Here is a 144,179-nt window from a genome sequence, read left to right as displayed (position 1 = left end):
GCACAGAGTCAGACTGAGCCAGACGCTCGGACCAACGTCTCCGCTGAGCAGGCTCCACTGCAGCAGGAGAAGAATGGGAGACCGCAGCGGAGATGGACCGAGATTCCCCCTGTGCAGAGGAGGGAACTTGACCTCTAACAGTCCATTCCCAGATTTACCATGCACAGTCGTACAAGCATAAGAGGAGAGATTAGCGAGTAATGTTATCTGCCATTGTCTGTACAGAGATCCGTGCTCATTTCCCTGAGACACATCTCTCCCATGTGCATTGGTGGCAGAGTACTAGACTTGTCATGTCATGGATCAGGTAGCGCACAGAAGTAAACTGTGGTCGGCGAAGGACAGGTAGGTGAAATGGAGAATTCAAGCCATCCTTGATGGATACTCGAAAGTGATGTGTGATGCAGAATATATGAGAAACAAGCCTTGTCCCCGCTTACTATTGTATGTATACTTTATCAGTTCCATCAGTAAAGTTTCTATCATTTGTATAATCAGGACTGAGTCCTTCTTTGCTAATATATATATATGGAGCTCCTGATACATCGGATGGTATGCAGCAAGTGAAAAACATCAGAAGAGTGTATTGTCAGTCACACACCTCTAGGAACATGGTTCACTAGTGTCTGAGGTCCCAATAGAATCCCTCAAAGACAGTATAGGGAGCTTTTTCCTTCATGTTCTCACACTGAGCTCAAAGTGCGGAACTGCTGAGCGGTTTCAGTACATGCAGCAATAACTGCATCACACTCCATGATATTGTGCTTTAACAAAAATAGTAGTCACTAGATGATGATCAAAATAATTTGAGGCAAATCTAGTTAGAGTAAAATTAGTTATTAGTAAAATTTCCCCATCTTGTGCGTGGAGATGGGGACAGCATGGGCCTGTGTGATTTCAAATGCCAGGGCTGAATTTCAGTCCCAGTCCCTACCTGGACTGCAGCCTATCACTAGGGACTGTTTTGATCTCCCCGAGGTCATCCTTATGTTCATAGCCTTTTCACTAGGCACTGCTCCTAATAGCCAGTTTCCTACTCCACACTGATGAGGGGCAAATACCCCGAAACAGCTGTCTGTGGATGGATACCATGTTTTGGTATAGGTGGTTTTCCTTTATTGGATGCTGCCCTTCCCGTGGTTGTTCCTTCCCGGTGAAAGACCTGGCTATTCATTGCTTGCGTTGAGAAACACGTGATGTGTCTCCGCGGCTTTTCTACATTCATTTGCATATTTCCCATAAGGGATGGGGGCAGTGTTCTGGATCACTGCGTTGAGAAACACGTGATGGTGTCTCCTCGGTGTTGGATGTTTTGATCTCCCCGAGGTCATTCATCCTTATGTTCATATCACTAGGGACTATCATACCTTGTATGAAAGCATAGGCAGCCATTGTAGAGTGATTGTAGGATAATGTGCAAATTGCCTCTTCTGAGAAAAAGAAGGCTTAAACTCTATAGCGCCACCTGTTGGAAATAGCGATCCTACAAGTCACAATCAACCCTTTAACGAGTCGTGCAATATGACTTCGGATAAAAGCCAAATCAGAATCTCAATTTGCAGACACGGTGTTTCAGGATATTGGCCCTCATCAGTGCGAAGCATGAGAACGGATTTGGCTAGATGATAATGAGAATTTGTCAGAGCTCATTGCTCAGCAATAGAAATAGGAAGATAAAGCTCTAAATATTGGTCAAATAATCTCGAGATTTATGTGTTCCATGGCTGCAGCATTGAAGAAAATGAGAGCTGTAGTCTGCAAACAAAGTCCAAAATGTGCTTTCCTAACCCTTTATGCCTAAAACAAATAGAAAATAGTTATTGTTCCACAAAAACTTTGCTTCTGTGATCAGGACAATGAAATTTTGAAATTTGACTGTTTTCAGGAAAATTCTCCATTCATATTCTATACTGAGTAGTCTTCATTGTCCTGATCACAGAAGCAAAGTTTTTGTGGAACAACAACTATTATCTATTTGTTTTAGGCATAACGGGTTAGGAAAACACACTTCGGACCCAGGAACAAAAAATAAAAAAACATTTGTTACATAGTGTAATCTAAGCACTTTACTTACACTAGTACATAAAGAAATGACCACTAGGTGGTGATATAACACTAGAAACAATCAACAGGATGACACCAGCCCTCCAACTGGCAGTAAGTAATGATAGTTTATGTGTGTATATATCAATATATGTATAGTTGTGCTCAAAAGTTTATATACCCCAGCAGAGTTTTTGCTTTCTCGGCCTTTTTAAAGGGAACCTGTCACCCCGTTTTTTCAATATGAGTTAAAAATATAGTTCAATAGGGCCTGAGCTCAGCTTTACATCAGTACCTTTCATATCCCCCGATTCCCCACCTTTGCTGCCAAAATACCTTAGTAATCTCTCCGTTTTCGTATGTCAATCACCCCGGTCCGGTCCGATGGGTGGGGCCTAATCACCAATTTTCCCCACCTCCGGCTTTGCTCTACGAATCTTCTTTCTTGCTTTTGCGTAGTTTTCTGCGCCTGCGCATTCCAGTAGCATCTCGCGCGTGGGCAGTATGATTTGCCCAACAGTGGGCAAAGCATTCAACTCATTATTGCGCATGCGCCGGCATTTTCCTTGACGTTCTGTGCCCTGGAAGTCTTTCTATGCTTCCGGGGCACAGAGCACAGGGTCAAAAGCGGGCGCATGCACAATAATGCTTTCATGCTTTGCCCACAGTTGGTCAAAGCATACTGTGCAGGCGCTAGAGGCTAATTGAATGCGCAACCGCAGAAACTGACCGGGATCTGTGGTATTCACAGATCTAGTTACGTCTGACACGTCGAGGAACGGGGGGAGAGACAGGGATTAGGCCCCGCCCATCCGACCGGACTGGGGTGATTGACATACGGAAACAGAGAGATTACTAAGGTATTTTGGCAGCAAAGGTGGGGAATTTGGGGATATGAAAGGTACTGATGTAAAGCTGAGCTCAGGCCCTATTGAACCATTTTTTTATCTCATATCAAAAAAATGAGGTGACAGGTTCCCTTTAAGAAAATATGATTAACTAGATGGAGGCCCGATGCTATCGCATAGGGAGGGTGGTGATGTCACGATGGGGGCAGGCATGCGGCGCTGTTATTGCCTAATGGCATCCTGTGATAATATAATGACTTTTGCATCAGGGGACTCATGTGCTTGACTCCTACACTTATACATTGTTTTTGTCCCAGTGATGCTCTTGCTCTTCAAGAGTCTCATTTGCCCTTTGTTGCCTTCCTTTCATTGTCATTGGCGTACTTTTTATAAGGAGCCATGTTGGCATTGATGTTTGCTTTTTAAAGGGGTTTTCCCACAAACAAAAGTTAATTTTAAAAATTGTCTATGTCTGACCTTGTACCAAACATACCACGGCTCCTGGGCAGGGGAGGAAGCAAAAGACAATACTGACATTACAGCAGGAGATCGCAGAGGATACATTTTGTGAGGTAAAATATTTTTTTAAAACAGTCAGTGAAATATTTTACCTCACAAAATGAATCCACTGTGATACCCTGCTGTAATGTCAGTATTGTCTTTTGCTTCCTCCCCTGCCCAGGAGATGTGGTATGTTCTGTACAGGAGATCACAACAGGAGATCACAAAGGATACATTTTGTGAGGTAAAATATTGTTTAAAAACAGTCAGTGAAATATTTTACCTGACGAAAGAAATCCTCTGTGATCCCCTGTTGTAATGTCAGTATTATCTTTTGCTTCCTCCCCTGCCCAGGAGATGTGGTATGCTCCGTACATGGTCAGACACAGACAATTTTCAAAAATGAACTTTCGTTCGTGGGAAAACCCCTTTAATGTGACCGGCTTCCTCTGCCTGTAGACACATCGCACATCTGCCGCCGGGATCAGCCGAATGATTCACTGCACCTGACGTTTCTGGATTGTGAGTCATGGGGAAAGCAAAATAATTGTCAACGGATCTACGGTAAAAGGTAGTTGAACTGTATAAAACAGGAAAGGGATACAAAAAGATATCCAAGGAATTGATAATGCCAGTCAGCAGAGTTCAAACTGTGCTTAACAAATGGAAAATCAGGGGCTCTGTAAAAACAAAACCAGGTCAGGTAGACCAACAAAAATGTCATCCACAACTGCAAGGAAAATTGTTCAGGATGCAAAGAAAAACCTGCAAATAACAGTTAAAATACAGGACTCTCTGATTCACAATAAGGAGGCACTTGAAGAAAATGGGCTGCATGGTCGAGTCGCCAGAAACAGCATAGAGACAAGCCTCAAAACTTCTGGAACAAGGTAATTTGGATTGATGAGAACAAAATTGAACTTTTTGGCCACAACCATAAATGCTACGTTTGGAGAGGGGTCAACAAGGAATATGATTAAAGGAATTGTATTGTATTGTAAAGCACAGAGATGTTGATGTTTTGGGGATGTGTGAGCTATAAAGGCACATCCTCCTTAATATTATGTCAAAAGTGTTTTTCTCCAAAAAGCTGTGACTATTCGTCGTCATCACCAATTATGACTATATATATCATATATCACTAGAAACATTGTTACACATGTGCTTGTAGGACAACTGAGCCATGGTTCAGGGAGAGCCTGGAGGGGTGTAACTAAGTGACCAACTGGTTCTTCAGAAGAGCCCATGATGGTATGGTTAGACTTGAACCCAGGTGGATGCCAGGTGCAACTCCAGGGCAAACCCCGGAGCTGCAGCAGCTGCCCCACAAAGGGGCAGGGATACAGGACCAGCCAGCAATTTTTTAACAGGACGAAGTGCGGCTGGTAAACACAACCAGGTCTAGGTCAGGAACAAACAGGATAGGTTCAGGAACACAGGGCAGACTTGGGTGCAGTCAAAGGTGCAGGTTCAGACTGGACAGGTGAGGACTGCAGTACAGGTGGAAGCAAGGTGGATCAGGCTCAGGACTGGGTAGCGGCAGGACAGACTCAGGAACAGGTTACAGCAGGACAGGGTTCAGACAGGACAAACAGGATCAGATGGAGACAGGACAGACAGGATCAGGTTCAAGGAGCACAGGCACAGGGAACTTACAACTAGGTAGCTGGATACACACTGATAACTATAGTTGCTAAGGCACCTCCCAATAGAGGAGGGTGCCTTAAATGTCAGGCATATCCCAGCTATTGTCTAATTACAGAAGAGGCAGCACTCACCGTTTCAAATGCAGTTCTTTATTCAGTGGCGTGAACACATGTAGGTTGGAGAGGTGAGTGGAGACAGAGTCGGACTACGGCTTTTTCGTGCTGTGTGCTTTTCCACATATCTTTTGGATTGGTGACCTGGGTTCATGTTTCTGTGGTGGAAGCAGTGCTGAAATTTGGAATCGCAAAAAACACAGCAAAAAACATAGCAAAAACTGCACCAAAACATGTGTTTTTGACGCTGCTTCTTTTCTGCCAAAGGTGCAGGTTTTGCTGCAGAACATAAAAAAACGCAGAAAAAAAGGCCTATTGTGAACATGGCCTAATAGCAACAGGTGCAGTGCTAGTATGGTTCTTATAGAGGCTAAGTCCCCTAAAACACTGTATAGCACATTTAAAATGCATTTTGGGGGTTAGAGACTCACTTTAAGGAACTTTTTGCTGCAATACCACCTCTGTACAGCAGGTGGCACTACTTTCCCATTGTTGCTTCTCTTTAGTATATTTTCAACTTTCTTTTATGTGGAAGATTTGATTTCTGAAAGTTTGCAACTCGGCTCAAACTCAAACTCAGTGTCATCAGTGTGATCTGACTCTCTCACATGAGAGAATCACATCACAGGTGTGGAGAAGATGGAGAACTTAATTTCTCCGTCTTCTCTATTGTCTCTGTGCACGTACATCAGATTGTAATGGGATGATATGAAAGTGGAGTCTGATATTTTACAGGCATCCATAGGCTTGTATGGGTGCGTGTGGTCTGATTTGCGGAGCCGCTCGCAGCATGATGCAATTGTTTTTTCATGCCGAATCACTGATCAACAAATAAGATTTGGAGGAGTTCTATCCGATAAAACATTGCATTGCATTCGGCCACTTTATACGTCCTATATATAAGACTCCCTCTCCCCTAGGGAGTCTCTAATCAACATGTAGAATCAGCAGTTAGAAAAGTGTACTACAAGTGAGGTCCCCTGGTCCTGGTGCAACCAATGTTCTGAACCTGTATCCCTGGTTCTGGTGTGGTCAGTCTTGTATCTTTAATCCCCTGGTCCTGCTGTGGCCAGTTCTGTATCCGACATCCCTTGGTCCTGGTGTTGCCAGTCCTGTATCAGCAGTGCCCTGGCCCCGAAGTGGCCAGTGCCTGTACCTTATCCCCAGGTCCCGGAGTGGCCAGTGCCTGAACATCATCCCTGGTCCCAGAGAGGCCAGTGCCTGAACCTCGTCCACTAGTCCCAGAGCAGCTAGTGCCTGAATCTAGCCCCCTGGTCCCGGAGCGACCAATGGCTGAACCTCTTCCCCAGGTCCAGGAGCAGTCTTGTCTCCCGGTTCGTGTGTGGCCAAATCCTGATTCGGTATCCTAGACTAGCATCGCTGAACCTTACTCTTATCAATGTCAGCTTACCTGACCTCTGAGGTCAGCAGCTGCAGTACCGGGCTCTGCCCAGGAGTGGCACCTGGCAGCTATTTGCCGCACAAGACTGACCTCACTACTAGAGGGTGCAGTGAACACTAAGGTTGCAACTAAAGGCTGAGTCACACATAACGATATCGTTAACGATATCGTTGCAATGTCACGCTTTTGGTGACGTAAGCAACGATCCCGCTAACGATCTCGTTATGTGTGACAGCGACCAACGATCAGGCCCCTGCTGGGAGATCGTTGGTCGATGGGAATGATCAGGACCTTTTTTTGGTCGCTGATCACCCGCTGTCATCACTGGATCGGCGTGTGTGACGCCGATCCAGCGATGTGTTCACTTGTAACCAGGGTAAATATCGGGTTACTAAATGCAGGGCCGCGCTTAGTAACCCGATATTTACCCTGGTTACCATTGTAAAAGTTAAAAAAAAAACAGTACATACATCCTGATGTCTGTCACGTCCCCCAGCGTCCACAGGGTTGACTGTGTCAGCGCCGGCCGTAAAGCAGAGCACAGCGGTGACGTCACCGCTGTGCTCTGCTTTACGGCCGGCGCTGACACATTCAGTGCAGGGAAGCTCTCGGCAGCAGCGCGTGCATTACCAGCGCTCCTGCCGAAAGCAGTTTTAACCCTGTGGACGCCGGGGGACGTGACAGACATCAGAATGTGAGTATGTACTGTTTTTTTTTTTTTACTTTTACAATGGTAACCAGGGTAAATATCGGGTTACTAAGCGCGGCCCTGCACTTAGTAACCCGATGTTTACCCTGGTTACCCGGGTGCTGCAGGGGGACTTCGGCATCGTTGAAGACAGTTTCAACGATGCCGAAGTCGTTCCCCTGATCGTTGGTCGCTGGAGAGAGCTGTCTGTGTGACAGCTCCCCAGCGACCACACAACGACTTACCAACGATCACGGCCAGGTCGTATCGCTGGTCGTGATCGTTGGTAAGTCGTTTAGTGTAACGGTACCTTTAGTTATGCCCCTTCCTGGATAGGCCTAGCCCTGTGGCCAAGATGGTCCACAAATCAATTTGCACCACAGTTGGGAGTAACAGATATGGCTTAAAGGGAACCTGTCACCCCGTTTTTTCGGTATGAGATAAAAATACTGTTAAATAGGGCCTGAGCTGAGCATTACAACAGTGTATTTTGTGGACCCCGATTCCCCACCTATGCTGCCGAAATACGTTACCAAAGTAGTCGTTTTTGCCTGTCAATCAGGCTGGTCAGGTCAGATGGGCGTGGTGTCTTCCCCCAGATCTTGCGTAGTTTTCCGTTGGTGGCGTAGTGGTGTGCGCATGTCCAAGGTCCCGAATCCTGCACAGGGGTGTGAAAATAGCAGCGATGTCCGTTATTCCATTGGTGGTCGGTGGGCGCGGCCATCTTGCTTTGGCCGCGCGTGCGCAGAAGCGGCGCTCTGCTGGCCGCGGCTTCAGGAAAATGGCCGCGGGCATCCGCGTGTGCGCAGATGGCTATCGCGGCGGCCATTTTCGTGAAGCAGAGTTCGCATCTCGGCTTCACGAAAATGGCCGCCGCGATAGCCATGTGCGCACGCGCGGCATCCCGCGGCCATTTTCCTGAAGCCGCGGCCAGCAGAGCGCCGCTTCTGCGCACGCGCGGCCAAAGCAAGATGGCCGCGCCCACCGACCACCAATGGAATAACGGACATCGCTGCTATTTTCACACCCCTGTGCAGGATTCGGGACCTTGGACATGCGCACACCACTACGCCACCAACGGAAAACTACGCAAGATCTGGGGGAAGACACCACGCCCATCTGACCTGACCAGCCTGATTGACAGGCGAAAACGACTACTTTGGTAACGTATTTCGGCAGCATAGGTGGGGAATCGGGGTCCACAAAATACACTGTTGTAATGCTCAGCTCAGGCCCTATTTAACAGTATTTTTATCTCATACCGAAAAAACGGGGTGACAGGTTCCCTTTAAAGTTTACCCACACGTATAGTTCCATCAGAACTCAGTTTCTAAATCACTTCATATGGCCCTTGCCACTTAGCCAGAAATTTACTTTCCACTGTGGGAATCAGTACTATGACTCAATTTCCAGGGCTTAACTGTCTCAACTTTGCTGATCGATTGTAGACCCTTGACTGGGCCTCTTGTGCCGGAGGAGGTTCTCTCTCCCAATCGGCATTACCTCTGGCATTTTCTCCTGTATCTGAGCCACATGCTCGATGATACTTCGGTGGGGTGTAACTTCTGCTTCCCAAGTCTTCTTTGCAACATCCAGGAGACCCAGAGGCTGCCAGCCATACAACAGCTGAAATGGAGAGAACCCCGTAGAGACCTTTGGAACTTTACTGAAGGAAAACAGCAGATACATGAGTAGGGAGTCCCAGTCTCCTTCTCCAAAACTTTCTTGCGCATGGCCTTCAGGGATTTATTAAACCTCTCCACCAAGCCATCCGTTTGTGGAAAGTACCCCCTTGTCCTGAGATGCGCAATCTAGAGGGCCCTACACAGCTCTCTGATCACTTTGGACATAAATGCAGTTACCTGGTCCTTCAGAATCTCCTTTGGGAGGCCGGTCCGGGAAAAGATATGGATCAGTTCTCAGGCTATACTTCTGGTGGAGGAGTTTCTTAGGGGTACCGCCTTCCGGGTACAGTTTTGCATAGTCCAGGACCACCAGGCTATATTGATGCGCTCGGGCGGACTTTACCACAAGACTGACTAAATCCATGGCAATGTGGTCAAACGGGACCTCTATAATGGGTAACGGCACTAGGGACCTCCGGAAGTGAGAGACTGTGGTGTTTAGCTGGCAAGTGGGACAGGCCCTACAATAGTTCAAAATCTCTCAGTGACATCCGGGTCTAGAAGAACATTCGAAGGATCAGCTCTTGGGTCTTGTCTACTCCCAGATGACCATCAAGGATATGAGAATGAGCCATGTCTAACACCCTACGCCTATAGGGCCCTGGTACCACCAATTGTTCCAATACCTCTTGCACTAGCTTAGTCATCCGATATAGCAAATCCCCATTTACTGCAAACTATGGAAAACTTGTGTCGCCCGCAGCTCTTGAGCAACCCCACTTAACACAGTGACATTATCAAATGCCCCTTTTAGCACAAGATTCTTCAGTTGAACAGTTCAAAAGTTCTCCCTAGAAGCCCTCAACTCAGAGATATTGGCCTCATGGGTCGTAGTCTCATTCTCATCCCCAGAAAGCACACACAGGGGGATCTCACCCACCTCCAATTGCGATGGGCCCTTAAGGGTGAACCTGCTCCAACAAATTAAGTCCTTAAACTAAACTCTCAGGAACTCCTCAGCGGGCCCTTGGGGCAATGGATGCCTCCCATTTGTGACTCTAGTACCCCTTTTTTGACAGTCAGTCTCCTTTTGGGTACCCCAGTATGAGGATGCAATGACGCCTGGTTTCTCTAATGACTTCTCGACCACCCGATACCTTTACACTAGGCCAACCAGGTCATCCACATTCCAAGGATCTCCCTGGGCAACCCAGGTCTGCACCAGTCTAGGAATGGCATGAATAAATTTGTCCATAACCACAAGCTCAACTATCCCGCCTGGAGTGGGTGGAGGAATCTGGCAGCAACCACTTCTGGACAAGATGTAGCAAGTCAAACATTTGAAGGCGGAGGGTTGTCACCGAAATATGCCCAGCAGTGGATCCGTTGTGCCCCCCCCCCCCCAAGAGACAAAATTGTGCCAGTGTTTCTGTCTTTAGTTTGGCATACTCCTTTGCATAGTTAAAGGTGAAATCATAATAAATCTTTTGGGGCTCACCAGTTAGATAGGGCACCAGCACCTCCACTCACTGTTTCTGTGGCAGCTTCTCACGCTCTATGACCATTTGAATACAGCCAAAAATGCCTTGATGTTGTTCCCCGGGGTCATCTTTTGCATGTCATCTTGCCGCCTTGGGAGTGATGTGGTCACCCTGCCATGGACTAATTTGCTAGGAGTTCCATCTGCCCCGTAAACACCTCCAGTTGCTGCCACTGCTGCTGTATCTGCTGCTGTTGCTGTATCTGCTGCACCAACAGCTTATTCATTTACTGTTGTGCTAGCTGGTGGTGTTGCTTGGTAAGCTCCTCCATTTTGTCTAACCACTCTTCTATCCTTATTGTCACCTTTGCCCAGGACATTTAGTTTGTCCACAGCCATCACACTTGTTTCCTGGTGATCTTGCCGCACTTCTAGCACCAACTGTGGTAGATCATCTCACTAGGCTGCTTAATGAGATAGTCAGAGAAATGCTTTTGGTTTAAATCTTCAGCTCAGCCCATGATACCAAGTTTGACTGGGTAGAATTGGTTCTGGCTGATATTGGAGGATCTTGACATTTGAGTAAATAGGAGTCTTGAACTAGATTTTTTTTATTATAAAACCGTCTTCATTGAACAATAAACAAATGGTACATAGATTATTCAGCAGCATTACAAAAGATTTGACAAATAGAGTTTTACAGTACTTTGAACATTAGACAGTGTATTATAACTATAACCAAGCCCCCACCCCACCCCCATACACACATCCACACTTTCATAGAACAATCTAAATCAAGCCCAACAGGAATTCTGCCGTCAATTTGCTCTCTCATGTACCAGTCTGTAAATTGGAAGCAACCGAATCGCCTGGTGTATAGATAATGTCTGGGCATTAATAAAAGAAGACCATGTAAGGAAAAAACCATTTAGTGTATTTTTCTTTATTCAATATGGACTCTATCCAGTCCATCTTGAAGAGATAGGCTACCTTTGTAGTAATTAAGCTCAAAGAAGGAGTATCTTGTGCCCATAAATGAAGAATACTTTTGCGGGTGACTGCCGCCTAGATGAATAAAATGCGGTGCTGCTGACCAGAGAGCCTCACCAACTGATCTTGTGGGAGAATGTTGAATATGGCCCACTCCGGAGAAAGAGAAAGATACACCAAAGGTGTTAGTGAGATGTTGCAAGAGTGTATCCCAAACCTCCCGTATTTTTTGGACAGTCCCAGAAACAATGACAAATATCAGCTGGAGAATGTAAGCATTTAGGTCAGGGAAAATCACCTGAGGGGGACATTTTAGATTTAACCTCTGGGCAGATATATGCTCTATGAAATATTATGAAAGTCATGGTTGTTTAACTATCATATGGTAATAAAGAGTTAATACTAACTCTTAATGGCTTTCAAGAAGTCTTTTACCTGACAGTCAGTTAGTTGAGATACCCATCTCCCCGGGCCTGGTGAAGAGTCTAACCACTGTATGGAAGGTTTCAGTGACTTGTATATAACACTCAAAGAGTAATTCTCCATGTGGACTTTAATGGAGATTAAGTTTAGAGGGTGCACTCTAACATCATCCGGTATATCCCACAGTACCGTGCCTACATATTGTCTAACTTGAGTAATAGTAAAGTTATCCGCCAGGATTGGGTATTTAAAGACGGTGTCCTGCCCTGTAGAAAGGAGGGATTGCCTCGGAAGGGAAGAAACGCCAAAATGGGTCAAGTCCACTAATTCATCTAGCATGGCGCCATCCCAAGATTACTGACCACAGTAGGGGGTTATCCCTAACCTCCACTGGGACCTCAGCTTGTCGTACGTGGAGCAGAACAGGGAGACTAACAGGTCTACACATCGCCTCATCTATTGGAGTAGTAATGAACCGGGTGAAATCATAGATCCAGTCCAGGGAGTGGCAGAAGACAGCCGATATACTGTATAGACGTATATTAGCGAGATTAAGGCTACCTAAGAATTTAGTTTGTTGCAGCTTAAAAATACTAATTCTAAAGCCCCAATTTGAGCCCTAAATAAATTGGCGGAAGACTTTTGTTAAAAACCTGTAATCAACTTTAGATAATAGAACCAGCAGCGTCTGTAAGGGAAAAAGTATTTTAGGGAAAGAGATCATTTTAATTAGATGGGCCTTGCCCGCAAAGGACAGTTTAAAGGATTTCCAGAATTGTATTTCCTGTACAACCGCAAAAATGAGGGGTCGAACATTCAGTTTATAAATATCATGGGGGTTTGAGGGTAGGTACACCCAAAGATAACGCAGGGAGTCCCCCCTCCACTGAAAGGGGAAAGGGAACGGCCACCCTTTCTTAGCAGTTTTGAAGATAGCCAAAGCATGAGATTTGTCGCAATTTATGCAAAATCTTTACTGCTCCAAACTCGTTAAAGGCATCCATTATAGAAGGAATGGATTCCTTAGGGTTGGCTATCATTAGTAAAATATCATCAGCAAATGCCAATGTTTTAAGCGTATGGTGACCGATCCCAATGCCCCCAAAGGAAGGGATCATTTCCAGGTATCTCAGCAAAGGGTCCAAGGCAATATTAAATTACAGAGGTGATAGGGGACATCCCTGCCTTGTACCCCGAAGATGGAAAAAGAGGTTGATTGAATACCATTAAGCCAAATCAAAGATTGGGGGTTGGTATAAATTGTCCTTACAAAGATGAAAAAGGTAAAGCCAAACAATCTATATTTAAGGGTTTGAATGAGGTGAGACCAAAACACTCGATCAAAGGCTTTATCAGCATCAAGGCTGACCAGTATATTCTGCTTGGCTTCAGCCTGGTAACTATGTGTAATGGCAGCCAATGCCATCCTAATATTATAAGTGATAGATGGACCATGGACAAAACCCATTTGAAATGAGGTGAGAATATCAGGAAGTATAGACTGAAGTCTATTAGCCATGATTTTGGTAAGCAATTTAAAATCAATGTTTAGGAGGGAGATCGGCCAGTACGAGGCAGGGAGAAGCGGGTCCCTGCTTGGCTTTGGCAACAAAGATAAACAAGCTTTGTTAAATTGGTCAGGCATAGAATCTGAGTCAATAATATGATTAAAAAGAGAAGTAATGTGGGGAGTGAGTAAAGGTTGTAACATTTTATAGAATTCAACCGAAAACCCATCCAGGCCAGATGCTTTAAGCAACTTTGAAGGATTGATGACTGATCCCACCTCCTCAGGAGAGATCGGCTGATTTAAAATTTCCCTTTGGGATGCGGAAAGTTTTGGCAGATCAACCTTATGTAACAATTTGTATCCATCCTCTCCGGAGTCTAGGGATGGACCATAAATGTCTGCGTAAAAATCTCTAAAAAACGCACAGATTTGAGTTGTGTCACGGGTGATAGAGCCATCGGGTAACGCAATATTAGAAACTCTAGTAACTGCTTTGAATGGCTTCGTTAGGGATTCCAAAAGACGGCCTGGTTTATTACGCCACCGAAAATATTGATTGCGTTGATGAACTAACTGATTGTGTGCCCGTTCATGCAATAGGGTGTTTAAGTTTTGTTTAGCCATAAGGTAAGCCTCTCTGAAGGAGGGAGTATTATGTAATTTATAATTTTTATATGATTGAATAAGCCAGTCTAAGAGAGGCCGCAAGGAAGACAGCATTTTTTTTTTCTGGGACACAAAGGAGATGATATGTCATCTGAGCAGGGGAGGAAGCAAAAGACAATACTGACATTACAGCAGGGGATCACAATGGATTCATTTTGTAAGGTAAAATATTTCACTGACTATTTTTAAAAAATATTTTACCTCACAAAATGTATCCTCTGCGATCTCCTGCTGTAATGTCAGTATTGTTCGATACACGGTCAGACACAGACAGTGGGAAAACCCCTTTAAAAAGCAAATATCAACACCAACATGGCTCCTCATAAAAAGTACGCCAATGACAATGAAAGTAAAGCAGCAAAGGCACAACGTCGAAGACAACATAGGGCAAATGAGACTCTTGAAGAGCAACAGCATCGCTGGGACAAAAACAATCCATATAAGCGTAGGCGTCAAGCACATGAGTCTCCTGATGCAGAAGTCATTAGATTATCACAGGATGCCATTAGGCAACAATAGCACCGCATGCCTGCCCCCATCGTGACATTACCGCCCTCCCGACGTAATGAAATCATATTGTTGTAGAATGGCCACTACTGAACAAATAGACTCCATGTTGAATTTTGTCTTCTGAAGGAATTCTCTCAGATAGGTAAGATCGATTATTAACCGCCATTTCCCTTAGGGCTTTAGAATGGCAAACACTTTGGAATACACTCCCCTGAACTGTTGATGAAATGGAACAGGTTCCAGGGTATGTTTGAGTATGAATTCTCGAATAAGCTGGTAAACTACAACATTTTTACCTGTATTCCAAAGAAATCTGTACGGAGGAGAACGATTCAGCTCTAGTGAGTAACCCCTCCTTATGAGAACCCAAGAATCTGATGATGTGGTAGACCATTTGAGAGAAAATGTTGACCATCTTCCTCCCACAAGTGGTGCTGCAATTTTGGCATCATAACTTGTTAGTTTTCTGGTTGGGCTGTCTCCCTTTAGGGGGGGAACATTTCTCCTGGAGATGAACTGTCTCCTTCCCGTAATAAGTCTTTGAAACCTTGGTGAATTCCTAAATATGGCCGGTTTCACACTAGCGTTTGTGTACGCAGCGTAGGGCTGCATACTTCTTACCTTCAGATCCGCATAGATCCGCATCCGTCCTGCATACCTATCTTTGATACTAGTGTGAAACGCTAGTGTGAAACCGGCCTAAGGCACGCAAATGTCTGGGAAGAGGCTTCTTAATCTGGGGAAAAGATATCCCTTTTCCATAGCTAAGAGATTTTAGCATTTCCTCTAACTGAGAGCTAAAGAGACTTAAATGCTGGAAGGGAAGATTGCAAAATGATATTTAGAGAGGATGTCCTTTTTCCATTCTTTAATCCATAAAACCCTTTTTGCTGCATTAGAAGTGGCCATGAGGCAAACTTCAAAATATCTAAGGGTAAGTCACACAAGGAATCTGCTGATGAAAAGGAGGTAGTTTTAGAAGCATTTCTTCCCTGGACACTCCCTCCTAAATATTTGAAAATAACTGACTAAACCAGATTCTGAGATCTCTAGCCACAGGCATTGTTGACAGAGCAATGTTTTAAATAAAGGTAGCCACAAAATCCGCCTTGTGATCCATAGAATCTTTCAACAAGTGAAAGCTGACTTCTCTGATAAACGAGCTACAGGAAGATCAAATGAAAGTGAGGAAGCCCATTCTGCCACCTCTTTGGGATCTAGCTTATAGAGTGCTGTAAATTTGGTACCTTGCTCAGTACACTTATAAAGTTTAAGCCATTCTTTCTGCAGGCATTTTTTCAGAACCAGTACCCTGGGAAAACTTTTTTTCTGTTTAGGGGAAAATAAAAGAGATGTTGTTTCTTTGGCTTAATTTCAGTATTTTTTGCTGACTCAACTGTATGTTTGACTTCTTTCAAGAGACTTGGTGCTCTATCACTATGGAAGAGGTACAAGTCATCCATCACGGTATTTGAATTAGATGAGGATTCCCCTTCTGAGGAGATGGCAGAGGTAGAACTTACAGTGGGGCAAAAAAGTATTTAGTCAGTCAGCAATAGTGCAAGTTCCACCACTTAAAAAGATGAGAGGCGTCTGTAATTTACATCATAGGTAGACCTCAACTATGGGAGACAAACTGAGAAAAAAAAATCCAGAAAATCACATTGTCTGTTTTTTTATCATTTTATTTGCATATTATGGTGGAAAATAAGTATTTGGTCAGAAACAAAATTTCATCTCAATACTTTGTAATATATCCTTTGTTGGCAATGACAGAGGTCAAACGTTTTCTGTAAGTCTTCACAAGGTTGCCACACACTATTGTTGGTATGTTGGCCCATTCCGCCATGCAGATCTCCTCTAGAGCAGTGATGTTTTTGGCTTTTCGCTTGGCAACATGGACTTTCAACTCCCTCCAAAGGTTTTCTATAGGGTTGAGATCTGGAGACTGGCTAGGCCACTCCAGGACCTTGAAATGCCTCTTACGAAGCCACTCCTTCGTTGCCCTGGCGGTGTGCTTTGGATCATTGTCATGTTGAAAGACCCAGCCACGTTTCATCTTCAATGCCCTTGCTGATGGAAGGAGGTTTGCACTCAAAATCTCAGGATACATGGCCCCATTCATTCTTTCATGTACCCGGATCAGTCGTCATGGCCCCTTTGCAGAGAAACAGCCCCAAAGCATGATGTTTCCACCACCATGCTTTACAGTAGGTATGGTGTTTGATGGATGCAACTCAGTATTCTTTTTCCTCCAAACACGACAAGTTGTGTTTCTACCAAACAGTTCCAGTTTGGTTTCATCAGACCATAGGACATTCTCCCCAAACTCCTCTGGATCATCCAAATGCTCTCTAGCAAACTTCAGACGGGCCCGGACATGTACTGGCTTAAGCAGTGGGACACGTCTGGCACTGCAGGATCTGAGTCCATGGTGGCGTAGTGTAGGCCTTGTTACATTGGTCCCAGCTCTCTGCAGTTCATTCACTAGGTCCCCCCGCGTGGTTCTGGGATTTTTGCTCACCGTTCTTGTGATCATTCTGACCCCACGGGGTGGGATTTTGCATGGAGCCCCAGATCGAGAGAGATTATCAGTGGTCTTGAATGTCTTCCATTTTCTAATTATTGCTCCCACTGTTGATTTCTTCACTCCAAGCTGGTTGGCTATTGCAGATTCAGTCTTCCCAGCCTGGTGCAGGGCTACAATTTTGTTTCTGGTGTCCTTTGACAGCTCTTTGGTCTTCACCATAGTGCAGTTTGGAGTCAGACTGTTTGAGGGTGTGCACAGGTGTCTTTTTATACTGATAACAAGTTTAAACAGGTGCCATTACTACAGGTAATGAGTGGAGGAAAGAGGAGACTCTTAAAGAAGAAGTTACAGGTCTGTGAGAGCCAGAAATCTTGATTGTTTGTTTCTGACCAAATACTTATTTTCCACCATAATATGCAAATAAAATGATAAAAAAACAGACAATGTGATTTTCTGGATTTTTTTTTCTCAGTTTGTCTCCCATAGTTGAGGTCTACCTATGATGTAAATTACAAACGCCTCTCATCTTTTTAAGTGGTGGAACTTGCACTATTGCTGACTGACTAAATACTTTTTTGCCCCACTGTATGTATATCTACTTGTGTCTGAATATGTCCATGACCCCTTTTACGCGACGTAGACTCCAATCTAAATTCTTGGAAGTTTTCCGAGAGTTGCTCTTTAAGCCACTGGAGGAACTCCACTGTCTCAGACTGAAGCAAGTGTGGTGTATCTATTGCAAGGCAGTTGGCTCATACATCTTGGCAATATTGAGAACAGGGCACCGTAAATAGAGCGCTGTATGGGCTCCGTGCATGCGCAGAGAGGACAGAGGGACACCAAGAACGGTAATCTCAAGTGCACTTCCGGTACTCACAAGATGTCACCACAATAGCAGAGCACCTGCTCAAGCCGGAAAAAACACCATAGGCTGTGTTGCAATGGATAAAGAATGGATTGCTCATGTGTCCTACAAGGCAGGGGCAAAATTAAAGTTGCCAGTAATACAGTAAATACAGTGACACAAGATGAGCTTACCTCATAGAAAAGTAAGCACTTCATGCAAGCAGGGCTGAGATACATGAGAACACCTCATGTATGCATTAAGGCAGGCAAAGTCATGTACGCAGGCAGGTAGGGCCAAGAAGTGGGACACAATCTGTTGAGGCGTTAGAACATGACTTCTGCACCAGTAAGAAGGAAAAAAAACGGTATCCTGTGGTTTCCAGTCTCCTTACATTGGGTGCACAGGGTGCTGTGTCCAGTAGGTTTATTTGCATATCTTATTAGTCAGTACTGTGTAACATGTATTCTGCCTCTAAGGCTACTTTCACACTAGTGTCGTGCACTGCTCGTCGCTATGCGTCGTTTTGTAGAAAAAACGCATCCTGCAAAAGTGCTTGCAGGATGCGTTTTTCTCCATTGACTTGCATTAGCGACGCAGTGCCACAAGTCGCAACCGTCGTGCGACGGTTGTGTCGTGTTGCGTCGGACCGTTGCCACCAAAAAACGTTGCATGTAACGTTTTTTGGTGCGTCGTGTCCAGCATTTCTCCGCCCCCTCCTCCCCGCACCTCACAATGGGGCAGCGGATGCATTGAAAAACAGCATCTGCTGCCCCCGTTGTGCGGCGCTTCCACAGTATGCGTCGCTGCGCCGCAACGTCGCATTGCGACGTGCAGAACACGACGCTAATGTGAAAGTAGCCTAAGTAGGGAGCTAACAATTTAACCCATTGTGTGGTGCCAGAAGACGTCCTGGAAATAAATATATAAGCCTATATATTAAACCATATAAAAAATATATACAGTATATCAAAGAACCTATAAATTACAGAACTTTAAAAAAATGAACCTTTAATAGTATTCAAAATAGTGTTTAGTATGTTATATAGGCATTTCTTATACATGTTTTTAAAGGGAACCTGTCACCCCCCCAGGCGTTTTTAACTAAAAGAGCCACCTTGTGCAGCAGTAATGCTGCATTCTGACAAGGTGATCTCTTTTAGTTCTGGGTGCTGTAACTGCCGAAATAATCAGTTTTGTAATTTGTCCTAAATACCTTTTCTTCAGTCAAGGAGGCCGGCGTTTCCCCCCTGCTGCAGACGCCACACAGCCGTCACCAGGTACGGACTGGGATGAAATTCAGCCCTGGCATTTAAAATCACACAAGCCCATGTTGTCCCCGCCCCTGAGCACCAGATGTTGATATTACTAATATTACCCAGGATTGAAGAAAGCAAGATTTACTACAAGACCAATATTTCTAATGATACCCGTTGCCTGTTGGGATAAGTGACGGAGTCAGCGACTTTGTGCTCCGTCACAACTTTTAACAGTATGAATGTCTTGAGAACACCCATTCAGCTAACAACATAGCAGACAAGGCAGCCCACAACCAGACAGGCCCTTCTGGCATTTGCCAGAATTGCCAGATGGCAAGTCCGGCCCTGGCCGTCACTCATGTCTTCTTGGCGCTGGGCGCCATTTTTCTATTTTATGGAGAAGTGGTGTTTTTAACCCTTTAACGCAATGTCATGTACATGATTGTGGGGTTTTCTGTGTGTAGAGTGCTCAAGAGCCGATATCCGATATATACTAAATATCTGGCAAAAAGATTCCATTTAGTTTCAGCCTACTGGTTCAGCCCTCCACAACAGTCATGTTCCCTCATATAGCCCCTTGGAAAAATTAATTGCCCTCCCCTGGGCTAAACTATAATTCATCCGACAGCTATCTTATGTATATGGTGGCTTAATGGATTGCCCATCAAAATGCAACTGACAGACAATAAAGCCCTTGAATACTATGTTTTCCAAAGTATTAGGCTGCGTGTCCACGCTCAGGATGGCCGGCGGCATCGCCGCAGCGGCTAAGCCCCGCCCCCTTTCTGGGACGCGATGATGCCGGATGTGTACTGTGCACATCCGGGATCATCGCACCCCTCGCCATAGGGCCCTGTGATATTACCTGCGGCGACGCAGCGTCGCCGCAGGTAGCACGGACAGGCTGCGATCTGAAAAGACGCGCAGCATGTCCGGAGTCGCAGGGTGGGTTTCCACGCATAGTGGACACGGGATTTCACAAAATCCCCTCCACTATGCTGGAACATCTGGACGCTGCGTGTTTGACGCTGCAGCGTCAATCACGCAGCGTTTACTTACCGTGGACACTCACCCTAACACAAGCAATCAAACGATTGATGAATTGATCATTAGTGGGTCTAAAAGAATTAAATTCAATAATGCGCCCTAACATAGCCACCCCATGTCTCTCACATTAAAAAAAAAAGACTAAAACGTTCAAAACCTTGTCAATGTAATGGACGTTGAGTAATGAAATGCAGCCTAATCAGTTAAACTGTCAGTAGATGATAGTGCTATCAGTAATTACACCCAGTTTACCACGTAGTAAGAAATGTGAGTGTAGTAACAGCATTATGTAAGAAGCATATTTATCTCTAGGGAAATGTCTCCTCTTCGGCCGAATACAAATGACCCAGTTGTCATTACTTTCCTGCACATGTATAATTTCTAATGCTCCAAGATTTCTATATTTCTGTGAATATAAAAGATATCATTATTAGAATTTCTCATTGAGAGATTCATTTACATTCAATCCCTGTGAGAAGGGAATCCAAACCAGCAATGTACCTGAAATAACTGGAAGCAATGGTGCCTTATAAAACCATTACTGTAATAGTAGTTTACACATATTAGTAACACAAATGTCATATGTAACCCAAATAGCCATCTTCTGTTCAGCCTTATTGTATTTCAGTAAAATTGTCATTTTTAAATATTTTTCAGACATCTGGTACAGTGCTGATTATTAAGTTTGAATGTTTTATGCGTCAGCGACCTTTTAACTGATTTACATCACCAGGATCGGCACAAAAATAAAATTATAAATAATTGATGACATGGGATAACTAGTCATGAATGCATTAAATGTTCTCATCTTTTCAGAACTGGAGACAGAGGTATAAAGTGGATTATGTTAGAATAGGGTAAGCAACAGGTGCACGGAATATATTAGTCAGCGCCATTACGATCGCAGTCACAGATGTCGCAACGGTGATTGGGCCTGGAGGGCGCTGCTTTCAATGCTATCCTATCATAATGTGGACAGAGTTGAAAACCGTAAGACTTTCTTGGTGTACAGATTACGCTAGAGCCATATGACACATGTCGTGCAACAGCAATCCGCTAAAACGTTGCGCAACTAATTTAGAGCTTTAATTTTGCTGTAAATAAAACAATCAAGTTGTAGGCGGCAAGTCACTCGCAAGTCGCATGTTGCTTGCGATTTGTAGTTATTTCTAAGGCCAGTGTGTGGCATGCGACTTGCGATCAGCAAGCGGCAGAAAATGAAAAGGAAAAAAAGTGGACAGTGTGCACATCAGAAGAAAAGCAATGAAGAAACAGAGTGCTACTGAGCCTAGCATAACTACTGTGTATAGAAGAGAAAACAATCTGCACAGAATGAATAGTGCACACTAGAGATGAGCGAGCACTAAAACGCTTGGGTGCTCGTTGCTTGAACCCAGCGATTCCTAATACTCGAATACTTAATAATAATACTTTCGAGTAACATGTATAATGGAAGTCAATAGGAAAGCCAAGCTTTTTTCCTGCAGGCCCTACAAAGAGGTCTTGGGAGCAGTGAAAATGTTCATGAGAAATGGATGAATGGATGAGAAAAATGCCAAATGGAAGCATCTCTGACTCCCAGATCGCTGCTGAGAACAATGGTGTCACACTTTTACTTCACTTTAAGGCTATGTTCCCTCAATCAGCATATTCAGGGTATTTTCGCTGCATCCAAAACGCTGCGTTCCAATCACGTACAGTATGTAAATCCGCATGTATTCATTGAACCATGTGGCTATATATTACATGTAATGATTGGCTATGGGTGAGACTACGCAGCGCTGCATATAATTGACATACTACGGCTTGTAAGCCAACACCGTGAATGAGTTTACTCAACATCAACTAGAAACACAGTGGGCATGGGATTTCTATGAGCTCGATCCTCTGTGCTTGTAACTTTGAACGCTGCGTACTAGATGTAGCGCCGGTGAGCTGTGTCCAAAACGCTGCAATTTCAGATCGTGGACACATACCCTAAGGAGTAACAATAAAACATTCGAAACCGACGAGAAATTGCATTTTACAGGAAAAAAATGTTAAGATACATTTTTCCTGTATAGTGACTTGTATAAAGTAAAAATTTAAAAAGGATGTAAAAAAAAAAAAATTAAGTAAACCTAAATTGATTTTTTTTAATTATAAAATAGGAAATATCAGATTAATTTATGAAGGAAGCAAGAACTGCCAAAATAAGGTACTCAGATGTGGCACCCCAGGAGTACCACAGTTATGCTGCCTTCCTCTCGGGGAGGGTAGTGCCATGCCTGGAAACAGTGGGATTCCTTTGGCAGGTAAATCTTACACACAACAGATTCTAACTCCAGGCCAGGAGGGGAAGCTCAGAATCCTGTTTTAGGGGAACTTCCCTGATTTCCATCCTGGTCTGGAGGAGTAGTTCAGTCTGGAGCAGACAGTGAAGGGAGAGGAGTGATTAGGAGCTCAGGGAGGCTGCAATTGGGCCTCCTGTGAGCGAGAGCACAGAAAGCGGGCACCAGGAGCCCGAGATTGTGGATATCTGAAATGTCCACAGTAGAACCGGAGGTGAAACCAGAACACATGAGCTGCGCGCACGGTGAACAAGCCCGTAGAGACATGTTCACACCACCAAGAGACTTGAAAACACACAAAAAAAATCACAGTAAAACCAAAAACATTCTGTTGTAAAAAAAAATCACAGACTCATTCACATTCTGTTCAAATTGTCATGTATTGGTACTCCTAGACTCATATGGATGTAAGGGTATGTGCACACGTTGCGGATTTGGCGGATCCGCAGAAGTTTTCCATGTGGAGTACAGTACCATGTAAACCTATGGAAAACAAAAACCGCTGTGCACATGCTGTGGAAAATTCCATGCAGAAACGCAGCGGTTTATTTTCCGCAGCATTTCAATTCTTTGTGCGGAAGCGCAGCATTTCTGCACCCATTGACTATATATTGAGTAAGGTAAATCCGCACATCAAAAAACGCAAGACAATCTGCAACTAATCCGCAAGTAGTCTGCAAGAAATCTGCATCAAATCCTCATTAAATCCGCAACCATTTTGGCCTGCGTTTTCTGCCAAGAGATGCGGTTTCTGTGCGGAAAAATCCACAGACAAATTTGCAACGTGTGCACATAGCCTTAAGGATATGCAGTTTTGAGGGTTATATACCAAGTTAATGTACTACAGACCATGGAATAGTTTATGAATGAGCAATTTAATACCAATAAGGGTATGTGCACACGTTGGATTAAATCTCTGCACCAACAAGTTTTTGGAGACTTATATAGCAACCAAATGTACCCAAGAAGATGTAATACCCAGTGGATGAGCAATATAATACCATTACATTTTGAACAAGCTTTTTGAGGCTTATATACCAACGAAATGTACCCAAGAAGTTGTAATACCCTATGGGTGATCAATATGATACTGATAAATTTGTAGCAAGTTTTGGGGGGTTATATAGCAATGAAATGTACCCAAGAATATGCAATACCCTATGGACAATTGATATAATACCGATAAATTTTGAACAAGATTTTTGAGGCTTTTATAGCAACTAAATGTACCCAAGAAGATGAAATATCCTATGGGAGAGAAATACAATACTGATACATTTTTAACATGTTTTTTGAAGGTTATATAGCAAAGCAATGTACCAAAGAAGATGTAATACCACATGGGCAAGCGATTGTTACACCCACAGGGCGTGACGATGTATAGTAGATTCACTAGACCACTGATGGTGCAGTGGAAGCTGTATACCCAAGACTCAAGAGACAGGAGGATAAGCTTCAAAAACCAGAGGTATTTATTAACCCCTTCATGACCTTGGGATTTTCCGTTTTTCCGTGTTCGTTTTTCACTCCCCTCCTTCCCAGAGCCATAACTTTTTTATTTTTCTGCCATGTGAGGGCTTATTTTTTTGCGGGACGAGTTGTACTTTTGAACGACATCATTGGTTTTACCATGTCGTGTACTAGAAAACGGGAAAAAAATTCCAAGTGCAGTGAAATTGCAAAAAAAGTGCAGTCCCACACTTGTTTTTTATTTGGCTTTTTTGCTAGGTTCAATAAATGCTAAAACTGACCTGCCATTATGATTCTCTAGGTCAGTACGAGTTCATAGACACCTAACATGACTAGGTTGTTTTTTATCTAAGTGGTGAAAAAAAATTCCAAACTTTGCTAAAAAAAAATTAAAAAAAATTGCGCCATTTTCCGATACACGTAGCGTCTCAATTTTTCATGATCTGGGGTCGGTTGAGGGCTTATTTTTTGTGTGCCGAGCTGGCGTTTTTAATGATTCCAATTCGGTGCAGATACGTTCTTTTGATCGCCCGTTGTTGCATTTTAATGCAATGTCGCGGCGACCAAAAAAACGTAATTCTGGCGTTTCGAATTTTTTTCTCGTTACGCCGTTTAACGATCAGGTTAATGCTTTTTTTTATTGATAGATCGGGCGATTCTGAACGCGGCGATACCAAATATGTGTAGGTTTGATTTTTTTTTTATTGATTTATTTTGATGGGGCGAAAGGGGGGTGATTTAAACTTTTATGTTTTTTTTATTTTTTTCACATTTTTTTTAACTTTTTTTTTTAACTTTTGCCATGCTTCAATAGCCTCCATGGGAGGCTAGAAGCAGGCACAGCACGATCGGCTCTGCTACATAGCAGCGATCTGCTGTTCGCTGCTATGTAGTAGAAAATCAGGTGTGCTGTGAGCGCCGACCAGAGGGTCGCGCTCACAGCTGCCGGGGATCAGTAACCATAGAGGTCTCAAGGACCTCTATGGTTACTATTCTGAAGCATCGCTGACCCCCGATCATGTGACGGGGGTCAGCGATGCGCTCATATCCGGCCGCCCGGCCGGATGTGGTAGTTAAATGCCCCTGTCTGCGTTTGACAGCGGCATTTAACTAGTTAATAGGCGTGGGCAGATCGCGATTCTGCCCGCGCCTATTGCGGGCACATGTCAGCTGTTCAAAACAGCTGACATGTCCCGGCTTTGATGCGGGCTCACCGCGGAGCCCGCATCAAAGCAGGGGAGCTGACCTCAGACGTACTATCCCGTCCGAGGTCAGTAAGGGGTTAAAGAAAGTTTAACAAAAGGGAAATGGTGCCTGAGGGGAAAACCCTCTGGATCACGACACTGTACCACGTAGTGGAGCACCAGGCAAGATGTTCCCCTATACAGGGATTCCTCCCGTCGTGACACCAGGATGCCCAAATGCCGTGAATCCCAAACCAGAGGGACGACCTGCACAGACCGTATAGAAGAGACTGTGGAATACTGGCTCTGTCAGTGGAAAGAATCCCAGAAGCTCTGTGTAATCCTGGAAAGGCTGGTCCAGCCTTTAGAGGTATCTGAATGGTTCCGTGAGGAGGGGCTTGGTCAGCCTGGAATGGAATCCGGAGTATCCAGAGGGATCCAGGATAGGGAACTAACAGCAGTGGATTCTGAGGAGACAGAGGTAATAGTAACAATGCAAAGAAACAGTCTTCAAATCGCACAAATCGCAGAGCACAGCAACATGTGTCCTGAACAGGAAGCAACGATCCTACAGAATGAACAGATTGCCCAGGCACCTTCCTCAAGGAGAGCATACCTTTTTTGCACAGAGCATCACAGCACAGGCAGCTCTAATAGAGAACAGGTGCCCTGCTGCTTTAAGTATGTGCAGGAAGCGGGGCGCACCTCCTAAAAGCATTTCCAGGAGGTCTGCCAAGGGGATGCAGGTTCCAAGCAGAGAACGGAGCCGCCGATCGTCTGGAGCCACGGACAAGGTGAGCAGTACCAGTGGAACTGAGTGATAGGCGACGGTCTTCCTGCACAGCGGAGACTGGACTCGCAGCAGGGACAGAGCGGGTGAGATGCATAGCGCCGCGTGAGGAGCATCGGTCTCCCTGTCCATGAGAGACCGAGTCCTTGGCTGACGGCATGACAGCAATATAGTACCGATAAATTTTTAACAAGTTTTTGGAGGCTTATATAGCAACGAAATCTACCAAAGATGTAATACCCTATGGATGAACAATATAATACCAATAAATTTTTAACATGTTTTTGAGGGTTATATTCCAACTAAATGTAACCAAGAATATGTAATACCTTATGGATGAGCAATATAATACCGATACATTTTGAACAATTTTTTATAAGCTTTTATAGCAACTAAATGTACCCAAGAATACCCTATGGGTAAGTGCAGCGCCCCAGAGTCCTGGTCGTTGCAGTGATGTCGCTCTGCCACTAAGGGGAGTGATGTTACGTCTGATTGCACTAAAGGAGTTTCTCTGATCAGGTAACACTCGCACTACACTTCACACTCCGGCCACCAGGAGGGGTGGTTCTATCTAGTAGGCCACTCCTCACACTCTGGTAAAACTGGGGGTTGGACAGGAAGACAGGGAGAGAAGTAACTGGGAAGAGCTAGTGAGAGGACCTGTCAGGGATGGGATCCTGGCAGACTCCTAAGAGCAGAACTAACCAGTGAACAACGGGAATACAGAAAAGAGGCATTAGGACCAGAAGGAGTCGTGCTGTTAGACCGAGGCAACATCCTTCTGAGGCGCAAACAGTCGGTGGCCGGAACGCCAAGCAAGTAAGAGACTCTAAGTACTACTGCAAACCACGGCCGGACAGCCAATTATAGGTTGGCTGTCTCACACAAATCACCTAAGCAGACAACGGAGGCAGCTGTGGGAGAGGGGCGACTCTAGGGTCCCGGAAGAACTCCAGGCCTACCCCGTCATACGGGTGCGTCCTACCATATCACCTGGGGGACGGAGAGAACGAACATCAGAGACAGACAGAATCAGTTGTGAGGACTATCCCGGGAGCTCAGCAGGGAAGGACTACAACACACAGCGCTAGAAGGTAGACACTGATTCCCACCTGTAAAGAGAACTCCTGATGTGCCTTTGGACCGGCCAGTCTCAAACAGCCCTGTTGACAGCGCTCTGGACTGAGGATTCTAAAACCTTCAGTAAAGAGGTAAAGAGACTGCAACCTGGTGTCCTCGTTATTTATTGCGACCGGCACTTCACAACTTCACCATCATTCACCGCTCTTTTACCGGACGTCCCCCTGACAGGCAGGGCCACGGACCGGGCTTAGCCGCCGTGACAACCCCCCAGAACAGAGACTCTGAGGCCCGGTGCTGGGTACCCCTCGGCCCTGCGGCAGTGGGGGCGCTCCATTTTGGCGTCACAAACAGGATCTACTTAAGCCTGAAGAATCAGGTCATGTGTGCCTTGGAACTGTGATTTATTGTGCTTGGACTGTGTATTGCCATTTACCGCCAAAATTCGCCATTGCCGCGCACGGAGGGAGGAGCCTTAGCTTCGTGGGCGGAACCGGCCAAAAGAAGCGCGGAACGGAAAGCGCGGTAAGGCGCCAATTCCGGAAGAGGAACTCCGACCTCCAGCAGGTTAGTGGGAGGAAGGGACAGCCATGTCCGAGTCGGGAGGAGAGGAGGTGGCGGCTGCAGCCGCGGACGCAGGGGCAGCTCCGGCTCCCGCAGTGGGCGAAGCCGCGGCCCTAATACCACCACTGGCGGCCCCGGAGCCCGCTCCCCCCCTCAGCCAGGCGGACACCGCCGCTACCACAAAGGCCATAATGCCCTTCTCTATGCCATACCTGCCCGGAGCGGCCTGGCTCCCGCGATACTCTGGGGAGTCACATACATTCACTGACTTTAAAGAAGGGCTCTGCAGCCTGCTCGAGTTCTATCCCCTGACCGAGCCTCAGAAGGTTCATATGATAATCGGCCAACTCTTTGGAGCAGCTCTGAGAGAAGTGAAGTCCTGGCCCGCCGCAGATAAGGGAACGGCACAGCAAATTTTTGCAAAACTTAAAGCCACCTTCGATACCCGTACAGCTACAGAAATTAAATTGACTTTCTATGGATGCAAACAGAGACCGCAGGATAGCTTACGGGACTATGCCCTTAATCTCCAGGAGGCGATGCGGGCCATTAAGCAGAGTGACCCCGACAGCATGCAGGATGAGGATAAACTCCTGAAGGAGCGGTTCATTGAGGGGCTCCTGTGCAGTCACCAACGGGGCCAATTGTACTTCTTGGCCATGCAAAATCCAGACTTGACTTTTGCGCAATTCAAGGATAAAGCTATCCAGGCATTGCAGGAGCGACAGCCTAGCCGTGCAGCACCTCTCAGGCGCCCCGCTCTCACATACCACCAGGAGGTGGCGTCGGATGTTCCAGTCGCCGCCGAGGCCGATGCCCAGAGCCTAGAAGACGATTCCCCTGCAGGACTCCGCCTCCAGATGCCGTAGCTGACCAAGAGCGTTGCTGCCCTGGCCCGGACGGTGCAGTCCCTACAGGAGGCCCCCAAGGAGAAGATCCAGCTGGCCTCCAGACGGGAGGATGTTCCTTGGATGCGACAGAGGACTCCGCCGACCAGAGGCCGGGCCGACGATCGCTTCCATCAGGATGGACGACCCATCTGCCGCCGCTGTCATCAGGTGGGCCACCTTGCAAGGTACTGTCCTTTAAACGAGCAACCCCTGGGGCAAAGGGCCAACCCCCAGGAGTAAGATGGTCAGGCCCGCAGCATTGGAGAACCAAATACATTGGAGGACGACCAGTTCTCCCCGTAGTGGTTGATGGGATCCCCTTGAACGCTTTGCTGGACACCGGTTCTCAGGTGACGACTATACCTTACGTGCTTTATAAACGGTATTGGGAGGACACCGATATTACTCGTGGCCCTGACGATGATTTCACCATAATAGCCAGTAATGGTCAGCCGTTACCACAAGTGGGGTATAAGGAAGTCACCATCAAAGTGGGGCGGGTGGAATTGAAAGCCCAAGGGATTGTGATTGTTGATATTGATCGTCGAGAATGTAATCCCATGATGACTCTTGGTACTAATGTTATAGAAAATTGTCTTGCAGAAGTTATTGTTTTGTTGCAACAGGTGGCAGAAACTGCTGGTCACAGTGAGCAACGTGCCCTGCAGAAGGAAATCAGAGCTCTGATGCAGAGACAGCAGGTAGAGCTGACTGGTGGTGAGATTGGTCGTGTCACTGTGAGTGATTCAAACCCCATCGCGATACCCCCCAGGAGTGAAATGTTAATATGGTGTCGGGCAGCCATAGGCCTCAGGGGAAAGGACAACCAGGCCTTGGTAGAACCCGTATATTCAGACAATAGGCCTACTATTCTAACTGCCAGGGGGGTGGTTGACGTTCGCCAGGGGAGGGTGCCTGTACGTGTCCTCAATTGTGGGGAGGAAGAAATTCACCTCACCAAGTATGCCACACTCGCCAAATTGTTCACTGTTAATAATAGTGTGATACAGACACCTGAACCCTTGGTCCCGTCAAACGTGGCAGGGGACAACGCTTCTGCAGAGCACTCGAAAGACTGGTGTCGGGAATTGCATGTGGGCACTGATTCTACCCCATTCCATCAAAAACAGGGGGCCTACAGGGTGGTACACGAGTACGAGCAGGTATTCAGCAAACACCCCTTAGATTTCGGGCAGGTGAAAGGGATCCAACATCATATCCCCACGGGAGATCACCGACCCATAAAAGAGAGATATCGTCCTGTACCCCCAGCTCATTACCAGTGTGCCAAAGACATGTTGCGGGAAATGAAGGAGGCTGGGGTGGTGAGAGACAGCTGTAGCCCCTGGGCAGCTCCGTTAGTCCTTGTTAAAAAGAAAGATGGTACAATGAGGATGTGTGTTGATTACAGGCAGTTGAATCGCATTACACATAAGGACGCATACCCACTGCCCAGGATAGAGGAGTCTCTGGCTGCTTTAAAATCTGCTAACTATTTCTCTACCTTAGATCTCACCAGTGGGTACTGGCAGGTTCCTGTGGCGGAGGCGGACAAAGAGAAGACGGCCTTCACGACACCAATGGGTCTCTGCGAATTCAATTACATGCCCTTCGGATTGTGCAATGCTCCAGGGACGTTCCAGAGGATGATGGAGTGCTGCCTGGGACACATGAACTTTGAAACCGTGCTGCTGTATTTGGATGATGTTATTGTTTTCTCTAAGACCTACGAAGACCATCTGAAGCACCTGGCCGAGGTGTTTGAAGCTCTGTCCAACTTTGGCTTAAAGGTGAAACCGTCCAAGTGTCATCTGCTGAAACCTAAAGTGCAGTACCTGGGCCATGTGGTGAGCGCTGAAGGAGTGGCCCCAGACCCAGACAAGGTCACGGTGATCAAGGACTGGCCAAAGCCCAGTGACCTCCACGAAGTCCGGCAGTTCCTCGGGCTGGTCGGCTATTACCGGAGGTTCATCAAGGACTTCACCAAGAAGGCCGCACCCTTGCAAAACCTGTTGGTGGGACAACCAAAGAAGACTAAGGGGAGGTACACCCCATTTGACTGGAATGAGGAGCTGGAGGGATCCTTTACTTGTTTGAAGTCGGCACTGATGGGTGAAGAGGTACTGGCCTACCCCGAATACGACCAACCGTTTGTGCTCTACACGGATGTCAGCATTGTGGGATTGGGAGCCGTGCTGTCCCAGGTCCAGAAAGGCAAAGAGAGGGTGATCGCTTACGCCAGCAGAAAACTCCGTCCCATGGAAAGAAACCCTGACAACTACAGTTCCTTTAAGCTGGAATTCCTTGCCATCGTCTGGGCAGTGACAGAGAGGTTTAAACACTACCTGGCCTCCGCGAAATTCACCGTCTTCACGGACAACAATCCGCTAACGCATCTGGACACTGCCAAACTCGGGGCCTTGGAACAGCGGTGGATGGCCCAGCTGTCCAACTATGATTTCACCATCAAGTACCGGGCAGGACACAAGAATGCTAATGCCGATGCCTTGTCCCGAATGCCCAATTTGCCAGAAACGGGAGAAGACCCGGAGGCACTTGAAGAGGTGGAGCTGCCTGCCTTCCATCGCCCCAAAGCCACTCAGAACTCTCATCATGTGAAGAACAGGCACAAGAACCAAACGGATGCCACGCTGAATCCCCTGCCCCATCCCGGATGGGCGGAAACCCAGGATGGTGACCCCGCGGTCCGTCGGGTGAAAGAGCTCTTGACGCAGGTAGGGTTGCACCCTGGCCCAGATGATCCACAGGAGACCCAACAGCTGTGGAAGGGGAGAAGCAAATTGTTTATCCATGATGGCAAGCTGTGCCGGAGGAGTATCGACCCACGTACTCATGAATTGGTGTGGCAGATAGTGGTGCCAAGGCGAGATGCGCCCATGGTTCTGGGAGCCTACCACGATGGAGCCGGACACTTCGGATGGAGGAAGCTAGAGAGGCTACTCCGAGGGAGGTTCTATTGGATTGGCATGAAGAGAGCCATTGAGAAGTGGTGTCGGGAGTGTGGTCCATGTAGTCTACGCAGGAAGGACCGTGGTAGTCAACAGGCTCCCCTGCGGCCTATCATCACCAAACGGCCGCTCGAACTGGTCGCACTGGATCATGTGAAACTGACACCTAGCCGGTCAGGCTATATCTACGCCCTTACCATCGTAGATCACTACTCCAGATTTTTGGTGGTCGTACCTGTTAAGGATCTAACGGCTAGGACTGCCGCCAAAGCCTTCCAGCAGTACTTTTGTCGGCCCCACGGCTACCCGGAGAAGGTACTGACCGATCAGGGACCAGCATTCGAAGCAGAAGTGTTCCAAGAGTTCTGCCAACTGTACGGGTGTAAGAAGATCAGAACCACCCCATACCATCCTCAAACCAATGGGATGTGCGAAAAGATGAACCAAGTGGTGATCGACTTATTGAAGACCTTACCCGTGGAGGAACGGAACATGTGGCCGACCAAGTTGCCTGACTTGGTGGATATGTACAACCACATCCCAGTAAATTCCACCAATTGCACTCCAGCGTACCTGATGCGAGGAAGGTCTAGCCAGTTACCTGTTGATCTGGACATGGGGGTCCTAGTCCCCGAAGATACCTCGTCGGATGCGGATTGGGATGCAGAAAAGCAGCGAAGGTACCGCCAAGTACAGGAGTGCGTGGAAAGAAGTCTTGCCCAGGCTAGGCAGAAACAAGAAAGGGACTACAACCAGCGTGCTCCCGCGATTCCCCTGTCCCCTGGTGAGCAAGTACTCAAGCGAAAGAGGAGACTACACAAGCTCGATGACCAATGGGAAGCGGAACCGTATACCATCCTGCCATCCGATTTTGACAACACGAAGGTCTGTCTCATCAGCAAGGACGGAGGGGAGACCTCGACAGCGATATCCAGGGATCACCTTAAGGTCTGCCCCGATAAGTTGAGAGAGAGGGACGCGGCCCCAGAAATCTCCCCACCGGTGGAAAAGGAGATGATCCACACCGTCCTTGGAGACTTTCCCCAGTCCTGGACTCAGATAAATCACGCCATCGTGGTACCTGTTCTAACATTCCCACAGCCGGACCTACCAGAAACAATGGTAGTACCCGACCATCCGGCCCCGCAACCTCAACAAGCCCTACCTGAAGATGCTGTGCCGACCGCTGAACTGGCAGATCCTCCCTCTGCTATCGGTGAGCCTGCCGTACCCACTGTTGCTAGCAGCAGCCCTGAGAGCTCTAGCCTGCCAGCGCTACCCAGACTCACTAGAAGTGTAGCGAGAAGACAGTGCACTACACCAGCGGTAGCAAGTATAGCGGGCCCTGTTAGGTCAATAGCAACCCCTGCGCTGCGAAGGTCCACGCGCAGCACTCAGAATCAAACTCCCCTCCGCTACAAAACTTGGAGGTATTAATAAGGGCTGCTATTTAGTTGAAAATGTTTGTGTACATATCTTTTGTTACAGGTTGTAAAATGGACAATAGAGTAATGGACGGTGAATTGCTCAAAAACTTTCCAAAGGGGGGACCCCTTTGTTTACCCGGGGTCCCCGCTGTTTAAATCATTGAACTGAGAGTCATAAACTGTGCATGACCTAACTTTTGCAACGTTCAAGAGTCCTCACCTCCCATAAAGGGAAGCACTGTTATGTTTAATTGTTTATGCTATTTTAAAATTTTGTGTGTTTTCTGTTAACATGTATTGTTGTTCTTGTTTTCCCAGTCCGGGAGTACTGGATTTAACCGGGGGGGAGTGCAGCGCCCCAGAGTCCTGGTCTTGCAGTGATGTCGCTCTGCCACTAAGGGGAGTGATGTTACGTCTGATTGCACTAAAGGAGTTTCTCTGATCAGGTAACACTCGCACTACACTTCACACTCCGGCCACCAGGAGGGGTGGTTCTATCTAGTAGGCCACTCCTCACACTCTGGTAAAACTGGGGGTTGGACAGGAAGACAGGGAGAGAAGTAACTGGGAAGAGCTAGTGAGAGGACCTGTCAGGGATGGGATCCTGGCAGACTCCTAAGAGCAGAACTAACCAGTGAACAACGGGAATACAGAAAAGAGGCATTAGGACCAGAAGGAGTCGTGCTGTTAGACCGAGGCAACATCCTTCTGAGGCGCAAACAGTCGGTGGCCGGAACGCCGAGCAAGTAAGAGACTCTAAGTACTACTGCAAACCACGGCCGGACAGCCAATTATAGGTTGGCTGTCTCACACAAATCACCTAAGCAGACAACGGAGGCAGCTGTGGGAGAGGGGCGACTCTAGGGTCCCGGAAGAACTCCAGGCCTACCCCGTCATACGGGTGCGTCCTACCATATCACCTGGGGGACGGAGAGAACGAACATCAGAGACAGACAGAATCAGTTGTGAGGACTATCCCGGGAGCTCAGCAGGGAAGGACTACAACACACAGCGCTAGAAGGTAGACACTGATTCCCACCTGTAAAGAGAACTCCTGATGTGCCTTTGGACCGGCCGGTCTCAAACAGCCCTGTTGACAGCGCTCTGGACTGAGGATTCTAAAACCTTCAGTAAAGAGGTAAAGAGACTGCAACCTGGTGTCCTCGTTATTTATTGCGACCGGCACTTCACAACTTCACCATCATTCACCGCTCTTTTACCGGACGTCCCCCTGACAGGCAGGGCCACGGACCGGGCTTAGCCGCCGTGACAACCCCCCAGAACAGAGACTCTGAGGCCCGGTGCCGGGTACCCCTCGGCCCTGCGGCAGTGGGGGTGCTCCATAAGTAATATGATACCGATAAATTTGGAAGAAGTTTTTGGAGGCTTATATAGCAACTAAATGTACCCAAAAGATGTAATACCCTATGGGTGAGCAATATGTTACTGATAAATTTTGAACAAGTTTTTTGAATGTAATATACCAACATTTTTTGAGGCTTTTATAGCAACAAAATGTACCAAATAAGATGTAATACCTAGTAATGAGCAAATACATTCGGCACTATTCGTTACTCGCACTAATAGTTCGCTGTTCGGGCTATTCATTATTCGGTGAGTAATTAGCTATTCGGATCGGTATATTCGAGTGGCCCACCCAGCATGTTTGGCGCTTTATTTGCAGCCAATTGACATTCTGGGTTTTCTTGACAATCACAATAATGCTGTCGCCATCTTTGTTGTGGCATTACTGTGATTGGCTGGCCTTACAGCATCATAGGGGAATATTTAAGCCCTACCGACATCATCTTGTGCACATTGCATGCGGAAACACCATAGTCAAAGCTTAGGCTGCTTTCACACATCAGTTTTTTTGCCATCAGTCACAATCCGGCGAATTTTGAAAAAACGGATCCGGCAAAAGTTGCCGCCAGATCCGTTTTTTTCTCATAGGCTTGTGTTAGTAACAGATTGTGACGGATGGCCTCACGTTTCATCCGTTTTTCTACGGATCCATCGAAAATTGTTTTTGCGGCAGCCGGAGAAAACAGACATAGTAACGTTTTTTGTGTCCGTCGAAAAAAACAGACAGCGACAGATCCATCGCCATCCGTCATTTGCTAGAATGGCACCCTATGGTGCCAGATCCGTCAAATGACAGAATCCAGCAACGGATTCCAGTTTTTTTTAACTGAGCATGCTCCAATTTTATTAGAATCCAATTAGCTGGATCAGCTAGCCGGATCCGTCGAAAAAACGGATCTGTTGCATCAGTTTTTCACAATCTGCGACAGATCCGTTTTTTTCAACATTTGTCGGATTGTGACTGAATAGTCTGTTAGAATTTGTATTATGGCAAGAAAAAAGCAGCTAAGTAAAGAAAAACGAATGGCCATCATTACTTTAAGAAATGAAGGTCAGTCAGTCTGAAAAATTGGGAAAATTTTTAAAGTGTCCCCAATGCAGTTGCAAAAACTATCAAGCGCTACAAAGAAACTGGCTCACATGAGGACCGCCCCAGGAAAGGAAGACCAAGAGTCACCTCTGCTTCTGAGGATAAGTTTATCTGAGTCACCAGCCTCAGAAATCGCAGGTTAACAGCAGCTCAGATTAGAGACCAGGTCAATGCCACACAGAGGTCTGGCAGCAGACACATCTTTACAACAACTGTTAAGAGGAGACTTTGTGCAGCAGGCCTTCATGGTAAAATAGCTGCTAGGAAACCACTGCTAAGGACAGGCAACAAGCAGAAGAGACTTGTTAGGGCTAAAAAACACAAGGAATGGACATTAGACCAGTGGAAATCTGTGTTTTGGTCTGATGAGTCCAAATTTGAGATCTTTGGTTCCAACCACCGTTTCTTTGTGCGACGCAGAAAAGGTGAACGGATGGACTCTACATGCCTGGTTCCCACCATGAAGCATGTAGGAGGAGGTGTGATGGTGTGGGGGTGCTTTGTTGGTGACACTGTTGGGGATTTAGTCAAAATTGAAGGCATACTGAACCAGCATGGCTACCACAGCATCTTGCAGTGGCATGCTATTCCATCCGGTTTGCGTTTAGTTGGACGATCATTTATTTTTCAACAAGACAATGACCCCCAAACACACCTCCAGGCTGTGTAAGGGCTATTTGACCAAGAAGGAGAGTGATGGGGTGCTATGCCAGATGACCTGGCCTCTACAGTCACCAGACCTGAACCCAGTTGAGATGGTTTGGGGTGAGCTGGACCGCAGAGTGAAGGCAAAAGGGCCAACAAGTGCTAAGCATCTCTGGGAACTCCTTCAAGATTGTTGGAAGACCATTTCCGGTGACTACCTCTTGAAGCTCATCAAGAGAATGCCAAGAATGTGCAAAGCAGTCATCAAAGCAAAAGGTGGCTACTTTGAAGAATCTAGAATATAAGACATATTTTCAGTTGTTTCACACTTTTTTGTTAAGTATATAATTCCACAAGTGTTAATTCATAGTTTTGATGCCTTCAGTGTGAATTTACAATTTTCATAGTCATGAAAATACAGAAAAAGATTTAAATGAGAAGGTGTGTCCAAACTTTTGGTCTATACTGTACTAAACAGCTTTTTTTAGAGGTAAAAAAAAATCCTCAGCACCAGGATATACTATACATTAGAGATGAGCGAGTGTACTCGTTGCTTGGGTTTTCCAGAGCACGCTCGGGTAACCTCCGAGTATTTATGACTGCTCGGAGATTTAGTTTTCATCGTGGCAGCTACAGTCTGTGGCGTAGCCGTGGCGTACAGCTACTAGCCTGTTTTATTACTTGTGGGGATTCCCTAGCAACCGGGCAACCCCCACATGCACTCAGCCTGGCTACTAGCTGTAAATCATTCAGCTGCCCCGATGAAAACTAAATCTCCGAGCAGTCAAAAATACTCGGCGGTCACCCGAGTGTGCTTGGGAAAACCCGAGCAACAGCAACGAGTACACTCGTTCATCACTACTATACATCTTTTTTTTTTTAGAGCTAAATAATATTCCTTGCCTATTTGTGAAATAGCGTATATTTATCTAGCAGTTGTGCGACTGACGTAAATCCTACTGACATACGCAAACGTCACTATTTATCAGTAATTTACCTGAGTCTGCTGTTGGCATGTGTAATAAAGGCAATTTAAAAAAAAAGCTGTGCTATTGGTGAAATAGTGAACATTTACGTGGCAGTTGTGCGAATGGCGTAAAGCCTGCTGACATATGTAACCATCACTATTTACCAGTAATTTACCTGAGCCTGCTGTTGGCGTGTGTAATAAAGGTGATATAAAAAAAATTGCTATGCTATTGGTGAAATAGAGAACATTTATCTACCAGTTGTGCAACTGGAGTAAAGCCTGCTGACATATCCAAACGTCGTTATTTACCAGTAACTTACCTGAGACAGCTGTTGCCGTGTGTAATAAAGCTGATAGCTAAAAAAAATAACCACAGGGAATTTGTACATAACACCTCTGTGAGGGTACTTGTGAAAAAAAAGCCAGGATTTTTTTTTTCATAATGCATACAATATGAGAAAGGGTGACGTTAAGGAACAGGGAAATGGATGTGGTGGTGCCCGTAAATGCCATGTGACAGATTAGAAGGTGATTTTATCTCCTTCTGGCTTCCTATCAAAATATGGTCTGCTTGCTACACCACTGTCGAACCCAGACAAATGCGAGGATGTTGTGGATTGGATGGCAGACAAATGCTCCAGTGTGTTGACAAGCCACACCATCAAGTCTTCCACGCGGTCCAGTCTCAGTAGCCAAGAGGCTGGTCCTTACAATCCTCAACCTGATCTTCCTTCCTCCCCCCATCAAGAGTCCCAGGAGACATATGACTCCAAAGTTGGCCACTCCGAAGAACTGGTTACATTCCCGTGTAATTAATTATTCTAGCCTCTCACCGTGCACCATTAAAGAGGGTCATGAGGAGGTGGAGTGCAGTGATGTACAAACATTTGAGCACATAGGTCCATAAGAAAGCCACGTTGGGGAACGTCAATTTATGTCTGAAGAGGTGGAGGATAATGATGACTCACTGTTGCCATCTAGTCAGCCTAAAATCTCAACTCAGAAGGAAGATCAGATTGATGAATTGGAAGACAATGTGGTTGATGATGAGACAACCGATCCAACCTGGCACTGTAGCACGCATAGCCAGCACAGCAGTACAGAGAGAGATGGATACGTAGCACAAAAACAGGCAAGAAGAGGTAGTGGTTTGACCAGACAGAGAACTCGGTCAACTGTTCCACAGAGCCCCCCTACTCAGTTAGATCACAGGCCAAGAATGCGTTATTCCCCCTGTATGGCAGTTTTTTTCTGAAAGTCCTTCATACAAAACAACAGTAATTTTCAGCATCTGCCATACCAAGCTGAGAAGAGGCAAGAACACTTTCAACCTGAGCACCACCAGCATGCAGAAGAACATGGCAGCCAAGCACCCCAGTAGGTGGGTGGAATGCCTGCATTCAAAATCTGTGTCTGAGGGTGTAACCACTGCCACTTCCCCTGTGTTATGGCCTTCCCAATATGCTGCCCAGGAAGCAGTAGCACAGGCACAACAGTCGGCAACCACATCCAGTTCATTGTTCCAGTGCAGTGTTCAGTTGTCCCTACCCCAGATATTTAACAGGAACCAGAAATATCCACCCACCCACAGGCCCAAATGCTAAATGCCCACATTGCCAGATTGCTAGCCCTGAAAATGTTGCCACTGTTACCTTTTTGGTGGTGGCAGCCCCACTGTACTCGCTTCCCAGCTAACACTACTTTACCCAGTGTGCCTTCTCTGCATTACAGAAACACATTGTGATGCAGTGACCCCTGTAACAGGTAGGGGGCGCTGCATGGTCTCCCCGGTATGTGCACGGAGTCATATTGAGGCCGTGAGAATCGACCTGCAGTGATGTCAGGATCACGTGACCAGCCCAGGTGATCCATTACTGTGGGTGTGCTTACGGGTACATAATGTGGCCAGGGTGTGGGTCACATGGTTCCTGTGTGGTTCCAGTGTTTGGATCTGAATGGTCCAAGTGCAAGGTCCTGGAAGCCTGTGTTGGAAGACCTGGGAGGAGGCTTCCTGGAAAGCACATGGCTTGGACCTGGTGGCCTGTGGTGTTGGACTAAGGGTACCGTCACACAGTGACATTTTCATCGCTACGACGGCACGATTCGTGACGTTGCAGCGTCGTATGATTATCGCTCCAGCGTCGTAGACTGCGGTCACACGTTGCAATACACGGCGCTGGAGCGATAATTTCATGACGTATTTGCGATGTAGAAGCCGTTGGTTACTGTGCGCACATCGTATACAATCTGTGTCACACGATGCAATCATGCCGCCACAGCGGGACACTAGACGACAAAAGAAAGTTTCAAACGATCTGCTACGACGTACGATTCTCATCGGGGTTCCGGATCGCAGTAGCGTGTCAGACACAGCGATATCGTAACGATATCGCTAGAACGTCACGAATCGTGCCGTCGTAGCGATGAAAATGCCACTGTGTGACGGTACCCTAAGTCCTGAATAGCACCCAGACAGGCCACATGCCTCTGTGTTGGACGGTCCCAGGTGGGATGGACGTTCTGAAGACCACAGTGTGATCATGGTCCTGGACAGTCTGTGTTAGAAGCTCCCGTGAGTGGAGTCTTCTTGGAGCACCTGAGAGACTGTGGACCTGGATGATCGGTGTTGGGGAAGCTACCGGCCTTCGGTGGCTCTGGACTGACTGATGTGTGCCGGCCAGTCAAGTTGGTGAACCCCGTAAGGCAGTTTCCCCAGGAGAGAGGGCTGACAAGGAGTCAGCAGATGGAGCAGGAGCTCCCATAAGGTACCTCCATAAACTGTTGGTGCTTGTAACATGAACTGTGTGGTAACCCACGGCAACTGGTCAGTGAGGACCAGCGTGTTTAGTTGCCACAGAATAAGGGCCTGAAACTTGAAGTGATGTCCTGGTTCAGTATGTAAATGGACTGCTCATGGTATGGTTTATGAGGCATAATAAACCGTATGGACTGTTTTATTTTAAAAACCCGTGCCCGTGTGCTGAATATCGCGGCCAAGCGAGTGTCCCCCAATACACTCAGTAAGAGTAGTCTTACATTTGGTGCTCGATGCGGGCAACGATCCAGCACGCACACGTGGGAGTTAATTGCTGTGGCTCGGCGGGGCCACGAAGATTGCGTCTGGCTGTAACTCGGCGGGGTTACGAAGCTGACAAGCGTCTGGCTGTAACTCGGCGGGGTTACGAAGGGGACAAGCGGCGTCCTGTGGATTGGCGGGTCCACGAAGTCGGCGGTAGAGCCTTGTGGAGCGTAGCTGCAGTTCCAGCAAGAGGTTCCACAGCAGGAGTAGCTGCAGTGGCAGCAAGAGGTTCCACAGCAGACGGAGCTGCAGTGGCTTGTGGTTGGCAGCCGGAGGTGCCGGTTGTATGTGACTGCAGCGGGAGCTGTGGCAGTACCAGCAGGAGCTGGTGAAGTGACATATAAAAGGGAAAAAAAAAAAATTATTTTTTTTTCTCTCCCTTTTCCTCCAAGTTGTGCTGACTCTTAAAGGGCCAGTACAAGCCCAGAGACAAAGGGGTGTACTGTGCGAACTGGGGCCTGAGTGCCGTGGGGAAGTCCACGGGGTGTATCCCAGGGTGGGGAGTATCCCTAATAGTGAGCGGTGACCCAAATGGAGATGGTTGCCCAAAAGGGGGCGGAGTCCCAGAAAGGGGCGGTAACCCGAACAAGGGTAATGGCCCAAAAAGGGGTGGAATCCTGCAGGGGGGCTGAATCCCGAACAGGGGTGGTGTCAAAAAGCAGAGCACTTGTCCAAAAAGGGGGCGGAGCCAAAAAGGGGCGGCAATCAGTGAGGAGTCACGACTGTGTTCTTTTTGGCTGGATGGAGAGTGTGTGCGGGCGTTGATAGACCCAGGGAGAGAAGCGTCTTTGCTGAGAACCCTTCCAGGAAATTCTGTGTCACCTGGGGACACTAAATATCTCCAGGTAGCCACTATCTACATTGTCGCAGCGGAGGTTTCCATATACCATGAGGTGGCTGTAGTCCCGGACTTGCCGTGTCTTATGGTAATAGGATAAGATTTGGAAGCACTGTGGGAAAAGGGTGAAGTGTTTGTGGATATAATGTGGATGGGAGGTAGTAATGTTGAGAAGGCGCCCCCTAGAGTTGACAGTCCTAAGGTAGGCCTGACCAAGGGAAAAGGTGCGACTGCCCAACTAACTGACCTAACGTCACCTGAAGTGTGCCACAATACGGCTGGTAGTGGTCTGGTGGATAAAACAAGTGGAGCTGACACCCAGACAGAGAGTGACTTGCGGGGTCATCATACTATGGGGTGTGACACAGACTCTGGGGGTGACTGTGACAAGTCGTGGCCAGTAACAAGCACATGTGCCATGGTGACAGGTGGAGGACGGGGTCCAGGACCTGTGGTGACGGGTGGTGGTGACTCCCATTCAGACAGTGATGCCAGTGGGAAAGAGTGCAATAAGGTTGACTCAGGTACAAATGGCAAGTCTTCCTCCCGTCGCCGGAGACGTAAAAGAGGCAAAGGGACTGAACCAGTTGTTCCGTGTGAAGAATTGACGGAAGATGCTGAGGACCTGGGGTGTATGAAGTACTCTGAAGTCCCAGGGAAAAGGGACGAACCTAATGATGTCACCGCTGAGACCCAAGAGAGGGCCGACCCTGACAGTGCAGAGTCTGAGGGTGCAGAAGTGGAGGAGGCCACCAAAGAAGTGGTGCCTGAAGTAAATACCTCCTCAAGTGATGGATGTTCCACCAATCCAGAGGATGGGAAAAGCGAGATAGAATTGATTAAAGAGACAGTGAAAGACCATGTTGAACGAGAACGGGTCCTGAGACAAGCGGCTGAGCACAGGATGGATGAGCTGGAGAAGGAAGTCTCTGAGCTCAGAGGTCACCTGTTCACATGGCAAAGTATGTATAAGACCCTAAAGGAAGACATTGTAGTGCTCAGAGAAGCACTAAAAGGCCCTCTACAAGAGAAAGAGGTGGTGGTCGCAGACTTCCCCTGCCAGTACCAGGGTGGTAAGGAGGTGAAGCTGCTAATGCCCATCTTGACCAGGGGTCTGGAAGAGGGTAAAGCTGAAGAGGAGTTGGCGCTAAAAGCAGAACAAGATAGTCACCCGGTTGTGACAGGTGTCTTGATGGAAAGGTCCATGGCAAAGCAGGAGCCGTCCGTTCCTGAAGAAAGTGAGACTCCGCTCTTCAAGTGCGTGATAGATGTACCCGAAGAGGCGCAAGATGCATGTACCAGTGAGGGTGTGCATGAGGCCTTTAAAAAGGCAGTAGAAGCGTGTAGTGTGCACTGGGCACTGGAGACGAAACAGTTGGTGATACTGTCTACTAAGGAAGTCACAGTGAAGAGGGTGGCTGTCCTGAGGGACATGCACCAACAGTGCCTCCGCACGAAACAGATGATCCTGTTGAGGAATAATGAGGCCAATCGATGTTTGGAGCAAGCCAGGAAAGCTCAAAGTCGTCTGGGCTTGGTAGAGGACACGGTCCAAGTGCCCAAAGCTCTGGTAGCGAAGCTCATTGGCAGATTTGGGAAAGTGATGCAGGAGATGGTGGATATATCCGGTGTGAAGAGACTGAGGATTCCGGCTGAAGACGAGGCCCAGGTGGGTGAAGATGGGATGGTGTCATTCCTGGTTGTCGGGTCCAAGGAGAGTCTAGGGAATATCCGGATGCTCCTGAGGTATCGCGTGGCATACCTGAGAGAAGTAGAGCAGCTAAGACTGTACAGACGGCAGGTCAATAAACAGCTGCAGAACATAAGGTGGCGGCCGCCTTCTTCCCAAGGAAAAGAAAACAAAAGGGACCCTCCAAAGAATGGAATGGCTGACCACCAAGGATGTTCAGAGAGACAGAGTGGTCGAATATCTGTCTACTCCCTGTACAAAGCTAAGGGACATGAACAGTAGTAGACGTAGTGATGGAGGGTCAGACTCTGGTCAGTTGCTAGTCTCGACTGTAAGTGGGACTAATGACCGCACCAACCTTGGGTGGTGACCCTGGAGAGAAAGGTCGAGTGAAGAGACAAACTTGACTAAAGGTTTGGTGACACAGACAGACTGTGACTTAAGGGCCAAAGCTCAAGGCCTACATGTTGACCGCTGGGGGCGGGGTAAACTCTACAACTGGATGGTTGTGTGTCATGCTCAAAACCGACTGAGACGGTTCTCTCGACTGGTAGGGCAAGGTAACGTGCGTGACATATCTCGTGACCCCACGTGTATGACAGGTGTTCAACCCCACAAGCTTGAACAGAGGGGGGGGATATGTGATGCAGTGACCCCTGTAACAGGTAGGGGGCGCTGCATGGTCTCCCCGGTATGTGCACGGAGTTGTATTGAGGCCGTGAGAATCGACCTGCAGTGATGTCAGGATCACGTGACCAGCCCAGGTGATCCATTACTGTGGGTGTGCTTACGGGTACATAATGTGGCCAGGGTGTGGGTCACATGGTTCCTGTGTGGTTCCAGTGTTTGGATCTGAATGGTCCAAGTGCAAGGTCCTGGAAGCCTGTGTTGGAAGACCTGGGAGGAGGCTTCCTGGAAAGCACATAGCTTGGACCTGGTGGCCTGTGGTGTTGGACTAAGTCCTGAATAGCACCCAGACAGGCCACATGCCTCTGTGTTGGACGGTCCCAGGTGGGATGGACGTTCTGAAGACCACAGTGTGATCATGGTCCTGGACAGTCTGTGTTAGAAGCTCCTGTGAGTGGAGTCTTCTTGGAGCACCTGAGAGACTGTGGACCTGGATGATCGGTGTTGGGGAAGCTACCGGCCTTCGGTGGCTCTGGACTGACTGATGTGTGCCGGCCAGGCAAGTTGGTGAACCCCGTAAGGCAGTTTCCCCAGGAGAGAGGGCTGACAAGGAGTCAGCAGATGGAGCAGGAGCTCCCATAAGGTACCTCCATAAACTGTTGGTGCTTGTAACATGAACTGTGTGGTAACCCACGGCAACTGGTCAGTGAGGACCAGCGTGTTTAGTTGCCACAGAATAAGGGCCTGAAACTTGAAGTGATGTCCTGGTTCAGTATGTAAATGGACTGCTCATGGTATGGTTTATGAGGCATAATAAACCGTATGGACTGTTTTAAAAACCCGTGCCCGTGTGCTGAATATCGCGGCCAAGCGAGTGTCCCCCAATACACTCAGTAAGAGTAGTCTTACAACGTGTTACAAAATATGAGCCGTGCACTGGCCAGCACAGTAACAGGGAAGGTCCACCTAACTACAGACACGTGGACAAGTTCTTGTGGACAGGGACGCTATATTTCCCTGATGGCACACTGGGTGAACCTGGTGGAGTCTGGGACAGAGTCAGGGGCTGGGACATCACAGATCTTACCCACACCAAGAATAGCATGCCCAACTTCCATCAGGGTCTCAGTCTCCTCATATGACAGTTCCTGTCTCTCCTCATCCTCAGCTGAACTAGCCTCCCCATCACTCCTCAGCTGGGAGCTCTGCAGCACTGCCTTGGCAAAGCAACAGCACGCTTTGATAAAGCTCTTCTGTTTAGGTGTTAAAGCTCACTATGCAGCAGAGCTGTTCAAAGGGATAAAAGACCAGACCGATCAGTGCCTCTCCCTGCTGAACATCCAGCCAGGTCTGGTTGTGTGCAATAATGGGCATAACTTGGTGGCGGCTTTAAAACTCAGCAAGCTGTTACACATTCCATGCATGGCCCACATGCTGAACTTGGTTGTACATCGGGTTTTAAAAACATACCCTGACTTGCCAAACCTACTTGCCAAGGTACGCCATGTCAGTGCCCATTTCCGAAAGTCATCTCATGCTTTTGCCAGTATGGCTGTGCAGCGGCACCTTCAAGGTGCCGGGAGAGCAGCGCGAACTGAAGTTAATCACTAACCGATTACTTCAAGTTCTACTCACCAGTCACCACACAGCAGTAGCCAGCACAGCGGGAGCCTGGAGAGCAAGGCTTCACCAATAGAGCGGGAAAAAGAGCGTGGTCAGGTGCATCACGTGTCACCGCCCACAAAGAACGTCAAGGTCCTTATCGTCAAGGATCTTATCCTGTTGGTGGCGACTGTTGTGATCCTAATGGCAGAGGATCTCAGGGTCTTCAGCAAAGTCTGCAAACATAAAAACTAGCTCTTAGGGAGGTAGTAACTGAGCTGACCACATACCTGATCCTAGCCCACAAATAATAGCAGCCGGGGAACGTGCCTACGTTGGTTCTAGACGTCTCGCGCCAGCCGGAGATCTAACTAACCCTTTCAGAGAAAATACAGACCTCACTTGCCTCCAGAGAAAGATACCCCAAAGTAGATACAGGCCCCCAACAAATAATAACGGTGAGGTAAGAGGAAAAGACAAACGTAAGTATGAACTAGATTCAGCAAAGAGAGGCCCACTAAATAATAGCAGAAATATAGAAAAGCGGACTTATGTGGTCACTGGTCAGCGAAAAACCCTACTAAAATATCCACGCTGAATATCCAAGAACCCCCGTACGGACTAACGGTATGGGGGGAGAATATCAGCCCCCTAAGAGCTTCCAGCAAAATCAGGAATCACATTATGAACAAGCTGGACAAAAAACAGAATAATACAAATAACAAAAAACAAGAAAGCAGGACTTAGCTTATATTGCAAAAATCAGGACCAGTAGACAAGAGCAACCAGACAAGGACTGATTACATGGATGCCAGGCAATGGACTAAGACTCCAGGAAGTTTAAATAGAAACACCCAGAGTCTTAACGAACAGGTGACTACCAACCTGAGGAAAGAGAATCCAAGAGCCATACCGCAAGTGACCACAAGAGGGAGCCCAAAAGTATAGTTCATAACAGTACCCCCCCTTTAAGGAGGGGTCACCGAACCCTCACTACGACCACCAGGGCGATCAGGATGGGCAGCGTGAAAAGCACGAACCAAATCGGCCGCATGAACATCAGAGGCAACCACCCAGGAATTATCCTCCTGACCATAGCCCTTCCATTTGACCAGATACTGAAGCCTCCGTCTAGAGAGACGAGAATCTAAGATCTTCTCCACCACATACTCCAACTCGCCCTCAACCAAGACTGGAGCAGGAGGGTCAACAGCAGGAACCACAGGCACAATGTACCGCCGCAACAAAGACCTATGGAACACATTGTGAATGGCAAACGACACAGGAAGATCCAAACGAAAAGACACCGGATTAAGGACCTCCAAAATTCTATAAGGACCAATAAAGCGAGGCTTAAACTTAGGAGAGGAAACCTTCAGAGGGACAAACCGAGAAGACAACCAAACCAAATCCCCAACATGAAGTCGGGGACCCACACCGCGGCGGCGGTTGGCAAAACGCTGAGCCTTCTCCTGTGACAACTTCAAGTTGTCCACCACATGACTCCAAGTCCGCTGCAACCTATCAACCACAGAATCCACCCCAGGACAGTCAGAAGGCTCAACATGACCCGAGGAGAAACGAGGATGAAAACCAGAGTTGCAGAAAAATGGCGAAACCAAAGTAGCGGAACTAGCCCGATTATTGAGGGCAAACTCAGCCAATGGCAAGAAGGTCACCCAATCATCCTGATCCGCAGAAACAAAACATCTCAAATAAGCCTCCAGCGTCTGATTAGTTCGCTCCGTTTGGCCATTAGTCTGAGGATGAAAGGCAGACGAGAACGACAGATCAATGCCCATCTTAGCACAAAAAGATCGCCAGAATCTGGACACAAACTGGGATCCTCTGTCAGACACGATATTCTCAGGAATGCCGTGCAAACGAACCACATTCTGAAAAAACAAAGGAACCAGATCGGAAGAGGAAGGCAACTTAGGCAAGGGCACCAAATGGACCATCTTGGAAAAACGATCACACACCACCCAGATGACAGACATTCCCTGAGACACCGGAAGATCTGAAATGAAATCCATGGAAATGTGTGTCCAAGGCCTCTTCGGGACGGGCAAGGGCAAAAGCAACCCGCTGGCACGAGAACAGCAAGGCTTAGCCCGAGCACAAGTCCCACAGGACTGCACAAAAGCACGCACATCCCGTGACAAGGAAGGCCACCAAAAGGACCTAGCCACCAAATCTCTGGTACCAAAAATCCCCGGATGCCCTGCCAACACCGAGGAATGAACCTCGGAAATAACTCTGCTGGTCCATTTATCAGGAACAAACAGTCTATCAGGTGGACAAGAGTCAGGTCTACCAGCCTGAAATCTCTGCAACACACGTCGCAAATCAGGAGAAATGGCCGACAAAATCACTCCCTCTTTAAGAATACCAGCCGGCTCTGAGACTCCAGGAGAATCAGGCACAAAGCTCCTAGAGAGAGCATCAGCCTTCACATTTTTCGAACCAGGCAGGTACGAGACCACAAAGTCAAAACGGGAGAAAAACAATGACCAACGAGCCTGTCTAGGATTCAGGCGTTTAGCAGACTCGAGATACATCAGGTTCTTGTGATCAGTCAAGACCACCACACGATGCTTAGCTCCCTCGAGCCAATGACGCCACTCCTCAAATGCCCACTTCATGGCCAACAACTCCCGATTACCAACATCATAGCTCCGCTCAGCCGGCGAAAACTTCCTGGAAAAGAAAGCACATGGTTTCATCATAGAGCAATCAGAGCCTCTCTGCGACAAAACAGCTCCTGCACCAATCTCAGAAGCATCCACTTCAACCTGAAAGGGAAGTGAGACATCAGGCTGGCACAAAACAGGCGCCGAAGTAAACCGGCGCTTCAGCTCCCGGAAGGCCTCAATGGCCGCAGGAGCCCAATTAGCGACATCAGAACCTTTCTTGGTCATATCCGTCAGAGGTTTAACAACGCTAGAAAAGTTAGCAATAAAACGACGGTAGAAATTAGCAAAACCCAAAAACTTCTGAAGACTCTTAACAGACGTGGGTTGAGTCCAATCATGAATAGCTCGGACCTTGACTGGGTCCATCTCCACAGCAGAAGGGGAAAAGATAAAGCCCAAAAAGGAAACCTTCTGCACTCCAAAGAGACACTTTGAGCCCTTCACAAACAAAGCATTATCACGCAAAACCTGAAACACCATCCTGACCTGCTTTACATGAGAATCCCAATCATCAGAAAAAACTAAAATGTCATCCAGATAAACAATCACAAATTTATCTAGATACTTCCGGAAGATGTCATGCATAAAGGATTGAAACACTGAAGGAGCATTAGAGAGCCCAAAAGGCATCACCAAGTACTCAAAATGACCTTCGGGCGTATTAAATGCAGTTTTCCATTCATCTCCCTGCCTAATGCGCACAAGGTTGTACGCACCACGAAGATCTATCTTGGTGAACCAACAGGCACCCTTAATCCGAGCAAACAAGTCCGACAATAGTGGCAGAGGGTACTGAAATTTAACCGTGATTTTATTCAGAAGCCGATAGTCTATACAAGGTCTCAAAGATCCGTCTTTCTTGGCCACAAAAAAGAATCCCGCACCAAGAGGGGAAGAGGATGGACGAATATGTCCTTTCTCCAAAGACTCCTTTATATAAGAACGCATCGCGGCATGCTCAGGTACCGACAGATTAAATAATCGTCCCTTAGGAAACTTGCTACCAGGAATCAAATCTATAGCGCAGTCACAGTCCCTATGAGGAGGAAGAGCACTGGACCTGGACTCACTGAACACATCCTGATAGTCAAGCAAAAACTCAGGAACTTCTGAAGGAGGTGAGGAAGCAATAGACACCGACGGGGAATCGCAATGAATTCCCTGACAACCCCAACTTGACACAGACATAGCCCTCCAATCCAGAACAGGATTATGAGCCTGTAACCATGGCAGACCCAAAACGACCAAATCATGCATTTTATGCAGAACAAGAAAACGAATCACCTCCCGATGTTCAGGAGTCATGCACATGGTCACTTGTGTCCAATACTGCGGTTTATTCTCCGCCAATGGCGTAGCATCAATTCCTCTAAGAGGAATAGGATTTTCTAAAGGCTCCAGGACAAAACCACAGCGCCTGGCAAACGACAAGTCCATAAGACTCAGGGCAGCGCCTGAATCCACAAACACCATAACAGGGTAGGAAGACAATGAGCAAATTAAAGTCACAGACAAAATAAATTTAGGCTGTAAGTTACCAACGGCGACAGGACTAACAAACTTTGTTAGGCATTTAGAGCATGCTGATATAACATGTGTAGAATCACCACAGTAAAAACACAACCCATTCTGACTTCTATGATTTTGCCGTTCAGTTCTAGTCTGAATTCTATCACATTGCATTAAATCAGGCGTCTGTTCAGACAACACCGCCAAAGGATTAGCGGATTTGCGCTCCCGCAAACGCCGATCAATCTGAATGGCCAGCGTCATAGAATCATTCAGACTTGTAGGAATGGGAAAGCCCACCATCACATTCTTAATAGTTTCAGAAAGGCCATTTCTGAAATTTGCGGCCAGAGCACACTCATTCCACTGAGTAAGCACGGACCATTTCCGAAATTTTTGGCAATACACTTCGGCTTCATCCTGGCCCTGAGAAATAGCCAGCAAAGCCTTCTCTGCCTGAATTTCAAGATTGGGCTCCTCATAAAGCAATCCGAGCGCCAGAAAAAAGGCATCAATATTCGCCAATGCCGGATCTCCTGGCGCCAATGAGAAAGCCCAATCCTGAGGGTCGCCCTGCAAGAAGGAGATAACAATTTTAACTTGCTGAGCTGAGTCTCCAGACGAACGAGGTCTCAAAGATAGAAACAATTTACAATTATTCCTAAAATTCCTAAATTTAAATCGATCTCCAGAGAACAGCTCAGGAATAGGAATCTTAGGCTCTGACATAGGACTGCCAATAACAAAATCCTGTATGCTCTGCACACGAGCAGCAAGCTGATCCACACTAGTAATCAGAGTTTGCACATTCATGTCTGCAGCAGAGTTTCAAGCCATTCAGAGGTAAAGGGGAAGGAAGAAAAAAAAACAAAAAACTCAGAACTTCTTTTTTCTTTTAATCCCACTTTTGCAATGCATTAACTATTCAGTGGCCTGGCATACTGTTGTGATCCTAATGGCAGAGGATCTCAGGGTCTTCAGCAAAGTCTGCAAACATAAAAACTAGCTCTTAGGTAGGTGGTAACTGAGCTGACCACATACCTGATCCTAGCCCACAAATAATAGCAGCCGGGGAACGTGCCTACGTTGGTTCTAGACGTCTCGCGCCAGCCGGAGATCTAACTAACCCTTTCAGAGAAAATACAGACCTCACTTGCCTCCAGAGAAAGATACCCCAAAGTAGATACAGGCCCCCAACAAATAATAACGGTGAGGTAAGAGGAAAAGACAAACGTAAGTATGAACTAGATTCAGCAAAGAGAGGCCCACTAAATAATAGCAGAAATATAGAAAAGCGGACTTATGTGGTCAGCGAAAAACCCTACTAAAATATCCACGCTGAATATCCAAGAACCCCCGTACCGACTAACGGTATGGGGGGAGAATATCAGCCCCCTAAGAGCTTCCAGCAAAATCAGGAATCACATTATGAACAAGCTGGACAAAAAACAGAATAATACAAATAACAAAAAACAAGAAAGCAGGAATTAGCTTAGACCCAGAGTCTTAACGAACAGGTGACTACCAACCTGAGGAAAGAGAATCCAAGAGCCATACCGCAAGTGACCACAAGAGGGAGCCCAAAAGTATAGTTCATAACAGGCGACGCCACAGTGAGGGAGGCCAGCGTCGCTGCATTCTTCAGAGCAGCAGAGCCGAGCCCGCCCCGTATCATGGTACGTGTGCTCGCACATCACTCAAAAAACTTAGGACGCACTTTTAAAGGGTCCCTGTTTTTAAAGGGCCCCCCGCGACCCCGGGGCCCACCAGGCATTTACCTGCTACCCCGCCAGGCCAGTCCAACCATGGCTGCGCTGCAGCAGTGCTTTAATTTGCTTAATCACCGACTGATTTGTGACCTGCATAACAACTGCCCAGTGGGTGTGGATCACTGACATATGTGAGGTTCTTCAAAGTTTTGAGCAGTGCGCTAAGATGGTGAGCTCTGATGATGTTATTATCAGCATTACCATCCCGCTGCTCTGTCTATTAAAACGTTCACTGCAAAATCTCAAAGAGGGAGGTTTGAATGCCGAGAAGATGGCAATGGAGCAAGATTTAACATTGGCTGATACCACACAGTCCAGTCTCAGACAATATTCTCAGGCCACATTGTGTGATGACAAAAAACAGGAAGATGAGGAGGAACACAAGTTTTTTGTTCGTGCTACAGAGGGGACTCCCAATCCCTGCTTCATGCCTGTTCGGCATGGATAGCCTGAAGAGGAGAAGGAGGAAGTGAGGCGTCTTGAGGAGGAAAGGATGGTTAGTGTTCGTCCTGGTGGGGGAACACTGAATGTTTGACTCTTTGTAGTCTGCCATTGTCAGACATTGCCAGATGTCTTTCAAGACCCAAGACATTTTGTCAACAGAAAATGCTGACAGGCTGACTCTTTTAAAATTGAACAAGGGCTGGATTTTCTCTAACTTTTTAAGCCTTACGGATGACAGCAAACCAACCTAAATGCACCCCAAATGTCCTTTTTGTAAGTTGCCTTAACGTCCATCCCTTACCATCCAAACCCAATTTGCTTAGGAAATCATGGCCTACTCCTCTTGCCTCTGCAACAAGTACTAGTCATATATGTATACCCCCCCCCCCCCCCCCCCCCGTGGGTAATGTTTCTAAATTTGTAAACCTTTGTACATTGTGCAATGGTGAAACTTGTACTCCCTATCGCTAGCAATTATAATAACTACAAAATTTATTCTGAGATCCTCATCACGGTCTCCTTCATCGTGTAGGATACAGACCCCTTAGCTAATTTTTGGAAACCTTTATACATTGTGCAATGATCAAATTTCTACTCTCAAACTCTATATATTCTATTATTTTAATAGTTTTTTTATTGTGTTGCCCTTCTCACCACTGCCTCTTTCAGCGCGTATCTGGGAGCCTGATGTTGATTTTTGGGACTGCACTTGGACATTGTGGAACATCGATGCATTAATATGCTCCACACAATTCTTCAGGTTTCAGCCTTACACAGAATAATAATATGAGTAATGAAATATGATCTATATATGCTGCTAGTTCTAAAATCTTACCCACAAATCACTTTATAAAGGGAAATTTGACATAATAATACCTCTGTTAGCATACACCATATACTGCTGACATACGCAGCACCCCTGTAGGTGGACAGAACACCTGGGTTCAAGCTCTATGTCTCAGGGTGAAACCACTGGCACTTCCCCTGTGTTACGTCCTTCCCAAAAATTACTTCATTTCTGTTTTTTTCAGGCAAGATGGGGTGCAGAGTGTACATTAATGAGAAAAAATAACTTTTTTGAATTTACGAAATGGCTGCAATGAAACAAAGAATGAAAAATTTAAAGGAGTCTGAATACTTTCCGTACCCACTGTATGTTTCTTCCCAAATTATTACTTTGATAGGGCATATACAGTATATTCGTTACCAATTTACATTGTCTGTTGTGAATTCTGCTCTTGGGCTCCCTCCGGTGGTTGTAAGTGGTAGCGCTGCTGTCTCTGAATCGCAGCATTTATCAGGTGTGTTCACTTTTTGCAATTTTGACTGGGCTATTTAGTCTTGCTTCACCCTTTAGTCAGTGCCAGTTGTCCATTGTTCCTGGAGGATTCACATCCCTGCCTGGTCTCTTCTGCTTTGCAGTTCATTTCAACAAAGATAAGTTCTGGCCTTGATTTTTGCTGTCCACATGCTGTGGCCTTATTGTTCAGTTCTTTTCCATGTTTTTGTCTTGTCCAGCTTGGTCTGTATAAGGATTTGTTTAGCCAAGCTGGTATCTCTGGAGATGCAGATATACCCTCCATATCTTTAGTTAGCTGTGGAGATTTTGTATTTTCTGTGGTGGATATTTTCTAGTGTTTTAATACTGACCGCATAGTACTCTGTCCTATCCTTTCTATTTAGCTAGAAGTGGCCTCCTTTGCTAAATTCTCATTTCAGTCTGTGTATGTTTTTTCCCTCTCCTCTCACAGTCAATATTTGTGGGGGGCTGTCTATCCTTTGGGGATTTTCTCTGAGGCAAGATAGTTTTCCCTTTTCTATCTCTAGGGGTAATTAGTCCTCCGGCTGTGTCGAGATGTCTAGGAAGCGCTAGGTACATTCCACGGCTACTTCTAGTTGCGGTGTTAAGTTCAGGGTCTGCGGTCAGTACAGGTACCACCTTCTCCAGAGTACGTCTCATGCTGCTCTTAGGCCACCAGATCATAACAGTACAACTGGCCAACAATGAGTTAACCGCATCTCAGAAGAAGGGAAGGAAAGTGTTGAGCCATTTTTTCTTCTGTAGTCTGTTGTGTTTTTTTTTTTTTTCTTCCCTCTTTACCTCCGGGTGGCTCAGGAGTTCGGCGCTGATATGGATGTTCAGGGATTGGCTTCTCGTGTGGATCAACTTGCTGCTAGAGTACAGGGTATTTCCGATTATATCGTTCAGACTCCGGTTTTAGAGCCTAGAATTCCAACTCCTGATTTGTTTTTTGGGGATAGGTCCAAATTTCTGAGCTTTAAAAATAACTGTAAACTGTTTTTTGCTCTGAAACCCCGTTCCTCTGGTGATCCCATCCAGCAGGTTAAAATTGTTATATCTCTGCTGCGTGGTGACCCCCAGGATTGGGCATTTGCCCTGGAACCTGGGAATCCGGCGTTGCTTAATGTAGACACCTTTTTTCAGGCGCTTGGGTTATTGTATGACGAACCTAATTCAGTGGATCATGCTGAGAAGACCTTGTCTCAGGGTCAAGAAGCGGCAGAATCATATTGCCAGAAGTTTAGAAAATGGTCTGTACTGACTAAATGGAATGAGGATGCCTTGGCGGCAATCTTCAGAAAGGGTCTTTCTGAATCCGTTAAAGATGTTATGGTGGGGTTCCCCACACCTGCTGGTCTGAGTGATTCTATGTCTCTGGCCATTCAGATTGATCGGCGCTTGCGCAAGCGCAGAGTTGTGCACACTATGGCATTGTCTTCCGAGCGGAGTCCTGAGCCTATGCAGTGTGATAGGATTGTGTCTAGAGCTGAACGACAAGGATTCAGACGTCAGAATAGGTTGTGTTTTTACTGCGGCGATTCTGCTCATGTTATTTCTGATTGCCCTAAGCGTACCAAGAGAATCGCTAGTTCTGTTACCATCAGTACTGTACAACCTAAATTTCTGTTATCTGTGACCCTGATCTGCTCATTATCGTCATTTTCTGTCATGGCATTTGTGGATTCAGGCACCGCTCTAAACTTAATGGACTTAGAATTTGCCAGACATTGTGGTTTCCCCTTGCAGCCTTTGCAGAGTCCTATTCCTTTGAGGGGCATTGATGCTGCACCGTTGACTAAAAATAAATCTCAGATTTGGACACAGCTGACCATGTGCATGGCGCCAGCCCATCAGGAAGATTGTCGTTTTCTGGTGTTGCATAATTTGCATTATGCTATTGTGCTGGGTTTCCAATGGTTACAGGTGCATAATCCGGTATTAGATTGGAAATCTATGTCTGTGACTAGTTGGGGTTGTCAGGGGGTTCATGGTGACGTTCCTTTGATGTCAATTGCCTCCTCCCCCTTTTCTGAAATTCCTGAGTTTTTGTCAGATTTCCAGGATGTATTCAATGAGCCCAAGTCCAGTTCCCTTCCACCGCATAGGGACTGTGATTGTGCTATTGACTTGATTCCAGGCTGTAAGTTCCCTAAGTGTTGTGAATTAAACTTTTTGGCTCCCTCTTGTGGTCACTAGCGACATGACACTTTGATTTTCTTTCCCCAGCTTGGTACCCACCTGGTTCGTTAGTCCAGGGGTGTTGCTATTTAAACTCCCTGGATTCTCAGTCTGGTGCCTGGTATCGTTGTAATCAGTTCCTTTCTGTTTGCTCCTGTCTGCTGGTCCTGGTTCTTTGCAAAATAAGCTAAGTCCTGCTTCCTTATTTTTTGGTTATTTGCATTGCTCTTATTTTTGTCCAGCTTGTACTAAATGTGATTCCTGATATTGCTGGAAGCTCTAGGGGGCTGATATCCCCCCCCCCGTGCCGTTAGACGGTTCGGGGGTTCTTGAATATTCAGCGTGGAAATTTTGATAGTGTTTTTGCTGACCGTATAAGTCATCTTCCTATATTCTGCTATTAGTCAGTGGGCCTCTCTTTGCTAAAACCTAGTTCATTCTTACGTTTGTCTTTCTTCTTCTTTCTGGAGGCAAGAAAGGTCTATTGTTTCCCTTCTAGGGTTAGTTAGTTCTCCGGCTGGCGCGAGACGTCTAGAACCAACGTAGGTACGTTCCCCGGCTACTGCTATTTGTTGTGCTAGGATCAGGTATACGGTTAGCCTAGTTACCACTGCCCTATGAGCTGGTTTTTTGTGTGTGCAGACTTGGTAATAACCTCTGAGACCCTCTGCCATTGGGGTCATAACAGTATGCCAGGCCAAAAGTAATACTTAATGCATTGCAGAAGTGGGATTATATGAAAGGAAATTCTGAGTTTTTTTTTTTTGTTTTTGTTTTCTTTCTTCCTCCCCTTTATCTCTGAGTGGCTTGAGCTTGCTGCAGACATGAATGTCCAGACTTTGATTACTAGTGTGGATCAGCTTGCTGCTCGTGTGCAGGGCATTCAAGATTTTGTTACTTGTAGTCCTATGTCAGAACCTAAAATACCTATTCCTGAACTGTTCTCTGGAGACCGATTTAAGTTTAGGAATTTCAGGAATAATTGTAAATTGTTTCTATCTCTGAGACCTCGTTCGTCTGGAGACTCAGCTCAGCAAGTAAAAATTGTTATCTCTCTCTTGCGGGGCGACCCTCAGGATTGGGCCTTCTCGTTAGCGCCAGGAGATCCGGCATTGGCAAATATTGATGCGTTTTTTCTGGCGCTCGGGTTGCTTTACGAGGAGCCCAATCTTGAAATTCAGGCAGAAAAAGCTTTGCTGGCTATCTCTCAGGGCCAGGATGAAGCTGAAGTGTATTGCCAAAAATTTCGGAAATGGTCCGTGCTTACTCAGTGGAATGAGTGTGCTCTGGCCGCAAATTTCAGAAATGGCCTTTCTGAAGCCATTAAGAATGTGATGGTGGGTTTCTCCATTCCTACAAGTCTGAATGATTCCATGGCGCTGGCTATTCAAATTGACCGGCGTTTGCGGGAGCGCAAAGCCGCTAATCCTCTGGTGGTGTTGTCTGAACAAACACCTGATTTAATGCAATGTGGTAGAATTCAGACTAGAAATGAACGGAAAAATCATAGATGTCAGAATGGGTTGTGTTTTTACTGTGGTGATCCTACACATGTTATATCAGCATGCTCTAAACGCTTAACAAAGGTGGTTAGTCCTGTCGCCATTGGTAATTTGCAACCTAAATTTATTTTGTCTGTGACTTTAATTTGCTCATTGTCTATCTACCCTGTTATGGCGTTTGTGGATTCAGGTGCTGCCCTGAGTCTTATGGATTTTTCATTTGCCAAACGCTGTGGTTTTGTTCTTGAGCCGTTGGTAAATCCTATCCCTCTTAGAGGTATTGATGCTACACCATTGGCGGAAAATAAGCCGCAGTTTTGGACACAGGTAACCATGTGCATGACTCCTGAACATCGGGAGGTGATTCGTTTTCTGGTTCTGCATAAAATGCATGATTTGGTCGTTTTGGGTCTGCCATGGTTACAGACCCATAATCCAGTTTTGGATTGGAAGGCAATTTCTGTGTCAAGTTGGGGCTGTCAGGGAATTCATGGCGATTCCCCGCCGGTGTCTATTGCTTCCTCTACTCCTTCGGAAGTTCCTGAGTATTTGTCTGATTATCAGGATGTATTCAGCGAGTCCAGGTCCAGTGCTCTTCCTCCTCATAGGGACTGTGACTGCGCTATAGATTTGATTCCGGGTAGTAAATTTCCTAAGGGAAGATTATTTAATCTGTCTGTACCTGAGCATACCGCAATGCGTTCGTATATCAAGGAGTCTCTGGAGAAGGGGCATATTCGTCCATCCTCTTCCCCTCTTGGTGCGGGATTCTTTTTTGTGGCCAAGAAGGACGGATCTTTGAGACCTTGTATAGACTATCGGCTTCTGAATAAAATCACTGTTAAATTTCAGTATCCTTTGCCTTTGTTGTCGGACTTGTTTGCCCGGATTAAGGGTGCCAAGTGGTTCACCAAGATAGATCTTCGTGGTGCGTACAACCTTGTGCGCATTAAGCAGGGAGATGAATGGAAAACTGCATTTAATACGCCCGAAGGTCATTTTGAGTACTTGGTGATGCCTTTTGGGCTCTCTAATGCCCCTTCAGTGTTTCAGTCCTTTATGCATGATATTTTCCGGAAGTACCTGGATAGATTTATGATCGTTTATCTGGATGATATTCTGGTTTTTTCTGATGATTGGGACTCCCATGTAAAGCAGGTCAGGATGGTGTTTCAGGTTTTGCGTGAGAATGCTTTGTTTGTCAAGGGCTCAAAGTGTCTCTTTGGAGTGCAGAAGGTTCCCTTTTTGGGTTTTATTTTCTCCCCTTCTGCGGTGGAGATGGACCCAGTCAAGGTCCGAGCTATTCATGATTGGACTCAACCCACGTCAGTTAAGAGTCATCAGAAGTTCTTGGGTTTTGCTAACTTCTACCGTCGTTTTATCGCTAACTTTTCTAGCGTTGTTAAACCTTTGACGGATATGACCAAGAAAGGTTCTGATGTTGCTAACTGGGCTCCTGCAGCCGTGGAAGCTTTCCAAGAGCTGAAGCGCCGGTTTACTTCGGCGCCTGTTTTGTGTCAGCCTGATGTCTCACTTCCCTTCCAGGTTGAAGTGGATGCTTCTGAGATCGGTGCAGGGGCCGTTATGTCGCAGAGAGACCCTGGTTGCTCTATAATGAGACCATGTGCTTTTTTTTCTAGGAAGTTTTCGCCTGCTGAGCGGAACTATGATGTTGGCAATCGGGAGTTGTTGGCCATGAAGTGGGCATTTGAGGAGTGGCGTCATTGGCTCGAGGGTGCTAAGCATCGTGTGGTGGTCTTGACTGATCACAAAAATCTGATGTATCTCGAGTCTGCTAAACGCCTGAATCCTAGACAGGCCCGTTGGTCATTGTTTTTCTCCTGTTTTGACTTTGTGGTCTCGTACCTACCGGGTTCAAAGAATGTGAAGGCTGATGCTCTTTCTAGGAGCTTTGTGCCTGACTCTCCTGGAGTCTCAGAGCCAGCTGGTATTCTTAAAGAGGGAGTTATCTTGTCGGCCATTTCTCCGGATTTGCGACGTGTGTTGCAGAGATTTCAGGCTGGTAGACCTGACTCTTGTCCACCTGACAGACTGTTTGTTCCTGATAAATGGACCAGCAGAGTCATTTCCGAGGTTCATTCCTCGGTGTTGGCAGGGCATCCGGGGATTTTTGGCACCAGAGATTTGGTGGCTAGGTCCTTTTGGTGGCCTTCCTTGTCACGGGATGTGCGGTCGTTTGTGCAGTCCTGTGGGACTTGTGCTCGAGCTAAGCCTTGCTGTTCTCGTGCCAGCGGGTTGCTCTTGCCCTTGCCTGTCCCGAAGAGGCCTTGGACACACATTTCCATGGATTTCATTTCAGATCTTCCTGTGTCTCAGGGCATGTCTGTCATCTGGGTGGTATGTGATCGTTTTTCCAAGATGGTCCATTTGGTGTCCTTGCCTAAGCTGCCTTCCTCTTCCGATCTGGTTCCTTTATTCTTTCAGAATGTGGTTCGTTTGCACGGCATTCCTGAGAATATCGTGTCTGACAGAGGATCCCAGTTTGTTTCCAGGTTCTGGCGATCCTTTTGTGCTAAGATGGGCATTGATTTGTCGTTTTCATCTGCCTTTCATCCTCAGACTAATGGCCAAACTGAGCGAACAAATCAGACTCTAGAGGCTTATTTGAGGTGTTTTGTTTCTGCAGATCAGGATGATTGGGTGACCTTTTTGCCATTGGCTGAGTTTGCCCTTAATAATCGGGCTAGTTCCGCTACTTTGGTTTCGCCATTTTTCTGCAACTCTGGTTTTCATCCTCGTTTTTCCTCGGGACATGTTGAGCCCTCTGACTGTCCTGGGGTAGATTCTGTGGTGGATAGGTTGCAGCGGATTTGGAATCATGTGGTGGACAACTTAAAGTTGTCACAGGAGAAGGCTCAGCGTTTTGCCAACCGCCGCCGCGGTGTGGGTCCCCGACTTCGCGTTGGGGATTTGGTGTGGCTGTCTTCTCGGTTGGTTCCTATGAAGGTCTCCTCTCCTAAATTTAAGCCTCGCTTCATCGGTCCTTATAAGATTTTGGAAATCCTTAATCCAGTGTCCTTTCGCTTGGATCTTCCGGTGTCGTTTGCCATTCACAACGTGTTCCATAGGTCTTTGTTGCGGCGGTATGTTGTGCCGGTGGTTCCTTCTGTTGAGCCTCCTGCTCCGGTGTTGGTTGAGGGCGAGTTGGAGTACGTGGTGGAGAAGATCTTGGATTCTCGTCTCTCCAGACGGAGGCTTCAGTATCTGGTCAAGTGGAAGGGCTATGGTCAGGAGGATAATTCCTGGGTGGTCGCCTCTGATGTTCATGCGGCCGATTTGGTTCGTGCCTTGCACGCTGCTCATCCTGATCGCCCTGGTGGTCTTGGTGAGGGTTCGGTGACCCCTCCTTAAGGGGGGGGTACTGTTGTGAATTAAACTTTTTGGCTCCCTCTTGTGGTCACTAGCGACATGACACTTTGATTTTCTTTCCCCAGCTTGGTACCCACCTGGTTCGTTAGTCCAGGGGTGTTGCTATTTAAACTCCCTGGATTCTCAGTCTGGTGCCTGGCATCGTTGTAATCAGTTCCTTTCTGTTTGCTCCTGTCTGCTGGTCCTGGTTCTTTGCAAAATAAGCTAAGTCCTGCTTCCTTATTTTTTGGTTATTTGCATTGCTCTTATTTTTTCCAGCTTGTACTAAATGTGATTCCTGATATTGCTGGAACCTCTAGGGGGCTGATATTCCCCCCCCCCCCCGTGCCGTTAGACGGTTCGGGGGTTCTTGAATATTCAGCGTGGAAATTTTGATAGTGTTTTTGCTGACCGTATAAGTCATCTTCCTATATTCTGCTATTAGTCAGTGAGCCTCTCTTTGCTAAAACCTAGTTCATTCTTACGTTTGTCTTTTCTTCTTACCTCACCGTTATTATTTGTTGGGGGCTTGTATCCAACTTTTGGGGTCTTTTTTCTGGAGGCAAGAAAGGTCTATTGTTTCCCTTCTAGGGTTAGTTAGTTCTCCGGCTGGCGCGAGACGTCTAGAACCAACGTAGGTACGTTCCCCGGCTACTGCTATTTGTTGTGCTAGGATCAGGTATACGGTTAGCCTAGTTACCACTGCCCTATGAGCTGGTTTTTTGTGTGTGCAGACTTGGTAATAACCTCTGAGACCCTCTGCCATTGGGGTCATAACACCTAAGGGCCGACTTTTCAACCTGTCTGTGCCAGAACATACCGCCATGCGGAGCTATGTTAAGGAGTCCTTGGAGAAGGGGCATATTCGGCCATCTTCTTCACCATTGGGAGCAGGTTTTTTTTTTGTTGCCAAAAAAGATGGCTCCTTGAGACCCTGTATTGATTATCGCCTCTTGAATAAGATCACGGTCAAATTCCAATACCCTTTGCCTTTGCTTTCTGATCTGTTTGCTAGGATTAAGGGGGCTAGTTGGTTTACTAAGATTGACCTTCGAGGGGCATATAATCTTGTTCGTATTAAGCAGGGTGACGAATGGAAAACTGCGTTTAATACGCCCGAAGGCCATTTTGAATACCTTGTGATGCCATTCGGACTCTCTAATGCTCCATCTGTGTTTCAGTCCTTCATGCATGATATATTTCGGAATTATCTTGATAAATTCATGATTGTATATTTGGATGATATTTTGATTTTTTTCAGATGATTGGGAGTCTCATGTGAAACAAGTCAGGATGGTATTTCAGATCCTTCGTGATAATGCCTTGTTTGTGAAGGGGTCTAAGTGCCTCTTTGGAGTACAGAAGATTTCTTTTTTGGGCTTCATTTTTTCTCCCTCATCTATAGAAATGGATCCGGTTAAGGTTCAGGTCATTCATGATTGGATCCAGCCCACATCCGTGAAGAGCCTTCAGAAATTTTTGGGCTTTGCTAATTTTTATCGCCGTTTCATTGCCAACTTCTCCAGTGTGGTTAAACCCCTGACCGATTTGACGAAGAAAGGCGCTGATGTGACGAATTGGTCCTCTGCGGCTGTTTCTGCCTTTCAGGAGCTTAAACGCCGATTTACTTCTGCCCCTGTGTTGCGTCAGCCGGATGTTTCTCTTCCTTTTCAGGTTGAGGTTGACGCTTCTGAGATTGGGGCAGGGGCCGTTTTGTCTCAGAGGAATTCTGATGGTTCCTTGATGAAACCGTGTGCCTTCTTTTCTCGAAAGTTTTCGCCTGCGGAACGCAATTATGATGTCGGCAATCGTGAGTTGTTGGCTATGAAGTGGGCATTTGAGGAGTGGCGACATTGGCTTGAGGGGGCCAAGCATCGTATTGTGGTCTTGACCGATCATAAGAATCTGATTTATCTCGAGTCTGCCAAACGGCTGAATCCTAGACAGGCCCGATGGTCCCTGTTTTTCTCCCGTTTTGATTTTGTGGTCTCGTATCTTCCGGGTTCTAAGAATGTTAAGGCTGATGCCCTCTCTAGGAGCTTTTTGCCTGATTCTTCTGGGGTCCTTGAGCCGGTCGGTATTCTGAAGGAAGGGGTGATTCTTTCTGCCATGTCCCCTGATTTACGACGGGTTCTTCAGGAATTTCAGGCTGATAAACCTGACCGCTGTCCAGTGGGGAAATTGTTTGTTCCTGACAGATGGACTAGTAAAGTGATTTCGGAGGTTCATTGTTCCGTGTTAGCTGGTCATCCTGGGATTTTTGGTACCAGAGATTTGGTTGGTAGGTCCTTTTGGTGGCCTTCTTTGTCACGGGATGTGCATTCTTTTGTGCAGTCCTGTGGGACTTGTGCGCGGGCCAAGCCTTGTTGTTCCCGCGCTAGTGGGTTGCTTTTGCCTTTGCCGGTCCCTGAGAGGCCTTGGACGCATATTTCTATGGATTTTATTTCGGATCTTCCGGTTTCCCAGAGGATGTCAGTTATCTGGGTGGTTTGTGAAGAGTTTTCTAAGATGGTTCATTTGGTACCTTTGCCTAAGTTGCCTTCCTCTTCTGATTTGGTTCCGTTGTTTTTTCAGCATGTGGTTCATTTGCATGGCATTCCGGAGAATATTGTGTCCGATAGAGGTTCCCAGTTTGTTTCTAGGTTTTGGCGGGCCTTTTGTGCTAGGCTGGGCATTGATTTGTCTTTTTCTTCCGCGTTTCATCCTCAGACAAATGGCCAAACCGAGCGAACTAATCAGACTTTGGAAACTTATTTGAGATGCTTTGTGTCTGCTGATCAGGATGATTGGGTGGCTTTCTTGCCATTGGCCGAGTTTGCCCTTAATAATCGGGCTAGTTCTGCTACCTTGGTTTCACCCTTCTTTTGTAACTCTGGTTTTCATCCTCGTTTTTCTTTGGGGCAGGTTGAGCCTTCTGATTGTCCTGGGGTGGACTCTGTGGTTGACAGGTTGCAGCAAATTTGGGCTCATGTTGTTGACAATTTGGTGTTGTCTCAGGAGGGGGCTCAGCGTTTTGCTAACCGTCGTCGGTGTGTTGGTTCCCGGCTTCGGGTTGGGGATTTGGTCTGGTTGTCTTCCCGTCATGTCCCTATGAAGGTTTCTTCCCCTAAGTTTAAGCCTCGGTTTATTGGCCCTTATAGGATTTCTGAGATTATCAATCCAGTGTCTTTTCGTTTGGCCCTTCAGCCTCTTTTTCCATCCATAATGTTTTTCTTAGATCTTTGTTGTGGAAATATCTGGTGCCCGTTGTTCCCTCTGTTGATCCTCCTGCCCCGGTGTTGATTGATGGGGAGTTGGAGTATGTGGTTGAGAAGATTTTGGATTCTCGTTTTTCGAGGCGGAAGCTTCAGTATCTTGTCAAATGGAAGGGTTATGGCCAGGAGGATAATTCTTGGGTTGTTGCCTCTGATGTTCATGCCGATGATTTGGTTCATGCCTTTCATTTGGCTCGTCCGGATCATCCTAGGGGCTCTGGTGAGGGTTCGGTGACCCCTCCTCAAGGGGGGGGGTACTGTTGTGAATTCTGCTCTTGGGCTCCCTCCGGTGGTTGTAAGTGGTAGCGCTGCTGTCTCTGAATCGCAGCATTTATCAGGTGTGTTCACTTTTTGCAATTTTGACTGGGCTATTTAGTCTTGCTTCCCCCTTTAGTCAGTGCCAGTTGTCCATTGTTCCTGGAGGATTCACATCCCTGCCTGGTCTCTTCTGCTTTGCAGTTCATTTCAACAAAGATAAGTTCTGGCCTTGATTTTTCTGTCCACATGCTGTGGCCTTATTGTTCAGTTCTTTTCCATGTTTTTGTCTTGTCCAGCTTGGTCTGTATAAGGATTTGTTTAGCCAAGCTGGTATCTCTGGAGATGCAGATATACCCTCCATATCTTTAGTTAGCTGTGGAGATTTTGTATTTTCTGTGGTGGATATTTTCTAGTGTTTTAATACTGACCGCATAGTACCCTGTCCTATCCTTTCTATTTAGCTAGAAGTGGCCTCCTTTGCTAAATTCTCATTTCAGTCTGTGTATGTTTTTTCCCTCTCCTCTCACAGTCAATATTTGTGGGGGGCTGTCTATCCTTTGGGGATTTTCTCTGAGGCAAGATAGTTTTCCCTTTTCTATCTCTAGGGGTAATTAGTCCTCCGGCTGTGTCGAGATGTCTAGGAAGCGCTAGGTACATTCCATGGCTACTTCTAGTTGCGGTGTTAGGTTCAGGGTCTGCGGTCAGTACAGGTACCACCTTCTCCAGAGTACATCTCATGCTGCTCTTAGGCCACCAGATCATAACAATTGTCCGGTGCTGGCCAAAGACCATTCCTGGCTTTTCCAGGCTCCTAAATGAGATTTGTGTCTCTTTATTAAACCGGCGCTTCCTTTCAATTTTCTAAATTGTGGTAAAAAAAATGGTGGTGGGGTACTGGCCAGTTTCTGTAAATTTTAAGCAGATCTAAGAGACTTGGTTAATACAATCCACAGACCTATCGAGGACGCAGCTGCGCCCCCTGGTGGCATAAACTCATATGAACTGTAGCGCGGGAATATTTCAGAATATTTTCTCACGCTAGAGTTCATAAGAGTTTATGGCACCAGGGGGCACAGCACCACAAGTCAACGAAGCTGCATTCCATTCATTCCCCAGTTTTTACAGCCAGAGGCAGTTGCATTAGCAGAGATACTGGTTGTAAATTTAACCCCTTCAGATGGATTTACATCGTGGGACATGACTGTACAGCCGATAGGTATGGGATATTGTAGGTTTTTTATTTTTCCTTTTTTTCAGAAGATCGAGTTCATCAGTTGGATTGAGAGTACAATAAAGATATTAAAACCCCATGTGTTTATTTATTTCATTAAAATACTTTATTCATAATGTGTGTGTGTTTATTTAACCCTTTATTACTATTGGATTAATAATGGATAGGTGTCTTATTGACATCTCTCCATTACTAACCTGGCTTAATGCCACCTTACATTAGCAAGGTGACATTAACCCCTTATTACCCCATATCCCACTGCTACTCGGGAGTGGGAAGAGAGTGGCTAAGTGCCAGAATAGGCACATCTTACAGATGCGCCTTTTCTGGGGTGGCTGGGGGCAGATGTTTTTAGCTGAGGGGGGACAGTATCCATGGTCCCTCTCTAGGCTATTAATATCTGTCCTCAGTCACTGGCTTTCCCACTCTGGTGGAGAAAATTGCACGGGAGCCCACGCCAGTTTTTCCGTGATTTAACCCATTATTTTAACACCTAGAGCTCCCAAATTTTACACACAGACACTTCTAACATTATTAGTGAGGAATATGTAAAAATATAAGGGATACTGTATGTAAACCATGTCTCATATCCTGTCGGGTTTGAGAAGGATATAGCAAAAGCCGGCAATTGAATTACCGGCTTTTAAGCTGTCTAGCTCTGTATGAAATATAAATATATACAGTATATATGTGTCTCACTGACATATATATATATATATATATATATATATATATATATATAGACTGTATATATGTTTTCACGAATATTTGAGCCCATGGATCCATTCTATGTCCATTTTGCAAGCCGACGAGAAAATCTCGCCGTACGGATACCATACGGATGACATATGGATGACATAACAGACGACATACGGATGACATACAGATAATTTTTGGACAAAAAATCGCATCCTCGCATTGAATATGGATCACTGTTCAGAACATTTTCTGCATATCTCGGCCGTAAAAAATGGACCGTATTTTGATACGTTATGTGTGACCCCGGCCTAAGGCTATGTGCCCACGTTGCAGAAATGCTACGGAAATGTCCGCAGCATTTCATCAACTCCCTTCCGTGGGTAAAATACATGCGGAATTCGCATGCATTTTCTCGCAAAAAGCGTTTTGCAATAGTTTTTAGCTTGCAGAATGCTTGCATTTTCCAAGCGATTTGAAGCATCGCTTGGAAAAGTGATTGACAGGTTGGTCACACTTGTCAAGCATAGTGCTTCACAAGTGAGACCAACTTTTTACTATTGATGCTGCCTATGCAGCATCAATAGTAAAAGATAGAATGTTAAAAATTATTAAAAAAATAAAAAATATGGTTATTCTCACCTTCTGACGGCCCCGATCTCCTCAGCGGCGCTCTCGGTCCATTCCGTTCCCAGGGATGCTTTGCGCGAAGGACCTTTGTGTCGTTACGGTCGCGTGACCGCAACGTCATCCCAGGTGATTCGCGCAATGCGTCCCTGGGAACAGAAGCCGCCGCGTGCACCGCTGAGAGGCGGGTGGACTCCGGGGGCCATCGCAAGGAAGTATATCCATATTTTTTATTTTAATTCTTTTTATTTTACAGAAATATGGTTCCCAAGGGCCTCGAGGAGAGTCTCCTCTCCTCCAGACCCGGGTACCATCCGCACATGAAGCACCCACTTTACGCATGGTGGGCATAGCCACATGCGTAAAGTGAGCGTTTCAATGCAATCCTATGGCTGCAGAATCGCCATGATTCCGCAGAAATAATGAACATAATGAATCCGCAGCATGGGCACAGCAACTGTGGAATCCCATAGGATTGCATAGGAATGGGGATTTTAAGCGTTTTTATGCGTTTCCGCTGCAGCAAAAAACGGGGCAGAAACGCATAAAAAACGCAACATGGGCACACAGCGTAAATGAACCTGGGCATACCCTTTAAATCTTTATCATTTTCTCTTTACTGTAGTTAGATGAACAATTCAGAATAATATTGGATCATACATCTAACCTCATAAAACAAGATACTCTACTTTATATTCTGGGTCACTTTGTAGCAGACATCACAGCAATTATTTTTAGCATTGCTGTCTATGGAATATTTCCTGATAATTAACTGCAAATGCAATCATATAAATAGTAAATGCAATTCAACAGAGTATCTAAATATAATTATATGCAAAATGCTAATTAGCAACTAATGTACTTTAAATGTGTCTTATGCTTTGTCAAACCAGGGAACCAATCTCCATTGATCTAAAATATCAAATTATCACCAAAAATACAGAAATATGCAGAAATGATACAGAACTGTATTACATACAGTCATATCTATTTACAAAGCTTTTACAGTACTTAGTAGCCATAATGCTTATGCTATTGAACAAGAACTGAGTACTAATTGCTCCAGTTACATGTTATTTTAAAAAACAGGTCATGAATCCACCCACACATGAGCAGAGTGACGCATAGGAAAGTTTTACATCTGTATGGACACTAACCTAATAAACATTAATGATATTGAGAAGTGACTGAGAGTTTCCAAGTGACGCATGAATCAGGATGACAATGAAACAACCAGTAGAGATGGAAGAAGGAGCACAGATTTAGCAAGGTGTTATGTGTCTATTTGTACTCCATTTACTACATGATCATTGCACATCAAAGAGCCACTATAGAGCCCATTAGATGAGTGGGCCCTGATGCCAAACACCACTGCCGCTTTTCCAAACGGCGTCTTAATTTCAAGAGTATCTTAACCAAAAAAATGAACTGGAGTATGAGTTGGTATACATGCAAATATAGGAGCATATTCACTCTGCTTTATGTAAATAAGTAAAAGCAACTTCAACCCTCAGCTGTTAGCATTAGCAAGGCTGGTTATCAAAAGTAAAGGGACCTCACGCTGTTTTTTTAATTATTTAAATAAATAATTTAAAAAAATGGCGTGTGGTCCCCCCCATTGTTGACAACCAGCCTTGCTAAAGGAGACAGCTGGGGGCTGGTATTCTCAAGCTGGTAAGGGGCCATTGATGTTGGCCTCCCCATCCTAAAAATAGCAGACCGCAGCCGCCCAGAAAAAGCACATCTATAAGATGCGAAAATTCTGGGGCTTTGCCCGGCTCTGCCCACTTGCCTTGTAGCGGTGGCAAGTGGGATTCATATTTGTGAGGTAGTCCCATCAGCCGATGCCAGTGACCGGAGGTAAACCTTTTACCTCCAATCACAGCTGCGGGCTCATGTTGTCATTTGACAGAGTGGGAACCGCTGCTGTCTGACTGGCGGTAATAATTTTAGCAGTGTTTGCTGTTCTGTCGTGCACATGACAGCGCAACAAACACCCGGTGTTCGGGGAGCTGAACCTGAACGGTTACACGGAATTCCTGGTGAAGTCCGTGTTTGGTGTCTGTGCCCAAACAGTAGGTGTTTGGTACAGACACTGAACTTTACTGTTTGGGTTCGCACATCTCTAGCCATAACCTTAGGAGGCTAATTAAGGTTTGAAACCTTGGTCAAAGTTATCGGAGTATACAAATCTCCAAGGGTGCCCAAACTTTTGTTTTGGTCCATTTTCCTTTTTGTAATTTTTAAAATGTAAAAAATGACAAAATCCCTTTGTTTTTAATTTGTTGAAAATTTGTGTGAAACCACTAGACCTAAAATGTATCAACGTTAAACATATTATGGCCTTAAATTGAATGTCCAACTCCATAATGACTGCCAATATGCCTTTTTCCTAACCTGAGGAACAATGGAATAATGCCAGTGAAAGGTGAAAATGTAGCAGATGTTAGCTATATTCTGTCAGTCAACATCCTGCTGCATTTGTTAGCACTGATCATGGCCATTTCACCCCTAGATGCTGCTGCCAACAGAGACAGCATTATCTAGATGGTTAATAGAGGGAGAGGGCTCCCCCTTTAACTCCATTGACAACCATCGATTGCTATTGTGTGGTCCAGATGGTTACCATTGCAACCGTATTCCAAATAATGGCCTCAGGGTCTGCCAGCTATCGTGGCCTGTTAGCACCATTTTAGTGGAAAAAAAAAAAACTTTTAAAGGGAACCTGTCAGCAGGATTGTGCACAGTAACCTACGCTTAGTGTAGTGACACCTATCTCTCCTTCACCTACTATATACAGTCTCTTGCCCGCTCTTGTTGCTTACACCTGAAGAACGTCTCTAGAATGTTGCCCTGATCCACTCCCGCCTTGACTACTGTAATTCTCTACTAATTGGCCTCCCTCTCACTTGACTTTCCCCTCTCCAGTCCATTTTTAATGCAGCAGCCAGGGTCATCCATCTAGCTAATCGTTACCCGAACACTTCCGCTCTGTGCCAGTCATTGCACTGGCTGCCTATACATTATAGGATCCAATTTAATTTGATTATTCTCACCGACAAAACTCTCCACAGTGTGGCACCCCCTACATCTACTACCTTATTTCTGTTTAACGGCCTAAACACTTTCTATGCTCCGCAGGCGACTTTCGACTAACGTCCTCAGTAATCGGTACCTCCCACTCCCAGCTCCAAGACTTCTCCCAAGTTGCGCCATTTCTTGGAATACTCTACCCCAAGAAATGAGGATTAACCACAACTTACACAGTTTTAGGTGTCCCCTAAAAACACATCTGTTTAGGGTGGCCTATCATATTCCCTTATCAAAGTCCTTTTTACATATAGTCCATTCACTATTTCTCCAAATATAATTCTCCCTCAAACTCCACCACACCCAAAAGCACTACAAATATTGGCTGGTGAGCAGCTCATGCAGCCTTTATCTACCTCCTATTCCCTCAAGATGGCTGGATCATCATTGTAAATATGCACCTGTACTTTGTGTCTCCCCCACCTCAATGTTGATTGTAAGCTCTTACGAGCAGGGTCGTCATTATCTTTGCTTTATTAGTTTTCTTAAACTGTTACTTATGACTGTTGTATATGAACCTCTGAACTGTAAAGCGCTGCAAAATTTGTTGGCGCTATAGAAATGAAGATTATTATTATTATCATCTTTAACACCTACAAATCTGTAATTCCCTTCTGCATTCTATTCCGATATGTAGCATGGAAACAGCAAACGGATACTGCTGATTACACACACGTATACATGGATGGCAAACAGACACACATCACGATAACACCTGCACTGTTTTTTTCAGTACTGGAAACATCAGGATTTGTGAAGGGTGCCTTAACGAAATAATTCCTGAAATGTGAATATTTTTCTGAAATCCCGCTGATCTGCTTTGTCTCTCACATACATTTCCATTCATTTCAGACCATTAAAATAAAATTGAACTAATTTCCTGCTCAATATTCCTGCTAAGCAAGATTGCTGCAGGTGTACCATGGTCTAGCAAACAGCTGGAAGGGACACAGACAGCAGACAAACCTGTTACTCTTCTTTTGTGTAGAAAAAGTAAAGGTACCTTCACACGAAGCGACGCTGCAGCGATAGCGACAACGATGCCGATCGCTGCAGCGTCGCTGTTTGATCGCTGGAGAGCTGTCACACAGACCGCTCTCCAGCGACCAACGATGCCGAGGTCCCCGGGTAACCAGGGTAAACATCGGGTTGCTAAGCGCAGGGCCGCGCTTAGTAACCCGATGTTTACCCTGGTTACCAGCGTAAAAGTAAAAAAAACAAACAGTACATACTCACCTGCGCGTCCCCCAGCGTCTGCTTCCTGACACTGACTGAGCTCCGGCCCTAACAGCAGAGCGGTGACGTCACCGCTGTGCTTTCACTTTCACTTTAGGGCCGGCGCTCAGTCAGTGTCAGGAAGCAGACGCTGGGGGACGCGCAGGTGAGCATGTACTGTTTGTTTTTTTTACTTTTACGCTGGTAACCAGGGTAAACATCGGGTTACTAAGCGCGGCCCTGCGCTTGGTAACCCGAGGTTTACCCTGGTTACCAGTGTAAAATATCGCTGGTATCGTTGCTTTTGCTTTCAAACACAACGATACACGGCGATCTGACGACCAAATAAAGTTCTGGACTTTATTCAGCGACCAGCGACATCACAGCAGGATCCTGATCGCTGCTGCGTGTCAAACGAAACGATATCGCTAGCGAGGACGCTGCAACGTCACGGATCGCTAGCGATGTCGTTTCGTGTGAAGGTACCTTAAAAGTGGAGGTTTATCTTGTTTGTGCCTATGTCTCCACGTGTAAAATGACTAAACATTGTCACTCAAAGAGAGTGAGACCTATGTGTATAATAAAGCTTATTTCTGTCTTAGCCATGAAGCTTCATTTTATATTCAGAATCAATGAAACTACAACCAAACAGTGATAAAATGCTAGAGCATTATGGAGCTCCTGATTACAGTAAAGGATAAATAAATGGATTGATTATCGCGCTGGGCAAACAAATGTACATGGATGTGGTATTAAAGGCCAAAGTCCGAGAAAAGGAGGAAAGTCTGCGGAGTAGCGCAGCAATTTTCTCAAGCATAAAAATGATTGATAGAAGAAGGAAATTTGCTTCAGGAATTTGGGGTAATTTCATTACTGCTAAAATCTAATGCTAAGTAGATAAGGCCAGTGTCTCATGGCTGCCTTTACAGGCTAGGAGTAGTGTGCTGCATGCTTAAGTAAACTTTGACTTTCTATTAATAATTTAAGAATTATTGATTTACTGATTAATACTGTTTACCTCATCAAATTAAGGTTTAGTGGCCATGCTAATGTTTTTGCCCTCATAATCTTTACTTTTTCAATGGGACCAGAGTACTAGTCACTATTTCATTCAACACAAAATATGCTCAGGAGCAATGTTATGCCACATAAAAAGATTATTCACTGTCAAATCCAATTGGAGTAATTAAAATACAGTTTTTAATGTATGTATTAAAAAAAGCAACAAAAGGAACACACAAACGTAACCATATTTCCACAAAGGAGCCAATTAAATGTACAATCCATCACAGGAACTTGCGGTATTTGTGACGATCTCTCAAAGAATTGAACAATCACAATTCAGAGAAATTGTCTGTTATAAATAGGTACAATCGTAACTGCTTGGACTTAGCTATAATCACTCAGCAATAAGTAGTGATGTCCACTGGTTATAGAATAAACTGCTCTATAAGGGTTTACGACCCTAAACTTGATAATCAAAGTCATCATCGTAATATTCTTGTTGTTAAACCTAATAAATGGCAGATTATATACAATCACTCAGCTTGGTGGCTATAATTGATACCTGTTTATATATCATGTGTGAAAGGACAAACACTAGTCTTGATGATTGTATTTAACCCGTTCTTGTCTAAGAGTAACCCAATAATTGTAGTGGGTACTAATAATCAGACTGTATAGTTATTAGCCTATGTTAAAGGATAGACACTCATCTTGGTGGCCAAATTTACCATGCTAATAACTGAAAGTGACCAGTAGTTGTAGTAGACACTACTCCGGCTGCCTAATTATGAACTTTAAATGCGCTAGAGGATAAGTCCTACGCATTTCATCCATAAGCTGTCACTGCTTTGAGTCATCAGCAGCTAGCAGTGGATAAAGTGATGCGTGCATTAGATTTCATGATATATAACGATAATGTGTCAGCATGGTTGCTGGTCGCATTCGAAGGCCAAACCACCATCCTTAAAAAGGCTTGAATTCCCCGCCTTACCCAATTAGGCAACACCCCTTCACCAATTAGATAACGGAGGCTCAACTGCATGTACTCCTGCTCACCAGTGATCAACCAGGGCATAAGGAAGGCTCAACTGCGTCATCCTATACAAATCAACCATATCATAATCTCATGGTCCAATTACAGCCTCCACCATCACAGGCTCATCACAGTTTTCTGGCCAATCCAGCATTTTTGTCTTGGGTTCTGTCTGTTTGATGGTCAATGTGAACTTTCTCCTATTTTGCATACATACCAGCTTACACTCCAGTTCATTTTTTTCGGTTTAGTTTCATATCCCTCCTTTGAGCTGGACATCTATCTATATAATCGTCTAAGGTCCACTTCCATCTGTTTGTTTGTCTGTCACGGAAATCCCGCGTCGCTGATTGGTCATGGCCTGCTGGGCGCGACCAATCAGCGACAGGCACAGACAGGCCGTGAATTGGCCCCTCCCTACTCCCCTCCAGTCAGTGGCCCCACCATACTGCCCCCAGTCAGTGCCAACATAGCGTTTTAGCAGTCCGTTAAATGGACTGCGTTATACCGCGGCATAACGCGGTGTAATGCTGCCATTAACCCTGTGTGACCAACTTTTTACTATTGATGCTGCCTATGCAGCATAGTTAAAAATAATTATAAAAAAAATCATTATATTCTCACCTTCCGGCGTCCACAGCAGCCTTTCCAGCTCCTTGCGACACTCCTGTCCCAAGAATGCATTGCGGCAATGACCCGTGATGAGGTAGCGGTCTCGCAAGATCATGACATAGCGGTCTTGTGAGACCGCTACATCATCACGGGTTATTGCCACAAGGCATTACTGGGAACGGAGCGTCGCGAGGAGCATCGCTAAAGGCCTGGGCTGGATTCGGGGGCCGCCGGAAGGTGAGTATATAACTATTTTTTATTTTAATTCTTTTTTTAACAGGGATATGGTGCCCACATTGCTATATACTACGTGGGCTGTGTTATATACTACGGGGGCTGTGTTACATACTGCATGGGCTGTGATATATACTGCGTGGGCTGTTTATATACTACGTCGCTGTGCTCTACACTACGTGGGCTGTGCTATACACTACGTGGCTGTGCAATATACTACGTGGCTGTGCTATATACTATGTGGCTGTGTTATATACTTTGTGGGCTGTTATACACTGCATGGGCTGTGCTATATACTACGTGGGCTGTGCTATATACTACGTGGGCTGTGTTATATACTGCGTGGGTTGTGTTATATGCTACGTGGGCTGTGCTATATACTACGTGGGCTGTGTTATATACTGCGTGGGCTGTGCTATATACTACGTGGCTCTGCAATATACTACGTGGCTGTGCTATATACTATGTGGCTGTGTTATATACTACGTAGCTGTGCTATATACTACATGCCTGTGCTATATATTACATGGCTGTGCAATATACTATGTGGCTGTGCCATATACTACGTGCCTGTGTTATATACTGCGTGGGCTGTGCTGTATACTACGTGCCTGTGCTATATACTATGTGGCTGGGCTATATATGCTACGTGGCTGCTATATACTATGTGGCTGTGGTATATACTACATGGCTGTGTTATATACTACGTAGCTGTGCTATATACTACGTGCCTGTGCTATATACTACGTGGCTGTGCTATATACTACGTGGCTTTGCGATATGCTACGTGGGCTGTGTTATATGCTATGTGGGCTGTGAGACTCTTTCGCCCTGGGCCCTCAAAAACCTGCAGCTGGCCCTGGCTTCACTGATTGGTTGCGGTGTGGGATTTGAACCACGCTTCGCTAATTGGTCGCGCCCAGCCGGCCGAATCCTGTGTATTCATTGCATTATTCTGAAATCTTCATAAATAAACTACATACATATTCTAGAATACCCGATCAGTTAGAATCGGGCCACCATCTACTTACATTTATATTGCTTTCCATATGATGTTTGTCCATGTTCGGGACCCGGTCCTTCACAGCTTCTCATTCACACTGATGTCAGTATGACACATGGTAAGGTTTCAATACAAAAGGCTAGTACCATCCTGAATTTGGGACGCTGGTGGGATGGCTTTTACGCTTTTTTTATCGAAAGCAGTGTTTACTAGTAAGTACCCAATTTAATTTATATGCGTTATTGCTTTTACTTATTTACTTACAGCAGATTATGTGTTTATTTTTTGGGTTTTTTCACATGCTTTTCAGGAGTGAAGCCACACTTCCCAGTTGGCTCTGCTACAGCCAGGTACCTGATTATTTACTCAGCTTGAGTGCTTTCAAGAATCTAGGTCCTATTACCAACTCGGCTTTGCTGTTCCTGATGAATCCACACCATCAATCCAGCTTGATCTGTGTAGTTGGCAGCCTACTTGGTTCTACTATAAACAATCCCTAGTAGCACAGTACCAGCTGTCACTACTGGTCTTCACCAAATTTCTGGTACCTGTGTTGGAAGCTAAGGCCAGAGTCAGACTACCATAGAATACGGGCGAGCGCTATGAGAGAAAACATTGCATAGCACTCGGACCAGTGTTAATTTATGGGGCAGCTCACATCGACGTTTTTTTCTCAGGCGTATTCAACGTACGTGTAAAATTACTGCATGCTGCGATTGTACGCGTATATCGGTGCGAGAAAAACTCAGACGCCACATGGACCTTCCGTCTAGCTTGTGACAAATATGCACACATTGTCCTTATTTAACCCTATTTAGCAATTTAATTCATGGGGGAAAATCAGTGAGAAATGTCAAGCCATACGCATGTCATACAGATGCCGTACGGATACATAAGTGGGAGAAAATCACAACATCGCATTGCACACGCATTACACACCGATTACCATACAGAGGACACTTGTGCGACACTCGGCAGGGAGACTCAGACCGATTATTCATACTTTTAGTCTGACTCTGGCCTAAGACCCCAATTCATTAAGATTGTCGTTTTGTACACCAGTCTTAATGAGGTGCGTGAAGGAATAAGATGTGCCTAATTCATTAACCCCTTTCTGCCAGCTGACGGAAGTCAGCTGGCAGAACCCCCGCTTTGAGGTGGGCTCCGGCGGTGAGCCCACCTCAAAGCCACGACATGTCAGCTGTTTTGTACAGCTGACATATGCGCACAATGAGCGCGAGCGGAATCGCGATCAGCCCGCGCCCATTAACACTGACAGCGGCATTTAACTAGCGCTCCCGGCCGCGCGGCCAGGGATGCTCGCACCGCTGACCCCTGTCACATGATCCGGGGTCATTGATACATTGCCATAACAACCAGAGGTCTCCTTGAGACCTCTATGGTTGTTGATGGCCGATTGCTTTGAGCGCCACCCTGTGGTCGGCGTTCAAAGCAACCCTGCATTTCTGCTACATAGAGGTGATCTGTGCTTCACCTCTATGTAGCAGAGGCGATCGTGTAGTGCATGCTTCTTGCCTCCTATGGAGGCTATTGAAGCATGCCAAAATTTAAAAAAAAGTGTTTAAAAATATAAAAAAAATAAAAAATATATAAAAGTTCAAATCACCCCCCTTTCGCCCCAATCAAAATAAAACAATAAAAAAAATCAAACCTACACATATTTGGTATCGCCGCGTTCAGAATCGCCCAATCTATCAATAAAAACAAAGGATTAACCTGATCGCTAAATAGCGTAGCGAGAAAAAAAATCAAACCGCCAAAATTACGTTTTTTTGGTCGCCGCAACATTGCATTAAAATGCAATATCAAGCGATCAAAAGAACGTATCTGCACCAAAATGGTATAATTAAAAACGCCAGCTCGGCACGCAAAATATAAGTCCTCACCCGACCCCACAAAATTTGGAGACGCTATGGGTATCGGAAAATTGCGCAATATTTTATTTATTTTTTAGCAAACTTTGGAAACTTTTTTTTACCACTTAGATAAAAAAGAACCTAGACATGTTTGGTGTCTATGAACTTGTAATGACCTGGAGAATCATAATGGCAGGTTAGTTTTAGCATTTGGTGAACCCAGCAAAAAGTGTGAGATTGCACTTTTTTTGCAATTTCATCGCACTTGGAATTTTTTTCCTGTTTTGTGTTACACGACATGGTAAAACCAATGGTATCGTTCAAAAGTACATCTCGTCCCGCAAAAAATAAGCCCTCACATGACCATATTAACAGAAAAATAAAAAAGTTATGGCTTTGGGAAGGAGGGGAGCGAAAAACGAAAACGAAAAAAGCTCCGGGGGTGAAGGGGTTAAGAAGTGCACACCACTTAATGAATTTGGTGAATCTTATCAGTGGCATGTGCCTCGCCAGAAATTATAATTCAGTCAGAAACTGGAGTAACATTTCTGGGGTAAGAAATGCTGCCACTTTTCATAAATTTGACAGGCAGGCATACTTACGCCTTGGCTGCTCTTGACCTTAGCCCATTCTGGTGGAGTTGCCTGAAACTGGCCTAAAAACGTTAAGGCTGTGTGCACACGTAGAAGATTTTTCGCATTTTTTTCGCTATAAAAACGCTATAAAACCACGAAAAAAACGCTCACATTAAGCATCCTATTTAATAGAATGCAATCCGCATTTTTTGTGCACATGCTGCGTTGTTTTCCTGAGTGGAATCGCATTCCAGAAAAAAACGCAGCATGTTCATTAAATTTGCGGAATCGCGGGGATTCCGCACACCTAGGAATGCATTGATCTGCTTACTTCCCGCACGGGGCTATGCCCACCATGCGGGAAGTAAGCAGATCATGTGCGGTTGGTACCCAGGGTGGAGGAGAGGAGAGGAGAATTGTTAAAAAAAAAGAATTAAAATAAAAAATCATGATATACTCACCTTCTGATGGCCCCGGAGTCTTCCCGCCTCTCAGCGGTGCACGTGGCCGCTTCCGTTCCTATAGATGCTTTGTGTGAAGGACCTGCGATGACGTCGTGGTCACGTGACTGCGACGTCATCGAAGGTCCTGCACACAAAGCATCTATAGGAACAGAAGCCGCTGAGGAGATAGGCTGTCTGCGGAAGGTGAGAATAACCATTTTTTTTATTTTTTTTAACATTCTATCTTTTACTATTGATGCTGCATAGGCTGCATCAATAGTAAAAAGTTGGTCACACTTGTCAAACACTATGTTTGACAAGTGTGACCAACCTGTCAATCAGTTTTCCAAGCGATGCTACAGATTGCTTGGAAAACGCTAGCATTCTGCAAGCTAATTACGCTTGCAAAACGCTAGTTTTTAGCGGGAAAATGCATGCCAATTCCGCATGCGATATACCCGCGGCAGGAGTTGCAGAATTGCCGTGAAAATTTCCGCGGCAATTCTGCAACGAGTGCACTTAGCCTAAAAGCTGGAATATGTTTGAACAACTGTATGTTGCACAAAAACTTTACAAGGTATTTTACATCACATTTCTGACCGAACCATTTTTTTTCCACTTATTCTCTCAAGACTTCTAACAGTGTCCCTGTATTGTTGACACTATGTTCACACAAAGTTTCTTGTAGGAGATTTTCTGTATTAAATTGTTTTGAAAAATCACTTCCTAATGGTTGAAAAACTGTACCAATTAATTTCAACTGGAAATCCACTTTCCTGTTTGTTCACATAAGTATTTTTTATTAAGATTTTTCTTTCCTGAAGAGTTGTTGAAAAATGCCAGGTGGTAAAAAAACATGAGTATCACTTCGATGCAAATCCTGAAGGAAATCTCTCCAAACTAGGCACTGTCAAATCAAATGGCTGAAAAGAATGCTTCCGATAAAACTCTTTCAAACCTCTGCTGCGTTTCTGCACCCATTTCATAATAGAAATCAATGACAAAATAATTATATAAACAGGAATATATTGGTTAATGTACAATGGGGAATATCAGCATAAACTCAGAGTCTACAACCTAATTCTAGTATGGAGAAGGGTAAATGCTGTACTTGGTGTGAACAGTCTGCAAGAACCTCCTTGGCTTTCTGGGCCTGAAATGGGCCGCTGCTCCGTCTCACTAGCCGCCCGTTTTCTGAACATAGTCTAACGGTTGCTTCTGGGCCACTCTAGCACTCTAGCATCAGTCGGAACCAGTCTGGTACACAGCCCTCTCTCTGCCCACACCCAGTAATGTAAGTCTTTGATGAAAGTGACGGCCTATCCCGCACGTCTCCTTTGATCACTGGTCCAGTTATGGCTCTCTGGCCGAGTATCCTCAGGGCTTCTTTTGTACTTGACCGCTGAGGAGTATCTCCTTGGTCCGTATTAATGGGAGCTGTTCCTTGGCTGTTGATCGGCGCCGTTCATTTTTTTGTGCTTGACCGTCGAAGGGTGAAGTCTGGTCCTTGACTGGCGTAGCTCTGGTCTTTGGTGCTTGATCGCCATCGTCTGAGTCTGGACCTTGCTGGTACATACGGCTGCAGTAAACTATCATGGCTGAACTCATCATCTTTCCTCCATCCCACAGATCTTCCTTACCTGACCTATCTATCGCAATCAATGACATCATGCTTTCCCCCGTACCAGAAGTCCGCTGCCTCGGAGTAACCTTCGACTCTGCCCTGTCCTTCAAACCGCACATCCAAGCTCTTTCCACCTCCTGTCGCCTCCAGCTCAAAAATATAACTCCAGAATCCATCCTTTCCTCAACTTTCAATCTACTAAAATGCTTGTGCATGCCCTCATCATCTCCCGCCTTGACTACTGCAACATCCTTTTCTGCGGCCTCCCTGCTAACACCCTTGCACCTCTCCAGTCCATCCTAATCTCTGCTGCCCGACTAATCCATCTCTCTCCTCGCTACTCCTCCGCTTCCCCCCTCTGCAAATCTCTTCACTGGCTCCCATTCCCTCAGCGTATCCAGTTCAAATTACTAATACTGACCTACAAAGCCATCCATAACCTGTCTCCTCCATATATCTCTGAACTAATCTCCCGATATCTTCCCTCACGTAATCTCCGGTCCTCCCAAGACCTCCTTCTTTCCTCCACACTTATTCGCTCCTCATCCAATCGCCTCAAAGACTTCTCCTGAATATCCCCCATCCTCTGGAACTCTCTGCCCCAACACGTCCGACTATCAACCACATTCGGATCCTTCAGACGGAACCTGAAAACTCATCTCTTCAGGAAAGCCTACAGCCTGCACTGACCCCGCTGCCTCCTCATCACTACCGAAGCTACCGCCTCACAAACACCGGAGCTCCTGCAACCGCCAACCTACTGTCTCCTTCCCCATAATCCTGCAGAATGTAAGCCAGCAAGGGCAGGGTCCTCGCCCCTCTGATTCAGTCTGTCATTGTTAGTTTGTTTACTGTAAGTGATATCTGTAACTTGTATGTAACCCCTTCTCATGTACAGCACCATAGAATCAATGGTGCTATATAATTAAATAATAATAATAATAATAATGGCTGCTGGAGTTGCAGCAGGACCACTGTCACTTCCCTTGGTGCCCAATCTTCTTCTGCTTTTGCGCTCTGGCCTTTCCTTTCCAAGGCTGGCTTTGTTGCTATCATCTGACTCTGAGCATTGACTAATTCCGTCCCTCCTGCAACGTCTTTCCTCCAGATCAGTTCTGCAGCTTTTTGTTGACGCCTGGAAGCCATATGGTATTGCAGTATTTCATCTCCTGTGCTCTGTTCTCCTACACATCTTCACAATGGAAAGCATGTGAAGAATTTTCGTCTCAGTTCTTTTAACTGCTTGGCGTCTTTGGAAACCTGAAACAGTTAAAACACGCTCAAAACACTGATAATATGAACAATAAGGCTTCTTTCACACTTCTGTCGGTACGGGGCCATCGCTAAGCAACGTACCGACGGACGTTGTGAAAATTCGGCACAACGTGGGCAGCGGATGAAGTTTTTCAACACATCCACTGCCCATTCTAAAGTCCCAGGGAGGAGGGAGCGGAGTTCTGGCCACGTATGCGCAGTAGGAAATGCAGGACCCGACGTACAAAAAAACGTTCCCTTGAATGTTTTTTCGTGATGACGGTCTGCCAAAACACGACGCATCCAGTGCACGACGGACACGACGTATGGCCATACGTTGCGATCCGTCGGCAATATAAGTCTATGGGAAAAAAATGCATCCTGCGGGCACATTTGCAGGATGCGTTTTTTCCCAAAACGATGCATTGCGACGGAGGCCAAACGACGCAAGTGTAGCCTAAGTCTTTTACATAGAGATTTATATGTTAAATCATTTGAGTGATTTCTGAAAACTTTTTCAGGCGCGTTTTGGAGTCGACCCATCTGAAAAACATCATGTTCACAGATCCTAATACTCTTCTACCATGAGCTGATTTAGATATCCATATCAATATGTAATCAAATGACTATTGAAGCATAAATTTCTATGAGTCAAAGGTGTGCAGTAAGCAATGAATAATGCCTTATTATTTTCACACCTTTATGAATGAGTCTCTGTTTAATATGTGTCCACACCCAGGGCTCGCAGTTTAAACAGTCTGCGATAAAGGTAACTAGAGAAGTCTGCGAAACAGAATACTTAATGTGTGAAAACACAAGTAGCCTTGTCCCATGGACTTACACTAAACTTATACCATATCTCTGACGTCAGGGATAATTTACAATTCTCATCATTTATAGCACATCAAGCAAACTCTTTACATGTCCCTCCCATTACTAAAACAAACCATACCTTGGTAAATACCGTACTTTTATTGCCTGTGAAAGTGTGTCTGTATTTTTTTATTGTGCCATAATGTGGTAAAGACAAATTTATTTGATGCTGTGCTGGATCCGAATGACAATGCTGGCAAATTAAAAAGACAATAATGGAAATTATATAATTTTCCAGAGTTCCTAACTTGCAACACATTTTTGTTATGTCATTCAAGACTTCTTGGAAATAGATAATTAAGGCAAGTGGATGGGGGAAGAAGGTCAGACATTAGACCTGGGGGTAGCCTAAGAGGTGACTCCCACATAGCAGCATTATGCTGCCCCCTGCAAGTGAGAAGTGACTGCTCTCTGAGCCGGTTGTCAGACTGACATGTTCAGAGAACATGTAAAATCCCAGATCCCTAAATTCAGTTGAACTTGTGTCTCTCAGGTGTGATTGAAGCCCTGAATGCCGATACTTCTTGGGTTAGAGCAACATCAACAGCATCAGCTTATTACACTGTTAACAAGATTCCTACACCCTAAAGGTGAGAGATTGTCATAAGATGTTGAGGGAACTGTATAAGGCAAGTGTAAGTGGACAGTATGGGTGTAAAAAAGTGTGAGGGGACACTATGGGGGGGAATGTTAGAGCGCGGTATGGGGGAAGTGTAAGAAGATAGTATAGGAGGGATTTGAGGGGATAGTATAGAGAAGTGTGAAGGGACATCATGGGGGAAAAATGTGAAGGGCACTATTGGGGGAAAGTTTGAGGGGTGACAGTATAGAGACTGAGTATTGTGGGTGGCGTTACAGGGCAATATAAGTGCACAGCAAGGAGGGGAAAGTATTGAGAGGGGGTGTGTGAGCATGTGGTACAGTATAGACAATGGGTGGTATAGGGGAGGCACAGTGTGAGGGAATATTCTGAAGAGAGGGTCCAGTATGGAAATGTGGTGGTTTGATCAAATCAGTGCATACATTGAAGCAGTTATAGTGAATAAAGCTGGATAGTGTGGCAGTTATAGCTAATAAGAGAGAGCAGTGTGGCGGTTATAGCTAATAAGGATGAACAGTGGGGTTAGAGAGGCCAGACAGCTTGGAGGCAATATTTTATCAAAGAGGACAGTTTGGAGACTGTGGTTCAAAGGAGGGACAGTGTGGGGGTCATATTTTGTGCATGTAGGCTGGTGAGGGGAAATTAATTATTCAGGGGCACAGCATAGGGAAGATATTTTTTTCAGGATCATTATAACAACATTGTTGTTTTTATGGGAACCGTGTTGGGATGTGCAGCAGAAGACTGGAAAAGATGGAAGTCTGCAGAGACAAGCTATGTATGTTTGAAGTCCTTATGGCATCTGGGCCAGATGAAGAAAAGAAAGAGAATGACTCCAGTCAGAGAAGAGACGGCATCATCTATAAAGTACCTGGATGTAAATTTTTATTTGTGATATGGATTATGCAGGGCTGCCACTAAGAATTTCGGGCCCCATACTACCAAAATTTTCGGGGCCCCCTTGAGACTCCAACCAGGCTTCACCCCAGCCCCACCTCCACCCCTTGAACTGTCCACAGTCCCACCGTCCACTCTTGGAAAAACTCCACTTCTCACCAATCACACATTTAGGCTGTGTGCCCACGTTGTGTTTTTTTATGCGTTTCTGCTGCATTTTTTGCCGCAGCGGAAACTATTAAAAACGCTTAACAAGCGCATCCCCATGTAATCCTATGGGATTCCGCAGTTGCTGTGCCCATGCTGCGGATTTTCCCGCTGCGGAATCGCATAGCGGTAAAATCCGCAGCATGTTCATTATTTTTGCAGAATCGTGGCGATTCCGCAGCCATAGGATTGCATTGAAATGCTCACTTTACGCATGTGGCTATGCCCACCATGCGTAAAGTGAGCGCTTCATGATGGTACCCAGGGTCTGCAGGAGAGGAGACTCTCCTTCAGGCCCTGGGATCCCTATTCATGTAAAAAAAAGAATTAAAATAAAAAATAAGGATATACTTACCTTCTGATGGCCCCCGGAGTCCTCCAGCCTCTCAGCAGTGCACGTGGCGGCTTCCATTCCCAGGGATGCATTGCGCAAATCACCTGGGATGACGTCGCGGTCACGCGACCGTGACGTCACAAAGGTCCTTCGCGCAAAGCATCCCTGGGAATGGAACGTACCGGGAATGCTGCTGAGGAGATCGGGGGCCGTCAGAAGGTGAGAATAACCATATTTTTATTTTTTTAATAATTTTTAACATTCTATCTTTTTACTATTGATGCTGCATAGGCAGCATCAATAGTAAAAAGTTGGTCACACTTGTGAAGCACTATGCTTGACAAATGTGACCAACCTGTCAATCACTTTTCCAAGCGATGCTTCAAATTGCTTGGAAAACGCAAGCATTCTGCAAGCAAAAAACGCTTGTGTTCTGTGGGAAAACGCATGCAAATTCCGCATGCGTTTTACCCGCGGCAGGGAGTTGCGGAAATGCTGCGGACATTTCCGCAGCATTTCTGCAATGTGGGTGCATAGCCTAACAGTTCCCATCATCAGATCACACATATAGCCACCTGCTTTTGTTTTGGCCAAAAGATTTTTTTAAGCCACCAAAATTACAAGGCAGACTCTTTTGCCGAGCCCTACTCTACTCTAACCTATTAAACATTTGTTAAAATATCCAATACAATTTAGGTATATTTTTATTTATTTTTACATTTTTAAAATGACCAATAATATCACATACAAGGGACAAATACCACCACACCATGACCAGACACCATATTACCACCACATACTGACCAACAAATACCGCCACACACTGACCAGATCGCATATTACCACCACATAGAGATCTATAATACCACATACAAGGAACAAAGACCACCGCATTATGTCCAGACCACATATTACCACCACAGTGACCGAATAATACCACATACAAGGAATAAATACCACCACACCATGACCAGACAACATATTACCACCACAGTGCCCAAATAATACCACATGCAAAGAACAAATACCACCGCACCATGTCCGGACCACATATTGCCACCACATGGTGGTCAATAATAGCACATTCAAGGAACAAATACCACCACACCATGACCAGACCACATATTACCACCACATAGTGACCAAATAATAGCACATATAAGGAACAAATACCACCACACCATGACCGGACAACATATTACCACCACATAGTGAATGAATACTACAATACTTATCAGTAATAGAAAAAACCACAATACTAATATTACTGTAAGTGCCATTATACACAGGAGATCTGTACTTGGCATGCGGTGTCTGTGTACAGGTAATACAGTGATTAACGGTGACATTATACATATGAGAACTGTATATATTGTACAGGTTATACAGTGATCAATGACATTATACATAGGAGCTTTGTGTATAGTGTCAGTGTACAGGTAATACAGTGATTACTGGTGACTAGTGTTGAGCATTCCGATACCGCAAGTATCGGGTATCGGCCGATATTTGCGGTATCGGAATTCCGATACTGAGTTCCGATATTTTTGTGGTATCGGAAATCGGAATCGGAAGTTCCCAGTGTATGGTTCCCAGGGTCTGGAGGAGAGGAAACTCTCCTTCAGGCCCTGGGATCCATATTCATGTGTAAAATAAAGAATAAAAATAAAAAATAGGGATATACTCACCCTCTGACGCGCCCTGGTTGTAACCGCTGCAACTGGCAGCCTCCGTTCCTAAGAATAAGCGAGTGAAGGACCTGCGATAACGTCGCGGCTTGTGATTGGTCGCGTGAGCGGTCACATGAGCGGTCATGCGACCAATCACAAGCCGCGACGTCATCGAAGGTCCTTAACTCGGCATTCTTAGGAACGGAGGCACCGCTAAGAGCAGGGGCCGCTGGAGGGGTGAGTATATCAATATTTTTTATTTTTATTCTTTATTTTATAAATGAATATGGATCCCAGGGCCAGGTATCACAAGTCACACACTACACTTCACACTCCAGTCCACCAGGGGGAGCCTTGCTTCTATCTATTAGGGCACTCCTCACACACGGCAAAAACTGGTGGGTTGGGTAGGAAGTCAGTAAGAAGCTGCCTGGGTTTGACGCAGAGAGGACCTGTCAGGCAGACAGAGGGAGAAGGAGGAACATTGGAGCTGCAGACAGAGGGTCCCTGTCAGGGGTGGGATCCTGACAGAGGCCTAGCAAGAGACAGAATGCTACGGAGCTGCGCCTGCACCCCATGCGGCAGCATCCTAAGAAAGGACACGAAGTGAAGTGTATTGTGGAGAGTGAGAAACGAAGTCACAGCACAAGGAGATAACACCGGGAGGAGATCTGCCCCGAGATCGGCAGCCTTCTTCTGAGGCGTGCAGCCGGTGGCCGGAACACCGAGGGAGTAATTGACTCTACGCATTACTTCAGAGACCGGCAGGACAGTCAATTCCAAGTTGTCTGCCCGACCTTAATACCTAAGAAGACACGGAGGCAAATTGTGGGAGAGGGGCGTCTCTAGGGTCCCTATAAATAAGCTCCAGGCCTACCCCGTCATACGGGTTGTCCTATCCATACCATCTTGGGGACAGAGAGAGAGAGAGAACATCAGAAACATCTACAAAGGTTGTGAGGACTATCCCGTGGTGCTCAGCAGGGAGGTACTACAACACACAGGCGCTAGTAGGAAGGCTACTGATTTCTACCTGGTTAAGGGAACTCTGGATATGCCTTTGGACCAGCCGGACTCTGCCTGCCCTGTGAACGGTACTCTGGACTGTGGACGCTGAAGTCTTCAGTAAAAGGTAAAGAGACTGCAAACCTGTCTCCTCGTTCTTTACTGCACCTTGCCCATACATAATGTCACATTACTGGCGATACAGGACTGAAGGTCAGTGGCCGAAGCAGGTGTATACAAGTGACCGGACCGTGGAAAGACCTCTGGAGATGCAATATATGGCAGTGGCAGTTCAATATATCCGCAGATGCAGGGACCAGCCCGAGCAAGGGCCAGCCTGGATCACACACGTGCACAAAGTCCGTATGAGCAGCAGGAGTTCAGGGTAGTAGCAGCAGAATATCAATAAGAAGCAGGGAGATGCCAGCAAGACACCTTCCAAACAGGAGCTCAGAGATTGCTTCACTCAGTTAGACTGAGCACACAAAATACTCAGCAACAGGAAGCTGCACAGGGCCAGGTATATATAGCAGGTCCAATCAAGCTCAGTCAGGGCGGGGACAAATCAGCAGGGCAAGTGATGATCTCTATCCCAGACGAAGTTCATATGGTTTCAGGCAGAAGTCAAGCAAGTTCCAAATAGCTCATCAAGCAAAGGAACAGACTAGTAAACAAAGAGTCGCAGGTTCAAATCCTAACACATAAACTCTTTTTCTGGACGCCCCTGAGGGCCACAGACCGGGTCAGCCACCGTGATACCCCCCATATCGCAGGACCCGGTACCGAGTACCCCATTGCCCTACTCTGGGGGCGATCCATGATGTCCCCACAGCTCTCCTATACTCACCATAATGCCCCTGTCATGGTTTGCCCAGGAGTTCTTTGGCAATACTTCTAGAGTTAATACTATGTGACCTCTCATTGGTTGGGGGAGGGCTATATCTACCCACCCCTGTGCTGTGTTGGTTGTCAGTTATACGTCTGTTCTCAGCTGGGCAGCTGACCCCTGTATTTCTGTGCACATTGCCTGTCTTGTATGTTTGTCTGTGAATGACCTGTCTGTTCCTCATTTGCTATCTGCCTGTTGACTCTGTACTGTCTGCTACACTCTTGGTTTTGACCTCGGCTATGTCCCCTGACTTCCATTTTACTTGTCCTTCCGACTTATCTCTTACCACTCTACTGGTCTGCCCCTTTTGGTTACTGCGCTGTTTTCTGGCTTCGACCTTGGCTAGTGTTGACACTCCTACAGGCTTGCCTGTCCAGCGATTATCCCCAGGAGACCGGGACCTTTGTCCGCCTCCAGACACTCCCCCAGCAGTCACGTGCTACAGGTCCTGTTCACTTGCTGCACATTCACAACCGCACTCACATGACTCTGTAGGACTTCTCCCCGGGGTTCCCCAGCACATTCCTGGACACGTGCAGTCTCTGGTAGTGAGTCTGGTATGGTGTCCATCACAGCCCCCATACTATATGTTGTCCCTCACACTGTATGATGGCCCTCGCAGTAGTCCTCACACTGTGTGATGGCCTCTCAGCAGCTCCCACACTGCTTGATGGCCCCCCACACAGTATTATGACCTCCATACTGTGTTATTGCCCCCACAGTAGCCGCAACACTGTATGATGGTAACCTTAGTATCCCCCATACTGTATGGTAGTACGCTTAGTACCCTCCACTCTGTATGATGGCCTCCTTAATAGCTCTACTTTGCCTAATGGTCTCTTACTGGCCCCCTAACTGTGATGTTCCACATTAGCATCCTCACTCAGTATGATGACCCCCTTAGCAACTTCCACACTGTTGATTGCCCCTGCTTAGTAGCCCTTATGCTGTATGATAGCCCCTCTTAGCAGCTGCCACTCTGTATGATGGCCCCTCTTAGTAACCACCACACTTTAACATGGCCTCCTTACCATCCCCTACTCTGTTATATGGCCTCCTTAGTAGCCTCCACACTGTATGATGGCCCACACACTGTATGATGGCCCACTTAGTAGACCAACTTGGTATGAAGGTATCAAGGGTGTGTCGGGTGTGACAGTCATCCTGAATCCAGCTGTAGAAGGTCATTGCATTTAGCTCTACAAACACCTGAGTGATTTTTGAATCAACACACCTTTGCTGAAGGTTTAAATACATTCAGGTTCTTCAGCAGGGCGGTGGTGTTAGCTCAATTTCCCTCTGTCTTGTTCGAAGTATTAGCAGTTGGCTAGTGTCTTCTTGGAGCCTCTTGGAAGATTGATGGCGTGATATCTCGGTGTTCTTCTCAAGCTAAGTGTATCTCCTTGTTTGTCCACCCTCTGTGCCATTAGTTGTAGTGGGGGCTGACTCACGAACACCCCGTCCCTTCCCTATCCACGGTCAATTGTTAGGGTCAGGCAGGGATTAGGTTCCTACTTGGCTATAGGTGCAGAACCTATTTGGGGATGTTTAGGGCAGACAGGGTGTTGTTAGATCTGGCTAGGGGTCTCCACTCCCCTCTTCCCTAGTGTTTGGGCTTCCCCCTTCTTCTCCCCGTTGTTTTGCACCTTATTTCTCCCTCACCCAGAGTGACAGAAGGCAAACTTAGTGCTCCACACTGTATGACGGCCATATTTGTAACCCCTATTTTGTATGATGGCCTCCCTTAGTAGCCTCCACAATGTATGATAGTCCTTCTTAGTAGCTGCCAGACTGTGATGGCCCATCTTAACAGCCCTACTCCATTGCTGGCCCCCTTAGGAGCCTTTACACTGTATTAATGCTCACTTAAAAGCACCTATGTTGTATGATAGCCGCCTTAGTAGCCCCTATGCTATTTGATGGTCCTCTTATTGGTCCGCAGGCTGTATTATGGCCCCCACACTATATGATGGCCCTCTTAGTAGCCTCCATGCTACATGAAAAAATGTGGAGTAATAAAAACTGTCTTCAAAGTAAATACAAAAACAGTACAAGAGTAAAATTAGATGCACATAAAGTTCAAATAGGTATCTAAGGCATGAAGGATACAGGTAAAGAGAGTCCAGAAGACAACACTGATAAAAACAAAGTGAAGTCCGACCAGCGAAATCAAGTTCTTTAGGCTATTAGACAATAAAATATAATGTGTATACACCTTTAAGAACATCTAATCAATTTGGCTAGCCAAAGATTAATTCTCACCCATATTGGTCACAGTGTGGCAATGGACTGCCAGCCCCTACGTGGACTGCCAGCCCCCTGAAGAAGCCTACACGAAACCCACGTAGGGGCTGGCAGTGCGACCAATATGGGTGAGGATCAATCTTTGGCTAGCCAAATTTATTAGATGCTCTTAAAGGTATATGCGAATTATATTTTATGGTCTAATAGCCTAAAGAACTTGATTTCTCTGGTCGGACTTCACTTAGTTTTTATCACTGTGGTCTTTTGGACTCTCTTTACCTGTGTCCTTCATGCCTTAGATACCCATTTGAACTTTATGTATATCAAATTTTACTCTTGAACTGTTTATACTATTTCACGTGATATTGGTATTTAATAAATGAGTTTTTGTATTTACTTTGAAGACAGTTTTTATGACTCCAATTTTTTTGAATTTTGCATATGTTTGGGAGTTTTTCTGTCGTATTGGCACATTGTGTTTATTCCAATGTTGCCAGATCTTGTATAGTACTATTATTGCTCTGATCTATATTTTTATATGATGACCCCCTTTGTAGTACCTATTCTTTATGATTGCCCATTTAGTAGCCCCACTCTGTAAGATGGCCCCCAGGGTATCACCCACACTGTATGATGGACCCTTTAGAAGCCCCCATGCTACATGATGGACCTCTTCGTAGCCCTTAGGCTAGGTTCACATTGCGCTAGGTGAGTCCGTCTAACGGACACGTTTTTAAGTAGTGAAAACGCAATATAACGCACATACTAACGCGCCCATAGACTTGCATTGTCTGACGCCTCGTGACGCATGCCAAATTTGGCATACGTTAGTCACATAACGTTTTTTTCTGACGGACCTTGGAACGCGGCTTGCAGCGTTTTTGGGTCCGGCCAAGCTAACGCAATACTAACGGAAGCGTTAATTCTGCCATTGATGTCTATTGCAAACGCAGCCAGACGCAAATCTTGATAAATTTAAAAAAAGAACCATACGTTTTAATAGCGTTTGAGGGATGTCCATGTGGTCATGTGACAGGAAACAGGATTTCGGCCATTACTGTCCCCAGCGCACATCCTGAGGCCTGCTGCACACCAGAGAAAAAGTGTCTTGCAAAAGATCACAGGAAATGTAAGTACATTTGTATATATATATATATATATATATATATATATATATATACTAGATGGTGGCCCGATAATGCATTGGGTATTCTAGAATATGCATGTCCACGTAGTATATTGCCCAGCCATGTAGCATGTAGTATATTGCCCAGCTACGTAGTATATTGCCCAGTGACGTAGTATACATCACAGAGCCACGTAGTGTATTGCACAGTGAAGTAGTATACAGCACCCAGCGACGTAGTATACAGAACCCAGTCACGTAGTATATTGCACAGCGACGTTTGTCACAGTACCCTGTGTGAGCGGTGAGCAGAGGGGTGTATGCGGGCGCCGGGCAGTGAGTGCGGGGCAGCCCTTTTTTTTCTGACTGTGTGCGTCGCTGATTGGCCGCGGCAGCCATGACAGGCAGCTGCCGAGGCCAATCAGCGAATTAATACCGTGACAGAAGGACAGAAAGACGGAAGTTCCCTAGACAATTATATAGTAGATATCTCTGTATACATCATGGGAGTCTGTATTGTACGACGGATGTGTGTGTACTAAAAATGTATTGCTTTGTTGCAGATGTCGGATAGTGAGGGAAGCAGCAGCAGCAGCAGCGTGTCTGCGGTTTTTTCTTCTCAGTCGGTAGGCTTGCACTTTAAAAAACCACTAAAATTTGTGTGAAAATTCAGTGTATTAAGCTATATATATATGTATAATCATGTTTCTATTGCAAATAGGAGTCTTCGGAGCCCGAGGCTGCTAGGCCCCCCCCAAAAAAACAGGCAAAACCAACAAAGGTACATAGCAGACATTTTTAAGTTTTGCAAACATAAATTTATTGATCAAAGAAATGTAATTTTTTTTTCCATTTACATACTCAATAGGTTGTGGCACACGGAGGACACAAGAGGAAGAAGGTTCCTCGCCGTCTGTCGTCTCCACAACTGCCAGTGGTAAATATAAAACTAGAAATGTATCTACAATCTATCTATTCACTTTCTATCTGCTATATCTATAAACTATCTATCCACTATCTCTCTCTCTCTCTCTCTATCTTTCGCTGTATCTATCTATGTATCTATCTATCTATGTATCTAGCTATGTATCTATCTATCTCTGTATCTATCTATCTCTGTATCTATCTATAATTGAACCTTTCAACATTACGCTTTGTGTTTACATAGTCCAAGTCAGCAAGCCAAAAAAAAAAAAGGATTGTGGTTGATGAAGAGCCGTTGACCATTCACAATGAGACACTGATCAACCTTGTGGAAGCCAACCCCTCAATATGGGACCAAAGCGACAGCTCCCACCATGACATAGTAAAGAACCGGAAGTTGTGGGATCAAATTATCTCTCACTTCGATCCCCGATACATGGAGAAGTCGTCAACCTCAAAGAAAAAAATTGGTAAATATTGGTGATGTTAAATTGTCTACTATCTATCTCTGAACTATCAACTACCTATACACTAAACTATATCTCTATCATCTATAATTACTATCTATCAACTATCTATCTACTAGCTATATATCAACTATCTTAACTAACTATACACAATTTTTAAACTATCAAAGTAAGAACTGTCTACTAATATATATATATATATTTTTTTTTTACCTTTTTTTAAAAATTACAGCGGATGCGGTCCATACCCGTTGGAAATCAATAAGGGACCGCTTTGTCCGTGACTACCGGAATAGTCAAAATCCACCAAGTGGATCAGGTGCCAAACGGGTGACCCCGTATGTGCATTACGAGCAATTGCTCTTTCTTCAAAAAACAGTGTCTCAGCGCTCGTAAGTACAAATTAGTCTGCGTGCGAGACAAAATTGTTTAAAAATTAAAGCTAAATATATTTTTTTTTTTGGTTCCAGCACGATATGCAGTACCGCCGCGCCTAGACAGGCAGAAGAACTGGAGCCATCTCCACTGGAACCAAGTCAGCAGACGGGCACTGAAGACGTCTCTGTCATCAGCGAGCCACGATCTGGGGAGAGAAGCACTGTGGCTTCAGGTGTGAGTGCCCGGTTGCAATCAGTGCGTGGACGCAAGCGAGCTTCACAAAAAGATGAAGCTGATGCCATTATTGTCGATGGACTTCAGCGGGTTGAGGACATGTGTCGGAGTGAACTGAAAGACCTGAGGCGGGAAATTACCGACTTACAATCTCGCGAGTCTGTATATTCTGCAAATGAGTGGAAGCTACTTTTTTTGTCCTATGTTCCCGTAGCACAAAATATCCCGGCACACAGAAACCTTTTGTTTCGGCAAAGACTGAATGACCTTCTTGAGGAATTTGTGGGACCCCAGGAGCCAGCTCCATCGAGAACCAGAAGCATAGACATGCCGGCCTACAACCCTCAATATAGAGCCCGGTGTGAACCGAGCATTGAACATCAGAGACAAAGTAGCAGTCCATCATACACCTGGGCGGACAATACACCCGCGCAATACCAGAGTCTATAGTACAGCTCAGTGTCCCCAGCCAGGTGCAAACTGTGTTTCACGTTCTTTGGTTTATTGTTTTTTTACCACCCAATTTCGTGTGTGTTTTTTTACATCCCTATGGGATATCATATGTAACAAGTTCACAACTGTTCTTTCATAAAAATTCAGAAACTTAAGTAAACTGTTTAAAATCTGATTCTTGTATGACTGTGAACACAACATAACAGTAATGTAACATTTTACAAGACATATTTTACAAGACATATGGGAAATAAAAAAAACCCAAAAAACAAAAAACACATCAGGACACAGCTTCAGACTTGAAATAAATTTTACACGTGTCTGTCTTGCCATGGAACATGCCCCTCATGTATGAAGTACTGTGCAAATTGGTCACGGATCCTCATTATTTGTGCTGCAGACCGAACAGCAGTAGATTCAATGCTCATGAGGTTCGACTCACATTCATCGGGGTCAACCACCTGGGGTTCATGTCTGGCCACAAAATTATGCAGACAGATGCATGCCTTCACAACACGGTCCACATTTTCTGGTTGCAGTTGCATGCACGTTAATAGAATTCGCCATTTTAATGTCAAAATCCCAAAGGCGCACTCCACATAACGTCTTGCCCGGCTCAAGCGATAATTAAAAATGCGCTTGGTGGAGTTCAGACTGCGGCTTGAGTACGGTTTGAGGAGATTTTGCCCAAGTTGGAATGCCTCATCACCAACTAAAACAAAGGGCAAACTTGGGTCTTCGGTCCCCGGTAGAGGTCGTGATGAGGGCAAGTTAAAATTGTTGCTATACAAACATCTCCCCATGTTGGAGTCTCTGAAGACTCTTGAATCGTTAGTACGGCCATACGCACCAATATCCACAGCTACAAACCGGTATCTTGCATCCGCAATAGCCATCAAGATTATCGAGAAGTATTTTTTATAATTATAGTACAGGGACCCACTATGCGCTGGTTTCTGAATCCGTATGTGCTTGCCGTCCACGGCACCAATACAATTGGGGAAATTAGCCACATCCTCGAACTGTTGGGAAATCGCTAGCCACATTTCTGATGTTGGGGTTGGTAGCACAAGTGGTTGCAAGTTGTTCCAAATGGCATCACAAGTTTCCCGAACCAGTTGGCAAATTGTTGACTTCCCCAGTCTAAATTGGTAATGCAGTGACGCAAAAGATTCTCCGGTAGCCAGATATCTGTCGGCATTGAAAAAGAAAAAAAAAAAAAATGTTAATGTTTAGGATTTTTAAGGACAACTAAAAGGCTACATAAATAGAATATACAATTGCTAAATGACCATTATGCCCCACGATACCTAGATCTAGTCTTTGTCAATAGAATGAGAAAAAATTTCATAATTACCTCACAGTCACTACTAATCGTTCCTCCGCACAGATGCTTTCACGGAAAGTGCTGCGCTGATGATGTATCTCATCCTTCACAAGTGAAAGCAGAACATCAAAGGTCTCAATGGACATCTGTAGATAGCGTTGGAATTTTGAAGGGTGATCCCGAAGCTGAAGATACAGGGTGTGAAAGGCACCATATGTATTCCGCAAGAAATTCACTTCGTGGATCCAATATCTCCTTTGCGAACTACGCTTTCTCTGGCGAAGTCGCAACCGCATCAAGCGAAATCGAACCAGCTCAGACACAAACATCTTGCTAGCAGAAGTTCACTCAATGCTTTCAAAATGGAGAATGAGTCTGCACCTACACCCCGACGAGGACAAAAGGAGAAAAAAAAAAAAAAAAACTTTATTGACAGTGACAAACGCAGACAAACGGATACATCGCGAACGGACATCAAAATGAGAAAAACGCTGTCAAAAGCGTTAACGCAAGCGTTAACGTGAAGCCGATTTTTCAACAAATTTGATCCTTTTCTGTACATGCGTTTAACGGATCCGTTTAACGCCATGTACTTGACGCAATGTGAACCTAGCCTTACTCTGTATGATGGCCCACCTTAGCAGCCTCTATGATATTGATGGGCCCGCTTAGTAGTCCCCATGCAGTTGATAGCCCCCCTTAGCATCCTCAATGCTGTATGATGGCCCTCTTAGTAGCTCACACTCAGTTTATGGCCCCTTTTAGGAGCCCTTACACTGTGTGAAGACTCCTTTAGAAGTGCCCACTCTCTATAATGGCTTCCCTTAGTAGCCTCCTTCTGTATGATGACCCCCTTAGTAGTCCCCATACTGTATGATGGCCCCCTTTGTAGCCCCCACTCTGTATGATGGCCTTCTTTAGTAGCTTCCACACTGTAAAATGGTCATGCTTATTGGCCCCACACTGCATGATGGCCCCCACTCTGTTTTGGCCCAGCTTAGCAGCCACTATCATATTGATGAGCCTGCTTAGTAGCCTGCATGCAGTTCATAGCCCCCTTAGCAGCCCAAACTCTATTTGAAAGCCCCTTTTCTAATCCCATTCAGTATGATAGCACATTTACAGTAGTAGCTCCCACACTGTATTATGACCCTCAGACTGTATGATAGCCCTCTTAGTAGCGCACATGCTTTATAATCGCCCCCTTTGTATACCTTATTGTTTGATGGCCACCTTAGTAGCCCCCATACTGTATAATAGCCCCCTAAATAGCATACACTCTGTATGATGTCCACTTTAGTACTCCCGACACTATATGATGGCCCCATTAGTAGCCCCACCCTGTATGATGGTCTCTTAGTGGCCCACACACTGTGATGACCCACCTTAGCATCCCCACACTATATGATGGCCCCCTTAGTAGCCCAAATACTATTGATTGTCCCCTCATAGTAGCCTTTATGTCATATGATACCCCCTTAGCAGTCCCCACTCTGTATGTTGGTCCCCTTAGAAACCACCACACTGTATGATTTCCCCCTTAATAGTCCCCACACTGTATGATGGCCCCCCTTAGCAACCACACTTTATGATTGCCCCCTTAGGATCCACCAGTCTGTTATATGGCCCCCTTAGTAGTCTCCACACTGTATGATGGTCCACACATTAATAAATAATAATAATAATTTTTATTTATATAGCGCCTACATATTCTGCAGCACTTTACAATTAAGTGGGGACATGTACAGACAAATTCAATACAAGTTAAGACAATTTAAACAATGACATTAGGAGTGAGGTCCCTGCTCGCAAGCTTACAATCTACAACATTGTATGATGCCCACTTAGTAGCCCCCACACTGTATCATGTCCGCATTTGTCAGCCCTATTCTGTATGATGGCTTCCCTTAGTAGCCACCCCATTGTTTTATGGCCTCCCTTAGTAGCTCCCAGACTGTGATAGCCCAACTTAGCAGCCCCACTCTGTGGATGGCCACTCCTTAGGAGCCTCCATGCTGTATGATAGCCACCCTAGTAGCTCCTATGGTGTAGGATGGCCCCCTCATTAGTCCCCATACTGTATAATGCTCCTTTTAGTAGCCTCCATGCTGCATGATAGCTCTCTTTGTTGCCTCTACTCTGTATGATTGTTCCTTTACTAGCCCCCGTCCTGCAAGATGAAAACCCCTTAGAAGCCCCAATGCTATATGATGGAACCCACAGCATCCCCAATGCTGTATGATGGTGGCCTCTTTAGAAGCTCCCATTCAGTTTATGGCACCCTTTAGGAGCCCTTGCACTGTGTGAAGGCCCCCTTAGCAGCCCTCCACTCTGTATAATGGATTCCCATAGTAGCCTCAGTCTGTGTGATGGTCCCTTTAGTCATCCCCATACTGCATGATGGCCCCCTTTGTAGCCCCCACTCTATATAATGGCCTCCTTTAGTAACCTCCACACTGTATGACGGACCTCCTTATTGACCCCACACTGTATTATGGCCTCCCTTGGTAGTGGCAGTGGTAGTCTCCACTCTGATTGATGGACCAGCTTAGCAACCCCTTTGTTATAGATGGGCCTGCTTAGTATCCCCCACACTGTACGATGGCCCCCTTAATAGCCCCCACTCTGTCTGATGGCCCCCTTTGTAGCCCCCACTCTCTATGCTGGCATCTTTTAGTAGCACTGCGGTCCCGGACGTCTTCTGAATGTCCCTCACTGCCACTGCTCCTCTGACATCTCCTTTTGCCAGAATAGAAAGAAATGATAATTGGGTGTGGATAAAGGTTGTGGCCAAAATTTGCCACTGCGCACTATGTGCGCCGCATAGTTTGTACCTGTTTCTGTTGTTCAAAAGTTGGAAAGTGTGGCTTTAGTTTGGGGTATACAATCCTGATGACAGGTTCTCTTTAAGCACAATGATGGATAATAAGATTGTTGAGAGGGAAATCTGCCAGACCCCCACATAATGTCAATTCTGAGCTGCTGAACTACTAAGTGGTAGTTGCATATACAGTAAATGTGGCCTAGATTCAGTGAAATAACACGGTGTGTCTAGATGATCTGACAGTTTAATGATATGGAATCTTATCTCCACTTTGCGTAGACTGTCCTTACATTTAGGTAATAGTACACTGGATGTGGACAGTGGAGCAGTTTCTTCATGGCCTCACTGCTCTCTGAAAATGTTTTCTTTGAATGATTGCATCAGTTGGCAAGGACGGTTACAATATTTGCATGTTTTGGCCATATGCCTGTGAAAGGGAAGTTAGTTCAACTGTAAAAACTACGCAGGATTCTCATGTAATAGTCAAGTGATTTCATTTGACAATGAACAGTCAGTAAATATTTTATGCATAGACAGAACTTGTACCATAAATGCACAAAGTAATGATGTATATGAATTAGGAATGGTAAATTCACTGAGAATGTCAATACTGCAAGCTTCTAATTACCAGAAAAATAAGGACTGAACCCCATTTTGGCTATTTAATGCAAATACAGCCTTATTAGGCCTCTTTCAGACATCAGTGACTTTTCACGTGCGCAAGTGCAGCGCCCCAGAGACCTGGTCGTTGCAGTAACGTCGCTCTGCCGCTAAGGGGAGTGATGTTACGTCTGATAGCACCAAAAGAGTTCACCTGACCAGGTATCACAGTCACACGCTACACTTACAATGAATAACACAGTGCGGGGCGGGGATTCAGCAACAGGGTGGCCGCACTGCCCGCACAGGCGCAGTCAGGCACCCTGCGTCTGAGCTGTGACTGACAATGAAGACTGCGCAGGCCCCAGGCAGGCACGCACAGCGCAGGCGCCGGATTTAAGAAGAAACACCGCGAAGGGGGCGGCGACCACATCCCCAGAAGAGAAGAGTGACGGCAGTTGGGAGATTCATAGAGGACGATTCGGACCGCCTCCAGGTACAATATCTGGTATTTGTGGCCAATTTTTAAAACGCTTTATTGAGGTAATAAATGAATCAAAAACTAAAAGAGCCACCTTGTTAGACTGCAGCATTACTGCTGCACAAGTTGGCTCTTTTAGTTTATAACGGCTGGAGGGGGTGACAGTGGCCCTTTAAGTAGTCAAAATTTCTAGTTATTTTTAGGATTGAGAATCTTAGCTTAGTGTCTTCTAATTTCCCCCGAAAGCTGCAACCACCTGACACCTGCTGTGTGGTGCATGGTTAGTCTCATCTCTCATATACATTTCATAGTGAGATACAGAATTACTCATGTCTCTGTCGTTCAGTAACTCTGTTCCGTTCTTCTGGTATCTTACACGTTTTTTAAAATATGACTATTAGAAGAATTTAAAGATAAGAAAAGTCAGAAAGGTATCAAACATTACATTTTAGCAAAGCCTAAAGTAAAAATTACAAGTTGTCCATGTAGATTGTTTATTATATATGTGTCTTGTTTCAGTAACCTTTATGTATGAAATACATTTTTGAGGATAGATCTGACTCCAATAGACATAGGCTTGTATAAATACTTGTTATATAATCCATTGACACTCAGTTAAAAGGAAGGTTCTTGCTGCTCCATCTCAGAGCAGAATAATGTAGGGACAGAGCCTCCGATTCCAGCATTGTATTATTTATTGAGCTGTTTGCTGTCATTTTAATAAAATCACTATTTATCTGCTGCAGATCTACCAGTTCTCCGAATGTTCAGCTCTGTATAACCTCGCCAAAACCACAGATTGGCAGCTTTCTGCCCATGTACAGAGTACCCAGAAAGCTGCCAATCAGTGGAGGAGGTGGGGATAAACAGAGATCACGAATATGCAGCGCCCCCACCGCCGCAGGGCCGAGGGGTACCTGGTACCGGGCCTCGGCTTCTCTGCTCACGGCGGCTAGGCCCCGGTCCGTGACCCTGCCGTGGGGCGCACAGTTCTATAACAGGTGTGGATGATGTTAGTGGTGATGCGGTGCAGTAAATAACGAGGACACCAGGTTGCAGTCTCTTTACCTCTTTACTGAAGATCTCTGGGTCCTCAGTCCGGAATACGGTTCACCAGGCTGCGCAAGTCCGGCCGGTCCGATGGCACCTCCAGAGCTCACTTCACAGGTGGAAATCGGTGCCTTCCTTCTAGCGCTATGTGTTGCGGTCCTCCCCTGCTGTGCTTACGGAAAGTCCCCACAACCGTTGTGTCTGTTTCTTAAGTTCCCTCACAACTCGATTAAATGATGTTCTTCTAATCCTCCGTCCCTCCCTGTTGTTCTGGTTGGGACGGCACCCGTTTGACGGGTAGGCTCGGAGCTCTTCCGGGACCCTAGAGTCGCCCCTCTCCACAAGGTGCCCCCCAAGACTTCATAGGTGATTTGTGTGAGACAGCCCGCCTTAGACTGACTGTCCTGCCGCTGTTTAGAGTATTGCCTGAAGCTGAATGTTATGATACTCCCTCGGCGTTCCGGCCACCGGTAGTGCGCCTCAGTAGGGTGTTGCTCCGGTCTTACAGCACGACCCCTACTGGTATTCTCCTATCGCTTGATCTCGTTTCTCACTCAGCACAATCTATCTCGCTTCTTAGTCCTTTCTTGGGCCCCGCCGCTTCCCGGAGCTGGCACGGACCCGTTACGTTCTTTCCAATGCCAAGCCTCTGTCAGGATCCCACCCCTGACAGAGACCCTACTGTCTCTTCCTCCACAACACCCTCTGCCACCAGGTGTTGCTTCGTCAAATCCAGTCAGCTTTCTGATCTAACTTCCTGCCTGACCCCCAGTTTACCCACTATGGTGGGGAGTGGCCTAATGAATAGCACCCTTAGCTCCCCCCGGAGGCCCAGCTGTGAAATGTATTGGTGTCTGTGATACCTGATCAGATGAACCCCTTCAGTGCCATCAGACGCACCGTAGCTCCCCATAGTGGCGGAGCCACAGTACTGCAACGACCAGGACTCTGGGGCGCTGCACTCCCCCCTGGTTAAACACAGTACTCCGGGACTGGGAAGAAAACAACAATACAAGTTAGCAAAAAGACATACAATTTTGTTGAGTGCAATAACAATAAGTATACTTGAACAGGCTTCCCTTTATGGGAGGTACGGACACTTGACTGTTACAAACATGGTTAAATATCATAGCAACATGCTATAATTAGCTTCTCTTACCCAACCAGGTATTCTACTAAGTACAAAATTGTTAAACAATAATTTAACGTTGCCTTTAAGGACATACACTCTGCATCCACTAAAGACCTTCCTATAATCACATTATAAGGCAATTTAACTTTTACATTCTCCTTCTTTAAATCTGCAGGACCGCCTGTCCTATCGGCACCAGACCTACTGCCTCTCCTTTCTGTTACAGGACCGCCCCGTTCAGCCAGGGCCTACTGCCTTTTCAACTACTATACACAGTATAGAACATAACATTACTTTCAGTTTAAGAGCACTAAGTCATCTCTACATGACTCCTATGAGGACTCAGGGTTTACCTTCTATCCTAACTATCTATCAGCATTATCAAAACATTTTCTATTGAACATTAAGCCTTCTCATTATCTTTCTCTCTTTCTTTCTATCATGCATGCTGGACACCACGTCTATCCCTACGGGTCCACTGCATCCTTCTTCTATCTTTCACCTTTTTCCTCTCAGATAACATCCTTAACATTTCTTCACAATTAACCAGTTGAACACATATAACTTTCTCGTACAAACATTATCATCACTTTTCTCTCATCAACATTATTGCTACTTGTCTTAAGCAATATTACTACTGAAGTGCGGCAAATGAACATCCCCTTTAAGAGGGGACCAAGTCTCTGTGAGGTAGCGTATCTTCTCAAGCTACCAGTCCATACTCAGCAAAGGTTCCAGTGCGGTATCTTCGCAAAGAGTCCTTCTTTAGGTAAAACCAGTAGGGAGCGCCTTTAATAAGGTGCAAACTATATACACGAAGTTCGGATCATGCACTGTTCATGATTTCAGCAGTTTTTTAAATAACGTAGAAAAATAGAAAATAACCAAAAACAATAGGGATCCCGGGTCAACAAAGGGATCCCTTTTAAAGTTTACCCTGAACGGGTTTTAGCAGCAACATAAAAGCAGTAAAACAGTAACTATTTACAAGTAAGAAAGAACAGTAAAATCTTACTGTGGTGGTCTCCGATCTGGCCTCACCAGGCCAACGGATCGCACTGGTGAGCCAGGAAGCGGTTCCGGTCCCAGCAGCGATAAAATACCTCGCCGGGAAGCCCTTCTTGCTGGCAGATGCACACGCTCCTCCGGGGCACGGCGAGGCCGGGCTTCTCGAGGTTCCGCGGGGCCGGGCTCTGCTGTTTTCCCCACGGGATCATCTTCTTCCGGTGTTCCGGCAGCAGCCTGGAGGGCAATGCATCGCTGCACGCCTCGCGCCATCCAGCCAGCCTCTCCCGTAGCCCTCCTCCATCTGGTATAAGTCACCGCATCACCTGGCTCCAGGTCGCGGGGAAATCTTCCGCTGCAGGGCTCCACCTCCTCCCGATCCACGTGAATTTGTAGCGGCTCCCCGATTTCTTGGATAACCCCGCGTCCATATCGGGGGTTGAAGGAGACCACTACACCCCAGTGGGACAGCGGGATCTCCGGAGCTCTGACCAAGTCAATCGGCGCTGCAGGCTGGGGCCGGCTCCGCCATGCTGCCATCAGACGCCGTAGATGTTCGGCGTCCGGCAAGATCTTCAGGTCCGGCGTCTGTAGCGTACCTCCAGCCGCGGCCAGGCGGGAGGGAACAGGGGACACTGGGGACAAACGGATCTCCGTAGGCTGGCCTAGCCGAGTAAGCACGCGGGCATCAGCCTCCAGCCGGCGGGCTAGCTGTCGGGCCTCGGCTGCAGCCACACACTCCTCAGACAGCGGCAAAGGGGGTCGGCCCACCGGTGGTTCCGTAAGGGTCAGACCCCGCAGCGTCGGCGCTTCTGGGGCTGTGTCGGGTTGCGCGGCCTCAGGCCGGATTGGGTCAGTCCCACGCGGGGTTCCTGGTGTCGCCATCTTTGCCTTCTCTCCAATGTCCTCTTCCCACGGTCTCTTTCGTGGGTGGCCCCGTCTCCATGGTCTCCACCCTCCAAACAGGATCAGGAGGCGGACCTCAGCTGTTGACGGACACGTCCTCAGGACACAGAAATATTTAGACTGGGCGGCCATTGCTGATCGCGCTCTCCAGCTTGCCCACGCCTACTTCACGCCCCTCTTTTCCTCCCGCGCTCTCCTCAGCGCTGTAATGGCGGCGGATTTTGGCGGCAAATGGCACAGCACACAGTCTCTCAATAAAGTACAGTCCAAGCATAACAAATTACAGTTCCAAGGCACGCATGACCTGATTCTTCAGGCTTAAGTAGATCCTGTTCGTGACGCCAAGTTGTAGCGCCCCCACCGCCGCAGGGCCGAGGGGTACCCGGTACCGGGCCTCGGCTTCTCTGCTCTGGGGTTGTCACGGCGGCTAGGCCCCGGTCCGTGACCCTGCCGTGGGGCGCACAGTTCTATAACAGGTGTGGATGATGTTAGTGGTGATGCGGTGCAGTAAATAACGAGGACACCAGGTTGCAGTCTCTTTACCTCTTTACTGAAGATCTCTGGGTCCTCAGTCCGGAATACGGTTCACCAGGCTGCGCAAGTCCGGCCGGTCCGATGGCACCTCCAGAGCTCACTTCACAGGTGGAAATCGGTGCCTTCCTTCTAGCGCTATGTGTTGCGGTCCTCCCCTGCTGTGCTTACGGAAAGTCCCCACAACCGTTGTGTCTGTTTCTTAAGTTCCCTCACAACTCGATTAAATGATGTTCTTCTAATCCTCCGTCCCTCCCTGTTGTTCTGGTTGGGACGGCACCCGTTTGACGGGTAGGCTCGGAGCTCTTCCGGGACCCTAGAGTCGCCCCTCTCCACAAGGTGCCCCCCAAGACTTCATAGGTGATTTGTGTGAGACAGCCCGCCTTAGACTGACTGTCCTGCCGCTGTTTAGAGTATTGCCTGAAGCTGAATGTTATGATACTCCCTCGGCGTTCCGGCCACCGGTAGTGCGCCTCAGTAGGGTGTTGCTCCGGTCTTACAGCACGACCCCTACTGGTATTCTCCTATCGCTTGATCTCGTTTCTCACTCAGCACAATCTATCTCGCTTCTTAGTCCTTTCTTGGGCCCCGCCGCTTCCCGGAGCTGGCACGGACCCGTTACGTTCTTTCCAATGCCAAGCCTCTGTCAGGATCCCACCCCTGACAGAGACCCTACTGTCTCTTCCTCCACAACACCCTCTGCCACCAGGTGTTGCTTCGTCCAATCCAGTCAGCTTTCTGATCTAACTTCCTGCCTGACTCCCAGTTTACCCACTATGGTGGGGAGTGGCCTAATGAATAGCACCCTTAGCTCCCCCCGGAGGCCCAGCTGTGAAATGTATTGGTGTCTGTGATACCTGATCAGATGAACCCCTTCAGTGCCATCAGACGCACCGTAGCTCCCCATAGTGGCGGAGCCACAGTACTGCAACGACCAGGACTCTGGGGCGCTGCAAATATTCTTGACTATTTGGCAGAAGGTTTACTAGTCTTCTATAGATAATCTGAAAAAACGGAGATTGTATCAAAACTACAGCAAGCAGCCCAGTTAGTTACACATCACTGGAATCAGGGTCTCTGTCTCTACATTATGCTTCCCTCAGATAAGGTGTTACAAACTTGGTGACAGATTCCCTTTAAGTATTGAGTCTGAGTTCATCATGTATGAATATATATTATCATGTATAACTATATTCCTGAGAAAAGAGAAAGAAGGCAATGCCCATTGTTTGATTTATCTCTTTAATTATTATTATATTATTTAACAGCCTTCGGCTCAACCTTGAGCCATGGCGTCTTGGTGGATGAATGATCTGTAGGAATATCGATCTTGTACAAGCCTAGATAGGTCCATCAGGGTCTTCTCTGCCGTAATCTTGATAGTATCAAGCCATCGGGTTGCTGGTTTTACTCTTTGCCTTGTTCCTTCTATTCTTCCAGCCATGATGTCCTTCTCCAGTGATTGTCCTTTTCGCATGATGTGCCCAAAGTAGGCACATTGTAGCTTGGTGATCCTTGCTTCAAGTGACATGTCAGGCTTGCTTTGTTCCAATATTGTTTTGTTTGTACGTCTTGCCATCCATGGTATTGATAACTTCCTTCTGCAGCACCATATTTTGAAGACGCTGATTCTTTTCCTGTCTTGTTTCTTTATAGTCCACATTTCGCATCCGTATGTTACCACACAAAAGACCAAACTATGTACAAGTCGTGTCCTCATCACCAGTGAAATGTTCCTCGATTTGAAGACCTTATATCTTTCTAAATTGCTCAAAAATGGCAGAATTCTGTATCTACAGTTAAGTCCTTATATATTTCGACAGAGACAAAATTTTTCTAATTTTGGTTATAGACATTACCACAATGAATTTTGAACAAAACAATTCAGATGCAGTTGAAGTTCCGACTTTCAGCTTTCATTTGAGGGTATCCACATTAAAATTGGATGAAGGGTTTAGGAGTTTCAGCTCCTTAACATGTTCCACCCTCTTTTTAAAGGGACCAAAAGTAATTGGACAATTGACTCCAAGACTATTTCATGGACAGGTGTGGGCAATCCCTTTGTTATGTCATTCTCAATTAAGCAGATAAAAGGCCTGGAGTTGATCTGAGGTGTGGTGCTTGCATTTGGAAGGTTTTGCTGTGAAGTAAACATGCGGTCAAAGGAGCTCTCCATGCAGGTGAAACAAGCCATCCTTAAGCTGCGAAAACAGAAAAAAACCATCCGAGAAATTGCTACAATATTAGGAGTGGCAAAATCTACAGTTTGGTACATCCTGAGAAAGAAAGAAAGAACTGGTGAACTCATCAATGCAAAAAGACCTGGGCGCCCACGGAAGACAACAGTGGTGGATGATCGCAGAATAATTTCCATGGTGAAGAGAAACCCCTCCACAACAGCCAACTAAGTGAACAACACTCTCCAGGAGGTAGGCATATCAATATTCAAATCTACCATAAAGAGAACACTGCATGAAAGTAAATACAGAGGGTTCACTGCACGGTGCAAGCCACTCATAAGCATCAAGAATAAAAGGGCTAGACTGGACTTTGCTAAAAAACATCTAAAAAAGCCAGCACAGTTCTGGAAGAACATTTTTTGGACAGATGAAACCAAGATCAACCTCTACCAGAATGATGGAAAGAGAAAAGTATGGTGAAGGCGTGGTACAGCTCATGATCCAAAGCATACCACATCATCTGTAAACACGGCGGAGGCAGTGTGATGGCTTGGGCATGCATGGCTGCCAGTGGCACTGGGTCACTAGTATTTATTGATGATGTGACACAGGACAGAAGCAGCCGAATGAATTCTGAGATATTCAGAGCCATACTGTGTGCTGAGATTCAGCCAAATGCAGCCAAACTGATTGGTCGTCGTTTCATACTACAGATGGACAATGACCCAAAACATAAAGCCATTGCAACCCAGGAGTTTATTAAAGCAAAGAAGTGGAATATTCTTGAATGGCCAAGTCAGTCACCTGATCTCAACCCAATTGAGCATGCATTTCACTTGTTAAAGGCTAAACTTCAGACAGAAAGGCCCACAAACAAACAGCAACTGAAAACCACTGCAGTGAAGGCCTGGCAGAGCATAAAAAAGGAGGAAACACAGAGTCTGGTAATGTCCATGAGTTCAAGACTTCAGGCAGTCATGCCAACAAAGGGTTTTCAACCAAGTACTAGAAATGAACATTTTATTTAAAATTATTGAATCTGTCCAATTACTTTGGGTCCCTTTAAAAACAGGGTGGCACATGTTAAGGAGCTGACACTCCTAAACCCTTCATCCAATTTTAATGTGGATACCCTCAAATGAAAGCTGAAAGTCTGAACTTCAACTGCATCTGAATTGTTTTGTTTAAAATTCATTGTGGTAATGTCTATAACCAAAGTTAGAAAAATGTTGTCTCTGTCCAAATATATATGGACTTAACTTGACATTGGTATGGTCGATAACCAGATAAGGGGGTTATATTCTTAAATCAATAAACCCCCAAGCCCCTAATCAGAGCTCCCCACCAACCAGGTAACGACAGGGCTACGGAATTGGATAATAATTGGCCACAGTGGCCTTTATTATAAAACGTACAAAACATGTAACAGTAATATAAGCTGGGGAGAGGTCCTTGAAGCTCAAAATCTGGTGTTAACCATACGTGAAAATTAGTGGACATAAACAAACCATAATTTACCCTCAGCCATTACCCCACTGGCTCGAGAACACCAAAAATACCCCGAAGGGCATTGTCCACTTACAACTTGGGAATCTGGCCCACCGTTGCCAAGATTCCCCCAAAACACCAGACCCGTAACCAAAATTTTATACCAACTGAAGAATCCATATCCCGACGGATCCCCAGGCCAATTTAGCACCAACTCCAAGGACCCCACCCAGCACCACAACGAGGGTACTTGACCACCTCAAGTACCCAAGACCCCCTGACCCTGAACCGCTATGGTTCTCTCAATGCCATTCTGTAACCCAAGGGCCCATAAATCAATGCCCACCGCGTTCAAATGCATGCCATCTCCCAGAAGAAATTCTTCACCCCCATTTTCCAAATACACATGATGAACTGCTAGGCCCCCATTCCTGACCACAAAACCAGATACTGCCCGATTTAACTTAATGCGAGCTTTATTGATGTTGACCACTGATCTGGCATGCCTCCAACAATTCCGAGGCACGATATCCGACCACACTATAACCATTTCCCGAAAAGAAACTCATAGCCTGAGCAAATCGTGCTTAATATCCCGTATTAGCTCGCGAACCGGGCGAACGCCCAAATCGTTCCCCCCAACATGCAACACCAAAATGTCAGGAGGCCTATCTAACCGATCCCAATTATGTACCTCCTGCAAAACTCTGTTCCAATTCAAACCCCTAAAACCGAACCACCTGATGACAGCCACCTCCCTGGAAAAACTGAGTTGTCTTCCATCATGCCGTATGTCTGCATGCTTCGCACCCCAATAAACGTAAGAATGGCCGACAATCCAAACCAACAGAGAATTTGAACCTAGAAAAAACAGAAACAACTTAGAATCCACACAAACGAAAACAGAAATTCCAGCCGATAAGAAACCTACCCTTCAGGGTCTAATGTAACTCCTATAACGGCCAGACTCCCATCTCCCAATCCTCCGCACCACTTCAGGAGCCAAACCTCCCAACGCTGCCTCAGTCGCTGCCCCGAGACGAAAAGAATGGGATGCAAACCGAGAATAGTCAAGACCAAGAGCCGACAATGTTCGCCGAAAAACTGCGACAAACTGGAATCTAGAAAGAAAGGACCCATCCTCATGACACAATAAAGGCCCATTTTTTCGCAGCTGGAAACTCTCGAAAACCCGCCAACAATGAATCGGACACATGGCAGAACCTGGGACCGCACCCAGCACCACCTTTTTAAACTTACCCGCATGGTCCGTCTTAGACCTCTGAATCCAAAATTGCAAATGGCCCCCAAAGACCAACACGTCCCTAGCCCACAGCCCCCCTTGCCTGCAAGTAGTAGGAGACACAATTTCCCCAACCCTCAAAGCTCCAAAAAAGGCAAGGGAAAAAGCCAAACGAAACAGGGCCACTTCAAAGCTAGATACACAAATTTTCTCCAAACGCGCAACTAAAAGCTCTAAGACTCCAAAAGAAACCGGATGCCTGCGATCTCCCCAGTCCCCCGATCTTTTAAACCCCTTAACTGCTTGTTTCACCAAAAATACCTTTGTCAAATCCCTAACACCCCGAAGCCAAAAACCAAAAGCCAAAGCCACATTAATTCTATCGACCTTCGCCGCTGACCAAACTTCATCGGCCCCACGCCTCAAAAACAACAACAAACCTCCCATCTGATCGTCACCAGCATCGGTAGCCCTGCATGACACCAACCAAGTCTCCCACGAACACCATACCGACCAATAAGCAGACTACGTGCTGGGAGCCAATGACGCCTAAATCAAAGGTTCTGCAGCCCGGATACCACACTCCAAAGCTCCGGTGGGCATTCCAGACCCAGCTCCTCCGCGTCCAGAGCCAGGGACCGAAAACGCTCCCACTGAAAACGAGACAAAGAGTCGGCAATGGAATTTTTAACTCCAGGCACATGAGACGCCTTAAAATGCGCATTAATGGACAAGCAAGATAAAACCAACTGTTGAAGGACCTTAATAACCGGAGGCGAAGATGTCGTTAGACTGTTGATGGCACAGACAACAGCCATGTTGTCACAATTAAAGCGAACCCGTTTGTTTTGTAAATCACCTTTCCACAGATGGACCGCAACCAGAATTGGAAAAATTTCCAGCAAAGTAATATTCTTCACCAACCCGACTACAAACGATTCCTCAGGCCATCTAGCGGCACACCACCGGCCATCTAGTGGCACACCACCGGCCACCGAAAAAGGCCCCAAAACCAACACCACCAGAAGCATCAGTGAAAAGATCCAAATCCACGTTACTCACCACTTCCTCCATCAACCACGATCGACCGTTGTAACATACCAAAAAAAGGTCCCAAACTTCCAAATCGGCCTTGGACTCAAATGATAATCGAACAAAATGATGTGGGGCCCCCCACAAAATAGCACTAGCCAGCCGTCACGAAAAGACCCTCCCCATTGGGATAATTCTACACGCAAAAGTCAGTTTCCCAAAAAGTGACTGAACTTCCCGCAGCGGCAACTTCTTCAAACGCCTTGCTCGAGCCACTTCACACCTCAAACCTGTCACCTTTTCTTCAGGCAACATGAACTCCCAATTAACCAAATCAATAACAATACCTAAAAAAGATAGGCTCGCACACGGACCCTCTGTTTTTCCCGGCGCTAATGGGACGCCAAAACGCTCTGCAATCCAGATGACCATCTTTAAAATGACTTCACATCACCGAGACTGACCCGGCCCAATGCACAGGAAGTCATCCAAATAATGTATAACGGAATCCAAACCGCTGGGGCACCTGAGGCAGGTCAGGAGATAAATGCTCCGGAGGCCTTACCCACTGGGAACGCCGCTCCCCTGTAGCGCCCGCCTGGGGACCCGCGCTGCCACCGCTGAGGATACCGGACAACTGGGACTCCAACCAGCCAGGAGGCTGATTCACTGCAGCCGCCCGCAGCTGTTCCAGCACCTGGTCCACAGAATTCATCTTTGATGAGTAGGGATGTCCTACTCAATGGCCTCCAGAGCGGGAAGTGAGTAACCCCACCCCCCAATACCTATAACCCCTTCTCCTGCGTACTCCTCCCCCTAAAATAACCCCACCCCCTACCCTTCTCCAAACCCCCTGTCATGCTGACTTCCACATACGCCGCCTGTGGGGGAGGGTGGGGCGGCTCGCTCCAGCCTGTCCTGTATCTGCTGAGATGAGTGTGGTCAACAGGAGAAAGAGGATATACATGGGTAAGTGTGAGTATATATAGTTTTTTGTTGTGTTTTTTTTCTGCTTCAAAATTCCATGGCCTAAGAACTCATAACCAGGTTTTTGGAGCACTTTTGGTATCATATTTTTTGTGTATTGAGAGTTTTTTTGCTTTAATTCATTCAGTGATCGAATTTAGTGCATTTTTATTCAAGCAGAAATGCCTTTAAAAGTGACATCTAGCCTCTTTTTAGGGTATGCTGTCACAGAATAACATTGACATGTTTCTTCTTTTTTGGATATATGCACACAGAGTTTTTTATATGTATTTTAATAACAGATCCTGAATGCTTTGTTCCAATGATGAGTAACTGGTGAGTTTTTGATGTAGCAGATTTTCTGCAGAATTTCTGCATCTTTTGCTTTTGAGTTTTTTTACATACTTAGGTACTGTTTTTTTTTACTGCTTTGGTTTTGATGTTTCCTGGTATTTGGCTTTGACAAAACTTTACTGATACAGTTGTGTGCGGATCACATGCATTTTTAGTGTGTTTTTCGCAGCAGAAATACACTAAAAACATACTGCAATACTGTGAGTAAAATACGCACATAAAACTCAATGTAATTGCAAGAGAAATTGACATGCTGAGTATTTCAAACACACACTACAGGTCCGTTTACTCTGCATAAAAAGGCACAGTAGGCACAGATTTCTATAAGTCCCATCTACTTTGCTGGAACTTTAATATTCTGCGTTTCAGCACAGCAAAGATACACAATCAAAAACTCACCTAAAGCCATGTTCAAACTTTCAGTATTTATTCAGTATTTTACATCAGTATTTGTTCAGAAATACAGAAGTGGTGACGTGTTTCTATTATACTTTTTCCTCTGATTGTCCCACTCCTGGTTTTTGTCTTACAAATACTGATGTAAAATACTGATATGTGAATGTGGCCTAAAACTCATTGTGGCGTGGGAGCGTAACCTAAAACTCCATATGAACATACACAAACATAGACGAAAACAGCTTCATGTCCACTATAGGCGTGTTTTCCCATTAATATCAATAGGAAGATTATGAATAAAATATTTGAAGGTTTTATTAATGGACATTTTCTAGCAGAACCAGAACTCCACACAAAAAAAAAACATCCATGTGAAATATGTCATTAGAAGTATTATCAATCTAAAGCCTCCCATAAACAATAGATTAGTCTGACAGCTACTTCTCTTCCCTCCCCCATGCACAGGAATATTCGGCTCTATGAAGAGAGCCAATGTCAATGCCCAACTCCCAGAGGCATAGCTAGGGTTTTGGTTCAGGGGGGGCGAAGCTTCTGAGTGGGCCCCTAACCAGGTAACCTTCATTACAACTCGGTGACGCCTCCTGGAGGAGAACCTCAGCAGATGACCGCGCTATTACTGAAAACTGAAGATAATCTCTATATAAAGACCAACATGGATATTACTGCCATATGGTCAGTGGTAGATACCAGTCCTACCGAACATATAAGAGATCACAGCACAATTACAGATAATGTCTTACCGCTGATGTTCTTTCGGATGGAATCGACCCTGTAGTATAAGGTAGCACTCCACAGGCAGACCCTGTAGTATAAAGCAGCACCCCTATAGGCAGACCCTGTAGTATAAGATAGCACCCCTATAAGCAGACCCTGTAGTATAAGGCAGCACCCCATAGGCAGACCCTGTAGTGTAAGACAGTACCCCATAGACAGATCCTGTAGTATAAGACAGCACCCCCCATAGGCAGACCCTGTATTATAAGGTAGACCCCCATAGGCAGACCCTGTAGTATAATGCAGACCCCACATAGGCAGACCCTGTAGTATAAGGCAGACCCCCATAGGCAGACGCTGCAGTATTAGGCAGACCCCCCATAGGCAGACCCTGTAGTATAAGGCAGACCCCCATAGGCAGACCCTGTAGTATAAGGCAGACCCCCATAGGCAGACCCTGTAGTATTAGGCAGACCCCCATAGGCAGACACTGTAGTATAGGGCAGACCCCCCATAGGCTGACCCTGCAGTATTAGGCAGACCCCCCCCATAGGCAGACCCTGTAGTATTAGGCAGACCCCCCACAGGCAGACCCTGTAGTATTAGGCAGACCCCCCATAGGCAGACCCTGTAGTATTAGGCAGACCCCCCATAGGCCAACCCTGTAGTATTAGGCAGACCCCCCATAGGCAGATCCTGTAGTATAAGACAGCACCCCCCATAGGCAGGTTCTGTAGTATAAGGCAGCACCCCTTAAAAAAATAAATAAATGCTCACCTTTCTTCCTGGTTCCTGCACTGCTCCGAGCTCCCACTCGTCTCCTGACAGCGGGCACCAGGCAGTGACTCATTGCACCCCCTGCGCGCGCCGATACAGTTACAGTAGCGTAGCTCTGGGTGGGCCCCCTCTGAGCACCGGGCCTGGGGCGCCCGCACCCTCTGCCCCCCAGTACTGCCAACTCCTCTAGCAGAAAGTTATCTCCTGACACACATTACACTGTTGGCCTTACATGGATAATGTTAGCCTAAAATGTTTGCCTAATATATTCATATGCGCCTTATGGACATCAGTAAAATTCCATCCATTGATATCCTTCTCTCTGTCCGGGGAAAGTCTTGTTAAAGGACAGTGGTACTATTGGCCACATAGTTGACTTTACGGGCCACTCCGCATGCTCAAACTGTCATGCAAAACTAATGACAACCAATATAAAGCAGGTAACAGTCACTTTTTATAATTTCCACTTCTTTTCTATAAATCAGTCACATTAGCTTTTGTTTTTGTTGTCATTTATTAAATCAGTTTGGATCATGTAAAAAATGTGTTTTGATGACCAAGAAATTGAAAATTCACATATAGATAATTTTGAACAAGGTCCTAAAATGTGCCAATTTGTCAATTAAAAACTTCCACGTTCAATGATGTCCTGTACCCCTTGCGATTAGTCTAATTAGTAGTTTTACATCTAATAATGAGCATTTCTGACAGTTTAAAGTAATTTCCACCTTGCTTGTACAGTTGAGTTCTTATTCGGTCTGTAGATGAAGCTATAACATTGAACACATGTTGTCCGGCCAAGATTACAAGAATCTCTTATTATAAATGCACCTTTTGACATCAGAACAAATATCAAAGTAGAATGCATTTCAGGATATGAGTTTACTAGTTTTGTAGCCAGCTCTGGCAGTACTTGCAAGGTAGGTTTCATCATATAAGAAAGCTAATTTGCTAGTATTCTTCTGCTCTATTTTTTTAACGGCCTTCGGCTCCACCTCAAGTCATGGTGACTTGATGGATGAATGATCTGTAAGAAGATCGATCTTGTGCAAGCCTACATAGGTCCACCAGGGTCTTCTCCGCTGTTACCTTGATTGTATCAAGCCATTGAGTTGCTGGTCTTTCTCTTAAGGTACCTTCACACTAAGCAACTTTGCAGCGAGAACGACGACGATCCGTGACGTTGCAGCGTCCTGGATAGCGATCTCGTTGTGTTTGACACGCAGCAGCGATCTGGATCCCGCTGTGATATCGCTGGTCGGAGCTAGAAGTCCAGAACGTTATTTCGTCGCTGATCACCTGCTGTCATCTCTGGACGCGTGTGTGACGCCGATCCAGCGATGTGTTCACTTGTAACCAGGGTAAATATCGGGTTACTAAGCGCAGGGCCGCGCTTAGTAACCCGATATTTACCCTGGTTACCATTGTAAAAGTTAAAAAAAAAACACTACATACTCACATTCTGATGACTGTCACGTCCCCCGGCGTCCACAGGGTTACGCGCTGCTGCTCAGAGCTTCCTGCACTGAATGTGTCAGCGCCCGGCAGTAAAGCAGAGCACAGCGGTGACGATATTTACCCTGGTTACCCGGGTGCTGCAGGGGGACTTCGGCATCGTTGAAGACAGTTTCAACGATGCCGAAGTCGTTCCCCTGATCGTTGGTCGCTGGAGAGAGCTGTCTGTGTGACAGCTCCCCAGCGACCACACAACGACTTACCAACGATCACGGCCAGGTCGTATCGCTGGTCGTGATCGTTGGTAAGTCGTTTAGTGTAATGGTACCTTTTGCCTTGTTCCTTTTATTTTTCCGACCATGATGTCCTTCTCCACTGATTGCTCTCTTCGTGTCCATAGTAGGCATGTCAGAGCTTGGTGATAGTTGTGTTCTTGTATATGCTATCTAATCTAGGTGAGTTCGAAATGATCACTGGGTGCATTGATATCACTCTATTCTCAATTATTCATTATCTCTGGATTATGACAGTTTTGTCTGATTAGGAACTTTTTTGCACTTCCCAGACAAAAAAAAGGTTTCGTTTTTAGCTTTGCCCGCTTCAATGGCGCATAATAATCCCATAATGAATGACCTTTATTTAAATGTCTTTCACTGTGTGTATATTTCCTCTCTCCATGCTCCACATGTTTCGTTTCTCAGCTTTATCCTGCACAGTGAAGCACATTAGAGATCTTGGCATGACTAGAAATACATAACCGACTTGTATAAATAAAGGGCTTTGGAAAATCTTACTCTGGTAAACATAACCTGGACATGTTATCGACATTAAATTTGGTTTAAATTGTCCATTCTCACAAAGCTTGTCTTTCAGGTGGTTAGTTTCTTTGAAAATAATGCTCAGTCAATAAACCATGCAGTAATCCCATCCTGTTGATAATGGTCCTAGCTCAGCTTCTTCGTTGTCTACTTATTGGAGTCCTTATTCAGAATTTTAAACAAAGATTTGACCATAATGACAAAGAATTGTACATATTTTTTAATAAGCTATATACAGTACTTGTGATAGACATAGAGGAGCTCTCTGGAAAGATCTTACAATGTGTTGTGCAGAGCAGAGGCATTAACAACAGTGAATTTAGTGACACAGTAACTCAACAAGTTAAGTAAATGTCCTTTAATGTCCAAATACTGCATACATGGAATCGCTCACCTCCGGATCGCAACCGGGAGCACGCCGTAATTTATCGGGCGCTGCCATGTACGTCCCCGTTGCTGGAACTGGCTTGTGTTAGCTTCACACTGTCAGACATACAACCACAGCACCTTCAGCCCTGCTGCATGTAAAACCAAACACAAAACTGACACATCCAAACCTGAACTGGAGGGAGTGGAGGGAGAGATCCATCCCATTACCAATTCCATAGAGCCAGGGCCGGACTGGCCATCTGGCAATTCTGGCAAATGCCAGAAGGGCCTGTCTGGGTGTGGGCTGCCTTGTCTACTATGTTGTTAACAGAATGGGTGTTTCTCAAGACACCCATACTGTTAAGAGTTGTGATGAAGCACAAATACGTGACTCTGTCAATTACCCCAGCAGGCCTCTGGCATCATTAGAAATATTGGTCTTGTAGTAAATCTTGCTTTCCTCTATCCAGGGTAATATTAGTAATATATCCCATCTGGTGCTTGGGGACAGTGACAGCATGGGCCTGTGTGATTTCAAATGCCAGGGCTGAATTTCAGTCCCAGTCCGTACCTGTATAGAGCTCTCCAAACATAAAAGCCCATGTCAGGTTTTCTTAAATCTGAGTTAGACAAATACTTTGACCAAATCCACGCTCTCTTTTATTTTGCATTATTACCACTGGCAAGGCTGTAATTACAATGCTCTCCAGCAGGTTCAGCATGTCTCTATGTGCATCCTGGGGGACTCATAACAATCCTCGTATATGATTCCCCTCACTGGTTTGTGTATTCAAGCCCCCATAATGTCTCCAAGTATCTAGTGGTAACACCCAAGTCTCATGCATGCCTTGAGCTGCCTCTTTCCAGCTGCCTACTCTGTAGCTGATACCAGCAGGTATGGCGTACAAGAGGCTGCCACTGGAGACCTTGTACTCAAAGTAGCATCTTGGGAGTTAAGATGGCAGTCTTGCCTTCTGGCTGGGCTCAGCTAGTCTCCTTCCCACCTGTACAGAACCTTGAATCCCTGGTGCTTCCTAAGGGCTTGCTGTCTGCATGATGCTTCCAACTCCTATTTAGACTTAAGTTAGACTTAGACCTAGTCATCTCTTTATTCCACCCATATAGTGACAATTAACCCCCTCCCACAGATGGCAGCCCCCACTTACTTTTAAGTAGCCTCTGTCTCTCGCAGCTTGTGCATATGTGGATTAAGCAGCAAGCTAGACAAATGCAGCTTCTGCCATCTTTACTTAGCCCTACTGGCCATTAGTCTCTGCACCCTTTCCACATATTAGTCAGTTAAAGAGAACCTGTCAGCAGGATTGAGACCTATAAACTAAAGACATGGCTATAATGGCGCTGTGATGCTGATTAATATGATACCTGATGTGAATGGATTCACTCAGTGATTGTTTAATACTCGCCTTATGAAATAATGACATCTTATGTACTTCGGGGTGGGACTTGGTGCAGGGTCTTCTTCTCGTGCCCTGCCCCCTCCCTAGCCTCCTCTTCTTGTGAGGTCAGTGATTATTCAGTGGTTTACCTCCTTTTTAAAATTCCACACTGCCATCATCATCATTGTTTGGGTGGAGTGTGAGCCGGCATCCTGTGTGCAGGACTTCAATAAAATGGCGCCGGAGGCGATAAATAAATAAATAAAGTAAAGCAAAATATGCTGTAAAAAACAATCAAAATGTCACATCTATCACAAAATGGTATAAAAAATGTCATCTCACGCCATAATCACAGCTCCATCGACTGAAAAATCAAAGTGTTATGGGCCTCAGAATATGGCGACACAATCAACACAATTTTTTTCCCAATGTTTGATTTTTTTTCACCATGAAAATAATAAAAAGCTGGACAAGTTTTGGTATCTTTATAATAGTATTGGAGAATCATTTTGCTAGCTTATTTTCACGACACAATGTACACTGTAAAAGCAATTCTCAAAAAACAATGTCAGAATTGCATGTTTTTTTGCAATTTCACCGCTCTTGGAATTTTTTTTTCTAATTTTCCAGTACATTATCTGTTAATCAGGATCAATTATTGCTGGAAACTGTTTCTTTCTAGGATCTTTTTTGGGGTCCCCTTGGCTAAGAATTAGAACTTTATGAACTTTTAGATCTGGTTAAGAGTTTTCTACTTTTAATCACCCGTACGCATTAGACTAATGTCATCTGAACCTGCTAATATTGACAGATTTGGTCACCAGTCTAAGGCTACTTTCACACTTGCGTTTACCTGAACTGCGGCAGGCTGCGGACTTCCTCCGTGAAGCCCCGCCCTCGGCCGCACCTCCGCCGCTAGCTCCGCCTACTTCTGCATGCGGCCCGCATGCGACCTCCGTACCTATCTTTAACATTAGGTACGCAGGTCGTGCGGCTGTATGCGGATGCTGCCGCATGCGTCGTTTTGACGATGCAGTGACCAGCGTAGGACGCAGCCTGTAGCATTTTTTTTTCCGCATCGTCAAAACGACGCATGCGGCAGCATCCGCATACAGCCGCACGACCTGCGTACCTAATGTTAAAGATAGGTACGGAGGTCGCATGCGGGCCGCATGCAGAAGTAGGCGGAGCTAGCGGCGGAGGTGCGGCCGAGGGCGGGGCTTCACGGAGGAAGTCCGCAGCCTGCCGCAGATCAGGTAAACGCAAGTGTGAAAGTAGCCTAATATAGTATGTATGGGGAAGCTGGCTGACTGATAGTTGGGGGAGATGTCTATTGCAAACGTCCGACTTTGCATTGCCGATCACATTCTTTTTCAGGTACCATGTCAGCTGGCATGTTTCTATTAGAAAACACAGGCAATCACTGCTGAGTGAGTGCTCCTGTGTATGGGGGATTTGGAGGAGATGGCAGTTGGTTGGAGAATGGTTCCGCAAACAATCATCTATATGGTCAGCTTTACTCTTCCCTTAAAAATAAGGGGTTGTTCAAATCACCTTGTAAGGAGCAACATAATAAGTAGCAGGTCAAGACATCAAGACAGTTATAAAAGCATGAAGGTACTGATCATCGAAGCTAAGCCGTTTCGGGCTTGATTAATACTATGTAGGTGTAGAGTTGAGCGACTTTTACTTTTTTCGGATCGAGTCGGGTTTCGCGAAACCCGACTTTGTCAAAAGTTGGGTCGGGTGAAATCGGCCGATTATTGCGAAAAGTCGGGGGCCAACTGAAACACGACACCCAATGCAAGTCAATGGGAAATCAAAGTCGGCAGAGAGTGGAGGACAGGAAAACACCTACAGTGCCTATTTTAATGCCAAAAACATAAATTCTTATTACTGAAGCTTGTCAATCTTAATTTACTTTATAATAACAGTTAGGCATTGAAAACTGGGGGTCATTTGGCTAAAGTTGTGGGGGGGTAGGGCTTGCTCAAGATTTTCGCGGGCCCAGGAAATGCAGAATACGTCACGGCGGTGGAGCAGGGAGAGGTAAGTATTTCAACTTTGCAAGTGCTGTGATCCTGAGCAAGCAGGGGGGGCCCACTCATTCGTAGGAAGGTGCAGATGAAAGTGCAGGTTCCTTTATCAGGTGGGGGGGCATACTCGTTGGCGACGTCACTGGCACAGGGCCCCTCATAGTACGGCGGTGTGTTTGACGGCGGGTGGCGCCTCCCACTGGCAGAGACACTTTTGCATACTATGAGGGGCCCTGTGCCAGTGACGTCGCCAACGAGTATGCCCTCCCACCTGATGAAGGAACCTGCACTTTCATCTGCACCTTCCTCTTTGTCCCCGTGTAAGGTGGTATAGTATGTGGGAAGGGGAACCTGACTTTCAGCAGGGTCAGATTCTGACTGTGTAGAGTGCAAGAGGAATGTAGTGGTCTGGGTCAATGTACCAGCAGACTCATCTAGCAGTGGCTGGGAAATGAGCAGGATGAGGAGGAAACACAGTTAGTAGGCCCAAATAATAAAGTAGGCTAAATGCAGTTCAAATGTGGTAACAGGACTAAACAGGCGGCATTGCTTTGTTCAGTGGAGGAAAACTGTAATGAGTGGCAGACACAGTTAGTAGGCCCAAATAATAAAGTGGGCTAAATGTCTGCCAAAAAATTGTTCATAAATAAACAGGTAGCATAGCTAGGTACAGGGGTGGGCTCCTCTGCTGAGTAGCAGACAGTGGTAGTAGGCGCAAAGTATTAACTGGTCTAAATGGAGGCCAGGGCCCCTGTATATTTTAACTATCATCTATCATTTCAACAAATTTGTATTGGCAGTACCATTGAAGGATTTAACAGCACAGACTATACAGTGGTGGAGCAGGGAGAGGTAAGTATTGCAAGTGGTAGAGCACTGTTTGAGCTGGGGGGAACACTCTCTCGTGGGCAGCGGTACTGGCACAGGGCCCCTCATACTACGACGGTGTGTCTGACGTTGGTTGTGCACCACCACCATCAGAGACACTTCATTGTACTATGAGGGACCCTGTGCCAGTGCCGTCGCCCAAGAGTGGGCCCACCCACCTGTCCAGGCAAATGGCACTCGCACGGGTGCTTGCGCCAGGTGGTGACCACGGCCCTGTGGGGGGAGTCAGCCCATTTAGGGAGGTATACAAATGGCCTATGGTGGACATTCAGCAGCTGCAAATGGAGGAATTGGAGAAGTCAGTAAGAGGAGGCCAAAAGCAAGACAACCGTTATATGGTACTGTAAAACAAGGTAGAAGGTGTATATAAACTTGTTGAGAATTTAAATCTCCCTTTTATTTTGGGAGACTGAACCAAAACACAGGCCCTGTGCATAAAACAACACAATGTAAGTGGCAGAAAGTGGCTGGCTAATATACGACAAACTAACAGGACTGAAGTATATCCACTTTGTGAGAATTTGAATCTCACTTTTTTGGGGGGAGACTGAACCAAAACTCAGGCCCAGTGTATAAAACAACACAATGTAAGTGGCAGAAAGTGGCTGGCTGATATATGACAAACTAACAGGACTGAAGTATATCCACTTTGTGAGAATTTGAATCTCACTTTTTTGGGGGGGAGACTGAACCAAAACTCAGGCCCAGTGTATAAAACAACACAATGTAAGTGGCAGAAAGTGGCTGGCTGACATATGACAAACTAACAGGACTAAAGTATATCCACTTTGTGAGAATTTGAATCTCACTTTTTTGGGGGGAAGACTGAACCAAAACTCAGGCCCAGTGTATAAAACAACACAATGTAAGTTGCAGAAAGTGGCTGGCTGATATACGACAAACTAACAGGACTGAAGTATATCCACTTTGTGAGAATTTGAATCTCACTTTTTTGGGGGGAGACTGAACCAAAACTCAGGCCCAGTGTATAAAACAACACAATGTAAGTGGCAGAAAGTGGCTGGAAGATATATGAAAAAATTGAAGGACTGTAGTACAATTTCAATCTCCCTACAATGATCTCAGGACAAGTATGGCAGCAATAAAAAGGACTGCTGCACACAAAAGTGTGGACAAATAAACAAGATAACTGTGCAGAAAGGAGCAACAGGATTTTTGCTTTTAAAAAAGCAGTTGGTTTGCACAGCAGCGTGCAAACAGCAATGTAGCTATCAGGGAGCCTTATAAGGCAGCCTAATTATTTTTAGAATTAGAAGAGCGATTGTCCATGAAGCTGAAAGATATACACAAAATTATATATTTTTTTTATTATAATGTAGCTAACATTAATATGGTGATTTTTAACTAAAAATACAGAACTACGGTATTTCACCTGAGTAATGCATCCACTTGACCAGATCACTAAAAGCTCTCTTGAACTTGCGCATTAAAAAGTATTTCCTTCTCCACTATCTCCACTCTAATGGCCACAGATGCTGCTACGCGCCAGGTACAAGGACCTTGCAAAGGAACAAGTGTAATTCATTACGAGTGGAGAATAGGCAATTCCAGCAGCTAAATGGAAAGGATTCTTTACAGTTACAGTTCGAGATAATAATGAGGTCAGCTACCTTTCTCATATCAGTTGACGTCATAGGTTTTAGATTTGTCATTAGAGAATGCATAACTGATCAAGGAAGGTTGAACTTGATGGACATAAGTCTTTGTTTAATCTTTGTAACTCAAATTTTTAGAATAAATAATACTTTAAGTAAAATTTACAACTAATCATATAATACTTAAATGGAACAAATTTATTAATAATTATAAGCTAAAAAACCACCAACCTGTGGTTACACCAAAGAAAAAACACAAAAACACACCGTGGAAAAACTAGTGTGGGGGAACTGAAAAACCCCTATACTCCGTCTATGCTGAGAACTACCTATCTGCGGGGGTTGGCGCCCTATGGGATGCGTGTTGGTGCCCCCGCTCCACGTAGGCTGTCCCTGGTGTCCCTGGGATGCCCTGATCTACCCGTTGGGCCCCTCTACCCACACAATGTTATCTAAAGGTCCTCTACGAACTATACAAAGACCAATCCTATTTCTAAGGAGTCCTGTACCCCACACTGTGAATTAAAAACAGACTGAGAACATGAAAAGAAAAGCTGTCAGTGGCAATTGCGAGGTGGCTGAATTTAGTTTCTCCCCATTGGAGTACATATGCAGGCGGTTTATTGATACATATATACCAGTCCGATAACGATACTTTTCTAACTGGCAGCCGTCATATGAAAACAGCCACAAACAAATTCTAACTACCACATTGCATCAGAGATGTAGTGTATTTATGAAAGCTATATTGATACTTATCGCAATATAGGATGCCGCCCGCCCTATGCCTGTGTAGCCTCAACGCGTTTCGCCTCTCTGGCTCATCAGGAGGCTTGATTCAATGCCATGTGTCTCGATATATTAAGATGCTCCAATGTCTGATGCTGGTTACCTCAGTTTTATAGCCGCACAGCCGGTAAAACACGCCACACACGCTTCCTGTGTTTGAACCGGAAGTCGCGTCACAAGCCACTCCCCTTGTGACGACCGGGGTGTCTCAGTGCGCATATCCCAGGTGGAACGCTCGATGACTTTTCTGCGTCTCACCTTGGGCTTTGTGCGCTTGCTCCCTGCTGCCAGAAGTGCTTCCTGTTGTCAAACCGGAGGTTACGTCACACTAACCTCCATCTATGACCTCAGGAATGTCTCAGTGCGCATGCCCTAGGTGATAGACTCTATACCTCTCTGTGTCTCACCATGGGCTTTGTGCGCATGCTCCCTACTGACCGCAATATACTTTCAGTGCAGCGGTCTCAGTATAAACTGCGCATGCGCTGATTTAGTCAAACGGACCTCAATCGGCCCTGCTGCCACCGCTTAACTGCGCATGTGCTTGGTAACGTAGAAGAGTGCCTGGCATGCACCAGGCTCTGATAGGACTCCTTAGAGAAAATGAACAGGGGTCAAACACAGGGAGGGGGCCATTTACCAAGTTGAAAAACAAGAGCATCAAAATGCCACCAACAGGTGAAACTAGTAATATTGACATCTTCTTGCAACTAGTAGAGAGGGACTTGAGAAAAATCAAGAGTTTTGACCCCAAAACAGAATGTAATCTTACTGAAGGGGAAAGGCAAGCATTAGAAACCCTTAAAAATAATGATCAGCTGATAATAAAGGCGTCTGACAAGGGTGGTAATCTTGTCATCATGAACCATCAGGTATACTGTGATATGTGCCATAACATCCTTCAGGATAGAAACACGTACGAGATTCTGAGGTCTGATCCCCTAAATGAGTACAAAAATACTCTTAAAGATATCCTAGATAGTGCTTTGGGGAAAAACTTGCTATCAAGGTCTGAGTTTGAATTCCTCCTTCCTTCCTTCCCTCTGCAGGCCACCTTCTACACACTACTGAAGGCGCACAAGGGGTTAAACCCACTCAAGGGATGACCCATTGTGTCCGGGGTTGACTTGTTGACCCAAAATTGTGGCCTATATTTAGAGGAAATTCTTCGACCATTCGTCATATCCATTCCCTCTTATTTGAGGGATACGACAGATCTATTACAGAAGTTGGAGGGCTTACAGCTCGATAGCGGCTCTTGGCTGGCATCAATCGATGTCGAAGCCCTATACAGCAACATACCGCATGAGGAGGGAATTAGAGGGATCCAATATTATCTCAGACAAAGATCGATAACGTGTAAAGAACACAATGAGTTTGTCATCTCCCTGCTTGAATTCGTGTTGACTCACAATGCGTTCAAATTTAATGGCAAGCACTACCACCAGCTCAGGGGCACTGCGATGGGGTGTCCCTGTGCCCCATCGTATGCAAATTTGTTCCTGGGCTGGTGGGAGGAAACGGTGGTGTTTGGAGAAAGCAGTAAGTGGTGGCATGAATTGATAGCCATGTGGCTGAGATTTATTGACGATGTCTTCATTATCTGGTTGGGGACAAGAGAACAGTTCTCCAGGTTTGTGGCTGAGCTAAATGTTAATTCCATCAATTTAAGGTTTACTTCTGAGATCCACAGGGAGGAATTAGCCTTCCTCGATGTGAAGATTAAGAAGGCACCAAATGGAGGGTTGGTTACAAATATCTACCGTAAACCTACAAGTACAAACAGCCTCCTTGACTGGAACAGTCACCACCCCTTGCCCCTGAAGAGGGGCATCCCGAAGGGCCAGTTTTTAAGGTTGAGGCGAAACTGCTCGGATGTAAACACTTTTCATAGTCAAGCAGGAGATATGATGCATAGGTTTAGAGAAAAAAACTACCCGCCACAGGTCCTGAATGTAGCCTACCAAACTGCGGCCAATATGGATAGAAAACACCTACTGCACAAACAAGAGGCGCCGGCAGGAGCTAATGAAATTATCAGGATTATTGGCACCTTTGATCACCAACATAAAAGGGTGAGGGAGGCCATCAATAGACATTGGGATGTCCTGATGATGGATCCAGACCTCAGGGAGATTCTGGGTGCCCGTCCGGACATAACTTTCCGAAAATGGAAATCGCTAAAAGATTCCCTGGTCCATAGCCACTACAGAAAGCCGGTGGCAACAGATTCCTGGCTAGGTAGAAAGCCATGTGGTTTCTAACGGTGTGGCGACTGTCAGCTATGCAGGTGGATGAAGCCCAATAAGTCGTTTGTGAGCTCATGTACAGGAAAGGTCTTCTACCAACGAGACTTTTCAAATTGCAAATCGGTAGGAGTAGTATATATGGCCACCTGTCCATGCCCTAAAGACTATATTGGAAAGACAAAAAGGGAATTTCGGAGGAGGGTTGGCGAGCATATTGGCGATATTAGGAAAGGGAGAGAGACCACCCTTGCTAGTCATATGAGATCACAACATGCCAATGATATGATGAATATCAATTTTGCCATTATTGAAGTGGTAAAACCCAACCCAAGGGGGGGAATTGGGATAGGACTATCCTGCAAAGGGAATGTGAATGGACATTTAGGATGGACACGATGTCCCCCAGGGGACTAAATGAACAACAGTCATTCACATGTTTTCTCTAGTCAACATTTCCATGACTTCGGTCCCTACCAGTTAAGAGCCTGTTTTTGATATGGCACTGATATAAATTGTAAGAAGCTGGACATATTTATCATTGCCTTTAGGCCCCATTTGTTATAGGGGTCCGCATAGATCGGTATGTGTAATTTGAGTATAGAAATCCTCAGTTACTGGTTGAACTTGCGGTATAATGGGTGACATATGTGTAATAGGGGATATAATTGTGTTTTAAATATCAATGGATCTCCTACTGAAGTGAATAAATCAGTGGCTATGTATGCCCATTCATCCTTGACTTTTGGGAATATTGCTCTATATTGCTTTTCCGTATATAGGATTTTACAAGATAAATGTTACCTATCTGCATGCCAGGCACTCTTCTACGTTACCAAGCACATGCGCAGTTAAGCGGTGGCTGCAGGGCCGATTGAGGTCCGTTTGACTAAATCAGCGCGTGCGCAGTTTATACTGAGACCACTGCACTGAAATTATATTGCGGTCAGTAGGGAGCATGCGCACAAAGCCCATGGTGAGACGCAGAGAGGTATAGAGTCTATCACCTAGGGCATGCGCACTGAGACATTCCTGAGGTCATAGATGGAGGTTAGTGTGACGTAACCTCCGGTTTGACAACAGGAAGCACTTCTGGCAGCAGGGAGCAAGCGCACAAAGCCCAAGGTGAGACGCAGAAAAGTCATCGAGCGTTCCACCTGGGATATGCGCACTGAGACACCCCGGTCGTCACAAGGGGAGTGGCTTGTGACGCGACTTCCGGTTCAACCACAGGAAGCGTGTGTGGCGTGTTTTATCGGCTGTGCGGCTATAAAACTGAGGTAACCAGCATCAGACATTGGAGCATCTTAATATATCGAGACACATGGCATTGAATCGAGCCTCCTGATGAGCCAGAGAGGCGAAACGCGTTGAGGCTACACAGGCATAGGGCGGGCGGCATCCTATATTGCGATAAGTATCAATATAGCTTTCATAAATACACTACATCTCTGATGCAATGTGGTAGTTAGAATTTGTTTGTGGCTGTTTTCATATGACGGCTGCCAGTTAGAAAAGTATCGTTATCGAACTGGTATATATGTATCAATAAACCGCTTGGATATGTACTCCAATGGGGAGAAACTAAATTCAGCCACCTCACAATTGCCGCTGACAGCTCTTCTTTTCATGTTCTCAGTCTGTTTTTAATTCACAGTGTGGGGTACAGGACTCCTTAGAAATAGGATTGGTCTTTGTATAGTTCGTAGAGGACCTTTAGATAACATTGTGTGGGTAGAGGGGCCCAACGGGTAGATCAGGGCATCCCAGGGACCCCAGGGACAGCCTACGTGGAGCGGGGGCGCCAACACGCATCCCATAGGGCGCCAACCCCCGCAGATAGGTAGTTCTCAGCATAGACGGAGTATAGGGGTTTTTCAGTTCCCCCAGACTAGTTTTTCCACGGTGTGTTTTTGTGTTTTTTCTTTGGTGTAACCACAGGTTGGTGGTTTTTTAGCTTATAATTATTAATAAATTTGTTCCATTTAAGTATTATATGATTAATCTTTGTAACTCCTCACTTATGCATCCGGTTTCATTTGGTTTCAGGAGAAATCTTGGGGATTAGTTTTGTGCCCTGGGGTCTTTCTCTAGTTTCAGTTGAGCTCAGGGGCAAAATATTGAGATTGGCTGGGTTTGTTACAGATTTAGGGTTAAACAGATTTCGATTTAAAGTTTAAATAAGATTTCTGCCTTCCTATTAGTTTGATCATTGTTGCACCATTTGGCATTGTAATATCTAAAGTATAACAAATGTTTTGTTTCTGCCATGTCACTGGAATAGATAGCTTATTTCTTTCCATTTTCTGTTGGCAGAAGGGGTTTTTGACCTCTAAAATAGAAATGAAATGATCTACACAGTGGTATAGGGATGTCTACACTTGCTACAGTTCTTGGTGTCTTAGTGTAGTCAACGACGTCCACATAGCCCTAGTGGAGGAGAACGCGTTCGCATATACTGTGTGTGTCGACACTGACACTATGCGTGTGGCTGGGCTCAGGCAGTGTCAGTGTGCATGTGCACACACGCACCCTGAGTTCAGACCATGCATGGCCTGGGAAATGATTACTGTCAATCAGAACCATAAACATGCAAAATGAGGAAGCTTAATGGTGCAACAAACTCTTGGCCATGCCAAAGATGCACTCAAGCCCCCTCATCTGCATGCAGAACCACTAACAGGCACAGTGCTAGCATGATTGTTACAGAGGCTAAGTCCTCTATATCACCGCATAGGTCGTTTAGTATTGATTTTGGGGGTGACAGACTCCCTTTAATGTTAGATAAAATATTTCTCCCTTCAATGAAAAATGTGTCATGTTCTTCCAAGAAGCCCTCTCCCAACGCAGTTCTGTGGGTCGCCGCCATAATCAAACAAAGAAAGTTTACCTTATTATCAACAGCTGGTCTGGGTGGATCCAGAACTACAAGAAAAGCAAATAAATAGATGAATTTATGAGCAGGGAGAAATTGTAATGTGACTGCTTTAACCTCTTATTGACCATTTTGTTTTATTTTATTTTTATTTCAAAAATACAGCTAATAATTTATTCTAGCTATAAACATATCGGATGGGTTATAAACATATCGGATGGGTTAGTTATTATACTGCAAGGAAAATTAAATGAGGTCTTAAGAATGTAGCACAACTATAGAAGAAATTAAAAAAGAAGGAAATAATCAAGATTGAACATATTTAGCTCTGACTTAATTTTTTAAAAATTGTCATTACCTGTTTGATGTTATATTATGTTAATCTCCCTGATCTATGTCAAATTCAGTGTTGATTGTTGGTCCCTAACCTTTCTACCTGTTTCAATTTACCCAAACTAACACCTTGTCCCTTCAGGGCTCGGCTTAACTGACATCCACCTGGGTCCTGAAGCCTTATCTGTCCTTCAGTCTCTTAATCTAAGGGTACTGTCACACAGTACCATTTTGATCGCTACGACGGCACGATCCGTGACGTCGCAGCGATCGTATGAATATCGCTCCAGCGTCGTAGACTGCGGTCACACGTTGCAATCACGGCGCTGGAGCGATGCCGAAGTCCCCGGTAACCAGGGTAAACATCGGGTAACTAAGCGCAGGGCCGCGCTTAGTAACCCGATGTTTACCGTGGTTACCAGCGTAAACGTAAAAAAAACAAACAGTACATACTTACATTCCGGTGTCTGTCCCCGGCGTTCTGCTTCTCTCCACTGTGTAAGCGCCATAGCCGGCAAGCACAGCGGTGACGTCAGACGTCACCGCTGTGCTCGCTTTCCGGCTGGCAGACGCTCACACAGTGGAGAGAAGCTGAGACGCTGGAGGACAGACACCGGAATGTAAGTATGTACTGTTTGTTTTTTTACGTTTACGCTGGTAACCACGGTAAACATCGGGTTACTAAGCGCGGCCCTGCGCTTAGTTACCCGATGTTTACCCTGGTTACAAGCGAACACATCGCTGGATCGCTGTCACACACAACGATCCAGCGATGTCAGCGGGTGATCAAGCGACGAAAGAAAGTTCCACACGATCTGCTACGACGTACGATTCTCAGCAGGATCCCTGATCGCTGCTGCGTGTCAGACACTGCGATATCGTAACGATATCGCTTGAACGTCACGAATCGTACCGTCGTAGCGATCAAAATGGTACTGTGTGACAGTACCCTAAGAGACCATAATAATTGAGGTTAATCTGGTACTCACCACTTCCTACATCGGAATCACTACCTGCTAAATCCACCCAGTTCACCTTATCTCCCCCCTTTCTAAAACATAAATATAATAATTATAACCCATAATGCATTGTTCTTTACAATTCTCTATGACCCTTTAGTGTTTCTACACACTGCTGCTTAGCACGTTGTGCTTAGCACTATTCAATACTTGCTACATACTCCCTTCCCGCTTTGTCCTCTATATCTTGTACAAGACACTAACTGTTCTACCCACCTTAACCCTCACCCCTCTTAACTGCCCGAGGGGACTCAATTTACCACTCCCATTATTATACTCCCAATGCCCATTATCAATTACAGGCCACATGAGGGACCTTTCTATATAACCCTGACATCCTTAACAATATGCCTTTAACCATTTTATCATCACACAATGTGCAGGGGTCTTAATTCCCCGTTCAAACGTACCAAAGCTTTCCGCTAATACAGATCCCAATAAGCAGACGTGATTTGCCTTCAAGAGACACATTTCTCTACCTCATCATACTCAAAGTTTTTGTCCCCCTCTTACCCATTTTTCTACACAGCTAGTGCCCCAAATAAAACTAACTAAAGTTGTTGCTATTTGCTTCAAGAAATCTGTACCCTTCATTTTTCAATCACTAGTTGCAGATAAAGAGAGCCGTTATCTCATGGTGACTGGTTCTATTTCTGATGAGGTGGTGAGTGGTGACCTTTGTCTCCTACTATGCTCCCAATACTCATCAATCTGCCTTTTTCTCTCAACTACTTGATATAGTCTCCAAATATGCCCAAGGCACTACACTACCATGTGGTCACTCCAACACTATACTTAACACTGCTCTCAACAAGTATACAAACCCTCAAACTCTGACTCCCTCAATAGCTCCTCTTTCTACAGATTCAGCTGCTCTAAACAAACTCCTTTCCCTGTACCAATGGGTGGATTTATGGAGAGAACAATTTCCCTCTGTCAAAGACTATACATATTTCTCTGCACGACATTTAGTATACACTAGGATAGACCACATATTGGCCCACCCATCATTCATACCTAATATAACAAGCATTATTATACAGCTCACCTGCTCCACTTTACACCCACCACGACCCTGTTCATTCAACTAGACTCTGAATGACTCCATACTCTCTTATCCTGAAATTGCTCAGAGATTGAAAGATCAATTCATTTCAATGAATATTTTTCTCTGAACATTCAATCAGCTTCTTCCCCAGTCTCCCTTTGGGAAGCTCATAAAGCAGTGTTGAGAGGCTTCTGCATTCAAGAAGTTTCTCAGAAGAAGAAATATGCTAATTATGCAAATTGTCTCTTCAGAGAGGAAGAGAACTAAAACTCTAGTGCCACCTATTGGAAGGTAGCAATCCTACAAGTCAATGTTGACCCTTTAACGAACCTTGTCACATGACTTAGGATAATAGCCAAACCAGAATCTCAGTTTGCAGACACTGTGTTTCGAGGTACTGCCCCTCGTCAGTGCAAAGCAGAGATCTGGTTTGGCTGTGTGAGAGGCGTCCAACCGTTATCCAAGAAGTATTGTTTCTCTTTGCGGAGATCGACGTGCTAAGCAAATTGAGATTCTGGTTTGGCTATTATCCTTCCAATAGGTGGCACTAGAGGTCTAGTTCTCTTCCTCTCTGAAGAGACAATTTGCATAATTAGCATATTTGCCAGAGGAGCATTGCGGCTTTAAGTCTCTTCATCTCGGCATGCTTAGCATGTCGATCTTCGCAAGGAGAAACAATACTTCTTGAATCATAAGAAGAAAGAAAGATATGCAAGAATAACTGCTCTGGAGAATAGGGTTGCAAAATTCCCAGATGAAGAACTCGTCCTTCCCTTTATATACCATGACCTCACACATGCACATTCTGAACTCAATGCAACAAAATGCAACATGTTGCGTTCGGCGCAGCGTGAAATGACACATGCGGATGCATCCGCATGGTCTGCCTACCCAATGTTAAAGATAGGTATGCAGGATGCATGCAAATGTAGGCGGAGCTGAATGGAAGAGGTGCAGCAGTGGGTGGGGCTTAACGGAGGAAGTACGCAGCCCTCCGCAGCTCTGCCCTACATAAGTGTGAAACTAGCCTTAGAGTCCCTTTTCTCTGCCAACTATCCTCAAATGCTTCACAAACATCGTTCACAACTTCAGAATTGGGACAAGCTGCATCTCTCTTGGCTGGGTAGGATACGGACAATTAGCATGACTTTTCTTCCCAGAATACTCTATTTATTTTGTGTATTGCCTATCCCTGTTCCATCATGCTACCTCAAATTAGCACAACATCTAGTTAGCACTTTTGCTTGGAAGGGTGGGCTCCCTAGAGTTAACAGAGCAACTCCTTACTGACGCAGCCTAAAAGGAGATCTGGGAGTCCCTAACCTTTCCAATTATTACCAGGCAGCCCAGTTAACTCTATACCATGCTTATTCAGAACCCCCACAATGGCTTTCCTTAGAAGCCCCTAAGTGTCACACAATGACCCTTGATGCTTTATTATGGATCCTCCCAGCACAACGCAAACAAATCACATTCACTCAAAATATGGGATTCTCTAAACTATTCCTCAAACTTAATTTTCCCCTTCATACCTCTCGCCCCACTATGGGGCAAATTGCAGTTCCCCACGGGAAATGAGACTCTCTGGAGCTTTCATCTTTGGGTCATCGCAGGGATTACGAGAGTCCACCATCTATTTAACTTTGATGGTATTATTCCATTCCCAGCCCTCCAAAAGAAGTACAAACTCCCTCCTAGAGAAATATTCCGCTATTTATAATTGAAGTACTTTATTGCCACACTTTTGAGAAACTCTACCCTGCCTTATACATTCGCAAAGATGTCGCCAAAATCCACACACCCCAGCTACCATCTCACTCCTCTTCCCACATATCAACTAAACCGCACACAGGTGTAATTTAACTTACACCTCTCGCTGGGAGTCTGATATCGGCTCTGCCCTTACTGACTCAGAATGGTCTCAGATTTGGTCTTCTTCAACCAATGTAATTCTAAATACCTTAATGCTAGATACAAACTATAAGGTGATAACTAGATGGTACTTAACCACAGATAGAGTTGCCAAGGCAGTTCCCGGCTACTCTCCCAAGTATTTCAGAAATTGTGATTCTGACGGGGATATGTACCATATTTGGTGGATGCTCTCTGATCGAGCACTCCGCCCTCCCCATAAAATCAAATTTTGAAGAGAGGTATTCATTCACATCTACCTAGGAAATAGGAATTCAGACGACTTCAGTCTTAGGGAGGTATTCACACTAGACATGTTAAGACCCAGCAGATTTGAGACCGCCTTGTCGTTGGCTTGCTGGGCATGCATGAATTGGCCAAATTATGTTCTAAGCGTCTCATTTTTTTCCTAGTATCCAGAAGCAGTATTGCTATTCATATTTCATATTGACATGCTTTAGCACTTCAGAGTGCAACTTTTTTTCTTTATAGTATTTTGTATGGCATACTATAGAAAATGTTGATTCTGAAAGGAAACTAAAGGTTTTCTGACAAATTTGGGTGCAAGCATTTATGCTGAGCACTGTACCTGGATCTTTGTTCTCTTGACAGATAAGAACTAAAGTTGCTTGTCTAGTAGCCATTTTGGAGTTCACATATAACAGGGGTGGGCAATTAATTTTCCCGAGGGGCCACATGAGAGACCGAGACCATTGTGGAGGGCCGAAACAATAGGCCGAAATTAATTCAGCTCAATATTAATATTGATATATTATAATTATTATATTATTGATGATTTTATTGAGCAGAATTAAGAATGCTGACATCCCCTTATATATCGTTTGAACTCGAGCACAGCCCCTTCGGTATATAGTATGAGCCCCCCAACAGCCCCTTATATGCGGCATGAGCCCCACACAGCCTCCCCCCATATGCGGCATGAGCCCCACACAGCTTCCCTACATACACTGCATGAGCTCCACACAGCCTCCCCATATACTGCATAAGCCCCACACAGCCTCGCCAAATAAACACTGCATGTCACCCCCATAGCCTCCCCATGTGCCACATGTCACCCCCACATGCAGCACCATGTCACCCCCATGTGCAGCATCATGTCGCCCCATGTTTGCAGCACCATGTCACCCCCCATGTGCAGCACCATGTCGCCTCATGTGTGCAGCACCATGTCATGCCATGTGTGCAGCACCATGTCACGCCATGTGTGCAGCACCATGTCGCCCCATGTGTGCAGCACCATGTCGCCCCATGTGTACAGTACCATTTCGCCCCTATGTGTGCAGCACCATGTCACCCCATGTGTGCAGCAGCATGTCGCCCCACGTGTGCAGCACCATGTCGCCCCACGTGTGCAGCACCATGTCGCCCCACGTGTGCAGCACCATGTCGCCCCACGTGTGCAGCACCATGTCGCCCCATGTGTGCAGCACCATGTCGCCTCATGTGTGCAGCACCATGTCGCCCCCATGTGCAGCACCATGTTGCCCCTATGTGTGCAGCACCATGTTGCCCCCATGTGTGCAGCACCATGTCGCCCCATGTGTGCAGCACCATGTCGCCCCTTGTGTGCAGCACCATGTCGCCCCATGTGTGCAGCACCATGTCACCCCATGTGTGCAGCACCTTGTTGCCCCATGTGTGCAGCACCAAGTCACCCCATGTGTGCACACCATGTTACCCCCTATTTGCAGCACCATGTCACCCCATGTGTGCAGTACCATGTCACCCCCCTGTGTGCAGCACCATGTTGCCCCCATGTGTGCAGCACCATGTCACCCCCATGTGTGCAGCACCAAGTCACCCCATGTGTGCAACACCATGTTACCCCCCATTTGCAGCACCATGTCACCCCATGTGTGCAGCACCATGTCACCCCCCTGTGTGCAGCACCATGTTGCCCCATATGTGCAGCACCATGTCACCCCCCATAGCCTTCCCATGCCCGCCCAAACAGCTCATACACATGAGAAAAAAAAACACCACATACTAACCTTGGTCCCATTCCCTGACACTCTGCTTCTCTCCCCACCTCCGCTCACATGCTGATTGGTGGAGGAAGTGGCCGGAGGCCCCTCTTCCACCCAAGGAGTTAGCGGCGAGCGCAGCACAGAGCCGCACATGGAGACAGCGAGCGGGCGGGCGCCGTGCGGCCCGTGGACCTCGGATTTCCAGCCTCATGGCTGTCTCGGTCCGCACTTTGCCCATGCCTGACATATCACAATATATAAAAGTTAATAAATCACAAAAAAGCTTTACTTATACTGGCCATAACAAATTCCGGATTGTATCATCAGCTAGCACATCGACTTTTAGCAAAATTAGTTCTTCAATTTACATTCTATTAAGGTCATTTCATTAGCAGAAAGGGTGTGGAAAACCATTGTGACTTTTACACAGTTCTATGGAAATTACAATGAAGAGGAAGGGAAAAAGAACAGATGTTATTTCAGGAGAAAGTGTCAACATTGTTGTGCAAGCGAGCAGCAACGTACAGAACCCTGGCAAATATTAGCACTGCACACGGATCAGGCATTAAGCAATCTATACTCCGCAGGCCAGACCACCAAGGGCTACAGCCTGACATGAAGGAAAAGATCAGTTCCACATGTAGTATATGATTCTGGCCCATTATAAAATTTTTCCCATGCAGCATGTATTACAGATATTATATCACTAGCATTCACTATATTAGCTGACAATGAGGAAATATAGTTCAGAGAACAAAATAACTTGGTTGAATTCATGTCATAAGGTACCGTCACACTGACCAACTTTCCAACGAGAACGACAGCGATCCGTGATGTTGCAGTGTCCTGGATAGCGATCTCGTTGTGTTTGACACGCAGCAGCGATCTGGATCCTGCTGTGATATCGCTGGTCGGAGCTAGAAGTCCAGAACTTTATTTGGTCGTCAGGTCGGCGTGTATCGTTGTGTTTGACAGCAAAAGCAACGATGCCAGCAATGTTTTACAATGGTAACCAGGGTAAATATCGGGTTACTAAGCGCAGGGCCGCGCTTAGTAACCCGATATTTACCCTGGTTACCATTGTAAAAGTTAAAAAAAAAAACACGACATACTCACATTCTGATGTCTGTCACGTCCCCGCCGGCGTCCACAGGGTTAAAACTGCTTTCGGCAGGAGCGTTACTAATGCTGCGCTGCTGCCGAGAGCTTCCCTGCACTGACTGTCAGTGCCGGCCGTAAAGCAGAGCACAGCGGTGACGTCACCGCTGTCTGCCGGCGCTGACACATTCAGTGCAGGGAAGCTCTCGGCAGCAGCGCAGCATTAGCAAGCGCTCCTGCCGAAAGCAGTGTAACCTTGTGGACGCCGGCGGGGGACGTGACAGACATCAGAATGTGAGTATGTAGTGTTTTTTTTTTTACTTTTACAATGGTAACCAGGGTAAATATCGGGTTACTAAGCGCGGCCCTGCGCTTAGTAACCCGATGTTTACCCTGGTTACCCGGGTGCTGCAGGGGGACTTCGGCATCGTTGAAGTAATTCCCCTGATCGTTGGTCGCTGGAGAGAGCTGTCTGTGTGACAGCTCCCCAGCGACCACACAACGACTTACCGACGATCACGGCCAGGTCGTATCGCTGGTCGTGATCGTTGGTAAGTCGTTTAGTGTAACGGTACCCTTAGCAGACAGGCACAATATGTTGATCCCTTCCCTCCATGGTCAATTTTTGTTCTTGTGCTTTAGCTTTTTCCTCCCTTTTTCCCAATGGTATACGGTAACTTTTTCATTTTTCCATTGACACCACAGTATGTGGGCTTGTCGTTGCATGACAACTTAAATTTTACCACACAACATACCTTTTTATGTTGTTTTTGTGCAGTGAAAATGGCAACACCAAACATACACTTTTTTATCTAAGTGGTGAAATCTTTTATGTTCTGAGACCCATTAATTTTATACTTTTCTTTCCATTTCCAAGTATTCACTGTTTAGTTTTATATTTTGATGGAACAGACATTTATGGATATAGCAATACCAAACATGCTTATTTTTTATTTCCATGTTTTTAGAAAAAGAGGTAAAGTAAGGGGTATTTTTTTCAACAGTTTTTTTTTTTTACTTTATTTTTTTTTCATCCCCCTAGGACAGGGGTGGGGAGCCACCAGCTCACAAACCCTTTTCTACAGCCCCTGGGCATGTTCCCGTGGACCTCAGTGCTCGGACCTGCATTTTGCCAGCCTTGGGCCTTTTTATAGCACCTGAGACTGCGAGCAGGCACAGTAAGCATGCATTACAGAACGCTGACAGCGCTGACGTACCTTGGAGTCAATCACCTCTGCAGTCTCGTCCCACCAACAATGACGACAGCAATGGCAGCCCCAGCCCGTTCCGTGATATCTATATGCCCCCAGCCCATCTTCTGATATCTATACACTCCCTGACAGAAGTTATGTCGCTTATCCATGTTATGTAAATAAAAGCTTATAACCTGACGTTAAATTCATCCATTGGTTGTATAAATTATTTTTTTGAAAGCTGAAACCCTCTGAAATGTGGTTTAAATTAAGAAAATAAATTGCCATCAATGCAGAAATATTGATCAGTTAATGGACACAGAATGGTCAGATTTTGGCAAGACAAAACTTTTGTCGCCTGGTCATATAATGCACCCAATCCTAGTTTACATCCTCACCTGTGCTCAGTAAATGATCGGTTAATTAGTGTGTGTATAAAAAGAAACCCAGCACCCCAGACCTTCATTTGAACTGCAACTTGAGCTCTGACAACATGCCAAAAATCCACCCTGCGACCAAAGCCTGGATTATCAAGAGGCTGAAGATCAGATCCACTGAAGAGGTGGCTAGCACCTTTAATGTGATGCATACATGCCTCCATCCCTCCTGTGATGCGTATATGCCCTCAATGTCTCCTGTGATGCGTATATGCCCTCAGCCCCTCCTGTGATGTGTGTATGCCCCCCCAGTCCCTCCTGTGACATGTATAAGCCACCAGTGTCTCCCGCCATATTTATATATGCCCCCAGTGTTGTGAATTCTGCTCTTGGGCTCTCTCCGGTGGTTGTTGATAGTAATGCAGTTGCGGTTTTCCGTGGTTGCAGGCACATAATCCTGTGTTGGATTGGAAGTCTATGTCTGTGACTAGTTGGGGATGTCAGGGGATTCATAATGATGTTCCTTTGATGTCAATCTCCTCTTCTTCCACTTCTGAAATTCCAGAGTTTTTGTCTGATTTTCAGGATGTATTCAATGAGCCCAAGTCCAGTTCCCTTCCACCGCATAGGGACTGTGATTGTGCGATTGACTTGATTCCAGGCTGTAAGTTTCCTAAGGGCCGACTTTTCAACCTGTCTGTGCCTGAACATACCGCCATGCGGAGTTATGTTAAGGAGTCTTTGGAGAAAGGACATATTCGGCCATCTTCTTCGCCTTTGGGAGCAGGTTTTTTTTTTGTTGCTAAGAAGGATGGCTCCTTGAGACCCTGTATTGATTATCGCCTCTTGAATAAGATCACGGTCAAGTTTCAATACCCTTTACCTCTGCTTTCCGATTTGTTTGCCAGGATTAAGGGGGCTAGTTGGTTTACTAAGATTGACCTTCGGGGGGCATATAATCTTGTTCGTATTAAGCAGGGTGATGAATGGAAAACTGCGTTTAATACGCCCGAAGGCCATTTTGAATACCTTGTGATGCCATTCGGGCTCTCTAATGCTCCATCTGTTTTTCAGTCCTTCATGCTCGATATCTTCCGGACTTATCTTGATAAATTCATGATTGTATGTTTGGATGACATTTTAATTTTTTCCGACGATTGGGAGTCTCATGTGAAACAGGTCAGGATGGTATTTCAGATCCTTCGTGATAATGCTTTGTTTGTGAAGGGGGTCTAAGTGTCTCTTTGGGGTGCAGAAGGTTTCTTTTTTGTGCTTTATTTTCTCTCCCTCATCTATAGAGATGGATCCGGTTAAGGTTCAGGCCATTCATGATTGGATTCAAAGAAAAACCAAACCAAACAAGGATCCCTAAAACTTAACTTTTAATAGAACAATTTAAAAGTAGACTTTACTTGTCAAATAGATATTAAAAGGTAAGAAGGCATCCAATGTACCTAAACCACCCTGTGTAATCTACTAATGAACCCTACCTAGCAGTGGAGGTAGGCACCCTACTTTGCTGCGGTAGGCGCCCCCACTCCTCGAAGGCTCACCCTGTTGTTACCCTAAGTACTCCCTTCAATAAAGGAAACCTATTAAGTACTACAACAGACCACTAACGTGACACCTACCTAGCAGTGGAGGTAGGCACCCTAAGTTGTTTTCGGTAGGCGCCCCCACTCAACGGTGGCTGACCCTAGGGTCCCTTACTCACCCTGAACTCAGGGGAGATAAAAGATACATGTCCCAATGCACCACAGGTACCCGTAAAGAAATAAACAAATAAAGAAGCAAAAAAACAAACAAAATGGAAAAAATAATAGAATAAATTATCAAAACTCAAAAAAATATAAATGTAAGTATTTTTCAGAAAACTGAAGCCCAGAGAAATGAAATGTAGAGAACTCTGGCTAGATAAACAGTAATCTGATTAATCCCATACAGGATAACGGGTAACCGGAGTGTAAAAATACAAAATAATCCGAATAAATGGTTATAAGTACTATTAGCACAAGAATGCCTTACAACGTGCAAATGTAAAATATGCTATCAGCAATCCTCTAATAATCTAAAGAGATCTAGTCTTATCTTGCAATATAGTGCTCAAAAGATAACAGACTGAACACTATTAAACACTGCAGTCTCTATTGGACTGATAGTCCACAGGCTCAATTCCTGGCAACTAATATGCCTAAGCAAGACAGAGGTGCAAAAAATAATAATTAGGAGAGAAGACCTACAGATAGTACGGACATATTAACATATTGATAGTCACTCATAGTTGGTACTTAGATAGGGGAATTATACCAGCTTGCTTTCACAGGTACATAGAAGGACTCAATCGTCCTGCAAAATAGGAGCAAATGCACAAAGTATACTTATCAACACGCTGGGAACTCCCATCTCGTTTGTCCCACTACTGCCCCAGATGAGGGTGGTCTCGATGGTCAATTGCTCTCACAAAGTCCCCATATAGTGCCCGACGCGTTTCCCCCCCGTTTTTTGAGGATACCGGGGGTTCATCAGGGGTAACACAGCCACATACACCAGTGAAAAAAATAGAGGAGCTGTAAGGATAAGATCCACTCACCAAAGCCCCCTTTTTATAAAAGAGCCGTGGGCTCTCATACCCGGCGTCTCAACCGCATGGAGTGTGCGTCATCACCAGGCGCCCAAGCTGACGATGAATCCAGCGGCCAGAACTGATATGCTAGAGGTCAGCAGCCGGCGAAATATACCCAATTCCATTGGCTACAAAAACATGGCCGACAACGCCGCGTCACGGTCACGTGTAGTGTGCATCAGTAATAAAGCACGCCTATGTTCCAGACAGTAACGGACCGGAAATGACAAGTCAGAAACCAGCAAAGTATCGCCAGTTCAAACGGATACACAGAAGGCCGACGGCGCTGCGCATGCGTATTAATAAACAGCCAATATGGCACAAATTACACCAGATTTAGATACTACCAAACGTAACTAGAGGTTCCTCAGAATAGATAATAATCAAGAAACAATTATATTAAAGGGGGAAATGTACAAAGAGGGATAAATCATGAAACACGCATTCGGAAAATCGGAACAATGAATGAAAAATAAAGTCAAATATAAAAAATATATAAATTGGATAATCTTCAATGACCCAAAAACAATCAATAATATAAATATAAATGGCTTAAGTTGAAGGACCACGATAAATGGCTAGATGAAACTAACAAAGGACAGTTGTTCATTAAGGCCCAGAGGGCTCATAGATTTCAGTAGATAAATCCATCTGGATTCACGTTGTAAGATCTTCCTATCCCAGTCCCCCAACCTGATCGATGGTGCAATTACCTCAATAACCTTAAAGGATAGAGAACCCAGATCTCCACCATGCACAGTGTTGACATGACGTGCGACTGGTGTATCTCGACCATGTCTGATATCTCCCAGATGCTCGCTGATGCGAACCCGAAATTCACGTCTGGCTTTCCCTATATAATCCTTTTGACAAGAACACGTGCAGAGGTATACCAGACCAGTCGTTCTGCAGTTGGCAAACTGTCTCATTGAAAATGTCCTGCCAGTGGCAGAGCTCTTAAAGGTCTTAGACACTTCAACAAATTTACAGAAGGAACAGTGTCCACATTTATAGGTGCCCGTCGATCTATTCACCAACCAGGTGTTTTGTTTTTTAGGGGGGATAAAATGACTATGGACTATACTGTCCTTAATAGATCTTCCCCTCCGATATGTTATCGACGGGTGTGAGGACACAAAATTGCCAATCTCAGGATCAGATCTCAAAATCTGCCAGTGTCGTTTAAAGATATCATACACCCTTCTGGACTGGTCATCAAAGGTCCCAATGAGCCTTGTGATATTTGGACCATCCATATGGGTCCTTAGTACCAGTAGCGATGTTCTACTCGAACTTAGAGCAGCAGAATACGCGGAATCTACTACATCACCCGGGTATCCCCTCTCACAGAACCGATGTTTAAGTTCCAGTGATTTAACCTTGAAATCATTCAAGGAAGAACAGTTCCTACGAAGCCGCAGGAACTGTCCTTTCGGGATCCCTCTTTTCAGCGGAAAAGGGTGGTGGCTCTCCCAACGTAGGAGGCTATTGGTAGCCGTTGCTTTACGGAAGATGCTTGTACCTAGAGAACCATCCACCTGTCTGCAGATGGTGACATCAAGGAAGTTTATGCTCTGCCCACCAATTTCATAAGTGAAAAATAAACTCTCCAGAGTGGTATTCAAATATTTTAGAAAGTTAGTAAAAGAGCAGGCATCACCCTTCCACAGTATCAAGATATCATCGATAAACCTGCCCCAGAAAATAATTCTGGGGCTCCACATGTCATCCTCATCCTTGAAGACAAAAGTATCTTCCCACCAGCCCAGGAGCAAGTTGGCATACGTGGGGGCACAAGGGCTCCCCATCGCTGTGCCCCATAGCTGGCGGTAGTACTTTCCGCTGAAAAGAAAGTAATTCCGCTGTAACACAAAATTGAGAAGTTCAAGTAAAAAAGTATTGTGTAATGTATATTGAACTCCCCTGCTGCTCAAGAAATAACCAATGGCTTTGAGACCATCTTTATGTGCAATGCTACTGTAGAGTGCCTCTACATCAATAGATGCAATAATAGTGTCTGGCTCAATGGAGACCCCTTCCAATTTAGTTAACAAATCACTGGTGTCCCTGATGTAAGATGGGAGGGCTGTCACAAATGGTCTCAGTATTCTGTCCAGGTAGATACTTGAATTTTGAGATAGGGCATCTATCCCAGACACAATGGGGCGTCCCTTAAGGGGACTTAGCCCCTTGTGGATCTTAGGCATAGCGTAAAAAGTCGCTACCATGGGGGATTTTGGAAGAAGAAAATCAAATTCACTTTTTGAGATGAGTCTAGACTCTAAGGCCCTTGTTAAAATACTCAATAACTCAGAGGAGAAGCCAGCCATTGGATCATTTTTTAGTACTTCGTATGATGACCTGTCAGACAGAATGGACATACACATCTCAGTGTATTTAGCATGATCCATAACAACAATATTACCGCCGTTGTCGGAAGGCTTCACGACAATAGACGTATTGTTCCTCAGATCTTCTAAAGATCTCATTTCTGATCTAGTTAAATTAGGGTGAGTTGAATCAAAAGCTGGAATAATGTTATTGATCTCATCTGTCACCAATTTCTGGAACACATCAATACTGCCAAAGCCACTCACTGGTGGCATCTTTTTACTGACAGATCTGAGATCCGAAAAGGGACCCTCGCCAGTTGTCCTACTCCCCTCCACACTCAGTTCCGTTAGTATTTCAAGATCAGTCAGATCATCAGGCGAGATACCCAATTGCTGACATTTCTGTATATCATTTTTATGAAAAAATTGTCTCCATCTGAGTTTTCTCGTGAACAGGTTGAGGTCCTTAATCCAGGAGAAAGGATCAAATCTCATTGTTGGAACAAAAGTAAGACCCTTACTCAATACTTGTTTTTCTGTTGTGGTCAGGAGGTATGATGATAAATTGATGATCTGATTATCATCTCTTACAGGCCGTGTCATTACTTCTGATAGCTGATAGGGGTTCGATTCCGAAGGTCGTACATAAGACCCCCTCGATCCTCTAAAAAAGAGGACGAAGAGGAGGTAGAAGGTTGATAACCCCTGTCTGAACCATAATTTTGCCATCTCCACCCTCCTCTCCGACCACGACTCTTTGATCTAGAGAATTGTTTAGACACGGCCCCCCTGGGTGTTGAGTCAATATCTGAGGAATCAATATCTGAGGAGGAGGCCTCCACCCTCGCTGTCGTGATGGTCTGTAGGGAAGGATACGCTCTCTTCTCCTTAAATTCTAGACAATCTTTAATGAAACGTTTATGTTTCCTCTCTTTTATTTCAAGATGGAATTTCTCCACTGAGTTCTTGAGAGTTTCCTCTCGATTAGCAAATTCAGAGTCATTTTTATGTTTCAAGATGTTCTCAATAAGCTCCTTTAGTTTGGAGGAGGAGTTTTCTAAAGTCTTTTTCTCCTCTTCCAAAAGTATATGCATAAACCTCAGTGAAGAGGCAATTGACTCCTCCTCCCACTTTAACAATAAAGCGGGGGACACACACCTTGGGGCCGGTAACAGATGTATTCTTAGACCACGTGGTACGATTTTATGTTTGATATAATTGTCCAGAGACTGGACTTCCCACCAGGATTTGATGTTATTTTTATATGCTAATAATACATCCGAAAAGAGTGACCTCAACGACGGGGTGGAAGATGAACCACTTACACCATCAATATCAGAAAAGACCTCCCTCGCATCATCAAGCCATCTTTTATTATCCAGTGGTCCTGAAAGAAAACTAGCCATCACAACAAAACTAACCACAAAAACCAAACTACTATAGATCAGAATCCTAGAAACAAAGAAAAACCAAACCAAACAAGGATCCCTAAAATTTAACTTTTAATAGAACAATTTAAAAGTAGACTTTACTTGTCAAATAGATATTAAAAGGTAAGAAGGCATCCAATGTACCTAAACCACCCTGTGTAATCTACTAATGAACCCTACCTAGCAGTGGAGGTAGGCACCCTACTTTGCTGCGGTAGGCGCCCCCACTCCTCGAAGGCTCACCCTGTTGTTACCCTAAGTACTCCCTTCAATAAAGGAAACCTATTAAGTACTACAACAGACCACTAACGTGACACCTACCTAGCAGTGGAGGTAGGCACCCTAAGTTGTTTTCGGTAGGCGCCCCCACTCAACGGTGGCTGACCCTAGGGTCCCTTACTCACCCTGAACTCAGGGGAGATAAAAGATACATGTCCCAATACACCACAGGTACCCGTAAAGAAATAAACAAATAAAGAAGCAAAAAAACAAACAAAATGGAAAAAAAAATAGAAAAAATTATCAAAACTCAAAAAAATATAAATGTAAGTATTTTTCAGAAAACTGAAGCCCAGAGAAATGAAATGTAGAGTACTCTGGCTAGATAAACAGTAATCTGATTAATCCCATACAGGATAACGGGTAACCGGAGTGTAAAAATACAAAATAATCCGAATAAATGGTTATAAGTACTATTAGCACAAGAATGCCTTACAACGTGCAAATGTAAAATATGCTATCAGCAATCCTCTAATAATCTAAAGAGATCTAGTCTTATCTTGCAATATAGTGCTCAAAAGATAACAGACTGAACACTATTAAACACTGCAGTCTCTATTGGACTGATAGTCCACAGGCTCAATTCCTGGCAACTAATATGCCTAAGCAAGACAGAGGTGCAAAAAATAATAATTAGGAGAGAAGACCTACAGATAGTACGGACATATTAACATATTGATAGTCACTCATAGTTGGTACTTAGATAGGGGAATTATACCAGCTTGCTTTCACAGGTACATAGAAGGACTCAATCGTCCTGCAAAATAGGAGCAAATGCTCAAAGTATACTTATCAACACGCTGGGAACTCCCATCTCGTTTGTCCCACTACTGCCCCAGATGAGGGTGGTCTCGATGGTCAATTGCTCTCACAAAGTCCCCATATAGTGCCCAACGCGTTTCCCCCCCGTTTTTTGGGGATACCGAGGGTTCATCAGGGGTAACACAGCCACATACACCAGTGAAAAAAATAGAGGAGCTGTAAGGATAAGATCCACTCACCAAAGCCCCCTTTTTATAAAAGAGCCGTGGGCTCTCATACCCGGCGTCTCAACCGCATGGAGTGTGCGTCATCACCAGGCGCCCAAGCTGACGATGAATCCAGCGGCCAGAACTGATATGCTAGAGGTCAGCGGCCGGATTGGATTCAACCCATATCTGTGAAGAGCCTTCAGAAATGTTTGGGCTTTGCTAATTTTTATCGCCGTTTCATTGCTAACCTCTCCAGTGTGGTTAAACCCTTGACCGATTTGACGAAGAAAGGCGCTGATGTGACGAATTGGTCCTCTGCGGCTGTCTCTGCCTTTCAGGAGCTTAAACGCCGATTTACTTCTGCCCCGGTGTTGCGTCAACCAGATGTTTCTCTTCCGTTTCAGGTTGAGGTTGACGCTTCTGAGATTGGGGCAAGGGCCATTTTGTCTCAGAGGGATCCTGTTGGTTCCTTGATGAAACCGTGTGACTTCTTTTCCCGTAAGTTTTTAAGTGAACGCAATTATGATGTCGGCAATCGGCAGTTGTTGGCTATGAAGTGGGCGTTTGAGGAGTGGCGACATTGGCTCGAGGGAGCTAAGCACCGTATTGTGGTCTTGACCGATCATAAAAATCTGATTTACCTCGAGTCTGCCAGGCGGCTGAATCCTAGACAGGCTCGATGGTCCTTGTTTTTTTTTCCCGTTTTGATTTCGTGGTCTTGTATCTTCCAGGTTCTAAGAATATTAAGGCTGATGCCCTCTCTAGGAGTTTTTTGCCTGATTCTCCTGAGGTCCTTGAACCGGTTGGCATTCTGAAAGAAGGGGTGGTCCTTTTTGCCATTTCCCCTGATTTACGACGGGTTCTTCAGGAATTTCAGGCTGACAAACCTGACCGCTGTCCAGTGGGGAAACTGTTTGTTCCTGATAGATGGACTAGTAGAGTGATTTCTGAGGTTCATTGTTCTGTGTTGGCTGGCCATTCTGGTATTTTTGGTACCAGAGATTTGGTTGGTAGGTCCTTTTGGTGGCCTTCTTTGTCACGTGATGTGCGTTCTTTTGTGCAGTCCTGTGGGACTTGTGCGCGGGCCAAGCCTTGTTGTTCCCGTGCTAGTGGGTTGCTTTTGCCTTTGCCGGTCCCTGAGAGGCCCTGGATGCATATTTCTATGGATTTTATTTCTGATCTTCCGGTTTCCCAGAAGATGTCTGTCATCTGGGTTGTTTGTGACCGGTTCTCTAAGATGGTCCATTTGGTGCCTTTGCCTAAATTGCCTTCCTCTTCTGATTTGGTTCCGTTGTTTTTTCAGCATGTGGTTCGTTTGCATGGTATTCCGGAGAATATTGTGTCCGACAGAGGGTCCCAGTTTGTTTCTCGGTTTTGGCGGGCTTTTGTGCTAAGCTGGGCATTGATTTGTCTTTTTCTTCCGCATTTCATCCTCAGACAAATGGCCAGACCAAGCGAACTAATCAGACTTTAGAAACTTATCTGAGATGCTTTGTGTCTGCTGATCAGGATGATTGGGTGGCTTTCTTGCCATTGGCCGAGTTTGCCCTTAATAATCGGGCTAGTTCGGCTACCTTGGTTTTGCCCTTCTTTTGTAATTTTGGTTTTCATCCTCGTTTTTCTTCGGGGCAGGTGGAGCCTTCTGACTGTCCTGGTGTGGATTCTGTGGTTGACAAGTTGCAGCAGATTTGGGCTCATGTGGTGGACAATTTGGTATTGTCTCAGGAGGAGGCTCAACGTTTTGCTAACTGTCGTCGGTGTGTTGGTTCCCGGCTTCGGGTTGGGGATCTGGTCTGGTTGTCTTCCCGTCATGTTCCTATGAAGGTTTCTTCCCCTAAGTTTAAGCCTCGCTTTATTGGTCCTTATAGGATTTCTCAGATTATTAATCCGGTGTCTTTTCGATTGGCCCTTCCGGCTTCTTTTGCTATCCATAATGTCTTCCATAGATCTTTATTGCGGAAATATGTGGTGCCCATTGTTCCCTCTGTTCATCCTCCGGCCCCTGTGTTAGTTGATGGGGAGTTGGAGTATGTGGTTGAGAAGATTTTGGATTCTCGCTTTTCGAGGCGGAGGCTTCAGTACCTTGTTAAATGGAAGGGTTATGGCCAGGAGGATAATTCTTGGGTTTTTGCCTCTGATGTCCATGCTGCTGATTTGGTCCGTGCCTTTCATCTGGCTCGTCTTGATCGGCCTGGGGGCTCTGGTGAGGGTTCGGTGA

At 45.6% G+C, this 144,179-nt stretch overlaps 1 protein-coding gene across 1 annotated transcript; it reads left to right on the top strand.

Annotated features, from left to right (window-relative positions):
• Window positions 1–90,483: 90,483 nt before the first annotated feature.
• LOC143793953 (uncharacterized) lies at window positions 90,484–91,839 on the top strand. The gene is made up of 3 exons (XM_077280878.1): window positions 90,484–90,780; window positions 91,010–91,169; window positions 91,248–91,839. Exons 1-3 carry the CDS (start codon window positions 90,747–90,749, stop codon window positions 91,837–91,839), a joined length of 786 nt encoding a protein of 261 aa, XP_077136993.1. The 5' UTR covers window positions 90,484–90,746.
• Window positions 91,840–144,179: the final 52,340 nt, after the last annotated feature.

Source organism: Ranitomeya variabilis, chromosome 1 (assembly GCF_051348905.1).
Source record: "Ranitomeya variabilis isolate aRanVar5 chromosome 1, aRanVar5.hap1, whole genome shotgun sequence".
Taxonomy (NCBI): Eukaryota; Metazoa; Chordata; class Amphibia; order Anura; family Dendrobatidae; genus Ranitomeya; species Ranitomeya variabilis.
The sequence above is the reverse complement of the archived record's forward strand: the minus strand, read 5'-3'. Positions and strand labels throughout refer to the sequence as shown.

What these genes read in the sequence shown, in the direction of transcription:
- LOC143793953 (XM_077280878.1), top strand. Translation starts at nt 90,747, where the DNA reads ATGGAGAAGTCGTCAACCTCAAAGAAAAAAATTG. An exon ending in AACCTCAAAGAAAAAAATTG is followed by an intron (nt 90,781 to 91,009) that starts GTAAATATTGGT and finishes TAAAAATTACAG; the next exon opens with CGGATGCGGTCCATACCCGT. An exon ending in AAAACAGTGTCTCAGCGCTC is followed by an intron (nt 91,170 to 91,247) that starts GTAAGTACAAAT and finishes TTTTGGTTCCAG; the next exon opens with CACGATATGCAGTACCGCCG.